The 144,179-nt window shown below is 34.5% G+C and overlaps 12 protein-coding genes across 15 annotated transcripts; 3 read left to right on the top strand and 9 right to left on the bottom strand.

Moving 5' to 3' along the window:
* Nucleotides 1–15,584: 15,584 nt before the first annotated feature.
* Nucleotides 15,585–20,299, bottom strand: LOC131010971 (UDP-rhamnose/UDP-galactose transporter 6-like). Its single transcript, XM_057938690.1, has 6 exons — nucleotides 19,864–20,299; nucleotides 18,889–19,136; nucleotides 18,130–18,314; nucleotides 17,417–17,617; nucleotides 16,927–17,088; nucleotides 15,585–16,387 (listed from the first exon to the last, which is right to left on the bottom strand). Exons 2-6 carry the CDS (start codon nucleotides 19,016–19,018, stop codon nucleotides 16,058–16,060), a joined length of 1,008 nt encoding a protein of 335 aa, XP_057794673.1. The 5' UTR covers nucleotides 19,019–19,136; nucleotides 19,864–20,299; the 3' UTR covers nucleotides 15,585–16,057.
* Nucleotides 20,300–23,293: 2,994 nt separating this feature from the next.
* LOC131010972 (probable flavin-containing monooxygenase 1) lies at nucleotides 23,294–25,267 on the bottom strand. The gene is made up of 4 exons (XM_057938691.1): nucleotides 24,669–25,267; nucleotides 24,369–24,597; nucleotides 24,136–24,302; nucleotides 23,294–24,059 (listed from the first exon to the last, which is right to left on the bottom strand). Exons 1-4 carry the CDS (start codon nucleotides 25,107–25,109, stop codon nucleotides 23,364–23,366), a joined length of 1,533 nt encoding a protein of 510 aa, XP_057794674.1. The 5' UTR covers nucleotides 25,110–25,267; the 3' UTR covers nucleotides 23,294–23,363.
* An 8,843-nt stretch (nucleotides 25,268–34,110) lies between these two features.
* On the top strand, nucleotides 34,111–35,886 carry LOC131010973 (uncharacterized). The gene is made up of 2 exons (XM_057938692.1): nucleotides 34,111–34,340; nucleotides 35,214–35,886. The coding sequence occupies exons 1-2, from the start codon at nucleotides 34,229–34,231 to the stop codon at nucleotides 35,759–35,761; spliced, it is 660 nt and encodes a 219-aa protein (XP_057794675.1). The 5' UTR covers nucleotides 34,111–34,228; the 3' UTR covers nucleotides 35,762–35,886.
* A 584-nt stretch (nucleotides 35,887–36,470) lies between these two features.
* On the bottom strand, nucleotides 36,471–42,613 carry LOC131010974 (dolichol-phosphate mannosyltransferase subunit 1). 4 transcript variants are annotated; one of them, XM_057938696.1, is made up of 12 exons: nucleotides 42,432–42,613; nucleotides 42,102–42,172; nucleotides 40,862–40,977; nucleotides 40,263–40,336; nucleotides 39,340–39,505; nucleotides 38,447–38,546; nucleotides 38,314–38,347; nucleotides 38,172–38,248; nucleotides 37,742–37,767; nucleotides 37,505–37,669; nucleotides 37,309–37,423; nucleotides 36,471–36,771 (listed from the first exon to the last, which is right to left on the bottom strand). In XM_057938696.1, exons 5-12 carry the CDS (start codon nucleotides 39,441–39,443, stop codon nucleotides 36,667–36,669), a joined length of 726 nt encoding a protein of 241 aa, XP_057794679.1. In that variant the 5' UTR covers nucleotides 39,444–39,505; nucleotides 40,263–40,336; nucleotides 40,862–40,977; nucleotides 42,102–42,172; nucleotides 42,432–42,613; the 3' UTR covers nucleotides 36,471–36,666. The 4 variants fall into 4 exon arrangements, with proteins under 4 accessions (XP_057794679.1, XP_057794677.1, XP_057794676.1 ...); XM_057938694.1 differs by having other exon boundaries at nucleotides 42,102–42,179; XM_057938693.1 differs by having other exon boundaries at nucleotides 42,102–42,183.
* A 3,038-nt stretch (nucleotides 42,614–45,651) lies between these two features.
* On the top strand, nucleotides 45,652–47,185 carry LOC131009860 (uncharacterized). Its single transcript, XM_057937264.1, has 2 exons — nucleotides 45,652–46,458; nucleotides 46,589–47,185. Exons 1-2 carry the CDS (start codon nucleotides 45,652–45,654, stop codon nucleotides 47,183–47,185), a joined length of 1,404 nt encoding a protein of 467 aa, XP_057793247.1.
* Nucleotides 47,186–57,866: 10,681 nt separating this feature from the next.
* Nucleotides 57,867–64,502, top strand: LOC131010976 (1,4-alpha-glucan-branching enzyme-like). Its single transcript, XM_057938697.1, has 14 exons — nucleotides 57,867–58,101; nucleotides 58,898–59,014; nucleotides 59,167–59,374; nucleotides 59,603–59,672; nucleotides 60,049–60,318; nucleotides 60,546–61,452; nucleotides 61,767–61,883; nucleotides 61,981–62,043; nucleotides 62,399–62,506; nucleotides 62,826–62,927; nucleotides 63,027–63,094; nucleotides 63,198–63,279; nucleotides 63,625–63,741; nucleotides 64,146–64,502. Exons 1-14 carry the CDS (start codon nucleotides 58,024–58,026, stop codon nucleotides 64,320–64,322), a joined length of 2,484 nt encoding a protein of 827 aa, XP_057794680.1. The 5' UTR covers nucleotides 57,867–58,023; the 3' UTR covers nucleotides 64,323–64,502.
* On the bottom strand, nucleotides 64,495–67,861 carry LOC131010977 (cyclin-B2-3). The gene is made up of 12 exons (XM_057938699.1): nucleotides 67,584–67,861; nucleotides 67,354–67,436; nucleotides 67,090–67,225; nucleotides 66,945–67,001; nucleotides 66,755–66,803; nucleotides 66,239–66,391; nucleotides 66,005–66,148; nucleotides 65,774–65,863; nucleotides 65,453–65,674; nucleotides 65,255–65,353; nucleotides 64,988–65,166; nucleotides 64,495–64,895 (listed from the first exon to the last, which is right to left on the bottom strand). Exons 2-12 carry the CDS (start codon nucleotides 67,415–67,417, stop codon nucleotides 64,748–64,750), a joined length of 1,341 nt encoding a protein of 446 aa, XP_057794682.1. The 5' UTR covers nucleotides 67,418–67,436; nucleotides 67,584–67,861; the 3' UTR covers nucleotides 64,495–64,747.
* Nucleotides 67,862–73,465: 5,604 nt separating this feature from the next.
* LOC131010978 (catalase) lies at nucleotides 73,466–77,033 on the bottom strand. Its single transcript, XM_057938700.1, has 8 exons — nucleotides 76,815–77,033; nucleotides 76,403–76,499; nucleotides 75,694–75,971; nucleotides 74,700–75,476; nucleotides 74,354–74,443; nucleotides 73,974–74,041; nucleotides 73,794–73,887; nucleotides 73,466–73,705 (listed from the first exon to the last, which is right to left on the bottom strand). Exons 1-8 carry the CDS (start codon nucleotides 76,827–76,829, stop codon nucleotides 73,646–73,648), a joined length of 1,479 nt encoding a protein of 492 aa, XP_057794683.1. The 5' UTR covers nucleotides 76,830–77,033; the 3' UTR covers nucleotides 73,466–73,645.
* A 2,720-nt stretch (nucleotides 77,034–79,753) lies between these two features.
* On the bottom strand, nucleotides 79,754–90,030 carry LOC131010979 (uncharacterized). Its single transcript, XM_057938701.1, has 39 exons — nucleotides 89,737–90,030; nucleotides 89,546–89,622; nucleotides 88,757–88,856; nucleotides 88,495–88,602; nucleotides 88,061–88,177; nucleotides 87,676–87,826; nucleotides 87,330–87,577; nucleotides 87,040–87,228; nucleotides 86,729–86,805; nucleotides 86,508–86,625; nucleotides 86,329–86,412; nucleotides 86,155–86,250; nucleotides 85,939–86,040; nucleotides 85,727–85,795; nucleotides 85,539–85,634; nucleotides 85,357–85,464; nucleotides 85,000–85,113; nucleotides 84,747–84,830; nucleotides 84,514–84,642; nucleotides 84,180–84,378; nucleotides 83,956–84,099; nucleotides 83,823–83,866; nucleotides 83,630–83,713; nucleotides 83,449–83,517; nucleotides 83,284–83,360; nucleotides 82,977–83,046; nucleotides 82,587–82,736; nucleotides 82,299–82,364; nucleotides 81,955–82,099; nucleotides 81,796–81,860; nucleotides 81,658–81,723; nucleotides 81,460–81,553; nucleotides 81,257–81,293; nucleotides 81,099–81,156; nucleotides 80,910–81,020; nucleotides 80,608–80,675; nucleotides 80,468–80,534; nucleotides 80,319–80,387; nucleotides 79,754–80,193 (listed from the first exon to the last, which is right to left on the bottom strand). Exons 1-39 carry the CDS (start codon nucleotides 89,782–89,784, stop codon nucleotides 80,107–80,109), a joined length of 3,885 nt encoding a protein of 1,294 aa, XP_057794684.1. The 5' UTR covers nucleotides 89,785–90,030; the 3' UTR covers nucleotides 79,754–80,106.
* A 20,014-nt stretch (nucleotides 90,031–110,044) lies between these two features.
* On the bottom strand, nucleotides 110,045–113,445 carry LOC131010980 (probable serine/threonine-protein kinase PBL21). The gene is made up of 6 exons (XM_057938702.1): nucleotides 112,660–113,445; nucleotides 112,501–112,536; nucleotides 112,169–112,356; nucleotides 111,675–111,864; nucleotides 110,733–111,118; nucleotides 110,045–110,634 (listed from the first exon to the last, which is right to left on the bottom strand). The coding sequence occupies exons 1-6, from the start codon at nucleotides 112,748–112,750 to the stop codon at nucleotides 110,344–110,346; spliced, it is 1,182 nt and encodes a 393-aa protein (XP_057794685.1). The 5' UTR covers nucleotides 112,751–113,445; the 3' UTR covers nucleotides 110,045–110,343.
* Nucleotides 113,446–129,397: 15,952 nt separating this feature from the next.
* On the bottom strand, nucleotides 129,398–131,456 carry LOC131010981 (glycosyltransferase family 92 protein RCOM_0530710). Its single transcript, XM_057938703.1, has one exon. The coding sequence runs from the start codon at nucleotides 131,265–131,267 to the stop codon at nucleotides 129,654–129,656; it is 1,614 nt and encodes a 537-aa protein (XP_057794686.1). The 5' UTR covers nucleotides 131,268–131,456; the 3' UTR covers nucleotides 129,398–129,653.
* A 3,565-nt stretch (nucleotides 131,457–135,021) lies between these two features.
* Nucleotides 135,022–139,655, bottom strand: LOC131010982 (uncharacterized). Its single transcript, XM_057938704.1, has 9 exons — nucleotides 139,083–139,655; nucleotides 138,306–138,345; nucleotides 138,100–138,178; nucleotides 137,911–137,956; nucleotides 137,708–137,806; nucleotides 136,874–136,942; nucleotides 136,457–136,796; nucleotides 136,204–136,358; nucleotides 135,022–136,034 (listed from the first exon to the last, which is right to left on the bottom strand). Exons 1-9 carry the CDS (start codon nucleotides 139,551–139,553, stop codon nucleotides 135,336–135,338), a joined length of 1,998 nt encoding a protein of 665 aa, XP_057794687.1. The 5' UTR covers nucleotides 139,554–139,655; the 3' UTR covers nucleotides 135,022–135,335.
* Between the last annotated feature and the right edge of the window lie 4,524 nt (nucleotides 139,656–144,179).

Here is a 144,179-nt window from a genome sequence, read left to right on the forward strand (position 1 = left end):
GAATAGTTTGGGCAAGTGGTGGGTGTCCGTGTCGGAAAACACGGGCAGCAGCTGCCCGTGTCATAAAGCTTAATGAGCGAATGAGATTTCGGTGGCTAAGAATGAACGGGCAGATAAAAATATCTGGTCACGCGGCACTCCACCACGCCTTAGATATTTTCGGGCACTCCTATCCAATAGGAATTAAGCATTTGATAGTATAAAAGAATCTTTCTTTATTTGCTAGCCTTTTCGTTTTAATTTTAAATAATCATAATACGACCTCAATTAATTACGAAGACGTGGCTCAACCAAATTCTTGTTTTATATCTTCGTACCACTTGTGATCTGATTTTCTTTTCTATTTTTCCCAACTTGCCCAATGGCTAGTGGGACCCACTCTCATGGGCTATGGTTGTTATATATGATGATGCCTTTGGCATTGGGTTATACATAGCATGTATATAAAACCACCTAGTTCAAAGGTACCATGAGTCATGACATGAATATCCCTAAAGGTTCTCCTTAATTATCTTATTTATGTAAATATTAATATTAATCAATGAATGATGCAGTTAATTAGTTTACCACGTAGTTCAAAGGTACAATGAGTCATGACATGAATATCTCTAAAGGGTCCACTTAATTATCTTATTTACGTAAATGTTAATATTAATCGGTGAATGATGTAGCTAGCTAGTTTACCACGTAGTTCAAAGGTACAATGAGTCATGGCATGAATATCCTTAAGGGGTCTCCTTAATTATTTTATTTACGTAAATATTAATATTGATCGGTGAATGATGCAGGTTGAAGCTAGCTAGTTTACCACGTAATTTAAAGGTACAATGAATCATGGCATGAATATCCTTAAGGGGTCTCCTTAATTATTTTATTTACGTAAATATTAATATTAATTGGTGAATGATGCTGCTAGCTAGTTTGACATTTCTAGTACCTTCAATGTTCGTATATTCCTAGAATCCTTTATACTATATGTCATGCTATGCGGAAAATTCTACTCTATGGAGTATGCTTTAGTTAATTGATTTATTGATTTAGAGTTTGCAAAACTATTATCTATCAGTCTCTTGGTCTTGAAATGGGAAAACTATCGATTTAACACAAATGGCTAAAACTATCAACCTTAAAATAAAAACTAAGTATGTTTCTCCGATCCTCCTCTTTATTTTAATTATTTTGTATTTTTCAACGAAATACTACTGAATATATACTAAATTTCAATAATAGTTTATTAAAACTAAATAATAAATAATATGAGTTTCATCCTCAGGTAAACTCATAGTTTAAAAATGTGGTAAAATATCAAATCAACCTATCTGAAAAATTATTCTATGAATAAGTTCCCAAGCCAAACAAAAGCAAAAGTAAAAGAAAAAGAAAAAGAAAAAGAAAAAGGAAAAATGGGGGTACCTTTTTGATAATTCTTTTATCCTACTTTCGTGGTTTTCTGGAAATTTAATATTTTTTTTTGGTGGGGGAGGGGGTGTAGACCTTTACAATATAATTAAGTATATAAATATCACAAATTCTCTTGTGCATCCGGGTGCACGATGCTCCCGGATGTACAGTGTCATTTCGATAAAATAATAGTGTCATTTTAATATAGTGTTATTGTCATTTCGTGACAGTGTTATTTATAAAACATGATAGTTGTAATGGATAAAATTCGTATAAGCTAAAACTATATGGCCCAACCAGAGCAGCTCTGGAAGACCAAAGCAGAGCAGACAGGTCGGATGACCAGAGCAGAGCAGCTTTGGAAGACCAGAGCAGATCAGCTCGGAAGCTAGACCAGACAGCTCGGGTGACCAGAGCAGAGCAGCTCTGGAAGACCAGAGCAGAGCAAACAGCTCGGATGACCAGAGCAGAGCAGAGCAGCTCTGGAAGACCAGAGCAGAGCAGACAGCTCGGATGTCCAGAGCAGAGCAGCTCTGGATGACCAGAGCATATCAGTTCGAAAGCTAGACCAGACAGCTCGGATGACCAGAGCAGAGCAGACAGCTCGGATGACAGAGCAGAACAGCTCTGGAAGACCAGAGCTGATCAGCTCGCAAGCTAGAGCAGACAGCTCGGATGACCAGAGCAGAGCAGCTCGGAAGCCAGAGTAGACAGCCTGGATGACCATAGCAAAGCAGCTCTGGAAGACTAGAACAGAATAGCTCGGAGGCACGTATGTCGGTGCAGCCCTGTCCAGCAGCGCTCGACTGCCCAGCACAGCCCTGAGGCACGCGTAACAACGCAGCCCTACGACGCATGCCGCACCCTATCCTTGTAATGGGTAAAATGCGTATAAGCCGAAATTATACAGCCCAACGGACCAGCCTGGTAAAGCGATCCATACCACATTTATAGTATAAGGTCCAAAATGGGCCCATATGAGGGAAATACGTAAACCCACTAAGAAAAAATCCTAAACTCAGCAGTTACTTGGCGACTAAGTCAGACGAGAGTCGCGGAAGATCGTTTCCTAAGAAATCGGAACCGCTAGGGTTTCAAGGAGCATTCCAACAAACCCTAACCCTAGTCGCCTCCCTGAAGGCCCGTGGCCTATATATACTAATTTATTAACGCAATTATGGTATCGGCAATTACTCATATTCACTTTTGCACTCACATACGGTCTCTCACTCTCGTTATCTCCCGCTCTCCCCGCTCTTCCGTTCCGCCTCCACGCTCACAATTCTCAAGGATCCCGATCGCTCGACTAGCCCCGCTAGCCCGGACGTCCGTCGCCCCTTATTCCACATCACTCATTAGCTATAATTCAACTTCCGGGATGCCCCGATCTTCCGGATACATCACTTATTACTGTCTTCTCTTTACCATTTATTTATTTTCGTTACGTTACTTACGCTTAATACTTCTATCAGTTCACTGACTTGAGCGTTGGAGGCCCTTCCATCGACACCCCCACCGATGCTCTTCGGAGGGCTCTAACGTTGCTTGTGGTTTCAGGTTGCTAGTGCCCGTCGATCCAGACGTGACTGACGTCACTTCCGTAATTGTCGGATTCACCCCCTACAATAGTGTCATTTGTAAAATAAAATAGTGTTAGTGTCATTTCAAGATAGTGTTAGTGTTTTTTTTTTATCAAGAAAAATATTTTCATTAATAGAGGTACCAGAGGTACCCAAAAATCATCTTACAGCACAGTTTGAGCAGCTCATTTGAGCACCAAGATGTAAGATCCATCTCCATTCCAACTATCCCGAAGATTTTATTACAACACCACGTCCTAATTTTGATCTCCATGACTATGTTCTTTGACTCTCATTGCTTACGTTCAAACCGTTTCTCATTCATTTTCTTCCAAAGAATCCAAACACAACATACCCAAATAGCGGACAAGAGCTTTGTAATATTTTTTTCTTTCCCGAAGCAAGTAAACATAGTGGCTTTCAACCCTTTAAGGACGCACCATTTCAATTCCCAGCCACTTATGGAGCCCATTCCAAACTTCCTCCGTCTTCGGACACCTAAGAAAAAGGTGATTTGTCGATTCTGGAAGGAGTTTGCATTCGCTGCACTTGGATTCTTCTTCTCCAAAATCAATACTTCTCTTCCTCAAGTTATCCCAAGTTGGGAGCCTATTTCGCATGAGCCTCCATGCTGTGACAATCGCTTTTTGGGGAGCCGGCGACTTCCAAATTGCTGCACGCCTTTTCTCTTCGCCGTTCGTCCTCGACTCCATAATCCGGCTTGCTTTTATAGTTAAGTACACCGATTTTGTGGAGAATTTACCGTCTGGTGACACCTTCTAGACCCAGCTGTCGACTCGACTTGCAACCGGTACAAAATGAGAGATAGAGTTTTTTAGTTGTTCAACTGCCTCCTTTTCTCTCTCGAACAAATCTCGCCTCCACTTCATCTCCCAAGTCCAAGAGCCCTCTTCCCAGGTTCCCCACTCCCCAACTGTGGCATGAAGGAATATTAAACTGAATTAACGTTCCGTTTGCCCGATGATCGTTTCTTGGAATATTATTAATTTATCATACAACGATTAATCCCTAACATGCTCCTATGAATTTAACAGCTGCACGTTGGAGTTCAGAAATACCTGAAGAATTCAGAAGAATTCGCATATTCGTATCTGAACAGACCAGTCAGCTTCAAGCCTTCGTTTGAAGCCTCAAACGTCCTTAAATCGTATTTCGCCCAGAAATACGACTTCTTCGTCTTCGAGAGAGCTTTCCGTGGCCGTCTGATTCGTCTGAATCGGAGTTCTCTGGAGGAAGTTATGGCCGTTTTACGGAGACTGCCAGAACTTGGTTTCCTGCGAAAATCTGACTCCAGCTCAGATCTTCTGAACTGTATCCCGCTCAGCTTTCACCGTTGGATGGACAACGAACTATGAAAGTCCCAAGAGAGAAATAAGCTCCACGCGTTTTTCTTTCCCTGCGCCCCACAGCTCTCAAAAACCTAATATTTTATCAAAGTATTTTCCTGAGAGCTGACAGCTGTATTTAAATAAAAATAAATACGTGTGGGCACAGAATTAGTGTAGGAGGCGTCTTTCTCTCCTTCTAGGGCTAGGAGACATTGGGCCAGTCCAGGGACCAGATACAAGGAATAAAGATGGGCCTCAAATAAATTAATTTATCTATGGTCAGCTCAGACCATAATTAATTTATAAATATCAGTTCATTCCACTAGAGAACCGATACTGACTTACCCCTTTATTGCCGGTGATGAGTCGGGGGCTTGTATTTAGACTTATTAAATCTCTGTATTTAAAATATCCGACATCCATTAATTAATTAGAGCTCTGACAGCTTAAATTAATTAATCTCTTTATAAATCCTTAAGCAGTACCACTCAAACTTTATTATTGCGCCTGAACTTAATCAACCTGCAGGGTTTAGCGCAATAAACCTTATTGAGCTCCTTAAGGGGATGTCATTACCCTATATCGGATACGGGTACTAATACAGATAATCAAATATCATATATTAACCGCTATCACCCAAGATACAGAGTACTCGAGTTAGTATATAACTTTCACCCATAGTAAGTCAAAGTGATATACGAATTAACATGAATACTTATTAGTATTAAGATCTTATAAGTCACCGAGATCTTGATTCTTCACTTAAGTCAGATAGAAGAATACATCTCAACTGTGGTCCTATCAATACGTAATGACGTACCAGTATAGACAAGTAGCCAAGACAAACTACTTCCATCTATACTGCAGCCTAAACCAATAACTTGTCCTAGAGTTATTTCGGCTGTGATCATATTATATCTCTTAAGGTTATTCCAATTATATGGTCTTCTGTGATCTACAACACACCATATAATCTACTTATATAGAGATAAAGAACATACATATGCAATCATGAACACAATCAGATAGGAGATTAGATAGTGAACTTAGGAAACATTGTATACAAGCATAAAACGTTCTTGCTTTCAGTATACAAATCCAACATGGCATCCTTATTAGCACTAAGTTGAAATAATCTAGGAAAGACGTACTTTAGTGGTTTTGTCCCTACCCATTTGTGCTCCCAGAACTTGGTCTCGTTCCCGTTCCCAATCTTTCGATAGATATTGTCCAGGAACCATTTCCCAGATGTCGTTCCCCCCACTGACAAGACTTTCGGCCACCATCCGCCCTTATTTCTTCTAGTATCCCTGAGGTGAAGGCCCTCCTCTCCCCACTCAACGTCTCCATATAATGATCTCATGACTTTTGCCCACAACAACTCTCTCCCTTCCCAATATCTCCATATCCATTTCATGACTAGAGCAAAGTTAAACCATTCGAGGTTCTTAAACCCCAGCCCTCCCTCTTTTTTGCTAGGGCAGAGATCACTCCACTTGACCCAAGGAATTGAGGCTGTACTCGCACCCCCGCCCCAAAGGAATTTACAAAGCAAGGAGTTTAAGGCTCTTACAATAGCTTTGGGGATAATAGAGAAAGATAGCTGGTAGGTTGGTATTGCTTGTAGAACTGCCTTCACCCGGGTGTAAGTGTCATTTAGTGTAAGTGTTTGTGTCATTTTGTACCCGAGTGTATAGGAGACCACCTCTATAAATATATACTGTTCTAATCATGTCAATAATCAATTGATCAATCGAAATTTGCTTTTCATTTCTAAAGTATGTTGTTTCAATATTACATTACATACGTACATTCATTTCCATTAGGCACACATTAATCGAGCTCGTATAAATCACGACTTTACTAATTAAGCTTTTCATCGTAATTGAGATAATTGAGTTAATTACATATTTCAATTTTGAAAACGAGTTAAAAATTACATAATTTTTATAATATGAAGCAAAAATTATGACCTTAAAAAAAGGGTTAATAGCCAGAAAATACACGAACTTTCATCGGAATTGCATATTGCACACGACCTTCAAAAATAGCCAGAAAATACATCACCTTTTAATTCAGTCGCAAATTGCACCCAAGAATGAAGAAATGGTGGTGTAATTTGCGACTAAATTAAAAGGTGATGTATTTTCTGGCTATTTTTGAAGGTCGTGTGCAATATGCAATTCCGATGAAAGTTCGTGTATTTTCTTGCACCCAAGAATGAAGAAATGGTGGTGTAATTTGCGACTAAATTAAAAGGTGATGTATTTTCTGGCTATTTTTGAAGGTCGTGTGCAATATGCAATTCCGATGAAAGTTCGTGTATTTTCTGGCTATTAACCCTAAAAAAAATGCCCATATGGCACGTAAAAAAATTCCGAAACTTCAAAATTATGAGTTGGGCGAGGAGAAAATTTCACGTGACATATCAAAACCCTTTGATAAAATGGGTTCAACTCATATTTGCAACTTTTTTGAAATATCGTGATATATATTTTTTTTACATATTTTAAAGGTTATATAATTTTTGTAAAATCAAATAAAAAATGTATATATTAACCTTGTAACACGATATTCTTAATTGCCAAATTAAACTCTTTTTTTTAATATATTATTAGTACATGTCCCATAAAATTATTTTATAGTTAAAAATACATATGATATTTATGCTGTTGTTAGTGAAAGGTATATACCTCGTGAGTCATAATCCATAACAAGTAACATCACATTATTTTATCCAAGTTAACAATTTTTATCTCTTTCTCGTGATAACGATGAAAAATATGTTACGTCGAATACATGTTTACCATTATTCAATTTTATAATCATGTCCCAAGTGAAACATTATTTAATGTTTCGAACAGAAGAAATCTTTGTCAGTATAGTTTCTGGAAGTTTCCTGAGGCACCGCCTAATGATATCATCAGACACTAATGTTTCACCAACATTCAATTTTTTAAGCAAACTTAGAATTGTATACAATTAAATTGGAAGAAAAATTGCAATACCAGCAAAATTCATTCGATGTCTGTCGGGATCGGGTCGAAAAACGCAGCGAAAATAATTTTTTTTCGAAATTATAAATAAAATAACTATTATTTCATTTCAACGGCATTAACGACTTCACGTTAATATGATGAGAGCGAGAAAAGAATCTCATACCTTTTCGCACTCCGGTTGATGTCGGAATTAGAAGCAATCGGTTGCTCGCAGGGATCCAAGCGTATCCCCTCTATCAAGTCGACACTTTAGTGACCGTGTCAAGCGATTAGTCTTTCGCTAGCAAAACCAAGCACTCCTTTTTTAAAACCAGAGATTGTCGATCAGAGAATGAGAGAGACCGAGCAGCCAGAAGGAGAGAAAAAAAATATGTAGAAACGTTTTTAACTCATAGATAAACGATCCAATTAACCCTATAATTAATTGCCTTAATTATAGAATTAATCTATTTCTACAGTTAACTCAATAGACGCAACGTTTCTTTTTCTCCAATCTGGAGAATACCCGGATATCTTATATCCGGATACAGCTATATATATATATATATCCATATATATATAGGGTGCGGTTATTGTGAGAACCACACTTATCGTGAGAACATAAGAACCATTAAAATCAATGCATCTACTATATAAATTAATGCATTCGCTATTAAAGTTAATGCATCCGAAAATAATAAAATTTTTGCTCCCTTCAAGATTCGAACCCAGGATCTGCATTCATCCACCAAGATGATGCATCCACCGTAGATCTTGATGATCGAATGGTTTAAAATGGTTCTCTGTTCTAATTTTATTTAGTGGTTCTTATTTGAACCTCTCCCTATATATATATATATAAATATGATTTTATTAGATTTAAAATTAATCTAATTAACTTTATCTCTAATTAAATTAATCCTATTAATTTAATATATAATCAGACTTGTTAATCCGATTATATTCAACAAAACTAATTTAATTGAATATCTAAATTAACTCATTAATTTAGAACAAATCTCAATATAATTAATCGAATTAATTAATTGGATTTCACTATTAAATCGATTCAATCTGACACGTTCTACTAAATTGTGTGTGACCCTCTTAGGTTCACGACTAGCACTAGTAACAGGCTTGTAACACATTACAACTTAATTAATTTAACCGATAAATTAATTCACTTGAAATGAACTATTTAATTTCAAGAACCTATAAACCATGGGGACATCTAGCAAGTAGCATGGCCATCTAGCACTATGTGAAATAGCGAGTAAACCTATTTTGATTATGAATCGTCATACACGTATGATCCTTCTATCATCTAATTTTCCAATTGGATATTGAGTATGGAATTAAATCGAAAACTCAAAATAATCCAATAATCATATTTTCAATTGAATTCAATAACTCTTAAATGAATCATAATTCATTATGCCCTGGCCAAGGTCTTCAAGTTATGAACAATGAAAACTATGGGAAATTCTCTTGTCTCACAAGTACTCGTAATAGATTATTTATTGACCACTCATTAATCTCCATATAAGTTCATATTTCATCCAACATAAAATCTTTAGTGATTGACTAGCAATCAGAAAATATATCAAAATGAAATAGAACTAATACAAGATTACTATGGTGTCTCAACACTTCATTTCTTTCATTGCGGCTGGAAAAAAGAAGAAAGAAAGAAGACTGCTTAACGCTTTGTGGGTGGGAACAGTGTGGTTGCTCTGGGAAAGCAGGAATGGTAGTCGTTTTCAGGACAAGGCTTGGGATATAGATAGACTTGTCTTTCAGATTAAGGGGAGACTTTGGAGTTGGAACGAGGCCTACAAAATCTTGGAGTTAGGAATTCCTTTTACTTCTTGGTGTTCCAAAGACTTCAAACTTGTTTTGTTGTTCTGATTGGCATTCCTGATGCCTTGATTCATTTTCTTTCAATAAAAATTTTACTTTACTGATAAAAAAAAATGGTGTCTCAAGTCAAAGGACTAATCGTATACTATCATAATATAGTAATTCTTATTTCGATAAAACAAATTCCATATAAGAATTTCTATCGGGTCAGTTCGGTGTACTTGTTCTCCAACAAGCACCCACATATATACACTTACATCAACTATGTTAATGTTGATGAAACGCAACATTCTCATCTTATGAGTGTGTATCATATGTGCGAGCTATTTCCAACAATTCAATATCCTTTTCTTGAATAGTTATTTCACTCAGAACTATTTTAAGACCAAAGCTTTAAAGACATATTTCATAATCACCATCATATGCGTGATCATATCTTATAACTCTTTATGGTCTAAGGACTTCATCTAAATCGCATAAGTTATTAAAAACAAATACATTAGATAAGTAAATGCCTTTATTAATATATATTCCAATGAGATTGAATTTACATATAAATAAAAAAAATGACCAATCTAATTGGTGCGCCGGGTGTAACTCTTTCAATCTCCCACTCGCTCTAGCACCAATCACCCGCGTATCTTAGACCCATCTTCTCAAGATGTCCTTCGAATACCTTTTGTGACAACGGTTTAGTAAGTGGATCTGCTACATTTTCTGTGAAGCAACTCGCTCCACAACGACATCACCTCTACCAATGATTTCTGGAATCAAGTGGTATCTTCGCATAATGTGTTTGGATCTTTGATGAGATCTTGGTTCTTTAGCTTGCGCAATAGCTCCATTGTTATCACAATATATAGGTACTGGATCAACAGCCGAAGGGACGACACCCAACTCTTGAATGAAATTCCTTATCCAAACAGCTTCTTTTGCCGCATCAGATGCAGCAATATATTCAGCTTCTGTGGTGGAATCAGCAACCGTTTCTTGTTTAGAACTTTTCCAACAAATTGCTCCACCATTTAAAGTGAATATAAACCCTAACATAGACTTGGAGTCATCTTTATCAGATTGAAAACTAGAGTCGGTGAAACCCTCTAGTTTCAGTTCCCCACCTCCATAGATCAAAAATAAATCCTTAGTTCTTCTCAAGTACTTAAGGATTGATTTTACGACCTTCCAGTGCTCTTCGCCTGGATTAGACTGATATCTACTCGTGACACTCAGAGCATGAGCGACATCAGGTCTTATACATAGCATAGCGTACATAATACTCCCTATTGCAGGAGCATAAGGCACACGTGTCATTTTTTCTCTCCCTTCAGGTGTATGAGGAGACATAGCTTTAGTGAGAGAAATACCATGACTCATTGGCAAGAATCCACGTTTGGATTCTTCCATGCTAAACCTTTTTAACATTTTGTCTATATACAAGGACTGAGATAATCCAATCATCCTTCTCGATCTATCTCTATAGATCTTGATTCCAAGAATGAAAGATGCCTCTCCCAAGTCCTTCATGGAGAATTGTTTTGACAACCAAATTTTTGTTCTCATAGTGCTAGATGGCCATGCTACTTGCTAGATGTTAGAGATTGTAATTAAGTATGATAGTTAGAGATTGTAATTAAGAATAATATCACGATGTTTTTTCCCAGTCTTTTGAGAAAAAATGAATTTTTTCACTGAGAAGATAAAATTATCATATTAGAACAAAGCCTAAGAAAGTCTGAAAATGGATACGTAAGTTGTAACAAATTGAAATAGTCGAATATATTTTTAAGTTTTATTATCAACCAAGTTGAGCAGTTAATCAAGCTTAATTAGGTTTGAGCGAAATTTTAGATTTAATTATACCAATTAAGTGTTTAAAGGTTTTCTTAGAAGTTTTTGTTATATATGTGTATCTAAGGCGTTGAAAGGAAGAATCATATAAAGTATTTAATTGTGGTTCAAATTAATGGCTTACCAAATTTCAAAAATTAAATTAAGTTAAGTACTCTTTCCGTCCCGTTAGACTTGTCCCATTTTTTTTACACGATTATTAAGGAGAGTATAACTAGTGTAGTAAAAGTGTGTAAATGTATGAGGTCATATTATTTGTAGTGTAAAATCATTACCAAATATAGAAACATGACAAGATTAATGAGACAACCTAAAAAGAAAAACAAGACAAGATCAATGGGATGGAGGGAGTATATTTTTGTTATGGAAAACATTTTATAATTCTAAAATTTTATATATAATGTATGTTGATGGTTTTTTTTATATATATATATCATATAGGATTAAGATCAAATAAAAATATTATTTGATGAACTATGAATCACTATATGAATTACTTGCAAGTATTTTCGTGGTTCTGGATTCAAATCTCATAAGAATCGTAATTACAAGATCACGAAAGTGCATTTACTTTATACGTTAAATGCACTTATTCTATACATTAAGTGCAAAGTTTGCAATTTTTATGAAAAATCAAGTTTTCGCTATAATACTACCCTATATAGAAATTTATGAGAAATGTTACATCCACCTATAGTTCAAAAATAAGTTTATATGAGGTAACTTGAAACGTGTTTCATTGTGAGCTACATACAAGTACAGCTATATATAGTTCAAATATAATTCTATATAAAGTAATTTGAAACATTTTTCATTTTGGATGCAACTATAGTCCAAATATAGATAACTTGAAGCATTTTTCATTTTGAGGTATCTTAAATAGTTCAAAATATAAATGTATATATATAAGGTATCTGAAGTTGCCAAGTTATTATTCCACCAATAAAGTCACATACTGTGCACTTTACAACTAGTATTAACATCAAAAACTATAGAAAGGAATCATCTTTATTTATTGGAGCCACAAAGCCGAACTTTTGGAACAATCTAGAATGAATAATGGGTCATGGAATAAAGTGTCATTACCATTTTTATATATTAAAATTTGTCAACTGCGTAGGCAAAAAAAGTTTCTAATTTCTAAATCAAGGGCAGAGTGGTCAATGGACGGCCCAAATTAACCCATAATAGAAATGTCGAATAATTTAAACAAATATAAGTCAATAATTACCGAGCGACATAAAATAAAACATTAATTTAATACGAAAAGAAAATCCGGGACCGTCCGATGTCCACGTGGCGTCGTGGATGTCGTTGTCGGGTGGGCCCCCCTAAATGTTATTGCGCTAATGGTGAGCTAGTGGACAAGCTTTGGACGGTTTGAAATTTCGAAAGCATGATAATATTCTATTTCAATGATGTGATTTAGCACTAAACTAATACTAATTAAATATGGTTAACTGCTTAAGTAGACAACACAACCCTAGTGTTGTACTCCATCTCCATCCGTCCCAAACGAAATGGCTTATTTTTTTTTGGCACGGAGATTAAGAAATGTGTATAAAGTAGATAAAGTGGGTTAGTGAAAATTATTTAAATATTAAGTATAGAAAGAGTGTGTATTGCCAAAAAATGAAACATGACATTTCGTTTGGAACAGCCCAAAAAATAAAACATGACATTTCGTTTGGGATGGAGGGAGTATTCAATTTGAGGGTTCGAGTTTGGATCCGTTTTGGTATTTAGGGGCACACATAGAGAAAGTTCTCAATCAAAACATAATCTCAATTTTAAATTTGAGTTTTCTAAAAATGGTAAATTTTCTGCAGCTGAATTTGGTTATGTGATTTGTACAAAAAAATGCTTAGAAGGGGCTGAAGCCCCCTTCCCTCCCTCTCCTAGGTCTACTTGATCGAATTTATTGAATATGCATAATTTATTTATTACTACCCTTCATTTCAATATTCTTGATATATTTTTCTTTTCGTACTATCTTAAGTATTTTTGCACGTTTCTTTTTCGAGCAATTATTTTATAGTATAAATAATATAAGTCCATATATATTTACACACTTTTACATTATAAAATTCCTTTTTTAATACACACGTTAAGAAATAGGTTATTAATATGAAGATGGAGGAAGTATAATTTACGATTTTTTAAGTATTTGAGTAAGAGTTCCCTCGTACAAGAATGTTAAATAAAACTATATTAAGCATAATTTAAATTGAATTTAAGCACTATTTTACCAGGATTTAGAGTTTAATAGCTAAACTAAAACAACAATATTCTGCGCCGAATTTATTCCATTGATTCAATTGATGTAGTTACAACGCACAAACTATGTTATTGCCATCTCGATTCATGTTATTATTGTTGTTGGTCATACATTGTACTTTAAGTTGTTTCTTCTATTCGGTTTCAAATTTCTTATACTACTCCCTCCGTCCCGCTTCAAATGACCTTAAATTTTTCGATATGGAGATTAAGGAATGTGTGATAAAGGTGTAAAGTGATGATGAGACTATAAAAAAGTAGTGTTAAATATTTCTAAATTTGAGTTGGATCATTTGAAGTGGGACAACCCAAAATAGAAATAGGGTCATTTGAAACAGGACGGAAGGAGTATTTCTTTTGTGAAAGTACTCAAATAGTGAACAAAATGACTAGTTCTAGACTTCTAGTGTAGTCGATGGTTGGTGGCGATCTGCTCGTCCTTCAATTTTGAGTTTTGTTAATCTAAGACCAGTACTTTGAGGATGCGTTTAGTTTTAGGTTATAAGGTATGATTGATAAAATAATTTAGTTTAATTAAATTTTTTGAATTGTATGATTTAATTAGTGATGGATAATTTGCCCCATACCTTAATCATCTTAACATCATAAAGTTGGATGGGTTATGTAATTATTCTTTAATTTTATCAATTTTATCTATCATATTCAACAAATCGATCGCCCTCTAATGATTTATTCATGTTTTCTTTTGAGTGGAATTGTAAAAGGAGTTGGTTGCGCTAATTAGAAAACTTTTGGCATGCAAAAATACTACCTCGGACCGGCCTCAAAATAGTGATTTTTTTTAAAGGACAGTCCCAAACTAGTTATGAGCACAAAATCTGGCCAGTTTGAGCCCATGGGCCAAATGGACATTTCTAGCAAAAATTGCATGGGTAGGGTCAAACCATGTTTGACAGCTCTACATAATTTTAGATAAAATGTACTCCATTTTTTTATGTTCGAGGTTTTTGCTATGGATAGTTATATTCATAGCCTTTATTTTAAAATGTCAAAAATAATAATTAGGACTCAATTTATATTATTAAAGAAATACTTAATCAATAATATATAAGAATTAAAATGTAATTGAACATGCACAAAAATTTCTCTAATAATTTTTTTTAGCAACAACAATGGACATTATTAAGGTTAATTATATGATAAAATAAATCTAATTTTTCTTATATAATAATAATAATAATAATAATAATAATAATAATAATAATAATAATAATAATAATAATAATAATAATAATAATAATAATAATAATAATAATAAATATTACTTTCATATTTGATAAAAATTTAACTAAACACAAAATTTAATAATTTGAAATCAGATTACTTTATCAAGACAAAATCTTCGCCAAACAAACGGGCCACGACACTAGGTTAATTTGGGTTGAAATATTTACACCCGCAATATGAATTTACTTTTTGGATAAGGAGTGGATAGTTTAATGGGCCCAAGATATTTAGCTTGGGCTACATGGCAGCCCAAATAATCACAATCTGACATTCAAAATCAAACTATTAGAGCATCCGTATCGCCTATAGGATAGCGGTCTACTCGTGTAAGGCTCGCATCGTATAAGGCGATGCAGCCCTCTCTTACACGAGGACTATACGTTCTAACGTGTAGCCCGATCGACCGTTTAAATAAGGCGCGTGTTTTACACGCGCCATTAAAAAAAAATCGAAAATTTGAATTTGACTGCATCGATTTTTGTGTTTTTTTTTTTTTTTTACCGTCGTGAGCTTATCTTAAACTAGGATTTTAATTTATGTAATTTTAATTATGTTTTTAATATTTTTTTATGTAATTTTTAGGTTTTTTATTTTAATGAAATTTTAATTATTAGTAAAATGTGTTATTTAAATTTGAGCAATTAAATTTAAGTGAAAAGCATAAAAATCAAAACTAAAAAAATCATGTAGGCTATCATATAACCCCAATGCAGCCTCTTTACATCATGTGGTCCCCCTCCTAAAGTAAGCTATCATGTAACACCAATGCGGATGCTCTTACATTCCATAATTTTTTATAATTCGTAAAATCTTAACGAACTATTCACATTATTAATTTATTATTACAAATTAAGCAGTCAAATATACTTTGTTTATATAAGAATCTTTAGAAGGTGTCTGGCCATTACTCTCTTCACTGTTCGCGTATATAAGGTTATGGATAAAGGCAATACAATTCTTGCTGTATATTTTTGAAACAATATACAAAATAATTTACCAAAACAAACTCAAAATATCGAAACATTTAAAAAAACAATCAAGAATTCTCAAAATAAAATAAATAGGGGCCAAAAACCTCTCTTGGTTCCGTACAAAATTACAAAGTGAACTCATACAAATTTTACATAAAGACACAATACACAACACCAATAGGCAAAAACGCTCATAGACCTTACAGCATCAGTAGAATAATCATATCCCCTCCTTTGATAAATGAGAAAAATATAAACGACACTATAACTTATGAGGAATTAATGTCACTATAAATTATGATCAAGGGGCGAAAACCCGATGAATAATGGCAATTTTAACACTGAGTAGGGGTAGAGAAGAGACTGTATTTATCAGAAATACAAAATTTCCTGTTCTTGTTTATCCTCAGTTGGTGCTTTTGTAATGAGCAGACTCTAATAATAAACCAATTTAAGAGTTTCCACTGTATCTAGAGTCAGACCATTAAAGAATCGTGGTATGAGCTAACCTTTTTGTGTGCTACAATGTCAACTGTTCGAGAGTCTTACACCTTGTCATCGGCTTCAGAAGATTCTGGCGACCCTCCGTGCTTTTGCTGACTGTTTCTGGACATTGAGTGGCTGCGTCGCTCTTTGCCACCAGGTTTTGACGAGGCATTGCCGTACCAGACCATCCCAATAACGGCAATGATCATGCCAACGACTACTTGTATGTTCAGGCCCTCTTTTCCAAAGAATAAGAAGCCGAGGATCAGTACAAGAATAGTCTTCATGTGGCCGAGGACTTGGAAGGAAACAGCAGTAAATCTGCCTATGCAGATGAACTGGCTGAGATTCGTCCCGACTGCAATAGTACATGACAGGATCAAGAACACCTGAATAGCCAAAGATTAAGGTTATTGTATGCGCCTCAGTTTGGCAATGAGTACAGCTTCACCGTGAGGCGAAGAGATTCAGATACACATCAATTTTCATGGCTGGTAGGGAAGGGGAGAAACGGAGTGTGTAAGAGATGGATGCCCCATTTTGCTGGTGTGTAGTATTTGCAAGTGATAAGTTACCAAAATATGAATTGAGAAGTTTGTGACTGAAATCAAACAAAATGTGCAGTACTTTCCTTTATTTCTCATTAAAAGGCTAAGTCATCATCACACGCGGAGCAAGCCTAAGCATAGTTAATAAACCGGAGAATTTCGTCTATGGGTAATACCTAGACCACTGTATAAAATGGTTTAAGAGTTAATATCTTTTGACACTCATCTGTGAAACCAGAAAAACTAAAAATGATTATGATATGCAAACTGAAAGAGAGGTATGGACAGAGAAGTAATACTAATTAGTTATCATACCACGATCGGGGGAAACTGAGAGCAACCAAAAAAACACAAATGGGTATGGATATGAGAATACTTACCAGAGATGGAAAATGAAATTGAAACTCGTCGATTCTCTTGCTTGTCAACCAATAGTCTAGAAACGGGCCTAGCAACAATAGTGATCCAGCCTGGGCTGGTGCCGTATGCCCCAGTAGATTGAAGGAAGTAAGGGAATACTTTCTTTGGAGATAATGAACATACTGCATATACAAATCCCAAATCATATGATCATCTTCAAATAATGCATACAAAATAGTTAATGGCACAACCTAAGATAGACATTCCGTTAAACTGAAAGCACATTACAGTACTCAAAGATATTCTTTACTCCACATGTAAGTTATGTAACTCATTAAAATTTTAAGAGGAAAATTAGATCTCTGTTGCAGCAGACATTGCCGATTTTACAAACCAAGTATATGTAGATGGCCACTTTCTTGCCCAAATCCATACATCCAATTGTGCTTCTTTGATTTAATAGTTACAAAGAAAGTATGATATTACGATAGTGAATAAAGTGAAACTTACATACTGTTGCAGTGCTGTACTCCAGACTGCAATAAATGCAGCGGCAAATCCTTTGGCATTAACACTCACATCAGTAACTGTGCAGACTGCAACACCCAGGAGAACAATTAAGATGCTAAGCTTTGTGTCTCTCGAATATCGGATCTTGTCAAACACAACTTCCAACAAGCAGGAGACAGGTATCATAGTCAGTTTTGCGATCTGAAAGTATGCAAGACATAAAGTAACCATTAGTGATCCAGTAACTTAAGTTGCCATATATGTTCCCCATTTTCCTTTTCATTTTTCATTAATGATGAATGAAGGGTGTGGATAATCACGCGCCCACGGAATCAACAAATACACCCGAACTACTAGCCACTCAAAAATAATGTTAATAGACATGATTAAAATACCCCAAATTCATCTCCTCTCCCTTTTTTACCTCCACAGCCCCACATCATCACTGGTACTCAGCCAGCCACTGTGTCCTTTGGTCCAAATAACCCAACAGCTACATCAATACTGTCCTCGTTATGATGTAAAAAAAAATATACCAAGATCACCTAACTGCCACCAGAAACAGGTGCAAATTGCAGCCAGAATCAAGAGATGCATTTAGGGTAATTTAGTCATTTGAATCGAAATTATTTTGAACTAGAAGATTGGTCCGGGTGTATTCATAAATCTTAGACAAATATCCACACCCATGGAAGAATTTCATTGATAATTACCTGGTAGAATCCCACTGAATTCCACATTAAGCTGACATTCATCCCAACAATGGAGAAATTTGCAAAGAAGATAAATTTAAGAAGCTCCGAGTATGGTAGATGAGAAGGTTGAATGTAACCCAACCACCTTAGAACGACCGTCATCAAGGTTGTGGTAGCAAAATGTAAACCAGTTAATGTAGTCGCTGCACAAGTGGAACTAGTTAACAAACCTTTAAAGAACCTTGCACTATAATGGAAGCACAATAAACAAAAATTGTAAAGTTCAAACATTTTCCATAAAATCCACCATTAAAATCAGAAAATAATTCTGTCATTATTTTAGTTCAGCTACCTCCTTGTTTCAATTGCTGGTGAAAAAAATGGTCGCTACTGCGTATCACTTCACTTGGCTCTTCATAAAGAGTGCATTAAGCTTTTTTGTAATTATCAAGGTGTATTACAGTGCCTATGATATAACTTCTAGACTAGAGACAAAATTAGCTTCGGTGCAGGAGTACATCGATAAAATTTAGTACCAAGAAGGAACATTCTTCCTCCTTTTTACACCCAAGGAGTCCACATAAGTCTATAACTGATAATTATTTCCGGCATGCAATCATACATCCTTATCCTTAAGATTGACAGCTACAGAAATTTTCAACAAATATTTACGAATATGTCTCAAGCAATAGTTCAATTTTGACCACGAATGTGCATGTTAAGTCCAAACAATGCAAAATAGAAATAATTGCTCATGATAAATGATGATAATTATACCAAAACTGAAGCCGTAAGTAGCCATTAATGCCTTGTTCACAATTATGATCCCAACTGAAGTGACTACATTGAACATCCATGCAGCCGCATCGACTGCAGCCTTCTTATCAGCTTTGCTTGTTGATGGCATATTGTTTTCTTTTATTTTTTCCTTATTCGTGTCACGAGGGGTGAATAGCTACCCTGATAGGACCATAAAGTAGCAACGAGACCACCACATCCAATACGAGATCTTTCCACTAAATATCCTGCACGAGTACCGCTTCAGTCAGAAGGTTTAAGCCAATTATTAAACATTTCATTGATATAATTACCCCAATATAAAAGTTGTAACACATTAAACAGTTCCAGCATAAAGAAACCTCAGATAGCTTAACTTTCTGAGTCAGAAAAAACAGCCATTCTACCCAGTTGGACACAAATTTTCTACTATATAACTGATATCAACGAAAAGAAAAAAAGAAAAATAGTCATGTTTGTATACAGCAGTCCTTAATTCCACACTTTATCAATTTAGGAAATTATTAAAGCAAAAATGGAACAGAATTTAATAAAAAATCCAATATATTCCAAAGCCTAGTGATGAGATGCATTTATCACACAAATCAGATCACCGAATCAATCGCCATCTAAAACTCCAAACTAATATCACTATCCTAAATCAATTAGCAAATCAAGAAGAATTTCTACTCTTAATTTCAACACAGATCACAAGATTCACATAAGCATCAACCATACTCCGCTATTCAAATTCACTCAAATCCCACCACCATCAGATCTAACGTCCCAAAACCCTTAAATTCTCCCAGATCGCATTCAATCCCGCAAACCCACTTCAGCAACACGTCAAAATTACAGATCTAACCACACAGCGTAATCGAATTCAGCTGGAATCGAAGCAAAACCCAACTCCGCATTACTTGAGAAATCAACATATACAGCAAAATGCAGTAAAAAAAATGAAAAATAATTTACCCCTTTCGAATTCTGTAACGGAATTAGAAGGGCGCTGAGCGTGAAATTCAGCTCTCCACCAGATCCTCACAACTCTTGAGTTAATAATGGCTGAACGTGTTTGCATGTGATGTATATATGTAGGTGTACGTATATGTGTATGTATCTGCGTGTCTAGGAGAGTAGAATTCAGCCCAAGTACAGAGTGAATGAATGTTAATTTGGGGGAAATGAGATTTGTGTTTTTAGGGTTTGACCACAAAATTATATGAAGATGGAAATGCCAGTTAAAGGAACCTTTTCCTTTACTACTCCAAAAATCATACCAAATAAATTAATAATAATCCAGATCAGTTAAAATATAAATTCAAACTTAAGAATTACTATGATATTCTTTTCACTACTCAATAAAGATAATGCGAAATCGAATTTTAAAAATCACTAACACAACAAAATTGTGATAATAGTTGACTACGAGACTGGAGGACAATCATATTCATCGCTTATAGAAACAAACATAAATGACATGATTCGATTCATATGTCATAAAATCAACATATAGATGTCGATCATCTATCTATTAATGAAAAAAATAAGGGAAGTGTATGCGTGTGTTGGTCAAACCATAAGAGATGATTCGATCATCTATTCATTAGTGGAAAAATAAGGGAAGTGTATGTGTGTGTTGGTCAAACCGTAAAAGATTAAGGTCTTGAACTCGAGTCTCATATGTATGACGCAATCTTTAAATTATTTTATTTAATATTATTAATTTATCAAAAAAAAGTGAAGTTATAAATATTATCACATCAAATATTATTAGGACAAGTTTTTATGAACGGACAAAAATAATAAATTAAGACTATTTTGTGGACGTGTATATATACATATCTTTCTGAATTTATCCTTGCAATGAGATGAGTTAAAAATTAAGATCCAAATTCACGGTATTAGTTATGACTTAAATATTGATCTGTAATTTTTCTTTTTTTGATAAATTACATAATAATGTGACTGAGGAAATCTTGAACATTAACTTTTTACTGCTAGGTAATACACACACCCTAGGCCAACACACATATGAGTACTGATCTGTAATTTATTTTACCGTGAGATTGTGTTACACGAGGCTCCCCAAACCTTTATGCCTAATTACTAATTAGGTTCTCTAAAAAAAAGCCTTCTGCCTAATTATACATATAAAGCCTAAAACTCATTAATTTAAGTTAGAATAAAGCGTTTAGTTTGTCAGCCAAATTAATTCTGGCACCTGAAATGTCACTTTCGAAGTAGTACTGTAATACATGAATGGGATTTTCAACGAGAGCAATTACGTTTTCATTTAATAAAAAGATAAGAAACCACTATACATTTTCGTCATCTAAGGCATTATGTTTGTTAAATTAATTGAATAAAAATGTTACACTATGTAAAAATGAATAATATATTTACTGAAATCTATAAATTTATTCTAATAAAAAAATCCAATTTATAGTAAGAATATAAAATTAATAAAAAGAAATGTAGATTAATGTGGCTACACGTCCTGCAGATTGATCGATCTAAACTCAGTTAACGAGTTTCAATTAATTACAAATACATATATAAGCTAAAAATGATATGATTTAATTGAATTCCAAATAATTAATTTGACTTACAGGCCAAAATATAAATTGACGAAAGTTAACAAAAAGTTCAAGCAACTGGAAGATTGCGTAAATGTTGAAATGCATATTTGCATTTCGCTCTATCTTCAAGCTATTTTTTTAAAATGCAAATTATTGGGTACACATTATGAGATCGATTTGAAAGTTTACATTTCTTCACAATAATGTTTACTTTTATTGATAAGAACTTTTAATTTAGTATTTTCACTCATTAATATTCTTAACTATTTGGTCAAGTAATCATTATCGTTACAAAAAATAATTATTGTTACAATGAAATGTAATATTTATAAAGTATTACATTTATTCACGATAAGTGCATGTTACTTTTATTCATGAGAACTTGTATTATTACATAAGTATATATTTGTGGGGAGAGGTTCAAATAAGAACCACTAAATAAAATTAGAACGGAGAACCATTTTAAGCCATTCGATCATCAAGATCTACGGTGGATGCATCATCTTGGTGGATGAATGCAGATCCTGGGTTCGAATTCTGAAGGGAGCAAAATTTTTATTATTTTCGGATGCATTAAATTTAATGGCGAATGCATTAATTTATATAGCAGATGCATTGATTTGAATGGTTCTTATGTTCTCACGATAAGTGTGGTTCTCATTATAACCACACCCTATATTTGTGCGAACAAATGTATATCTTATGCTTAAAAGTAACCGATCGCATAATGTGCGACCGCGTGCATGCAAGACCAACCCTTTTTAAAATAATGGGAAAATCATAAACAAACAAGTAGTAAAATATTAATTAGGGTTATCAGGTCAGCCAATTAATTCCTATATTTATATATATATATATATATATATATATATATATATATATATATATATATATATATATATAAATAATCGATGTTGGTACATAGATTTCCATTTCAAATAAATATTCGCATGGTGTCCCCTTGGGGACATTTCAAATTAATGTACGTTATGTTCTTCATTTAGCTTCACATATAATTAATACTGAAGATTTCATGTAAGGTTGTTGATGTAAAGTAAAACAAAATGTATATTAAAAAAAGGGACATAAAATAGAAGTGTTTCTGTAGTCATGGACTCGATCATGATCACACGATACAAGGAGAATCGACAATTTAAGCTAAGTAGTCTAAATTGCAAACACGTGTTCCTTTAAATCGATCATTTATCTTTCTTTATTTACGGAAAATAATTTATATTATCGTTATAGGAAACAAAATAAGGTAAGTAATTAATTTAATTATGTAGGTCGAAAGTAATTAAACCACTAACCATTAACTGCATTGGTGAATATCACTATATACATTTTGAATATTCGATTTGGAATAATCTGCTATCCAGTTCGATTCATTCACTTTAAATTATTTGATTTGTAATTTTGAAGGAGAAAAATTTTAAAATAATATTTTAAATAATATTAAGCTTTTTAAGTAAATGTTATTTTTTTCTTTATTTTACTTTATAACTATTTTTTGTTTATATTTCAAATAAGATATACACATTGAATATCACGGATTTGCAATTACATTTGATAATTATTGTATTTATATTCGAATTAAAAAATTAAAAATTCGAATAGAATCAAAATTATTTGATTTGTATACATCCAAACTAGTGATCTACTTTAAAACCATATACATGTAACATCTCTGTGCATCACTAAAGAAGAGTATTTGATCATGGGCCAAACTAGTGATCTATTTAATTTATCTCAGTATCTGTTTTAGATATGATATTGATTAATTTTGATAGATATGATCGTGATTAAAACCAAGTTGGACAAAGTTTTAGCAAAATGTAAAGCTTAATAACGAAGTAAATATCACTTAAATCTCAAACATGTCGAAAATGCTAGTCACAAATGTGCATAATCTGAGGGGCGATAAGGAGAGAAGATGTGAGATAGCAGGCATTTCTTCCTCCTGGGGTTGCTACCTATATCTCTGCAGATCTCATCGTTGCAGTGCAGCTGCAGCATCACACCAACGCAGCCTCTCTTGTAGTTTTGGCGGCTGTAGCGGCGGGCGTTGGCCTCCCACCTCCTCGCATTCTCCTCCATCTCCGCCACGGGAGGCAGCCGGAACCTCCCCGCCAGGAAATGCGCCACCCACTTGCTCCTCATCTCGAAGGTGAAGAGCGTGGCGGGGCTCTCCGAGTATCCCATGATTGCTAGCTGCGGGATCCGAGGATGTATGCATTCTCTGTACAAGGGAGCCGAGGATCCGGTGATGCATTTCTTCAACTGCGGCGACGAGAAGATGGCGGCGATCTTCTCGTCGCTCTTGTACCCCGTCGCGAAGATGACGACATCGGTGTCGAGACGGGTGGTCCCGCCGTCGAGGAGGAGGCCGCTTTCGTAGAAGCCCGCCACCGTGGATTTGCGCAAGACGAGGCTGCCTTGCTCCACTCTGTGGTAGAAATCTGAAGGCAGGATCATGAACATGCACGAGTATATCTGGTTGAGGAAGGAGTGGTCGGGAACCATCTTGTACTTCTTCAGAGGGTATATCCATCCCATGTACCATTCCACCACCTTACAGAACATCCACCGCTGCCCAATCACACCAACTTTCATTATTATTATTATTATTATTATTATTTCAAACTTAGAAAATGAAGCACCTTACCAAAGGTGAAAGCACAAAGGCTAAAAAGCAGAGGATTAGGCCTTCTGCAGGTTTATGAACCATGAGCTGAGAAAATCTGGTTAAATTCTTGAATGTGAATTTAACCAGAGTTTCTGAACCACACCAGTGCACTCTTCTGAACACCAGTGTACACGGATGCTTCGCGCCTGCCAAAATCACCACTGTTAAAAAACATGAAAAAGTTGGATTTTGACATATTACTATATTAGTACCGTTGTTTCTGGCGATCTCAGCTGCAGTGTCGACTGCTGATTTCTGGAAACCAACGACGGTGACTCTCTTGTACTGTGTGAACTTTGCTGCTTGCATTTTGTCCATGGCGGCATAGTTCATGGTGTGCAGGACTTCTCCGTTGAACGAGGCACGGCTCGAGAAATCGGGGATGTTAGGGAGGTCACTGAACTTGCCGATGCACAGGATCACAAAATCCATCTCATATACCTCAATATACACAAACCAACAACAAATTAATTGATGTTCATCTTGAGAGAGAGAGAGAGAGAGAGGAGTACCTTGGGTGGGTGCAGAGGGTGCAAAACATCCTGAACAACAAGACTCCATTTCCCTGTGGACGAAAAGGGCTGACCAGAGGTCCAATCAGCAGCAGCATCGGAGTAGTGGAGTGCAGTGACCTTGGAGCCGAAGCTGATCCTTGGAACAACCTCAAAATGGAGAGCATAGGATCTAACATACTCCAACACCTGCTTATGATGAGGAAAATCTTCCAACACGAAATCGGGCCATGGGAAATCCGAAAACTGGAAGTAATCCTTGGGAGTCTGCAGCTTGGTGGAATGAATGGTGGAGGACCACACCCCTCCAATGCAGCTCCTTGCCTCAAAAACTATGGGATCAAACCCCTTCTCCACAGCATGCTTGCACGCAACAATGCCGCTGATTCCTGCGCCGATGATCGCTACCTTCTTCGCCTCTTTCCGCATTCCAGAATCCATGATGCACGTTCCGCCACTCAACTTGCTTCACTGCATGTGATTCTGCTTCAATTTATTATTAATGGTTTTTCTGCAGAAATTAATGTGCTAAGTTTCATTTCTGTTCTGCATCTGTACTTGCAGATTGACACTTTGCAAAAGGTCAATGACAAATTTAATTTCACCAATTTTCTCCAAGTTGAACGACTCCAAAATCGAATCTTTTTGGAGGGTTAAGTTGAGTTGACATGCAACTGGCAAAAAAAGACCAAAGTTAAGTTTCCGTGCGTTAGTTCAGTGGTAAAGTGATTAATAGTGAAGGGAGAAAATTACCCGAAGAAAATAAATCCTCAATAATTTTATTTTATAGCAAACTTGAGATAGGTGCACAAATATAACATTAGTATAAAGTGCAATAAATCATAAAACAATGATAAAATAATTATAGAAATAAATTAGATCTTTTAGCATTTTGAGAAGTAAAATTATCAATAACCTCTTCAAGATCAAGTTTTTATAATACCTCATATTCAATACATAATATCGCTAACTCATTTAACATTTTTTGAAACATAGTAGAATGCAAATATAATTTTATCAATTTTAATTTTGAAAAAAATCTTTCTACTTAAGCCATAGTAACTAATATAATCAACAATATTATATATATATATATATATATATATATATAATAAAAACATTAAGGAAGTAATCTAAATCTTTTAATAGAATTAATATTAATGAACTTGTAGGAGTATTTTTATTTTGGATCCCCCTAAATTTAAGGACCCTGGGCCCTTGCCCTTTGCCCTTTGGGTGCTATGGAAGGGCCAACCTATTACTATATTTTTTCACTATGTTTAATCCTCTTTCTTTCAATAACGTGGCATTTTTGTGTGCGTGTGTTGGTCTAGTGATAAAATATTAATGCTTAAGATTTGAGGTTATAGGTTCGAGTATTTAAATTTCTTTATTTACTTATGTAATTTATAAAAAAAAAAAATAGGAGAACTCGAACCCAGAACCTCAGGTCTTAGACATTAACCTTCTATCGCTAGATCAACACATGCACATGTATCATAACATGACGCTTGTGACATTAATACATTGAAACGATGTGCACGTACTAAGTTTTTAAAAAATAAAAATATTACTATTGGAAAAAAAAAAGTTCAAACTTTTTGATAAAATATGACATTTTTTCGAAAACAATGTATGAAAATACTATATTCATAAGCAACTCGATATACGAAATGAAGTACTCATATTTTTAAAACTCTTCAATGCTAATATTAATTAGAGGTCAAGAGAATAATATTTAGAGATAATAAGTTAATAAACATCAACTAAATTTGAGGGGATATTTAATATTATAGAATGTTTCAAACAGAACTTCTCAATTAGTGGTATGTCACAACTCAACTTATTTGAGGCTCAACGGTGCAAACATCCAATCGAGCTGACTCAACAATAAGTCATTAATTTTCTATTACGTTAATTCTTGTCGGTTTCACAATGTATCCCATTTGTTCGAGAAATATGAAAACGAGATTGTGAATTTGAATTTTAAATTTTTTACTTTAGATATTAATCATATTAATTTTCTCTTTCTCATATATATAGATTGATTGAAATTTACACAAATATTAAAAAAATTATTAAAAATGAAAACATATATGTAAACTTCTTAATATGTCCATATTCATTATTTAATGATGTATTAAAATTGAAGTAAATTAAAGAATTAAATAGGGATATAATAGTAAATGGGTAAAAAAGTATTACTCCTTCATCCCACGAATCTTGATGCATTTGTTTTCGGCACGGGAATTAAGGAGTTGTAAATTAGAAGTGTGTATGTAATAAAGTAGAATAGTGATAAAGTAGAAGTGTGTAGGTAATAAAGTTGAAAAGTGATAATTAAGTATAATTAAGAGCCCTTATTTTTTAGCTAATTGTTACTATATTTATAAATGCATCGAGATTCGTGAGACAACCCAAAAAGGAATATGCATCAAGATTAGTGGGACGGAGACTTTTTATAAAAACAAGCCTATATTAACGAGGCTCGGCCCATAGTTTGCTCTTCTGTGCTCTCATGAAGTTTTTAGTTTCTTTTTCTTTTTTCTTTTTTTATAAAATCTTCATTTAATAATGAAAACAAGCCTATATAAAAATGCGACAATTGAAAAAGGAAAACAAGCCTATATATACGGAACGGAGGGAGTATTATTATTACGTTAACACATTTCACGTTTTTTTTATTATTATTATTCTTTTGTGAAGGTTGTGCAATGCTTCAAAGGCTCAAAATTTTTGTACATTTAAGGCTACTAGCAGAGATGACGTGCGAACGCACGTAAAAAAGAATTATTTTAATGAATAAATTGTTATGAGTATAAATTTATATTTTATTTCATTTTATAGCAATATTTATCATTTTAATGTCCTTTTTGAACCAATTATTGATTAATTTTTTAGAAGTATAATGTTATAGGGCTCATAAAATTAAAATAAAAAAAATAATTTTATTTGATTAAACATCACCTAAGTTTTTCTTCATATTTATTTTATAGGTTTCATATTTACATACAATTAATTTTAATTACAAAGATTCTAGTAAAATTAAATTTCTAAAAAACTATTAATTCTTTGTATTTTAATTCTAAATTATTAAAATTATATAATATAAAATAGTAACTTATATGATGAAGAGTCCTAATGGATACTACTGATAAACCATAATATATTTATAGATATATTATATGCATAATATATTAAATTACACAATTGACCTTAAATTAAGTACTCCCTCCCATTTTATTTACACGTCGTTATAGTATTTTTTTATTAATTTCATATTACATGTCGTTTTAGTTTTGTATTCCATAATTAACCTTGTTAAATAAGGAGGCATTAATTAAATTACATCTCGTTTATGCTTTCCCATAAGATAAAATTATCATTAAATTAGGTTAATATGGGTCTAAATTTTTTTTATTAAAAAGTGTCCAAATGACTAAAACGTCATATATATAAAATAGGAGGGAGTATATATATGAGGGAGATAACAGGTAAATTAAATTTTATAAAATAAGGTTTTTTTTATAATAGGTATAGATTTCAGTACGTAAATCTTTTTTTTTTTGAAAGACCTATAATTTAGTCAACACACCGCACATTAATTTTTTGGGTGAAGGTTGTGTGTCATGCTTCGAAGGCTCAAATTTTCTTTACATTTAAGGCTATTGCTCTATATGACTTTTTTCATAAAAGACCTTCACATGATTTGGTCAACACACGGCGTATTAATTTTTTTGGGGGAGATATCAAGGGTGAGCAAAATATCCGAAATTCAAATATTCGATTCGAATAAAATTAAAATTTAAAATTTGGTTCAAATTTTTTATATCGGATCGAATTGACACTTTAAAAATTCGAAAAAATTCAAAATTCGAATTGTATTTATAATATAATTAATATTATAATATTATAAATAAATATAAATAATTATTAGTTTTTAAATAGTTAAATATTTTTTAATTCTAACCATATACTATCATTTTGGTTGATTATAATTAATGGCTTGTTAATTAGGACCTTAATTTGCTTGTAATTATCTAATAGGTTAGGTTGATATCTATTTCGGATTTTTTCGATTTTCAGATTTTTTTTAATATTTTGAATTTTTTTCTTCACATTTCAGATTTTTCGATTCGAATCGGATTTTATCCGAAATTTTTCAGATTTTCGCATTCGGATTTTTGGATAATAAGGTTCAGATCGGATTGAATTTTAGGGAAATTTCGGATTTTCGGATCGGATCGGATCAGGCAAAAATCTGATCCGAAATCCGAATACCACCTAGGGATGTCAATCAGGTCAGCCCATTTAGCTTCGAGTCAATTCATTCGATTTTGGGTTATTTTTTATTCGGGCAAACCAATTTTTTTTATTTTTCGGACTAAATTTTTTCGACCCTAACCCTAACCCACTTAATTTCGGGCTAATCCGTTCGAGCCCGCGCGTTTACGATTTTCTTATATGTTTAATTTTTTTTATAAATAATCGTATTCTTATAATAAAAAATATGTCGTGTTTTTTTAAATCAAGACATTTCGCCTTGTTTTAGATACAAATTATTTTAACATATGTATATATAATATAGGGTTAAATAGCAAATACAACCTCAAGGTTGACCCGCATTTTGCAATAACATCCCCAACGAATCGTAAGTGGCATGAAACACCTTAATGTTACATTTTTTTAAATTTTTCGTCCAATCTTATGACGTCCGTTAATCATCCGTCAACTATTTCTTTTTTTTTTTTTAAATAAAATTGGGCCCCACTTTCTATGTTGTTTGACTAGGTCGGGATTGAGACCCCTGTTCTATTTCATGTGTGAGTAATGGGGTCAAGATGGCGGCAGCCGCGGTGGCTCGTCGCCGGCGACGTAGCGACGGCGGTGGACTTGCCGTTGTCTTCGATCTGCCAGAGAATCAAAGAAAGAGGCAGAAGAGAGTTATGATTGTATACATGTGAGGGAGAGGAGAGAGAGAGTCGGCGCTCCGTCGGGTGGCGCCACCATCGACGGCGGCGGCAAAGTGCCGAAAGAGAGAGAGAGAGAGGCAGTGCGTGTGTGTGTGTTAGTGTGTGTGGCTGAGTGTGTGTGAGTGAGTGTGCTTTAGTGTGTGTGCTATTAGGTTAATGAGGAAGTGGGACCCATTTTAATTTAAAATTAAATAAAAAAAAAGTTGACGGATTATTAACGGACATCACAAGACTGGACGAAATTTTGTAAAAAATATAACATTAAGGTGTTCCATGCCATTTACGATTCGTTGGGGATGTTATTGCAAAATGCGGGTCAACCTTGAGGTTGTTTTTGCTATTTAACCCTGTAATATATAATGTTAACTTCATTTCCGATAAGAATTCTATATCCATTTAATATAAATTACTATACTTCTTAGACTTTTATGTCATAAATGTTTGTTAATTAGCCGTTGGAAAAAATCAAAGCACATTCTACAAGCATCAAAATGTTATTATCGAATTAAAAAGTAAAATATTAAAGTTAAAAAATTTATTATTATGAAAGTGTTCGGTTAATCGGGTCAACCCACTCAATTTTCGGGTCAACTCTATCGACCTTGAGCTATTTTCAATTCGGGCCATTTAGGCTAAATTTTTTTTGACCTAAAAATATTCAGCCCTAACTCTACTTTTAATTGGCATATTCGGGCCGATCCGTCGATTTCGGGCTTGTTTGACATCCCTATTACCACCAATCAATCGAAGAATGACTTGGAATTATTAACTTTCTATCTAATTATAATTATATTAGTTGAAAAAAAAAAACTTAAGTTCTATATCAGGACATTTGTAGTCGTTATAATATTGTATAGACTATAAAATAACATTGTTATTACAATATATATCTGTTGTCATCAAAATAATCCTCATGTTATGAGTTGTAATAATCTCTTTTCTACTTATTTAATTATCGTACTTGATTAGAATTTAAATAATTGGAAGTGTATCAATGAAATAATCTATTTATCCTCATTTATGAAATAAAATAGATTGTAGAGGTGTATGGAAGTGTGTTAATCTATTTAGTTGTATTAAATATTTCAATTTCAATAATGGTCTAAAATAGATTATCACTGTTTAAAAAATATACTCCATATTTTAAGAATTTTGACGTCCATGTATTAAATGAATTGCATTGAACAAACAAATATTTATTTGTATGAGTTTACTAAGTATTAAATTATTGATGAAATAATATATTTATTTGTTATCATTAATTAATTCGTGTAGATTTGAACATAAAGCATACTAGTTTTGCGGATGTAGAGAAATAGTCCAAGAAAATTCTTTTAATATGATGGTTTTTACGCGACATATAAGTAGGTGCATGCTACGCTAAATATGTTATAAATTCATATATATTGAATTAACTGAACTGCAGAGTATTCATTTTTTATAAATTTATCAATAGTTTATTCAATATTATATATTAATTTATCAGTAATTTATTCATTTTTTATTCTCATTTTTTCGTGATAATTATTATTCTCACTATAACCTAATCATATATATATAATGTGGTTTTAGTGAGAATTATAATTTTCGTGAGAACCATTAAAATTATTGTATCCACTATAAAAATTAATGTACCAGCTATTAAAAATAATGCACTTAAAATAAAGATGATATATCATCTATAGATCTTGAATGATTAAAGAGCTAAAAATGGTCCTTCACATATTATGTCTCTAGAAAGACGTTTATTTTTTTAGGATTAGTCTTGATAAATAAAAATAGTAAAATTAATCTCTTATTTATTTTGATGGATTGAAATTTTAAAATATAGATAATTAATTAAAAATATTTAATCATATATCTTACCAATCAATAGTCTCTAATTATGCAATTGTTGGTACATTATATAGCATTATAGATGATGATCATTTCAAGAAGCATATTTTTGAGTTATAAACTTATAACTCATACGCGCTCGATATTATTTGATGATCAATTTGAAAAAGAATATTTTTGAGTGGCAATTCATACACGCTCCATATTTTCAAACATTGGAAATGTGAACCTTAATTATTTTATTGATGGAAGAAAAAATATATTACTAATGAACTATATTATAGTTCGTTGTCCATTTAAAGAAGCATATTGAAATCAATGAATCATGAATTTTAGAGGATTTTGAGGGCCAAAGTTTATACAAAAAAAAAGGGATTATAGCCAAAAAATACACGAACTTTGATAAAAATTACAATTTTCACCTGAACTTTCAAATTAGCCAAAATATACCTGAACTTATATTTTTTGTTGTAAATTTCACCTGAACTTGCAATGATTGAACTCCGTCGAGGTGAAATTTACAACAAAAAATATAAGTTCAGGTATATTTTTGCCAATTTGAAAGTTCAGGTGAAAATTGCAACTTTTATCAAAGTTCGTGTATTTTTTGGCTGTAATAATCCCCCCCCCCCCAAAAAAAAACACTTCTAAAGGTTTTATCTAAGATAATATTGTCTTCGTTCATAGAATAGTCATGATTTTGTTGAGGTGTTCATAAACAATAATCATATTATATCTATAGATAATATCTACAATACATTACTCTCAATCTACCAACTTATTTACATATATTCCACCACTTTATTAAAAAAATACACTAAATTATTATTCTTAGAACATCAGCATTAGTTGAGCCTCTACTTGACTCATTCATGCTCCAACCCATTTATAAACCAACTGCTGCATTAGTTTGTCTCGTCATGTTGACTCATATGAATTAGTTTTGAATTTTGAAATTTTGATTTAATTAAGGAGGCATTTTAAATCGGGCGCGTGTGATACATACGTCACTAATTTCGGCCAAATGAGTCAGGCTCATCCACATGAGTCGCGCCTCGAGCCACCCTAACCTGCTTCGATTGACTGATCGCCAAGGTCGGCTCGAGCCGACGATGAGCCAATACTAATGTTGAATCTCTTAAAGTGAGATAATTTTTTCCTTGAATACACTCAATTATTTTTATTAAAATTTGTGTTATCCTCTTTATTGAATTATTTTATTTGGGCACGGAGATTAAGAAAACTTACTTTTTAGTAGAAAAGTTGTAGTAAAGTGGTGTGGTCCACACCAATTAAGTACAATTTTTTTACCTAAAAAGGAAACTGAGCCTATTGGAATGGGACAACCCAAAAAGGAAACTGAGCCTATTGGAGTGGGACGGAGGGAGTATATAAGAGGGAGGGAGGGAGTGTTATTTACAAAATGTATTTCAAAACTTTTTACCTATAACAAATTTAGCACCATCAGCAACTAACTTTAAAATCTTTTTATATAAATTTTGCTTTATCCATTCATGTTTATCTTTTCTACCTTATATTTTACTCTATTCGTCCCACTTATCTTAAGATAATTTTTTTAAGCGTTCCACATATCTTGAAATTTTTTTTTATTTATAAAAAAAATTATTTCTATTTATATTTTCACTTTTTTACCTACCGTACTTAACACATAAAACACTAATTTCTTAAATTTTGTTCCTAAAAAGTTTGTCTCAAAATAGCTAGGACGAAGGGAGTATTTTATATCGCATCGATCGTTTTTAAATTTTAACAACACTCGTGGTGATCTATGACATTACGTCAAATAATTAAATAAAAGCTTTATAATATCATGATATATGTCTTAATTATTGAGACTCCGAATCAACAGTTTTAATCTTTCGTATTCCATATTGACAAATATATATATAGCAAATTATTCGACCCAACTTTATAATATAAAGGGAAAATTACATGTAAATACACAAACTTTGCTCAAGATCTATATTTGACGTGGAGTTAGAATTTTAAAATTAAATACACCAATTTTGTAAGTTGTTTAATATTGACGTCTATTTCATTTTTTCCAAATTTTAAAATGAAGTAGCTCCTACGTGTCTCGCCGACACACGCCTTTTAGTTCGCCGGATAAATAACAAACGAAATGAAATTTTAACTTCACGTCATTTTTTTCAATCATCAAAAATAAAATCAGCGTCAAAATTGAACAACTTATAAAATCGATGTATTTAATTGTAAAATCCGAACTTCACGTCAAATATGAATTTTGAGCAAAGTTTGCGTATTTACATGCAATTTTCCCTAATATAAATTATCGATTAGTGTTTTATAACAGGGTCTTGATATTTGATAATCAAGAAAAATGAAGATGTATATAATCTTAATGCAGAATGTATTATAACTTTTCTCATTCGGACAACTGAATTCACAGTATTATATTTTTAATTAATTGCAATTTTTGAACAATTGGATTTCAATGTATACGATTGCAGTAATAAAGCTTAGGATCTGCAAATAATCACAATTTAGTAGAAAATTAAACCCTAATTAAAACATATAATATCGCGCCGCCCGTTTTAAAACGAAATCATTCTCAGCCGTCGGATCAAGAAAGTGACCGTTGCAAACGCTGCCCCTATTAAAAATTCAAAAACCACGATGAATATATAAAACCCAAAAATAAAATAAAGCTTCAATCATCGTTTTTCCTCTTCTCTCTCTAGAATTTTTCGCTGAGATTACATTTCAAAGATGATGTTGAGGTCAAGCGCCAAACCTCCACTCGCAAGGTCTCCGATTCGCCTCCGTTCACGGCGTAAGCCGCTTCAGCCCGCCGCCGACAACGCCGCCCGCACTCCGCCAGGTTTTTCTGAAGAATTTGATGGATTTTTGTTTATTTGAATGCTTTTTTTTAAGATTTTATATTCAATTGATTTGTGCGATTCTTTTGCCTTTTCCTTGACCGGGATTTTATTTAAGAGGAGAATCGGTTTATTGAAGAATTTATTGATATGTTTTCGAGAATCACTCAATATACTGAAAATTTGTAAAAAGTCAAAATCACATTCTTTTTTTTTCGGATCGCAGTTGTGGTTTTAGCTCGGTGTGAGTGTGTGTATGTGTTTATTAATTTCAGACGGTCGTTTTTTTGTTGCATTTGTCTGACACTGTTGTGATTTTATCAAGATTTATGAGAAAAACAAGTTCAAATGAAGAACTGGTCATCTTGTCATGAATAATCATTGCGATTACTGAAATTATTTCAAACAAAAATCCATCCTTCTTCTGATCCCAATAGCGGTTTTTAGCTTCTGTTTTTCTATATCTATTAGTTGTGATTTAATATTTTTTTCTTGGCTCTGTATGTTCTTTTTCTTGATTTTTTTTTTTTTTGCATTATTACGAGGAAAACAGGTTTGATATGCTTATATGATTCTGCTTTAAGTTATTTCATTGTTTTTCCCAATCATGTACATTTCTCTTGCTCTTTTCTGATTGATTTGAACCTAATGTGCTTATATGATTCTGCTTCCAATAATTTACTCAAAAAATGCATATCTTCCCCAATTATATACAACTCTCTTGCTCTTTTCTGATTGATTTGAACGATGATGTGTTTATATGGTTCTGCTCCCAGTAATTTACTCAAAAATTCATTCCCAAATCCAGTTTGTGGTTTTCCCCCAATTATATACAAACTCCATTGCTCTTTTTTTGATTGATTTTGAAACAACAGGTTCATTGACCAAATCCCAGATGCCTAACCGCAGCTGGGACGTGGAGCAATCCGGGCTTCGGCCTGAATATCACACGATCTCTTGTGAGCTAAGGGCCCTAGCAAAAATGGTGCACCACGAATTTGGAACAAAAGGAAACCCCTCATTTGATGATGATGGAGGTGTTCTTGGTGGTCAAAGGAGCCCTCTGTTTGAGAGAGGCAGGTTTTATGATGAGTATTGTGCAAGAAGGAATGAGAGGCTTTTCAAGAAGAAGAAAGGTGAAGTTGAGGGCTATGAGAAGAAGCCTGCATATGCATATGATCTTGGTGTTAGAGTTGAGTCTGCAAAGAAGAGGGAGGCTACCAAGTTCGATAGCCGGAGGAAGGCAGCGGCTGTTGCGGTGGCTGCGGCCACGCCAGTGTCTGAGAGGCGGGAGGTACGGACACCAAGGTATTTGCTGAGGAGCACTAGCAAGGAGAACAAGAAGCCTCCTCCAATACCAATGAGTTTGGAGAAATCTGTGGGGATCACTGAGAGGAAAGTTAGGAGGACTAGGAAGGCTTGAATCTTCTTAGGGTTTGTTTGATTGTGGTAAATGTGGTTTTGCTTCTTGAATTTTTTTTGGATATTATTTGTGCGATTTATGGTTATGTGCTGAATAGCCTATATGTTGATTTATGGTTAAGCGGAGTGTGGTTTGCATTTTAGCTGCACCAAATAAAATTCCATTCAAAATTATATCATCTTAAGGTCCCAATATTTAAAAAACAATTACATATAAATTACATTGATCCGATGTTAAGCAACAAGCAATTGAACATCCGAGTGACTTCTTAATAAAGATCATGTTATAACTTAATAAAAAGCAATCTAAATTAAAGATAGAATCATCCCTTTAACATCACTAACTAGGAGTGTCCGAGGCATTCCAACCAAAAAATTTCAAACCTTTTGAAAGTCTGGCTGTACTCCTTCCGTCCAAAAAATTAGTCTTACATATTTTCGCTGGCCTACAAAATTTTTGATGATCTTCTACACTTTATACACATCTTCCAACTATTTATTAAAACTTATTCTCCAAACCGCACACTACAATTTTTGTGGACAAACGAAGTATTTATTAGTGTCCAAAATTTTCGATTTTAACACCCCCCTCTTCACAAACCGATATTGTCGAGCTTGCCCCAAACTATTTTCCTGTTTCCGCCCCTACCACCGACTATTTTATCAGGAAGCAGCATCTATAATTTCAAATCTGTCCTATCAGAAACACCTTGTATAAATATATTCTTTTTTTTATCATATTATCAGGTTACTGTCGCATCTACTATAATTTCTAATCTAAAAATTTAGTTTACAGTCGCATCAAAATTGAGTTAGTGGTACAATAGGCGCAAAGAACTGATATGTTTCTTGCTTCAAAATGGGCAGGTTAGAAAACTCTGCAAAATGCTCCACTTTTCATTCCCTTCAAGTTGTGACAAGAAGGTATAAAAGCCCCTTGAGATACTCGACTATTTCTGATCCCCCGAGTTTTGAGCTTCCATATACTCTGTCGACAAATGTGATTGGGACCTATGAAAAGGTGAAACACAATATTACAGACCGGCTTCAATATAGAACTTGTTGAAGCACTCAGATTGATCTAAACAATGTCAGCCTCAATATAAAAAGCAGCAGTAGACATCACTTTTATGTAGAACTATGCTAGGAAGAAAGATTAAACATGACATAAAACAATCCGTTGAAAAAAGTCAACTGCGACAAGCTAGCATGCCAAATCAAATGATTTGCTAAATTTGCTCCATTTATCAAACTTGGCAAGCCAGGAAATGTATAATTAAAGAATGGAGCAAAGGCCTTTTTTGTTAATTATCCACTTGGGAGAAGTCTAAACACATTAGTGTTAGGCAGTCTAGAACGGGTCATAGTCCATGCTACTAATTCTATGAAATTTGATATTTAGTTGGAAATGTGAATCAATACAATAGTGACTCTTCCAATAGTGAAGGGTTAACTGCCTTTTTCATTTCCAGATAATAAACAAACATGTAGGCATGTTATGTAACATGATCAATACAAGATACCGAGTATATTAAAAATTGTGAATACCTCTTCAATGTGATAACCCTTTCTTGAAGCTCTAACTATCATCTCCATCTGGAAAACATACCCCTTACTCACACAGGAGTTTATAACATCTTCAAGCACAGATTTTTTGTAAAGCCTTCACAACAAAAGTTCAGAACAAAACTTTAGTTTGGTATATGAATAGGGGGAACTAATAATTGTTGTTGTCGTATAATACCTGAATGATCCGGTCAGGTCGGATACACCTGGCCATAGAAATGTTTGTGCAAGGACATTGGCTCCTCTGCTCGTCAATTTGCGCATCAGGTTCCAGCCATGAACCCCACCACCTTTTACATACCGAGTCCCAGTAACTATGCTCGCACCTGTCTCCATTTGTTTCCTGACCACAAGAAATTCTATTAATATACTGAGTTCATAAAAAATCCAGTACTTCACTAAGCAAAAAACTTACTTGATAAAGCTTGGAAGGTATTTTGGCTGTTAGAGAGAATCAAAAGAAAAATTAACCAATTGGGATAAAGAAATTAAGAATAATTGCAGTAAAGAAAAGTATGCAAGAGTTCAATTAAATGACAGCTCATATTTTCCAAGTCATCTTAATTGGCAAGCCAATGGCCAAAAACTTTCTTTTCTTCTTAAAGGTTTTTAGGTTTGTTCACATCATTGACAAATTTTATGTAGGGAATAGTCATGACACTCAAGAACTGAATTTTGTAGAATTACAGAAATTTTTTGTTTTTCATATGACCGAGAACAGACAGGATAGGGTATGATACTAAGGTTAGATAACCGGAAGTTATCAACTGATCATACTATATTTTCACTAGGAAATACACAAAGGACATTCCATTTTCTTATTGCATCTAAGAGTGCATACGTACATGGTGTGATAAGTCTGCATCCATTATGACAACAAAATTTCCAGTTGCGTGTTTCAAACCGTGAACGTAGGCCGTCCCTGAAATGGAAAACCTTTAGAAGTTTTACAATCATCTTTTAGAATATAACATGTCAAGTACATACCTAAGCCAAGCTTCTTTGGTCTAGGTCTCAACAACTGCATTATGAGACCAGTATGAGTAAACAGACAATTAAAAGCCCAAGCTTTAATAAATCAGAAGTTACAAATTGAAAGAAGGAAAGTGCCCAAACATACGATACGATCTTCTCCATATACTTCCTGCAGCTGTTTGACAATTTCCTGAGTTCCATCTGGACTCCCATCATCCACCACTATGATCTCAAAATTTACATTCCTGATCCAAACAGAAGGTACAAAACAATATCTAATTGTTGTATGCAGCACCAAGGCACATCGCTAATAGTTCCGATCAGACAAAAAAATGTGATAAGTCCATCTATGTAAATGGTTTAACTACTGTGTTTTATGCATACATTCCTAAAAATTGATCCAGAGGAAGAACCAGCTAATAGTTATTAAATAAGGATTGCGAGCTTAATTGCTAAATAGTTTGATCCCCATATATCAAGGCAATGAAAATATTACCATCCCATGCATGTGAAAACATGTCTCATGTTTCTACTCCAGGAAACAAGAACCACTACTAAGAATCTACCAAGGACTCCATAAGAACATTAGGAGAAGTGTCGAAGCTTTTTCGGATATCTAGCAGCCATTAAAACAACCAAATAATATTGAACTTTTTAAGTCTTTAGGGTTGATTAGTGTAACGAATATGAAACTGGGATTCCTAATGATTAACTTTCAAATTCACTTCTGAAAACTGAACATTCAAAAGTATCCCTACAAACAGCTCAAGAAAAAGAATCAAGCGCAAATACCACCAAGCAATTCTCTTAAAAATTAGCAATACAATGCCCGGAAAAATTAATCTTAAAGTCCTATCTGTATCAATTCCAGCAAATTTCACCTCTTTCTATCTACCATTACCGCAATCATAACGGCAAAGCAATTATCACGTATTCACAGAAAATTCAAGGATCCAATTCAAACATTTATTGCCAACTTCCACAATCAGCTTCAACTATAGTAATCAGAATCACACACAAACAAGGAGAAAGACTCACGGGAGATGCTTGAAGATGAGGTAAACAATGAGAGCGATATTGAGGCGCTCGTTGTAGGTGGGAACGATTATGCTATACTTGTTCTCCTCCGCTTTGGCTTCCATTGAATAATTCCCGATCAACACCGTTAAAGCCCTAGAAATGCTCTCTAATTGATGAATTCGCCCTACAATCACATTCGACAATTACAATTCGATCGGATCCAAAGTAAATTGCTCAAAACGGATCGAACCCGAATAATACGGGTTAAACTAATCAAAATCGCAAAAACTTGCGTGCGGCACGTCTATATAATGCTAAAGTGGTGCAGTGGTAATACTCTCGTAATGCCTCATTTCCTTCGAGGTCTCAAGTTCGAAACCTTATCCCCTACTTTTTCGATTTTTTTCTTTTTTCTTTGTTTTTCTTTCTTTTTTTTTACACTTTTTGGATTTTATTTTTGTGGTTTTTTTTATACGTTTTTTTTGTTCATTTTTTATACGTTTTTCCTGTTCATTTTTGTGGTTGATTATTTTTATTTTTGTGGTTTTTTTTATACATCCACCCTCGATCAAAACTCATATTTCCTAGTCATCAAAAGTCTTTTAGATAATAGTATTTGGTGTTTATTATGACACTTAAAAGCTTTCTAGATAATATAACTTAATGTTATCTATGAATGCGTATTTCCTCCAAAAAAAAACATGTATTTCTGCCTCAAAAGAAACATAAATAATGTATAAATCAAATTAAAATATTTCCTCAAAAGAGAGCATATATTGATGTGTTCAAATATAAAAACATGCATCTTTGCCTCTCCCCCACCGGCAATTTCAAATAAATAGATATGCATATTTGCCTCTCCCCCACCGGCAATTTCAAATAAATAAACATGTATTTCTGCCTCTCCCCCACCGGCAATTTCAAATAAATAAAACACTAACCTGGACACAATGATGTAAGAGCACAACGACGATGGCACAACAGCTAGCAATTGGCAAACGGGCACAGGACAAGACTAAAACAGAAAAAATTAAATCAAAACACAGATATTCCGACCAAATAAGCAAATACAACACAAACCATTCTTGTAGATAACAGTTCCCCTAGACCTCCATTCTTAAAATATCTATAAAGAGGAAGACATGATCACAAAAATAATGAGCTACATTTCCCTAAGAAACACCCAGGACAACAACAAGATGCTAGAAAAACCAATCGGATTAAACTATGTTCTATTAGCTCACATAGAGCACTGATGTCCAGCCCATGTTACATTATCACAAAATAATCAAGGGGTATGCTGCAGTTCCCACTAAATTAGCAGCCCCTATACGGGACAAAAAACACTAAACCTACAAGCCTATTTTAGTATTATTATTGAATTGCATTACTTGATTATAGTTACTTCACACACTGTACATCACATTGTCATTCAGCAGATTTAGATATGGTTTTGACATATATGGAAGTTATTAGACTTGGGCTTTATATATATGAAGTGAGAAAATCAGTACATAGGTCTAAAAGATTTCTGGAGTACCAGTGAATAACTTGAAAGAAGCAGGCAACGATCTTTTCTCTTTGGCCCAGAAAACACCAGATTTCTTTGAGTGATAAAGTCCAGGATCAATAATTATAGGCCTAGTTCTTTGGTATCTGCAAATAACAAACAAAGACCAAATACAGTTGCAAACCATTATTCAGAAACCATTATTGATCCTCTATTTTATAAAGAAAAAAAAAAGAAACTTAGAAGAAAGTTGATAGTATTCAGAAAAAGGGAGATCTGCACCAATCAGTTTAATTTCTGCATTATCATTCCAACTATACCACCAGTAACATAGATGCATTTATACCATGTTAACTTCATTTCAGTTTTCATCATTCACTTTGAAGTTGGCTACATGTCAGTATCAAACAGGGTAAAAAGAATTAGCCACAGTAAACTTACAAAGCAAACTAAGGCAATGAGAATGATGCTGCAACACTTGATCAGATTTGTACACCTCATATTTATATTTCAGATTTTTCAACTACAGTAAGTCCTAATAAGCACTAATCCCACCAAATCAAATGCTCTAAGAAAAGAGAGTTCATAACAGCAATATCCAAAAGTGACAAGACATAAAGCAACACGAATCAGCTGACCATAATAGCCTCTAGGTTTCAACCTGAAGCCGCTAAAGTAGAGAACCTGATACATGAATTAGTCAGTTGCTTATAACCTCCAAAATGGCATGACCTGAGAGTTAGACCGTAATTTTTAATTCCAGTATCATTTACATTTTTACTGTTCTTCGACTAATCTGAAATTCTTAACATTCATAATTAAGCCAAACACAAAAGCAGAAAGCTTCATGTAGCAACACTACTGCCTGTATTAGTCGCCTAATCTATATAATACAAGTCCAAGAGATTAAACTACACCTCAGGCGAGACCTCTTGTTACATAAACCAAACCACGAAGAGAAAACGCTATGCTATTTTACACGAAGAAGGCATTCGATCAAGACAAAAGCCATATATCTACTCTTACTATGTTCATCCATTGTAACTGAACTACCACCTACTTAGCTCTTGCTCTGTGTCATCAAATCTCATTCGTGGTTTGTATACGAACAATCTATCAATCTAAATTCCTCAAATTCAGAGCCAATGACACAAAATCAAACAATTCAGGAAACTTTATAACTTTCTGTTAACAGATACAGATTTCTTCTCCTATGCCTCAATCTAGATTTATAATGAATATTGGAGGGGGAGAGAGAGAAAGAATATACCTGCCAACCAAGAAATCTGCAATTATAGAATGCACAACGATCAGCCGTCACTCTAAGCGCCACAGCTTGCCCTGAACCCTAACTAATCCCCATTATGGTGAGATTCTCATTTCAGTTATAATCATTATAGAATCAATTGGAGATACAGGAGCATAAAAGTCGCACACAATTTCATAATGAAGGACTAATTTATGCTCCTGTGTTTAGAGATAGATCAGCTTGGAACTTATTGTAGGGCTAGTTGATTACAGATGAAACGACGGGGATAGACGGCGCATCTGTTTGATCAGATACAGATTGAAATTGAAATTGAAATGAGGAAATCCAGACCTTCAGCAGCAACTGAAGGCGACGATGGGGAGAAGATGCAGAGATAGACGACGGATATCGGAGCGGGCGGCGGGGAAGACGGCGGAGATCGAAGCGCGCGGCGGGGAGAACGACGGCGCGGGAGCTTATTTCAGAGATAGACGGCAAAGGGGGCGTGAGAAGATGCAGAGAACTATTTAGATAAATATTAACGACTCTTTAACAACGGAAATCTAATTTAGAAAATAAAACAAAAAATTCAACATATTTTAACTACTATTTAGCTACGGAATATTAATTTTAAAAAATAAAATTAAAAATTCAGTATATTTTAACTACTATTTAGCTACGGAATATTAATTTTCATAAATAAAATTAAAAATTCAGTATATTTTAACTACTATTTAGCTACGGAATATTAATTTTCATAAATAAAATTAAAAATTCAGTATATTTTAACTAAGTACTATTTAGCTACGGAATATTAATTTTCATAAATAAAATTAAAAATTCAGTATATTTTAACTACTATTTAGCTACGGAATATTAATTTTCATAAATAAAATTAAAAATTCAGTATATTTTAACGACTATTTAGCTACGGAATATTAATTTTAATAAATAAAATGAAAAAATTAGTATATTTTAACGACTATTTAACTACGGATTATTAATTTAATAAATAAAATGAAAAAATCAGTATATTTTAACGACTATTTAACAACGGAATATTAATTTTCATAAATAAAATAAAAAATTCAGTATATTTTAACGACTATTTAACTACGGATGATTAATTGAATAAATAAAATAAAAAATTCAATAAATTTTAACGACTATTTAGCTACGGTTTAATAACTAAATATTTAAAATTAATTAAAAAATCAAAATTAATATGTTTCCGTTGGTAATCCGTAGTTAATTAACTACGGAATAAATTCCGTAGTTAAATTCCGTAGCTAATCTGGCGTTTTCTTGTAGTGTTTTTCTTATTATTTTTATTTTATTTTATTTTTTCATTTTTTATATATTTTCTTTTTTAAACTGTTTTTCTATTGTATTTTTTTTTAATTTTACTGTTTTTCTTTTAAATTATTTTATATATAGTTTAGTCAAGTAAATATTATCATAATAAGAAGTAATAATTGATATTGACAAATGTAATCTTTCAAAAATATTATATTTGTTATGCTTATTGTTCTAATCAAAAGTAATTACTATTATTGTAATAAAAAGTAATTATTTCGATTTTTTTTCTTTTTTTTCTTTCTTTTTGTTACACTTTTTGAATTTTAATTTTATGGTTTTGTTTTTTTTATATGTTTTGTTTATATATTTGAGCAAATAACTAAAAGTACAAATTCTCATAAATACAAGTAACAATTATCGTGAACAAATGTAATAATTTAGAAACATTACATTCCATCATATCAATAGTTACTTTTTCTTACGACAATGATTACTTGAATAAAAGTAATAATTATTATAAACGAAAGTAATATTTGTTCACGATAATTTCGAGTTTGATTATTTGATTCATTGATTTCATGTGAATTAAAATATATTGAAGTGGTTTGATTCTTTGATTTCATATGAATTTTAATTGATTTTGATTCTCTTAAATTATACATATCTATAATTATTTTTATACATATTAATAATTATTTTTTTTTACAATAATAATTATTTGATAAAATAACTAAATGTAATGTTTCTAAATAATTACATTTGTTCACGATAATTGTTACTTTTATTTATGAGAATTTTTACTTTTAGTTATTTGATCAAATAATTATTTGTGTAAGCAAAAGTAATAGTACTTTTAGGGTTTAGTATTCCATATTTAGTGTTTAGTATTCCGTATTTAGGTTTAAAAAATATTGAATGATGGTTAATACTAATTTTCACATACGTATACATTTATGCATGGAAATGTATATCTTAGATAAAATAAAATTAAATATTGCCATTTGAGTTTATTATTCAATGGTTAGTGGTGAAACATAAAAGGAGGGGTATCTATTTAATCGGTGGATTATTAAAGAATCGTGGACTATACCTAGTTTTGATCGAAGAAGACAAAGAGAGTGATCGGAATTCTAGAACACGAAAGTAGAGTTGCTGCTTGATAGTAAAAGATAGCGTTAGTTACAAAAGAGCACGTATGCTGCTATTTATAGATTACATGTAAAGGGTAAAATAGTAAAATTAGCACTGGAGCATGCGTCTTGCGTGGTCAGGGGTATAACAGTAAAATCGCCTTCACGCGGGAGACTTCCCCGCGTTTCTGGTGATCCCTCTGGTGAATACCATTCATCTGGCGAGAGCGGCTTCTCTGGCGAAGGTGGTTCCTCTGATAAAGGTGATTCCTCTGGCGAGTGTGATTCCTCTGGCGAGTATGATTCCTCTGGCGAGAGTGATTCATTTGGCGAGTATGATTCCTCTGATGTATTCATTCCGCTGGGGAGGCTTATTTCTCTGATTTATATCATTTCTCTGCTCTGCACCTATTACTCCTCATCAGTTAGGGTATAATATTCAGTGTTTATGGTTTAGTATTCCCTATTTAGGGTTTAGTATTCAGTGTTTAGGGTTTACAAAATATTGAATGATGATTAATACTTATATTCACATAAGTATACATTTAAGCATGGAAATGTACATCTTAGATAAAATAATACTCCCTCCGTCCCACTAATAAAGACACAGGTCTTTTGGGCACGGAGATTAAGGAGAGGTAGTTTAGTGGTTAAAGTGTTGGGGACCACCTCTATTAGTTTAGTTGATTAGTTTTAGTTTAGTGTATTTGTATATTTCTATTTAATGTTTTATTTGAATTTTAAATTTTGTAATTTTATAAATTTAAAAAAATTTAATTAATTTAATTGTCCAGAATTTTTAACAAAATGAAAATTGACTTTTATTCGTCCAGTTTTTTTTTAATCGTTTTTTTTAATCCAATTTTTGTTAATCATTTTTTGTATCCAATTCTGAAAATAGAATATGGATTCAAGTCCAAATTAATGAAACACAATAAAAAAGGCGTCTGCTCCAAATTTAAAATGAAAACAAATGCTCCAATTCTTTAATAAAGGCGCCAACATCAAAATTTCATTTCTAACTCAAGTTTCCCACCAAAATTTGACAACCAACCTTATAAAACTGGCTGTTCATACCAGTTTCAAAACATACACACAATTTCTGTGTTAGAAACTCCACAGCCAAAAAAAGAAAAGAAAAGATGGGAAGAAGGAAGGATTTATCAAGCCAAGAAAGGCAAGCCATGGCCTTCTTTCTTCTTCAAAACTTTACAGATGGGAAGCTCCGACATGGGACTATCACTGCTGCCATGGCGAAGTGGGGGTGTTGTCGAAGCTCCGTCGCGCGTTTATGGCAGGCTGCAAAAAAGGAGCACGCACAAGGTCAGTTAGTCTCCGTTCAAAGCAAAAAAATCAACAAATGTAGAAGAAAAAGAGTGCAAATAGATTTAGAACTCATAGCTAGTCTAGAGTTGCACAAAAGGGGAACCATTCGAAGACTTGCAACAGGTATAAATTGCTCGAAAAGTACAGTGGGTAGATGGATCTCTAAGGGGCTGATCAGAGCTCATTCAAGTGCTATCCGACCCGATTTGACGGCCCCCAACAAGTTATTGAGGCTACGGTTCTCTCTTGAACAGATTGTGTATGATAGGATATGCAATGTCCTAAAGTTCAAGAATATGCACAATGTAGTGCATATTGATGAGAAGTGGTTCTACATCACCAAAGCAAACCACAAATTTTACTTAACTCCAGAGGAAACTGATCCACATCGCACATGCAAGAGTAAGAAGTTTATAAAAAAAGTTATGTTCAGTTGTGCAGTGGCCAGGCCTCTATTCAATGAAGATGGGAGTGTGTTATTTGATGGCAAGATAGGGATTTTCCCTTTCACTGAGATGGTACCAGCCAAAAGAACAAGCAAGAACAGGCTGGCTGGAACAATGGAGGAGAAGCCAATCCAGTCCATCACTAAAGGAGTGATGAAGGACTGCTATATCTCCAAGGCAAGATATCTTAATTGAAGTTTATTCCAATTTGTAGTGTATTGCATTCAAATGTATGCAAATGAGCATTAATTTCAGTTTGTTATGCAAGATTTATTAATTTCAGTTTATCATGCCTTTTTAAATACAGTTAATTCCAGCAATTATGGCCAAATGGCCCCAATTTGCAAGCAAAACTATCTATATACAGCAAGACAATGCGAGGCCACATATATTGGACAATGATCCAGATTGGAGAGCTGCGGCAACAGCCAATGGCTTTGATATCCATATTGTACAACAACCTCCAAATAGCCCAGACACCAACATCAATGACTTGGGTTGGTTTAGGGCTATTCAAAGCTTGCAAGTACAGTCAGTTGCCACAAATGAGCATGAGCTAGTAAAAGCAGTTGAAAAATCATTTGAGGAGCTAAGTCCTCATACTTTAAACTCTGTTTTCTTGAGCTTACAGGGATGTTTAACTGAAATTATGAAAATAAGAGGGCAGAATTGTTACAAGCTTCCACACATGAAGAAAGGAGTTCTTGCAAGACAAGGTGCACTTCCAATGGCTTTAGAAGTGCCAAAAGAGCTTGTGGAAGAGTGCATTGGCTATTTGTTTGAAAAAGGAGTGGTGGAAGGCATAGACCAACTGAAAATGCAGTTGGGATTAGACCCCTCTCCATTTGAAGCAATGGAGGCAGCCTTCAATCATTTGAATATGATTGAGGATGCCTCCATTTAGTTAAAAATATGGTAGATATTTTTGTCAAAGCTTGAGAGCCTAATTTTTTGTAAAGCTCAAAGCATAGTTTTTTGTAAAGCTCATAGTATAGGCTTTTGTAAAGAACAGGGGGTAGTCTTTTGTAAAGCTCAGGGCATAGTTTTTGTAAAGCTCAAAGCATAGTAAGGACATTTTATTAGAAAGATCAGTTTTTATTAGAAAGATCAGGACAAACAAGAGGGACACACCCCTCATACCAAACACAATTAGTCACAAGAAAGAACCAGGGCACACACCATATTCAATCAAACACAATTAGTCACAAGAAAGAACCATGGCAGCAACCAATCAACAAAATGTAGGGGACACAGCCCACAATCTCATTTTTTGACATTTAATCATAGATTTTTAGCATTATAGGGAAAATCAAACAAATGAGCATCAAGTTCATCATCTCAGCATTCAGCCCATCTACCACAACAGCACAGAGGGTCACACCCCTCATACCAACAGGACATAGAGGAACACAGAGGAATGAGAGCACAGAGGGCCACACCCCTCATACCAACAAGACATAGACGATCACAAATATCGGGACAATAAGAAAGATCTCACCCTTTTAAAGCAGGATACATGGTCTCCACCATCCTTCGCAACAAAGGGGAGCACCGTCGCCACCAGTCGCCGCCAACAGCCTCTTCCCGCTCGCGCACGACGTCGTCCCAGCTTTCCGTGCATAGGAGAGAGTCTAGCTCCGACACCTGCGCCTTCATCGCGGTAGAGGGGCGGCGATAGATGGGCCGCCGGATCGGACTCCTCGAAACCCTCGAATCCTCCATGAAAGCACCGCCGGTGGACTCCTCAGAACCTTGGAATCCGCCGCTCCCCTCATAGACAAAACCAGACGGCGGCGACGGCAACGGAGGTATGAGCTTAAAGAATTCTTCGTCCTCCGAATCGGGGACGAATTCGGAGTTCAAATATGCCGACCAACCCATATTATCGGCCATAAACGCGTATGGAGGTTGAGGACGACAGAATTTAGGATTTCAGAGGAGGGCGGCGCGGATGGAGGTTGAGGACGGCAGAATCTAGGGTTTCGGAGGAGGGCGGCGCGGATGGAGGTTCAGGACGGCAGAATCTAGGGTTTCGGAGGAGGGCGGCGCAGATGAAGGATGAGGGCGGCGGTATCTTAGGGTTTCAGAGCGTGAGAGAGGCCGAGAGGCCGAGAGTTCGATCGAGAGAGAGAGAGGCGGAGAGGCCGAGAGAGTGAGAATGAAGGTAGGGTTTTTTTTTTCTTCTTATTTATACTACTTGAATTAAGGTGCAATTAGTAGTGTTAATTAACCCCTAATTCTTTCCTTATTTGGAGTGTGTCTTTATTATTGGGACATCCCAATAAGGAAAGTGTGTCTTCAATAGTGGGACGGAGGGAGTAGTAAATATTGTCATTTGGATTTATTATTGAATGACTAGAGTTTATTATTGAATATGACTAGGGTTTAGTATTCAAGGTTTAGGGTTTAGTATTCCTCATTTAGGGTTTAGTATTCAATGTTTAGGTTTAAAAAATATTGGATAATGGTTAATACTTATGTTCACATAAGTATACATTTAAGCATGAAAATGTATATCTTAGATAAAATAAAACTATACATTCAGTGTTTAGGTAAAAGTGAGTATTTCCATTAGGGAGTAAATATTTTAATTTGGGTTTATTATTGAATGGCTAGGATTTAGTATTCAGTGTTTAGGATTTAGTATTCCGTGTTTAGGTTTAAAAAATATTGAATAATGGTTAATATATACTTATATTCACATAAGTATACATTTATGCATGGAAATGTATATCTTAGATAAAATAAAAGTAAATATTGTCATTTGAATTTATTATTGAATGGATAGGGTTTAGTATTCAGTGTTTAAGGTTTAGTATTCCCTATTTAGGGTTTAGTATTCAGTGTTTAGGGTTTACAAAATATTGAATGGTAGGTAATACTTATATTCACATAAGTATACATTTATGCACAGTAATGTATATATTAGGATAAATAAAAGTGAATATTTCCATTAGGGTTTAATATTCAAGGGTTAGGGTTTAGTATTCAAGGGTTATGGTTTAGTATTCAGTGTTTAGGTTTTAAAAATATTGAATGATGGGTAATACTTATATTTTTAACTTTTTGGCCAAGTATTTATTGTCGTAATAAAAAGTGATTATTATTACAATGAAATGTAACGTTTCTAGATAATTACATTTGTTCACGATAATTGTTACTTTAATTCTTAAAAGTTTATATTTTTAGTTATTCTATCAAATAATTATTATTGTACGAAAAAAGTAATCATTGATATGTATAAAACTAATGTTATTTTTACTCGTTAGAACTTGTAATTTTGTATATTTGGTCAAATGGTCATTGTCGTAAAAAAAAAGTAACTATTGATATGAAGAAAAGTAATGTTTCAAAAACATTACATTTCTTCATGTCATTAATTATTTTTCATTTATTTTATGATTTAGGGTTTAGAATTTAGAAAATATAATACTTTATATTGAATGAAAGGTAAATATTATATTAACATATATATACATTTATTAGCACAAATGTATATTTTAAACTTATTAAAAGTAAATATTCCTATTAGAGTTTAGGATTTAGTGTTTAGGGAAAAAGTAATAAATGAAGTAAAAAAGCACAAAAAAAAGAACCAAAAAAGAAGCAAGAAAACGAAAAAAGTGAAAAAGATGGGGGAATTGGGTTTTGAACCCTTAACCTTTGAGATAAAAAGGCGCACATAACCACTGCACCACACAACATTATTGATCTCATTTATGAAACTCTAAATTATAACATTTCGATTCGGGTCGGGTCAAGGCGAACCCGACCCGGCCGCATACTATGCGGGAGTCCGCACACAAGTCCTACTCAATCAAAATTGATTACAATCAGTCGAACAGTGTTTCTCTCAGATAGGAATGACAATTTAACCGCGGGTAACTGATATCCGCGAAAATTCGAACCTATTAGGGTGGGTTTGAGAGGCATTTGATATCAGTTTCGTGATTATAATTCACTATCCATTTACTTTGTGGGTATAGGTTTGAATACTTACTATCCATACCCGCGAAATCCGTTTACCCGCGAAAATATCCGTCAATTATTCGTGAAATGCCCGTCAAATACCTACAAAAAAAAAATCTTAAAAATATGGACTTTGAATATACATTTGAGATATGGGCCAGCATATCATATCTTTTAAAAAAAAAACTAACAGAATCTAAACCTAAGGCTCAAACACTGATTCAGTCATTGGAATTTTATATTTTAGTTGATGAATTTGGATTTAAACTTTGTTATTTGTGGATTTCAACATGGATGAAGTATGTTATTTGTGTTGATTTTTTTTTGTATTAAATTTGTTATAAATTTATATTTAAATTCTACTTCGCGGGTATCCGATGGATAGTAGGTGGGGGTATCCGACGGATAGCGGGTGGCGAATACCCGACGAATAGCGGGTTGGCGGATACCCGATGGATAGCGGGTATCCGCGGGTAGCGGGTTTGGATACCATTTGATATCCATGGATAATTTCGTGGTTAAAAACTATTATTCATTTAGTTCGCGGGTATGAGTATGAATAGTCACTATCCGTACCCGTTATACCCGATTGCCATCCCTACTCTCAAATATTCCATCCCTACCCAAAATTTGAGGGTATCTGACTCCGAAAACAGGCTCTCTCCAATACCCGATCCCGACCTGACGGAACTTGTCGGATACCCTAATACCCGTAATTTTCGCATATTCAGTAACTTACCAGCAATATTAGCCCCTATGGTGTGTAATTGGGATGTCTCTGCGCACATATTTGTTAAAATTAGCCCACTGACTCCACCAACTAGCCCATTGCTTGGGATGTCATTTGGTGAACCTTACTTCATCGACAAAGTGTACATTTGGAATATCAAGCTTCTAAGAGTATCTCCAATGCTTGTGTCTTAGGTGGGAACCACCACCTAAGACACAACCCTCCAAAACTTTTGTGTCTTAAGCTGTGTCTTAGATCTTCATTTCCACAAAATCCTCAATTCTACATTTTAATTTTAAAATTCCAAATTTCATTAAAATTTAAATTCAAAAATTGCAATAAAAATTAAAATTAAATAATTTAAATAAAAAAATACATAATTTAAACTAAAGAAAAAAAATTACATAAATTAAAATCCTAATTTAAATAAGTGCTCGACGCTTGAGCACTTCCTAGACCATCTGGTTGTGCAAGGCCAATTGTGCATCCGTCATGTGTGTAGTATCCGTGTTCAAGAACTTCATATCGAGCTCTTCCATTTTCAACTCGGCTTGCATTTTTTTGGTCTCGGCGATGCGGCTCGTTTGGAGGGCATGCTCCTTCATGCTTTCGGCGACTTTCTCAAGGGCTTCGGAGTACGGCGACTTTCCCGAAGACTCTTCCCCCCCCTTCTTCCCCTTGTCCTTGTCTCGCTTTGCCTCTTTTTGGCCTTGGGGCCTCGTCGTGATACTCGATTTCGAAGAAGTGGTGGTTGCTTGGCCTTCGGAGCCCTTCGACTTCTTCGCGGAGTGGACATCCGCGGCTTGTGATGAGAACCTTTCACACTTGTAGCCGAATCTCTTCCTAAAATTCGCCCCGTACATCGTCTGAGCTTGTTTGATGATTTGGTTGTCGCTTATACCGCTACCCCACTGGTCCTTGCAAGTGTTGTAGTAGCCCTCGAAAAATTTCGTGTCCTTTTGGACACATACGAAGTGGGATTTGAGATGATCCGGTTTACGTGTCGCCGCTCCCACCGTTTGAGGTTGTTGTACTTTCAGTGATTGATCCCCAATATTGGAGCAACTTTTGGGAGGTTCCCATAATAGGATTGTGGGTAGCCTCCGCCCACAATATTGCCACGAGCTCGGTCTCTTCGCCGAAGTATTGGGCGCGGGTGGTCTTGGATTTCGGCTTCTCCTTCTCCGGATCTTCTTGGATGTTTGGGAGCACCGTCGGCATTGGAAGATTTTCTGTAGCCAAGATATTTGAGGCTTGCGAGAACGGAGCAAACCCCATCATCGGGACATTAGGAGGGAGGCTTGAACCACCGCCGTGTTGCTCAAGATATTCGTCGAACTCGCGATTCATTTGCAAGAAAATTTTAGTTGAGAGAATAAGAGGAGTGAAATTTGATGTAGGGGAAGTGTGGTATTTATAGAAGGGCAAGAAAGAAAAAAAAAACCTAAACTAGCCGTTTTTTATCAAATGGTCGATTTTTTTTTTAACAAAATAAAAATTCAAACGTTCGAAAAATTGAAAAAATATGATTTTTTAAAAATTTTTTAGGGGGCGCGTCCACCGGACGCGCCATATCTCTTCAGCCTTCGCCCCGTGTCGCCGCTAAGACGCGGCCTCGACCCAGCCCAGGTCTGCAGCACGGTTGCCTTCTCCTAGCCACGGATCGACCCGGGGCGCCAAATGCGCGCTGGAGATGCTCTAAGGGAAATTCATTTAATTTCTTAACAAGAGAATTGAGAGCCTGATAAAGATGAGCAAAATGCAACTTGCCACAAGTATATGCCGATCGAACATACTCAGGGTGGGGCTGGTAATTGATTTCAATTTTTTCAATTTCACGTAGGGTTAAATGGTTCACGTGAATGTTTGAATCACTATGGGGAATTTCAGAATTTAATTAAATAAAAATAATATTAAACTACTATTAAATTAAAAAAATAAACGGGTATTTGGGTACACCCGCAAACTCGTCGGATATACCCAATACCTGTAAAACTAACCAACATGATACCCGATCCCAATCCGTAACCTAACTTTATCGGGTATCGGGTGCCCGATACCCGCTCGATATTGGGGTCGGGTCGAGAATATCCGCTATCCGTTTGGACACCTCTAATAATAACATCCTAAAAAATGGGATGTCCAAATTAAGAAGGGTAGATAAAATAAAAGAGAGAGATAAACCCAAAAATTTCCAAAAACGACCTCCACATATTAATCGATATTCTAATACTTAAATTTTTTTGAAAAATAAAAATAAAAACTCCCCTTCTATTTTAAGTGCAAAGAAAACCCATAAGAAATGTAGGAATTCTAGAAGAAGAAAAAAATGAGTCATTCCTTCTATAGTTCAAAAAGATAGCCAACAGAACTCGCAAAAGAATAAAAAAAAGTTACTACTATTAGTGCATCATTGTGCGATTAATTTTTTTTATTTATTTATGTAATTTATATAAAAAAAAGGTACTACTACTCTCTCCGTCTAAATTGATCAACTTCTTCTTGACATAAAATTTATGAAATTAATATTTTAAGTGTGTTTGATAATAAACTAAATAAGTACTTAGATATTTCCTAGCTTATATTTATTTCATATAAGAAAATTGATTAACTTAATTGGGACGATTCACAAAAAAAGTTATTATACAAGTTAGTTGGTATTGAGGGAATATTAATTACCTAGTTCTAAAGATTAGAGAAAGCGGATTAAAATTTTTTCCCCCTTCAAATAAATATCATCCATAGGATACATTAAATCAACAATTACAAATCAATCTAAGATTTCATCATGTATAGGGGATCTCATTGGAACGCTTCTATATATATATATAACACTACTTAATTAATTGATTTAATTTCAAATGTAGGCCATACATTGATACATATATTATCTATACTATGTTTTTTTACGAATAAATGTACTTTTTAATTATTTTTTTGTCGTTTCATAATATAAATTTTTAGTATTGTGAAATTTCTCTTTCTTTTTAATATTTATCTTAAATATATTTAATTAAAATTAATTTTATTTAATTATATTTACAAATATGATAATTGAGTTGGTATCAATTTTATATCTGTAAATATAAATTCATGTGTTTATTTTAATAAATACAAAAATGCGTACAACTTTAATATTTGTAGATCAAATGTATTTAATGCGGGCTGGTATCTCTATTTGATCATATGATTCTTCTTTTTAAATTGATTCTTTTATGGTCTTTGAGTAGACCTTGAGATTTGTTGAAGAAATGTGTCCCCGATCTTCTTAGATTTGATTATTGAGCTTTATGACGTTGATGAGGAGGGCCGCCTTGAACCTTAAGGGTTGGGTTGCTTCCACGAAAAATGCTTTGAACCTTGAAAGGGCACCTTAGGTATTAAAGAGAAGTTCATTGTAGATAATTCTTCTCCAGTTCTTGAGTGACTTATGATTTAGTGTGTTTCGAACTAATAAGAAGACCTTTATTTATAGTTGTAGGAAGAGTCAGACTTTGGACTTGAGCCCGCATGATTATGGGCCTAGGACTGACGTGAAACGATTTCATTGGCTATTGAAGATTGATATATATCAATATTAAGATTTGATTTGCTGCCTAAGAAATTGATCTCTATTTTTGAAATATGGTAATATTTGTATCAATAATATATCATATTTAATCTTGAATTTTATAAGATTTCAAAATAAATAAAAATATAAAATTAATAAAATATTTTTATTTCTTTAAAAATTCACGTACCTTCAATATCCATATAATCAATATTAAATATATATAATAATATTAATTTTTTTTAAAAAAATTTCCACTCCAATTAGAAACATTATCGTTTAGTTTAATTCACGGAAAACTTTTATTACGAACACCACTATTTAGGAGTAACAAAAAAGTAGTCTAAATCAAATAGGTACTGTTCTATCCATAATACTATCAAATATGTGATCTATTTCTAAATAACTTGAGAAACACCACTGTTAATTTTAAACCCCATTTGAAACTTGATGTTATTTCTAAAGAATATGCTTTGCCTATAGTTATTAGTCATAGTCGATCGAATCGAACAGTCAATAGCCACAAAAACGCAGAAAGAATAAAATAAATAATAAAAAAACAACGCTACAAAAAGTTCAAATTAATGGCGTTTTCTTATATGGAATGGAAGGCAGGAAGAGTGGGACACGCGGCACCTGTGGGCCCAATATACTAGAAGATTTTTTCTAGATAGTAACATCAAAATCAAATGTTCCCAAAGTTTAGGATGCAGCTATTGTCGAATTGACGCTTATGCCCTCACGTTAAAACTAGTACACATTTCCTAAATTTCCCATAAAATTTTGAAGGGAATGCTATCAAGAAGTACACACACAAAAAAACAAAACTTAAATGTGAGGATCAATTTTGTTTGTTAGGACATTTCCAATAATTAGCACCAAAAGCAAGCACTTACTCCATCACAAAAAATGTTCCGCTATATGTAACATGCTTTATAAATAAATAAATAAAATTCTTAAAAAAATATAGATCATATCACTTTGAATCAATTACACTTTCTACTTAATTTACGTGCCTAAAAGTTTACGTCGTTTCTAATAGATGGAGTGATTTTTTGTATTGTTTTGATGTCACATTTATTGTGACATTTTCAATAAATTGCACAAAATTTTACTCCCTCTATTTCCTCTATTGAACTTATAATGACACAATTTCTTTTTTAGTTTGTCTCATTCATACTCATTCTACACACATTAAATAAGTTATCAATACACTTTACACTCTTAAAGCTTTATTTTTACAATAAATCTATGCAGCCACATTCTGACCACTTATAAACTAGTATAATAAGGAAAATCTTGATTTATTTAATTTACTTTTTAAATAAAAATAATATTTAGTTATTTTATTATATTCTCTACATTGTACTTTTTTGAATTTATTTTTTAATAAAAATAAAAAAATTATAAAAATAATTGCAAAGAAAAATAACTACAATGTAGAGAATATAATAAAATAGTTAAATCTAATTTTTATTTTAAAAAATATTATATAAATTAAATTATTTTCTTAGGTAAATTATGGGTGGCCACAATGTGGCTGTTTAACATCACTTATTTTTAATCTTATTATGTCATTATAAGTGAAACAAAGAGTATATCAAATGAATTTGTTTTCGAATTCCAATACATACAATTATAGATAAAGTCATAACTTTAACATACGAATATTCCTTTTGTTTCTAATTTTAATTTCATTGCATTATACATATAAATAGCTAACATACTGAAATGATATATAATACTTTATTTAAATATTGTGCATGTAAAATATGAAAATTATGATTAGATAAATTCTCATAAAAAACAAAATAAGAATACATAATAGTTAATATATATTCAAGAAACATAAAGTCAAAATATACCCCAAGAAGCATGAAATCGAATATATAAAAGGGTAAATGCACTTCGATAATAGCCCCAAATGTGGCATATTTAATTATTGGGTTAATAGCCAAAAAATACACGAAGTTTGCCCGAATTTGCAAATTGCACACGACCTTCAAAATTGGCCTCAGAATACATGACCTTTTGATTTTATCGTGATTTGCACATGCGTTGACCATAACTTTAAGCCTAGTTGACGTGGCTGCCGGAAATTGCAGACGTGGACTAACCGCCGGGCAAGTAATACGACGTCGTTTCTTGAGTGAGTATAATTTAAAAAAAAAAGAAAAAAAGAGGAAAATCTCGGTCTTCTTCTCCGTCTTTTCCAAACGTCGAGCACGGCCGCCGCCTTTTCCAGATCCGCCGTCTTTTCCAGACGCCGAGCACCACCGCCACCGCCGAGCACAGCGCGGTCTTCTTCTCCGTCACAGGCCATCGCTCGCTTTCTTTCCGCTGCCTCACCGCCGTCATCCATCCTCCATCGTTCGCCTTTTCTTCGCTCATATGAATGTCGCCTCACCGCCATCTTCCATCTCCGTCCCTTTCCCTGAATCTCCATCCTCCATCCGCCGCCATTCTCCATCTTCGCCGCACCGCACAGCGCAGCCTCGTCTCCAGCCGCCGCCTTCCACCAGCCACAACACAAACACCACACCACGACACAAACACCACACAACGCGACGACACGACACAAGCACTACACCATGCCACGAATTTCAGTAGTGAAGAGCCGACAATCCCCAAATTTGCAGAACCCCCAAATCCACAAATTCCCCACAATCCTCCTCCGCCTCCAACCTTCCAAAATCAAAGCCGAGCCGGATGAAATCGAACGAATGGTGAGGGAAAATCGGAGTCAAATGGGAAGAAATCCCCAGATCTGAAGCCACAATCCTCCTCTGCCTCCAACCTTCCAAAATCGGAGTCACGCCAGATGAAATCGAAGGAGTGATGAGGAAAAATCAGAGTCAAATGGGAAGAAATCCCCAGATCTGAAGCCACAATCCTTCTCCCCATGCGCGTGGAGTTCATCAGCTTCGTCACCGGCGAGGCCTCCGACAAGTGCCACCAGGAGAAGCGGAAGACGTCCGCCGCGCCAGATGCTGGAGAAGAAGAGGACTAATTAGGCGATTCTCTCTCTCTTATGCCACATGTATAAAACAATTACATTGTTTTTAATTTTTATGCCACGTATATTGCCACAACATTAAAAATGCCACGCGTATTGCCACGTCGTTGCCGGTTAACTTTAATTATAGCCGGAATTCTCGCCGTGTGCAAATCACGATAAAATCAAAAGATCATGTATTTTGAGGCCAATTTTGAAGGTCATGTGCAATTTGCAAATTCGGGCAAATTTCGTATATTTTTTTGCTATTAACCCTTAATTATTTAGTTGGGAATAACGAAGTAAGTAATTCATAAGTAGTACGCACTTTTTAACGTGGAGGGGCAAATATGCCCAATCGTATAAGTTGGCTGTGGCATTAAGCAAAATCCCGTGGCATAATCTCAGGCAGAGCTCAAGATTAAAAAGTTGCTGAAATGCAAAGTCATGTGAGCTCATCCTCTCTACAGTTCGCTCTGTAAACTAATTCTCGAAGAAATGTACAGTTCGTGCAATCCGCTGTATGCACCTGCTCTTCATTCTTCACCTCCGATTCCACGTCAATTCTCCTCACTGGTAATTCGTCTCTTTGCATTTTCTCGTTTTCCATTGATTTTTATGTGATGGATGAATTACGCTTCGTTTGATGCACATCTGTTTGTGATGAATGTTGCTACAACTTCTATTTACTGTTGAACTTCTTTAATTTCTCTCGTTTTTTTTATGGAATATATCCTTTAACTACTGTGAATCTGGAAAGAAGCTACGTGTGATCGCAATCGCAGTGGATTATTGTCAAATTTAGTGTCAGAAGTTACTAATATGATTGATGCTGATATACGGATTAGGGAATTATTGTATCTTAGAGTTTCGTGTGAGCGTGAATCAATTTTCATTTGAAGAATGATGAAATACGGTAATCAGATGTATTAAATGTACGTTGATATTTCAGTGTAGTAGTTCAATGAGCTGATGAGCGTTTCTCTTCGTGTGCAGAATGAATGCTTTTTATCCTTTTTTATTTATCCATCTTCATTTTGTACTTCGGGTATATAGTTTTCGTTTCTGTTATGAGTCTTCAATTCAAAAATGTCCTAATGATGCAAACTTTTGAAAATGGAAAAAAGAGTAGAGCAGAAAATAGGACTTCTGTAACATGAAATGCTGGCAGATACAATTCTACACCTCTTTTTCACCCCTGTTGACACTCTTAGCCATTACAAAATGTAATTTGCTATTGTATTAGCTTCTCGGTTTCTATGGAGAAAGGTAGAGAACTATTTTGATTTATGATGAAGATAGTTCATATTTTCATTTAATATAGTATTGTTAAATTGTGTTCCTTAAAGGTATTCTTGAATTCCTTTGACAGGCATCAGTTAGTGGTAGGTGCATTTCTAAGCAACCTTCTGGACTCATAATTAATTCTCAAAAATTACAAGCAAATAGCAGAGCTACTTCCTTGTCCAGAATTATAGCACATGGAAAGGTATGATGTGAAGCTTGATCTCTATATTTTATTACATGCTGGTCTTTAGATGCACTTGGGGTTGTTATGGTTTGCAAAATGTACCCTTCATCGCCCTTCAATTTATATTTCTATATACTGAGAATGTTTTTCTTTTTTCACTTTCTTATTAGGCCGACAGATCTTCTGTCTCTGCAGTTTTAACTGATAACAGTTCACCTGTAGTAAAGATGGACGAAGTCGCTGAAAACATGACGATTTTCAGTTTAGATCCATCCTTGGAAGCTTATAAAGATCATTTCAAATACAGAATGAGGACATTTACAGATCAGAAAATGCTCATCGAGAAACATGAGGGAAGCCTTGAGGAATTTGCACAAGGTATAATTTTTCTCTGCCTCTCTCTCTGGATTGTTGAAAGTGTTCTGAAAATTCAGTTTTTCCTAGTGTCACAATTACCAGTGAAACTGTTATTTCACTGTTTCGTGCAATGGAAACTGACATACTGTTACAGTTCTTTGCTACTTTATGAGATCAAATTATTCCATTCATTTGATTCTTCACTAGAAAATAGTAACTTCATTTGTAATCTGAACGATTATATTTCAGGTTATTTACGGTTTGGATTTAATCACAAAGAAGGTTGCATTGTGTACCGTGAATGGGCACCAGCTGCACAGTGAGTCTGTTAAGCCCATAGATATAAAGTTATGGTTATCTTTCTAATTTACCGTTTACTTTATGTACTCTATAAAACATAATGATTTAAATTGTAAAGGATTTCCAAGTCAAACTTTAATATTACATAAATAATAAACAATAAATTGATGTTGTTCACCAGACAAAAGAATGGTTGTTAAATCACGAGAATGTGAAAAGTTCATTGTCATACTACTTCCATGACCCAATAAATGCTATGTTTTAGTTTATGCACATTCTGCATTGTGAAGAGGGCATATCATTGCATATTAATGCCAGAAATATCTTTTTTGGATTTTTGGCATATTGTTCTCATATCAGGTGGCAGTCCTCACAGTTAACTTCTTTATGATCAGGGAAGCAGAAGTCATTGGTGATTTTAATGGTTGGAATGGTGCTACTCACAAAATGGAGAAAGATCAATTTGGTGTATGGAGTGTCAGAATTCCTGATATTGGTGGGAATCCAGCCATACCACACAACTCAAGGGTTAAGTTCAGATTCAAGCATAGCAATGGAGTTTGGGTAGACCGGATTCCTGCTTGGATAAAGTATGCGACTCGGGATCCTACAAAATTCGCTGCCGCTTATGATGGTGTGTACTGGGACCCACCACCTACGGAAAGGTATATAGTGGCTAAAATATACAGATTAACATCACATATTTCACTCTAGACTCTTGGGTGATTGGTTGCTGTAGGTCCTTTCTTTCACATGGTATATGAAAATTATTCCCAGTGTTAAAAGTGCTTTTATCATGTCTTGGATATCCATCCGGGGAGAATCATGCTGCTGTTTCTGTCTTGTACATGTGATTAGACATCAGTTTTCTCTCATTTTATTAGCCTTGCAGGTACCAGTTTAAATACCCTCGTCCACCTAAACCAGAGGCACCTAGAATATATGAAGCACATGTTGGAATGAGTAGTTCAGAACCCCGTGTCAATACATATAGGGAGTTCGCCGATCATGTTTTGCCTCGTATTAGAGCAAACAATTATAACACAGTCCAGTTGATGGCTGTAATGGAGCATTCCTACTACGCATCATTTGGATATCATGTTACCAACTTTTTTGCTGTGAGCAGCCATTCTGGTACCCCAGAAGACCTCAAGTACTTGATTGATAAGGCACATAGCTTAGGTCTTCGAGTATTGATGGATGTGGTTCACAGTCATGCAAGTAACAATATCACTGATGGCCTTAATGGTTTTGATGTTGGGCAAAGCTCTCAAGAGTCTTATTTTCACACCGGAGATCGTGGCTATCACAAATTGTGGGATAGCAGGCTATTCAATTATTCAAATTGGGAAGTTCTTAGATTCCTTCTCTCCAATCTGAGGTGGTGGCTTGATGAGTTTAAGTTTGATGGATTTCGATTTGATGGGGTAACCTCAATGTTGTATCATCATCATGGAATAAGCATGGGATTCTCTGGAAACTACAATGAGTACTTCAGTGAAGCGACAGATGTTGATGCTGTGGTTTATATGATGTTGGCTAATAATCTGATACACAGCATTTTGCCTGATGCAACTGTAGTTGCTGAAGATGTTTCTGGCATGCCTGGACTTGGCCGGTCTGTCTCTGAAGGTGGAATTGGTTTTGACTATCGGTTAGCCATGGCCATTCCTGACAAGTGGATTGACTACTTAAAGAATAAGAAGGATGAAGAATGGTCAATGAATGAAATATCATGGAGTTTGACAAATAGGCGATACACTGAAAAGTGTATAGCTTATGCTGAGAGTCACGATCAGGTAATTATTACCATACTCAAACTTAATTCTATATCCCATACTTACCATTTACTGGATGTACGGCACCTCTAACTCTATGTCATTCTGACAAATGCTTGCACAAAAAATCTCAATCTTTTTCATAATTACCTTTACTTGGCCTTGTTAGATATGTTCTCGAGTTTCTTTCAGATGTCCCTGCTGGCTAAATAACAATGAATAATGTTGTCAGTATCGTGTAAAAAAATATACTGTTAACAACTTGATATCAGTTTCCTTCTATCTTCAATCAAGTTTCCTGTATTTATAATGCCGCTGGCTTGTGCCATAAGTAGGCTATTGTCGGTGACAAAACAATTGCATTTCTCTTGATGGATAAAGATATGTATACTGGTATGTCCTGTTTGAACGAGGCTTCTCCAGTAGTTGATCGTGGAATTGCTCTTCACAAGGTACTTTAGTAATCTTGTTTTCAATATTTAGTAGATTGTTGTTTTTGTTCGTCATGTGGAGTACACATTGTATGAAACAGTTGGATCCTCTTTACAGATGATTCATTTCTTAACAATGGCATTAGGAGGAGAGGGTTACCTTAATTTCATGGGAAACGAGGTAAGCAGCCTAAAGTCGAGAATTTCTTCTAAGTGATGCATGTTGACGATAGATATATATTGCTTACTTCTGGAGCTTCTTTTTTATGAGTATTGAAAATTTTGTGGGTAAGATAGTTTAGTTAGGTTGAAAACAATGCAGCTTCTCCGACTTTGCTATCATGAATTGTATCTGGAGATAGTAAAATGCTAACAAAGATAAATCGCTTCTAAAAAGGTAGCTCATAGAGCTGTCTTGATTGTCTGTTGGGACGACTCAGTTTCACTAACTACAAATATATACCTTTTAAGTTTGATGGTAAAAGGTACTTCTTTTCCATAACACTATTGAATTTGGTGGTCAATATCTATTGTAGTTTGGGCATCCAGATTGGATTGACTTCCCCAGAGAAGGCAATGGCTGGAGTTATGACAAATGCAGACGTCAGTGGGAGCTCGTGGATACTGAGCATTTGAGATTCAAGGTCTATTGGTGCCTGTCATTTTGCGGTTTTACGCTTTCCAGAAGCTTTCTGATAATATTTCACGCTGAAACCATGAAATTATGATTTCCTGCATTATGTTCTAAGCTCTAACTTCTGAGTTTTAAATTTGTGATCTTGCAACACATGTTCTCTTCTGCTATATTTGCCTTTATTATCGGGGCCCTTTTATATGCTAAAAACATCATCTGGCAAATTATTAACTTGAACACTAGAGAGTGCTGTGATATATTTTTAGATACACTTCACCGGATATTTGCATCTGAATCCAGTGTTTTTTCACTTGTGATCGTAAATGCAGTTTCTGAATGCTTTTGACAGAGCCATGAATTTGCTTGATGAAAAATTTAAGTTTCTTTCGTCATCAAAACAAATTATAAGCAGCACAGATGAAGCTGACAAGGTAAAGTACATTTTAGCAACAATATCCGGCTTTTGCTGGATAGTTTTAGCTTCTAGTATCAAAAGGGTTTCCAATTCGATGGTTGATTATTTGTTACAGGTCATTGTTTTTGAACGTGGAGATCTGGTATTTGTGTTCAACTTCCACCCGGAAAATACATATGAAGGGTATGTTCTTTTATTATGCAATTGAATTGCCTATCTCCTGGCATTTCAGTGAGAAGTACAACTTGATTAATTATGTTTTACTCGATACACATTTCACGTGCAGATACAAAGTCGGTTGCGACTTGCCTGGAAAATATAGAGTTGCTTTGGACAGTGATGCTTGGGAATTTGGTGGACCAGGAAGAGTAAGAACCCTTGCACTTGAAGCACAAGCTCACCTTTTGAACATGATAATAGTGTTACTAAGTCATGATCGATGAAATGCTGAATTGAAATAGTTGAGATTCTTGAGAATGTCCTGGACATAATTTAAGCAATAAGCTGCCATGTTTTGCTTTTGATTCCCTAAACATAAACTTAACTTTTCCTATTATTCCCTAAACATAAACTTAACTTTTCCTATTATGTATGAAAATATGACCCTAATACAAGATTTCCTGTTTCCCTGCTCTTTTTGATAGTCCCCGACTAGACTTTAATACACTTTGTTTGGTTTTATATATTCATAATTCCGAAGTATTTCTTCACAGGTGGCTCACGATTCAGACCATTTCACTAGCCCTGAAGGCATACCCGGTGTTCCTGAAACAAATTTCAACAATCGTCCCAATTCCTTCAAAGTGCTTTCTCCTCCACGTACATGTGTGGTATGCTTCCAACATTTTAGCAATAAACAGTTTTGAATAGCAGTTGGAATGATAGCACACGAGCAAAACCCAAGAACAATATCAATAATACAATTGCTTGGTCCTTAGCGATGTTCCCAGCTTTGAATGCTGACCTGTACAAAATTGCTTGAAATAATAATGATTAGGGTTACACAGCTGCTATGGTTGAATGCTATAGAAACAGAACAATTGTATCACATTTTCCTCATTACAATTAAAAGATATACTGAAAGAAATTGAACAATTGTAATCACTTTCTGTAGCTTGTCACGTTCCTTATTAAAAACTCACTAGAATCTATAGTGAATTACTCTCTCCTTAGTTCTAGCATAGTTAGAAATAGCATCAGTTGCTGTCAGTGACATATCTACTACTGTACACAGGTTTACTATCGAGTTGAAGAAGAAGTAAAAGAAAGCAAGACTGATGAATCAACTAGTTTAAATGAAGCATCTGTAGCAAAACTGCAAAACAAAGAAGGTTCTCAGAGACCTGATGAAGATAGCTACGACGCTGCTCAGAGATTAGTACCAGGAATGGGAGCTTTGGAAGCAGCGTAGTGCCAGAAACGGGGGGGTTGATTTAGTACCAGAAATCGGAGCTTCTGAGATGGCTTCTTCACTCTGAACTTGTTCAATGGTGGAATGATTATAAACACACGTATTATAGGAAACTACACCTCGTGATATATTTCAACTAGTGTTAGCATCTATGAGTAATGGAAAGAAGAGATGAAGAAAGTTTAACTGATATATAATTAGGTGAAAATCCCATCAACATCAGTAGTAAAACTAAACTATACACATCAAAGTTCATAAACAAGAAAAAAACAGTGAATTTTCTTGGAGAAAATTACACAAACCCATCATTAACAAGAAAATCTGACTTCTGCAGATCCCAGGAGAGAGGCAACTTCTGTTGCTTGTCGCCCAATCTTCCCAACCCCAGAAACAGTGTTAGCTTATGTCAGTCTGTGCAGCATTGATCAATGCAAATCAGCATCGATGAGAAAAGCAGCAGGTTCGATTTTCGCAACGTAGCCATATTTGGAAGTATTGTACTTCTTCTGCACACCACTGAGCTTCCCAGTTCTCGACTTACGATGGAAACTTGCCATAAGCGTCGCGCATTCCCTACGAAAACCCAAGAATATCGATTGATTCACCTTTGTATAGACTGATTATCGTGTTTTTATTGAAATTCAGACGAGAAAGTAGGGCGTTACATGAGCTGTTCTCGAGTGTAACTCGTGTGCAATTCGCTTGTCTTGCTCCATTTCTTGCATCCACTGAGAGTGCATTCTGCAGTGAAGACCGCAGCAGCTGCCAGCATCGAAGGGGGGAAGCAAAGCATCTCATACTCAATGAGGCAGAGCTCGATTATGAAGAATGACAGCAGCTCCAGCTAGAGCAACAAAACAAGTTAATTCATAGTCAGTGAAGAAATCCATTTCGATTATCAATTCAAGTCCAAGATATCATGAAGAACCAACCTTCTTATCAGATTGAGCGGCTTTCAAGAAACGTTTCATGAACACGTAGGGCGTTGGCAACGACATATTGAACTGCAAGGTATTGATCATCAACTTCTCCTGCATACATACATCCCACAAGGATAAAACAGAGTCAAAAAAATCTTGTGAAAATTCCTACTGTTATTTGTTTCATGGACTTAGAGGTTCCTTTCCTACCATATCTAGGACTTCTTTTCTGCAGTAAGCTTTGTCGGATATCAGAACTAGATCCTCGACTACGGGGACAGAGACTTCCTCGTATTTGCAAGCAAGGAGCATCGCAGTCACACCAACTAGCTGCAGTTTCTTCCTCACCACTGGCTGGAGAGCTAAGAATCTATCGATGAGATTGACAGTTAGATACAACGTCTCATCCATCAGTTCGAATTTGTAATGAACCTATACACATAGCATTATCAATGTTGATGAGAGCTGGAATTGCATTATTAGTCTTTAAAATTTCACAACCATAGACTCAAATAGTTCCTATGTTTTTACCTCAATCAGCCAGTCGATAAGGATGCCTCTCATTCGTTCGTTGATATCAGATTGATGTGCCATATAGTTTGGAGGGACACAGCTTAAGCTCTGGAACAAACTTTATACAGTTAGGACACGAAATGAAAGATAGGTAACATTTTTTTTCTGCACTTTCTTGTGATGATGATTTATAGAGCACATAAAAGAACCCGAATTTGGAGTTATTGAGTAACTCAAGAGATTCTTCACCTCCATCTTTTTATAGTAAATGTATAGATCATCAATGTACTCGGTAACTGCAAGTGGATTGCTCTTATCACAGCTATCTATATCGATTAGTGGCTCTTCCTCGTCCTCCTCCCCGTCGATGTCTTCCATTTCAACTTCTGCATCCTACATCAATTTACAAGTTCAAGAACAACAACCAAAGTGATATTTTAAATATATGATCATCAGCAACAAAAAAAAAAAAAGACGACTTACCATTCGATCAATCTCTTCCAGCATAGCTTCTGTATGTTGCACAAACATTGGCACATCATGATCATCCACATTCTTGTAGTCATCTGCATCGATAATGATGCAGTCGTAGGGTTGGTTCGTGCTTGAAGTTCGATGAACTTGGGGCTTGACTTCCTAAAACAATAAATTACTCAATCACCTTAATAATCCCAATTCAAGTCTAATGTGTTGAAAACTCTACTTTCTTATATTTATTATGAAAAAAAAATCGAGACAGCCCTCAAGTGATGAATGTTGCTCTTTTCTAAAACAACACAATTATTCAATCACCTTAGTAAAATCCCAATTCAAGTCTAATGTGTTAACAGCTCTACTTTCTTCTTATATGTATAAAAAAACAAACCTCAAGTGATGAATGCTGCTCTTTCTAAAACACATTATTCAATCACCTTAATAAAATCCAAATTCAAGTCTGTATTAAAAACTCTACTGTCTTTCTTATATTTATGAAAAAAAAAAACAAAACAAAAAAGAAACCTCAAGTGATGAATGCTGCTCTTTTCCAGCCAATCCAGCAGCAAACCTCCTATAACAATACAACCAATTACATGAGCACTTATCCCAACTCTCCAACAACTGATTAAGACTACGTCGTTTAATAACCATCAAGATACCTCCAGATAAAGATTTAAGAACTAAGAAATCAATATAATCTCCAGCAACAAACCTTGTAACAGGACGATGCACTGGACCGACAAAATTCTGGTTATCGGCCTCGTTTTTCCTGATCAAGATCAGCATCCAACATTCACTCAATACAAGACCAATAAAAAATACTTTCTTAATCATCAAACTTTCATGAAAAACCATACTCTGTCAAAACTCCTCTTTTGTGAACAGCATAAGGATAAGGAGGAGCTCCAATGATGTTTCTGTTGATTGCACTCAAAGCCCTTCTGTTATTCCCCACACCAACTGCAAATTTTCCAACTCCTGCCTTCAATTCCCCTATAAGTACAAATTAATCATTTTTTTTCTTCTTCAAAGATTCCAACTTTTATCAAGTTGAAGTAATCCCAAACAAGATTGAATTTCACATTTTCTTTTAGCTATGATTTTTTCAAATTTCAAACTACCTTGAGCGTTTGAAGAAGGCTTGATCACGCCCGGAAAATTCTCATCGGATCCCATCTTGATCATCTTTTTTCAAATTCAGCTTCTGGAAAATGTAACAAAAAAGGATTCAATCATAAACCCATTAAAGAAAATCAAAACCCCAGTTGGGAAAAATGAAAAAAAATTGAATAAAAAAGTCCACCAAGATTCAAGATTAAAGTTTAAAAAAATATACTAAAAAATGGGCCACCTTCAAATCAAGGAATCCGCAGGAAAATCTCAACCAACAAATCCCAACGAGAGAGATGAGAGAAACTGACTAGAAAAAATCAAAAAAACCCCATTAAATCAATCAATGGAGACAAGAACTCTCCCTCTTTCTCTACACTAGTGTGCGTGCTGTGTGAAATCTGCGTTTCTTGTTTCAATTTAATCCCAGAAATGTCAATTGGGAGGATTTGGAGAGAACGTAAACAGCGGATTTATGTCCGCTCATACGGTCTTTATTGTTTTTTTTCTTTTTTGCTCTTTTTTTGGGTACATATTTTTGAAAACAACGGCTAGTAAATTATAGCCGTTGGATGAGATGTTCGCTTGCAGCGCTCTTCCCATGTGCACTTTTTCAAAACATTTTTCAAGTCTTTGTTTATTATTTTCACTTAATTCTTCATTTATTATGCAAATGGTAATTAATTAATTTACATTCTTTCTTTTCCCAACTGTTTTTTCCAATCTGAAATTTAATTATGGAAATACTGTAAAATGGTAACTGTTTAATTTCTTATCAGGATATACATGAAAATGAAAATATGTTTAAACTTTAAGCTGCACGTTGTATTGTATTTTGTTGGTATCATGAGAAATAGTATTTCGTGTTGTGAATGAAATATATTATGCTAAGATGTTTATTGATTGTGGGAAAATCACTAAAGACAATATTTTGAGGTTCAAAACACAAGTAATATCTTCGTATTTCAGGTTGTAGATGAAAAATATTTTCAACAATCCAAAATTTTCATGTTGATTCGAATAATTACCATAAGGTTTTTCTTAATTATGTTTTGAGAAGAAAAGAAAAAAAACATAATAATGCCTTAATGCCTTTTTTATTGTAGATATATAAAGTTAACATGTGGTATCTTTATATTTCAAGTTATCGATACAAATATTTTCGACTATGGAGTGCTTTCATTATTTCTTTTCTTTGTATCTTTAATTGGGAATGAAAATATTTTTTACGAAACTACATGTTACCATGTAACTTTGTTTCATGAGCTAAACTTATTTTCTTTCCCTTGTATACAGCATCAAATCGAAATTCCCTAATTTCTTGAAACTTTTCCATAATACAAGCCTTCATTCATGGCTAATTAACGAACTGGCTAGAGGCCAAAGTCAAGCGATTGTGCAAATATGTAACAAGATTTGTTGAAGATGATAGGTATAATTTTGTTCCAAAATAAAATAATATATATCGTAAAAATATTATAATAATCAACCGCGACTCACACAATATTTACTAAAACAAATACTCTTCATACTTTTTTTTTTTCAAACATCTACAAAATAACTTCATATTCTATTTTTGGATTACACCTCACCAATCATATCTTATTTGTCTTTATTTTTCACTTTTCACCACCGTCGTCCATCAATATCATAGTCTCAATACACTCAATATCACCTCATCTTAAAACCCGTGTCTCTTCGTGTCTCTTCCTTCTAGGAAATTTTATCATGGAAGGATAAAGTATTACTTCATCCATTCCACTTCAAGTGTTTTGTTTTCTTTTTTGGGTTGTCCCATTTCAAATGTCTTATTTCCTTTTATGAAAAAAATTAGTCTTTAAAAGTGAAAATCTTTAGGGCACACGTCACCTTTTCAACTCTACCACCACTTAATAATCTAATTAATATTTTTCTAAATAATCGTGCAAAAAAAGAAATAGGATATTTGAAGTAGGAAGAAGGGAGTAATATATTGGAGATCATCTTTGAGTGTGATGCAAATTTAGATATCAAAATAATTTGAGGTTTTCTATGTGAACTTGCAAGATATTATAATATTTTTGGATTTGAAAATTATTTTTATAACTTGGGTTATATTAAAAACTCAAATACAATATAAGATTTAAAATAATATGTACTTTTTTTTTATAATTGTACTAATTTCATTCCTATCATTCAAACAAAGAGATTGGTCAAAGGATTAATTATAGTAGTACTATATTTTTTTTCTAGAATAATGACACAATTAATGTTGTAGTAGTACTATTTATTTATTTTTTTATGAAATTACATAATAAATAATACAAACCACACACACACACCCCACCTAGTGGTTATTGTGGCCGAGAGTACTCGAACCTGTGACCTCTTGGACAACAGGCAACCACCCTAACCACTAAAAGTAGAAATAAAAATTGCTGTTTTAGTTGTCAGTAGTACTATTTATTAATAACATCTGGTTTTGTCTAAATATAAAAAAGAGAGCTTAGGTTTTGGACCTTTTGGTCTTCCATGACTACTGACAACTAAAACAGCAATTTTTATTTCTACTTTTATTTTTTTGCAGGTGGCAATGGCTGAGTGGCACACTGCCCCTCAAGATGCCTGTGCTAAATTCTTTCTTTCTTTTACACTGTCTCACTATATTTAATTTTGCACAAAACCCCACATAAAATTTATTATAATTCAAATTTTGAGTTCATTAAATTAGTTTATCTGCATATACACCCAATGGGCCTAGGTCTTACATAAATTACAACCACCAATAAATAAGAATTAAGAAGATTCAAGAGCCAGTGAATATTTTTCAAAATTATATCTCTTTTATATAATTGGTTTGGTGAAAAGGGCAAAAATAAAGAAACTTTTTCACCATCTATCATGAGCATAATCAATTATCATTTATCAAAATAAAAATTCACACACCTTTTTACTACTCAAGATGTAGGATTTAAGGATACGGCCGTCAGCGACGCTCCGTAATGGAAATTCAATCCGAGATCTACACATAGTTACAAAAGATGTGCACATGTGTATTCTATCTTATCTTATGCTTTTTGGCTGCTAGTTGGAACATTAGATAGGATTGAATTAGATTAATTTTATGATATCTTATTTGTTCGGTTAAATGAATATGACTTGTGATTCAATCTTGAAACAATGTCACATAAGAATAGTCTTGACTTACGAGTCTTGGCTTATCCCATATAATAAAATTAATACCGGGCCAATTCAATCTCAAATAATTTCGGACTAATTTAATCTCGACAACTGAACATCCATGTATACTTCACTTAGTATGGTTCATACTATTATACTGAATAATCCCGATCGGTTGCTCAAATACCAGTGAGTACGACTTGTTTGGGAAAAAATGATTCATCAGATGATAAATTATACCTATTTGCACAAATACCACGATCGTATTTTCTGAATTCTTATGTAAGGAATTCTTTTTGTATATAATATGGATGATTTGATCTTTTCGACCTTGGTTCTATAGGCGCAAGTCAAAAAGTACATTATTTCATAGTTGACGACATGGTGAATTCAAATCGAAGCAATTGGATGTCCAACTCGGACCTTTCGCATTATTCACATTATCAGGTATGGTGATTCTGTTGCCAAATTAATACTTACTCCGTCCATAAATTGTTTGCTAAGGGGATGTGGCACGAGTTTTAAAAAACGTTACTTGTATATTTGGTGAGCAGAAGAGTCTCACAAATTAGAAAAAATAATGATAATTAATGGGATTATTTTTAAAATTGGTGGATCCACTAGTGACAATATGTGTAAATATATGATAATTGTAAGAGTGATAGTTAATGCAATTATTTTCAAAAATTGATTTGAAAGATGTTTCACGAACAAATGAAAAATGGAAAAATAAAAAGATTTTTCGTGGATGGAGGGAATATTTTTTTTGGATTATGAACGAAGATTCTTCTAATTGAATGCAATGTTCTGTTATTAACGGGAACACGATCGAGTGAACTTTTTACAACTCAAAAGCTAAACAAGAGAAGCTAAGAAAAAACTGAACTAAGAAAACAAACAAATTATAAATAACAAGGAGAAATGAAAAACATATTACAAAGAAATATTGACGTCGAGTCGAGATGGAACTCTTCTCGCAAGATTGACGTCGAGTCGAGATGGAACTCTTTCCGCAAGAAGATTATCGCCCCGGTAGTGCTCACGGTGTTGGCGAATCTCCCCCAAAGGTAAAACGGCGACGTCTTGTTGGATGTAGCACCACAATCCGACGAGCTCCGGCGAACGGAACAGGATCAAGAACTGAGCAATATGCAGTGAGAGAGAGCGAGGAAATGCAGATTTTCGTGGGATCCAATGCAATGCATCTAGTCTTCTATTTATAGGCATCTCAACCTTTTGAATTTGTTGTTACAAATTGATTCTGCATCAATGGCATAAATCAAATTTGTGCAGTTTCGAAAACTGCTACTGCTTGGAGAAACTGTTCTGCTTCACTGCAGACATGGACTGACCCGGATGGGCTTCTCAAGGCCGGAAGGATTGAGCTTCGCGGGTTGGGCTGTTACAAAATACAATCGGGCCAAAAATAATAAGTCCAACAAGCCCAAAGGCATTTTATCCAAAAAATTATATAATTTGAACGCAAACACCAATTGCCTAGATCCAAGTCCTTGGCCCGTACTCGTTCGGCGGCGCGTGTGTGTGTGCGCGCGAGGCCAAGACCTTCATCCAAGCCCACTAGCAAGCCACAAGTTATTAGCTCTTTGTGTTTAGCTATTCTTATAATAGGTATAAACATATATCTATATATATTTTAAAATTAAAAAAAAAAAAATTGGGAGGGGGCTCTAGCCCCCCTGGCTCCGTCCCTGTATATGGAGAAGATCGAATGAGAATAGACAAATGTGGTGAGAATGGAGAATAATTGCATAAGCCAATATATATGTTGCATAAGTTGCTTGTAATGACTGCATAACAAAATTCAATTAATTAGATAAAATTTTCGCTTCCTCCAGAATTCGAACCCAGGTAAAAAATTTATGCAATATTATACTGCAACTTATGCAATACTATATACTGACTTATGCAATCATTCTCATTTTCACGCAAGATAACATTCTCAGTATAATTGTCCTTATATATATATACACATAGGGCTGTAAACGAGCCAAGCTACTCGTGAGCTATTCGACGTTCGACTCGATAAAAGCTCGTTCGATAATTTAATGAACAGCTCGTTTAGCTAAACAAGCCAAGCTTGAGCATGACGATGCTCGGCTTGTTAGCTCGTGAAGTGATTTATCTTAAAAACATAAGATTATTCATTAAATGTCTTACTATATTTTATACTATATGTAGTAATATTTGAATTAAGTATCTAATTAACATCATTTATTTACAAGAAAATAGTAAATATATTACTCCCTCCGTCCCTGAAATGGCTTCCTCTTTGGGGACGGCACGGGTTTTAATAAAAAGTTGTAAAGTGTATTGATAATGGAGAAAAAATGATATAATTATTATTGGAAGTTGTGAAAAGTGTTATAATTAGTATTGGGAGTGGTGAAAAGTGAAAAGTAAGAATAAATAAAGTATTATTAGTGGTGGGGTAGGTTTCCAAAAATGGAAAAAAAGAAAGAGGAAGTTATTTGGGGGACGTCCCAAAATAGAAAAAGATGAAGTTATTTTAGGGACGGAGGGAGTATATTTTTGTGAATAAAATATATTTGAAAATTAACCTATGTATTAGGAAAATAACTAAAATTTTAAATAAAAATTTAAATTTAAAAAGCTCGATTAGGCTCGGCACTGTATTCGACTCGATTAAAACTCGATCGATAATTAATCAAACAGCTCGATTAGCTAAACGAGCCAAGCTTGAACAAGACACTATTCGGCTCGGCTCGATTACACCCCCATCGACTCCCTTCAAATATGAATATGTTGAGAAATAAATACCCATGCTCAGGAAAATTTGCAGAAGCTGTCTAGGTTTTTACTTTACGCATTTTTTCTTCTCTCTAAAAGAATGGAACAAGTATTTCATCCTATGAAATATGATTAGAGAGATCAAAACATACCGAATGCTTCAACCACATAAACAAGTAACCATAAAAACAGCAGTAACAATTTATGAACCATTTATTAATATCACAACATGTCATGGTTGGTTTATGACACCACAAAGAGAATTCCGAGTTCACTACATAACAGAACAAACTAATCCATGACAACCAACTTTTATATTTTTCAAGTCCTACCATCTCTTCCTCAAATAATTCAAGAACATCCTCTTCACCTTCTTCACATCATTGGCCTAACATTGAGATGAGATGCGAGCTTCTGGCCGAGAGACTTGTCAGCCTGTAGTCGAGTCGAGCAACTGTGAGTTTCTGCTTCATGTTGAGCACAAAGGTAAAACAAGATGAGAGGGCGGGGTGCAAAGCCATACCTGAGACCAGTACGAAACCCAGATGCTTCGGATTTCGTGGGTGAGACGGGGGTCGGACAAGGCATCAACCCATCTTTTGATAAATCTCTCCTGCCTGAAGGAGAAACGAGGAACAAAGAAATGAGCTCTCATGTATTCACTATACTTTTCGAGTTTAAAAGAGGATGTGAAGTGATATACCTGTCTGGTGCGAAAGAACGGTATCTCTCACCGGGTTGCTTGAAGTTGTTCTCCTTCTCAATGACGCTCTGCATCGATGAATGAAGCATCATTGTAGGATCAAAAAAGAAATGCTTTGTAATTCAGTGAAAGGAACACTTCTAAATGAATACTGGCGCTTCAGAGATAGACTACAAACTACAAAGACTCATGACTCTCTACTAGGTATTGTGACATTTTACATGTAAATGACTCCCAACAATGCATGCACATAATACTCTTTATTTTGAGAAGTTGAACTTGAAACCAAGCCCCCAACATAAATATGAAAATCATAATCTAAATCTTTAACTTGCATAAATTCTACCATGATTTCATCTTAGACACACTGAAATGCATACCTTCTCACGCTTCCCTGTCAACACCACAGGAGGGATGGGGTACGTCTCAGCATGACGGGTTGGATCATACCTGGATGGGAAATAGTTCACCTGGAAAAGCAGAACCATCTAATTAAAGCATGAAGTAAAATTGCAGAAGAAATCAAATTAAGGGTAATTTATGACATGCCAAGAACACGAAAGGTATCCAAAAGCCTACAATCTCTTTAATATGTGAATGGAGATATTGTAGACTCAGTTTATTTAACTGTGTAATGATGTTTGTGAAGAAAGCTTAATAAGTAAATGCCTATAAGAGATGCTTTTATGAACTCTGCGTGCTGAAGAGTATATAGGAGCATAATACCTCCTCGTCCCTATGCATGAAGTTCATGAAACCTTCATGGTGATTGTTGTGATGGGCAGTCTTGGGAGCATTAGGTGGGAGCATCAGATAGTTTGGTCCAAGTCGGTGCCTCTGAGTATCAGAATAAGAAAAGATCCGGGTTTGGAGCAGCTTGTCATCAGAATAGTAAACCCCAGGGACAACCAGAGAAGGGCAGAATGCAAGTTGTTCATTCTCAGCAAAGAAGTTGTCAATGTTCTTATTCAACACCAAACGGCCAACAGGTTGCAGGGGAATGATGTCCTCAGGCCAAGTCTTTGTAACATCCAGTGGGTCAAAGTCAAATCTATCTTCAATATCCGGATCTATAGTCTGAATAAAAAATTTCCACTCGGGATAATTGCCTGCTGCAATCGAGTCATAAAGATCCTGTGTGGCATGGCTGTGATTGGTGCCTCCAACCTTAACAGCCTCGTCCTCCAACAGGCACTTCACTCCACAAGTAGGCTTCCAATGGAACTTCACATAGTTTACTTTCCCAGCCTTGTTGATCAGAGTATAGGTATTTACACCCGAGCCATCCATATGCCTGTAATCTTGTGGAACACCCAAATCATCAAAGAGGAACGTGAACATATGCAAACTCTCAGGATGGTGAGAAAAAAAATCCAAGATTCTCCAGTTCTCTTGAATGTGGGACTTTGGGTTGGGTTTCAACGCATGAACCATATCAGGAAATTTCATTCCATCCCGGACAAAGAAGACGGGAAAGTTGTTTCCCACCATATCAAAGTTCCCCTAAAATAATGAAAAAGGAACAGACAAAATTAGGCATGTAACTAAGCCAGAAGTAACAAATCTTTTACTTCTTTATCTGCAATTAAGAAAGCCATTATGGAAAAATCACAGATATTTAGATAAGCAAAAATGCATAAAATTGATAATAGAACTCATTTGTTTGAATGAGAACCTTCTCATACAATTAACAAATTGAGTAGTGTGAGACCATTTTTACCTCTCTTGTGTAGAACTTAACGGCAAATCCTCTGGGGTCCCTAAGAGTTTCAGGGCTACCACGCTCATGGATAACAGTGGAGAAACGGACAATAACAGGTGTTTGAACTCCGGGGGCTCTAAGGAAATCAGCACAAGTAAGGTGAGTGATATCATGAGTGACCTCGAAAAATCCCTTGGCACTGGCACCTCTGGCATGGACAACACGTTCTGGGATCCTCTCACGGTCGAAGTTAGCAAGTTTCTCCACCAAATGATAATCTTCAAGCAGGATTGGACCTGTCACAAAGACAATATTCATCAGTACCCTTATATCACAAAGTGTTAAGCCCCATTCAACTTAAGGCAGATAAATCGCAGATAAGTATATTTCACTTCTATCCTCAATCCTTACAATTACGGAAAGTATAGAGGAAAATAGCATAACTGAGAATTAAGTCAACAGAATCAAGAGAGAGACCAACTGCTCTTGACTGGACTCTTCAGGCACAAAACCTTAACAAACATATCACAGATTAACATTCCATATCCCTCGCAGCAGAAAATACACACTCTTTTTTCACACCTTAATCTAAAACTAAAGAACATAAATCCAGCAACAAAACAGCACATCGATTGAAAATCTTCACTATCTACCGGTAAAAGGTGCAGAATTCAGATGATGCATGCATCTCACTTCGACTGAGAAAAGAGGAAACATAGAAATATACCTCTACTCCCAACAGTCAAAGAGTTGTTGTTGTTCCAAACTGGAGCTCCAGAATTCGTGGTCATAAAAGATGAATTGAAAGCACTCGACGGACGGTACTGCACCATCACCAAATAGTCAAACATCAAAACACACACAAACAATAAAACATACATCCGGAGCTAAACTCAAGCACTACAATCCAACTTCTCTCAAATAAACGCAGCCAGAATCCAAACAGAAATTAAATCAATTCACAGAAGTATCTCGAACAAGATAGAGCAGATTAAAAATTAAGCAAACAAGTCACCTAAATTTGATAAAGCCTACCAATCACGTAGCCTCGAAATTATCGACATAAAAAAACGACGCATTAATTCAATCAAACAACACGAAGATAAACACTAATCAATCAAAAACTCAGAAATCCGTACCCTGTAAGGATCCATTTCTAGAGCGAGAAGATAGAGAAGTCAGAAGGAATTTCACGAGAGCTTTGTTCGAAAATGGGAGTTTAGCGGCTTTAAAATAGAAAAAACTGATTATTTATAGTATATACAAAGTGGTAGGGACCTCCTTTTTATTATTTAATTATTTTACTTATTTATAGATTTTGTTCTTTATTTTTCGTGGCTCGCATTTCTATTTTCTATACTTCGGAAATATTATCCTTTCGAATATATTTAATTTCATGAGTTTTTTAATATCGTATGCTATTTTGTTATCATTGGATTATGTTTTGTCAATTTGCAGTCATTCTTAATTTTAATTATATTAATTGATTCTTCCAATGTAGCGAGGTTATGGATAGAGTTTACTTTTTTTTTTTGAATTTTTGCAAAATAGTCATGAACAATTTTAAATTTATAATTTTAACATAACTTTTAAAATGTAACAAATTAAATTATCATTTTTTCAATTCTTACAATTTCGTCTTCTCCATTTTTTTTTCAACCTTTAGTATTCTGAGCTGAAGCCTACATGATATAGTAAAGACGACACGTTTTAGTGTGTCTAAACGATATCATTTCGTACGATTTTAATCATAAATTTCCTCAAATTCTACAACTACACCCTAAATTCTAATATTTGCAAAGAGTAAGCAAGAGTTTCTTCCTTCTTTGTGATTTTCATTCGCACCCTAAATTTTGTTCGCTTAGCAAAGCGATGTCAACAAACTCGAACAGTTCACATAGCATAGCAATGTGTCAATTGTAGGCATCAGATTCTAACTCGATTCGATGATCGATTTGCCTCGATCAACAAACTCGAGCAGTTCACATAGCATAGTAATGTCTCATTCATAAACATCAGATTCTAGCTCGATTCGATGATCGATTTGCCCCGATCACAAAATCGAGATCGAGTTTGAGACTTCAACCACGGTGATGCTTTGTCTCGTTTCAAGCTCACAACAAAAGTCCCTCCACAATTCAAGCTCACGTTTGTGTTGTTTCTTTGGATTTGGATTAAATGCGTGAAACTATGGATTGGATTTGTGAAATCCGTGAATTAAGTCCCTCCACTATGGTTTGATGGCAAAAGAATAAAAAGAAAAGAATTAAGTTTTGTTTACGAGCGTTCTCAACAAAAAAAAAAAAAAAGTTTTTTATGAGCAACAAAAGAAGAACACGTTTTTAATTGTGTGAATTTATATGAAAGCACGTTTTCAGCAATTAAATTGAGAACGGCGTCCTAATATGAGTATTATTTGGCCAACTAACCAACGTAAGCTGCTAATTCAACAATTTATCGATCGAAAAGAAATTGAGAATACAAAATTACAAAAATTAAAAAAATAATAATTTAATTCGTCACACTATAAAAATCACGTTAAATTTATAAATTCGAAATTATTCGTAATTTTATTTGCGAAAATTCATTATTTTTTTAACATTATGTAACCAACATTATTGAAGAGCTTTTTCTTGCCACCTAAACGGACCTAAAACTACCGTCACATTTATTAAAGTTGTCTGCGTTTTACTTTAAATCAATTAACCTAACTAATTACTGTTTATAATAAATAAAATGTCATAGGATAATAAAGAATACGAAATGCAATTCCGATAACTTTTTTTTTTTTTTTTTGAGGTAAGGAAATAATTTGTTTTTAATGGCAAAATGTAGGCTAATAAGGTTATTTTATGTGGCAAAGAATTTGATGTAGAAATAAAATATAAAATATAAAATATAAAATATAAAATAATATTGATAAAAATATAAAAATTAGTAGTATTAAATGGGGACGTGATGAAGCCAAATTAGTTGTTCCTTATCCAAGTTTTTGTAGTTTATCTGGAGGTACTGTGTGGCGGTAACCATCTCCACCGTTTGGATCTCGCCACGTGCCAACTTCATAGAAATGTGTGCTCCAGATAAAAAACAGAAAGAGGCAGTTATTTATTTTGGCTTTATCGCCCATATTTCACATTGGGCCCACAACATTTATTTTTTGTCATTTTAAGTCGGGTAATTACATTTACTTGTACCAATTTCCCACACATTTGAAGTTTTTAAAACGTGAAAATAATTTTACTTTTCAACTTATTTTAAATATCCTCAATTTCTTCATGTCATCAAAGAGTTGATATATCGTGTGACACTAGTAAATCGAATATACAGAGGTCGTGCAACTGTATTTTAGCTACATTTATATCGGTTTCAATAACAAAAAAAATAAAAATACATTTACAACAAACTGAAAGGTGGTGAAATCAATATTTTAAAAATTGAGGCAAAGTTACAAAATGAGTGTGAATTTATGGGTCAATTTAAAATTAACTCTTTGTAATTTCATAATTTCTTTTACCATAAGAAAAAAGTTTTATAATTTCACATTTTAGGCTCATTATTTAAAATGTTGGATTTCTAGAACCCTATTTTCCTATTGACGCAGATATATCATTGTCACAATAAAATATTTAGGGAAAATGTACTACCAACTACCTACTTATCAACCCCTTTTATTTTTCTTTTTCTTGTGTTGTTATTTTATATCTACAAGCAATCTCATTTAATAAATACATTTGGACAGTATATGGTGTGAAACCAAAAATATTCCTTCCAAAAAAAGGATATTGGACAGTTTTCAGAATTTTATCAAGAATTGGTTGTCAAATTGTACACATAGCAATACAAATAACCACATGAAAATTGAACGTTGCTGACATTTATTCAAAATAATTTTGGTAATTTCTTCTACTACCGACCACAAATCACTAAATTCTTTTTATTAATGTCCAGCAATCCCATATTTGTAGATTATTTTCTCTCCTCCAAGACTTTATTCGTATTTTCCTCCAAAATCTTGAATAAAAATAAATCCCAAATGGTATTAGACTAGATACATCATTTTGCAAATAACAAATTCATTTCAACCATACATGTCCAATTTGTATAAATAATAGTAAAATAGATCCATCCGTTTTTGCTATTACATGGTTCGTGTAGTTACAACTTACAAGGGTACATAAGACTTTTTTCACTGCAAAATTTTGCATAATGCAACCCAAGGTTAGAGAGAGTTGTTTCTTCTCTTCCCTTTACTCCAAAGCTACAATGTAAATCAGCTTTACAATTGAACAAACACTAGCTATTTGTACATGGAAAATTAGCCACCTATAGATACTTTTTTCCCACCAAAAACAAAACTACTAGAAATAAAATTAATAAACCTCGTACCCTACCAAAAAAGAAAAACGCATGCATTCGACGTTGTTAAGGTTAAAAGTGCGACGATGTCGACGGCCGGTCTTCTTGCTTCTCTATAAGCACGCATCTCGACGGCGGACCAAACATGCTCAAAATCACCTGCGAAACACGTGCGCCGCCGCCGGTCATCGCTCCGGTTCCGCAAAAAATCATTTTTATTTATTTATTTAGTGTGTGTGTGTGTGTGTTTGGATATAGGAAGGAATGTAGGAAGTAGTTCTTACGGGTAAAAAGACGAGGCCATGCAAGAAGCCAAGAAGCACCAAAGCAAGATACATTTTGAAGTAGTAAACCTGCAAAAACCCACACACAAGAGGCGTTAGAAGTAGAACCCAAAATGAAGCCTCTCACTCTAACATCGAACATCACCAACCACAAAAACTTCTGTCCTCGAGAAGCAAAGAACCAGCACTCCGACTAGCTTCGTCAGCGTGATTCCGCTGCAACCGAGAGGTTTATAAGCACTAGGATAGTTGAAAAGGTCATCCGGATCGAAAAATGGAGGATTCAAACCTGAATACGGACGCCCCCATCGTGGTGAGAGCTTCTTTCATCCGTTGATTCCTATCTCCACTCGTCACCTGAAATGAACGAGTTGTTGCACGAATGTTAGCACACGAAGCCATCCATCTTTTTTCTTTCGTTTCACGCGCGCCACAGAGGAGTTACCAAATACTACTAATCTTTTAATCTTGTCAAAACTATCTTTAGATTTGGAAGACTGATGATAGTGTCTTCATTTTATTTCATAAAATGATTGATTACAATGTTAAATAAGCATAATTTATGTTTGTACGTAAGAAGAGAAATCGTACCAAGAAAGCATGAGTAATATGCACACAGAACTCCACAGCGATGCCCACGGACATCACGAGGTTTACAACCGACAATGCGTTCAGCTGGATATCTAGGATTGCCATTATGCCCTGAAGACGCCGTTTAAGAGAGAAAACGAGTAAGAACATGAAAGGGTACCTAACCGTGCAATGACAGAAAGAACGTACCAGAAGATCGACGATGATCATTGACAGAACAAGTAGAATTATCGCAGAAGTCCACAAGCTGAACACAGAAAGGAAAGCAAAAAATGAATTGAGTAAATCGCAATTGTTTTGCTGAAAGATAGGAGGTTTCTTTATATCAACAAGAGTTTAAGACTAACCTGCACGTGATGACCAAGCAGACGACGAAGACAGCAGCTGTTAACCACAAGAAAAATTGATGTGTGAGAGACGGCTCAGAAGAGAATTGGGAGAAATCTTGTTTCTTCTCTTTTCAAATATCAAGATTTCGAGGACTAATTAGAATCAACAAATCAATATACAAGTGCATTTGTAAAATTGATCGAAAAGCAAAAAAACTAACCGATAGCTATAGCTAGATTGACCAGTGCTGTCTTCCATATATTAAGGTACTGCTCGAAGAACATATAAAACACAGCATATGGGAAGACATCAATCTGCAGCAGAGTGAATAAACGTCAGCCAAAAGTTCAAATGGCCCTCGACAGATCAAAGTGCTCACAAGAGGCCAACGAGGGGAGAGGTATGGAGGTAATTTTACCTTCAAAGAATGAGACATCTTTGCACTAAAATCTCGTGCAGCCCTCATTGAGTTGACATAGTCAGCCTGAAGACGTAAAATATTTACAATCGACCGGAATGAAGAAACCACAAGAAAAGGTTAAGGAACAAAGTATACCTGTTTATTAAGGGGTGTGTGATATGTCCTAAATGCCGATGCTTGAATGATTTCGTTCTCGTAGCCTAATGACATAGAGAAATATCTTCATCAATTTTAGAGAGAGAGAGTGGCTTTAGTATAAAAGCGTTTAAGATTGCGTAAATATAAATATTATACCACTGAGCTCAACATTGCTTGTATATGCTCCATTTCCACCTTTGGCACAATCAGCGGAGGGCAAAGCATTGAGGAACCATGGAAGCTTTTCCCTAAATTGTGCAGTTGATGGACGGCCATTTTGCAACTCCGAGTGACGGAAACACTGAAAATTTGTTATATTCATCATTTGCTACAGTTCAATCTCCATTATCCAGTTTCAAATTTTCGAGGAAATTAAAAACTATTTCTTGGTGTCAAGGTTGGCATTGACGCATGGAAACATCATACTTGTAGACAAAGAACACTTTTGTTAATTAAATAACAAGGTAAAAAGCCCACGAGGGTGAAGAGGATTATGTTACCGTTGTACAGTCCGCACACACTGAGCTGAGCCCACAACTACCACCATTTGATGCGCAACACGGAGGCTGAAAAACATTTCAGAAAAACTGCAATTTTAGTATATGTTTGGCGAAAATATAAATAATGAGAGAGAGAGCAGAATCATCACGCAGATTCAGACAGTGATCTATAACTGATAAGGAAAAACCTCAAAAGAATTCAAACACAAAGCAATTCCCAGCAAATAGTTCAAACATTTATTTTGAAAATACAATTTTAAAAAAATTAAAAATGAGTATATGGCAGACCTGATCATCAGGAGGACAATAGCTTGCATTAGTGAATTTCCTACAACATCCAAAAGCTTCAGGAGACATCCAAACAAGAAAGTCGTCGAGCCATGAAGCTGCTGGTTTAGCTATGTAACTTGATTCTGGCACTAACGAAGCTCGAGCTATCTGCGTGATTCAGGAAGTATAGAACAACAATTTCAGATGGAAACTAAATCTATGCAGGTGTCTAATATACGAATAAATTTATGATCCAGGTCCATGCCAATAACTGTAATTTATTCTACGAATATCAATTTTTGTATATATACTCAAAAGAATGTCTGGGATGAGATTCAAAGGATGAAGCACTCGTGCAACTCGTTGAAGGGCCCAAAGTTTATGAACTTCTTAATAACATTGTGTTACCTCATTTAGAAGAGAGTTAGAATCACACTGGCTGATGGAACAGAGTTGGTTAGTCTGTCTCGATTCTGAACTGAGGAAATGAAAAAAAATGAGCATGATAAGAAATCTGTTATGTTGATGAGAGGTGAGCCTTAAAATAAAGTAAATTTGAAGTCATAGCATAAAGTAACAGTTTCATAAGCAAAAACTGCAGTTTTTGGCACCAAGTTGAAAATGAATTTACAGAAAGAGGCAGAAAATTAAGATGAAAATGAATTTGTAGTAAACATATATCAATATAGGGGTTTGGGTAGTCAAACCAAGCTACCTGTAATTGTAGTCTTTCACTACAAAGTAGAGTGGAGGACCGATTTTGAGATAGTCCGTGATATTATTAAAGTAACCCTGCAGTAAAAGAAAAACTGCGTGTGAAGTTCGAGAAGGATGACCAAAGAGACGCAACCGTAGAACAGAAATGTTGATTTTCGAATACCTGAAGATATGAGTCTCTAGGAAGAACAATTTGCTGTTCTAAACCAGGTTGTATTCTCGAACATAATGCCTTCACACGACAATAAAGGAAAGTTTTTCTTTTAGGAGATGAGTGAAGTAACTGCTACAATATCCGAAGATATCATTAAGAGATAAGCAAGAGTTGTATGTGAACAACTTACTATGCTTGCCAATGTAAATGCGCCAAAAGTGCAGATGACCAGTAGTTTAACACCCCAAAGGTTAAGAATCGGAGCATGAATTTCCTAGACGGGAAAAATCACTAGTTATTAATAAGCAAAGTTAATGAACAAATGCAGCTATCAGAAAGAAATAGTTGTTTCATTAGACAAGAGCAGTAAATCTATCTTGTACCTTCATATATCTGACTAGCAGTCCTGGTTTCTGCTGATTACCACCTGCAATTTCGGAAAAACTTCATTTTAACTATATGCATAGAATAAGAGAGCATAGTAGCCTGTTGCCAAATGGTGGTACGAAATGATACCTTTCTCCAGTTCCACATTTGAACCAGATGTCTTAATACACGGAAAACAGTCGATTCTATTATCCTCGGCTCTCAGGAAGTCGAAAACAATTAAGGCAACGAACGCAGTAACTTGAAGAAGGAAATCCAAAAGAACAGCCAATGCTGCACATAAAACATGCACGTAAGTTAAATGAACTTTGAAAAGGGGGGAAGATCAATATTTAAATGGTGGATTTTCTGACCTGCAAACATTGAAAAGACGCGGCAAGCTGGCATAGGAATGAAACTTCCAACTGCAAAGGCCAAGACCTCAGACAGGCTAGCTAGTGTTATAGACGGCCCTACTTCTACTAGTGCGTTACTAATTCGCCCCTCTATCGGCAATTCTACTTGTTGTCTCTTTACGGCTTGAACCAGAATGCACATGTTGTCCACCCCAACCTGACCACCATGGAAAGAACCCATCAATTCATAGAGAGAAGAAATTAATCCGGTAATCAAAAGTAAGAAAGAAGGGCAAAATTTTTATATAATATAGAAACGGTGCAGTTATACAGCTAAACATATAGAACTTACAGCCAGAACGAGAAATGGGATGACTTCCATTATTATCAGTGTAGATTTTACTCCAACAGCACTGAAAAAACCAACTGATCCGAGCACAGAAAGCATGACGAGCAGAACGCCTGATAGACCTAGTAATATCTGTAGAGGCACTGTGCAATATTAACAAAGATACAATTTTACAAAATTGGTATTTGATACTTTAGGAATATGCATGCAATAAAGCCTTTTTCACAAAATTATACCTTAGAGGAGATATAATAAGATGAGAAACGTGGAGCATCTCCCAGAGTCAAGGATATATAAGCAAACATTACGAGATAGCTTATCTGAAACAAAACGACAAACATATAATAAGAATTTTATGACCGGAAAAACTTGAAACTAGGAGTGGAGTATGGTGTGTGTGTGTGTGTGTGTGTGTGTGTGTGTGTGTGAGAGAGAGAGAGAGAGAGAGAGAGAGAGAGAGAGAGAGAGAGAGGAAACTTATTCCCCTACCATGATAGTTATAGCATCTGCTGTGCTTTCTCTTTTCAGTTCTTCCTCGATAGAGCTCTCTGATGAAAATGCAAGTGTTAAATTTTTCGATTGGACCATAGGCAAGAGCTCCTCCTGATAAGAGAACTGATTTTAGTAACACAGGAACCCACTGGATAAAAAAATAGAAAAAAAAAGAGAGGCCCATAATCACATTAAAATAATTTATTTCGTCTTTGACATATAGAACCGAATCATATACAACTTCTTGATCTTCCAACATAGAATCCAAGTGTTAAGAACAAGCTAAAATGATCGCAATCACGAATGCTTTCACATTTCGGGGATTAGAAACGAAAAATTAGAACAAATCAGAACCTTTGCTAGCTGAATGAAAGCTTTCTCCCATGCCACTGCCCTCTTAGTATCATTCCCATCTTTGTTGACTTCGTTGTTCACGGGATATGTCACTATGAAAGCAGAAGCCTGTTTGGAACGAACGGTTGTGACCATATACTTCGTGCATGAAAATTTTTACTCACGAGAGGAGTAACATTTACCTCTGAATAGTTATTTCCGGAGAAACCACCAAGTGCTGTGCTTGGATCAAGTGGAGCCTTAAATGCACTAGCGCATGTATCGGCCGAGGTATAGTGCTAAAAGATGCAGACCACAAATAAGTTCCCAAAGCCAGAGAGAAACGAGACTTTGGATATTATATACAAGGGACGGAGCCCAGAAATAGTACCTGGAAACAGTATTCGACGTGATCTATACCCCCAAAGCTATCATAATTCTGGGCTTCCATCTTGAAATACTATAACAGAGAAAAACAGTTCCAAGTTATACAAAAGTTCAACTATCAAAACAAAAACAGGTGGTGTCTAAAGCTTCTCAACATAAGCAGATGAGAATGCCGTGTTATGCAAGGAAACTTGCGGATTCACGAAACTATTATACCTGAAGAACACTTTGAGTTGCACAATCCTTGCCGAGTGGCTTCATGCAAATATCAGTTAGAGATACCAACGAACCAGAATAATTAGCTCTGATCGCATCCACCTGTCATTATTAACAATTTATAATTCTCTACATAGCAACTACTGCTTCATGAGTGGAAAAACTGTTTGCGAAACCAAATTGCAAAAAGTTGGAGGAATGCCAAAGGGGGATTACCTTTTTCTGTATGTCAAACAACAAGTTGATATTGCTATCTGACACGATGCTCGGTGCTTTTCCATTCACAGTGTCCGGGATCGTTGCTATTATGAGCTGAATGTTTCAAAGTGAAAATTTTCTGTCTGTTAATACTTTCTGTCCAAGAAGCAGCATAGTTAACTATTGTAATACCTGCTCAATTCTGTAAAAAGGAGCAAGATGACTGTCGAAAAATTGTTTCTCTTTCGCAGCTCGACTTCCAGGGCCTACCCATAACTGGAAATAACAATTCAAATACTTTAGAATTTCAAACGGTCACACGGTATGCATTAGCAACTTAATTAAAGATAGTAGTTGGAGACTTATCGTACCTTCTCAGGCCTCGTCTCGACTTGGAAACGTATAAGACCCAAGCAAAGCACCAGAACAATACCGATTGACGAGCACAAAACAAGGACTGGATTTCTGGCAACCCATGTCCCGTATCTCCTGAAATAGACATCCCGCATCAACCAAGTCAATGAACCGTTTTTCAGAGAAAAATGTATTTTGCTGCAGTCGAAGGCTACAGTTGACTCAAATGAAAATTCACCTGTAAAACTTTGACATGTAGCCTTGCACGATTGAAAGTTGTACTCCACTGTTAATTTGAGGAACGTCCTCGAGCATCTGTATTTAAGAAAATTAAAACAATTCACTAAGGAATGTGGCATCGATAGTCACTAACAATATAATTATATAACCATTTAAAGAAACAGATTATTTGAAGATAGCTCTTGATTTGGCATAACAGCATCCAAAAAAGTGAGTGATGAAAGTACTAAAGAAAAATAACTGTAAATAGGAGGAAAGGCACCAACGAAAGATCAAATGCATCATTAAGAAGTTCGCACGGGCATGCACCTGCATAGGGACATTTTCATCCTTCTGACTGTTAATACGGCGAATAACACCGCCGTTTGGGATATTAATCAATGGTTTGGTTCTTGGCACGGGACTCCTTTTCCTTTTCCTGTGGAAGAAGCCCCATCCAAGAAACACAGAAACGAGTACAATGTATAATATTGTCATCCCAACCTCAATGCATTTTGCCTGCACATATCAAGAATGGGAAACACGTCATATTTGAGTGAGTTACATCACAGCAAGGAAATCTCTTGGTTCCCATCAGCGTCTAAAATAAAATTACTCACATTTAGAGACCCTATTCTCATTGAACAGGAACCTTTTTTGGGAGGAGTAGGAAGACCAGAACTCAAACAAGCTGCTGAGGAAGGACAGTCACCGCATGAACAGCCCAATGAAGTGTCGCCGCATGAATATGTGGACACATTCATAGGTGTCATTCCCATTGATTCTGGGGCAGCCGGCAAGAAATTTATAGCAAATGGTGATCCTGGTATACCAAGCCCCGCCCGTCTACCAATAAAGGCATACCACTCTGCCATACATAATCACGGGTCAGTAGACTCCCTTAGACGAAATAAATTTACAAAAAAAAAAAAGAAGATAATATAAGTTCGTAGAATGCAGCCTTACCTCGAAAATTTTTAGCACCAGCACCAATGAACTCCATGGCTCGAGTGTTCATGGTGCCAAATTTTACATCTTTGCAGGATTCATACAATCCCGAGCCAAAAGAATCAGTTATGTAATAGTCAATACCATTAACAGTCGAATTGTTACCAACCTGAAAAGAACACGTCAAAAAATGTTAAAGAAGCTCCTGAAAAAAGAGGTCCAAATGGTTGAAACCTTTTCCATTACTGTGCAGTATTAGAGAAAGGTAGCAAGGCTGTAAAGATGGACGAAACCCCAAATGATGCTAAACCCGATCGCTCTAAAAGTCAAAGTTGCTGGTTCAATTTATTGTCAAAAAGAATCATTTATCAAAATCACAAATGTTTTGAGTAGGATTACTGACCTTGGCAATAGAAGTCACATTGATAAACTGGCTCTGGTTCGGGGAACATGTAAGCTCGCAGAATAGGTTCAAGAAATTTCTCAAGCACGCTGGACAACCTACGAGAAAAGGAATAGCCTGCAGAAAGAGTATACTATGAGAATATAAGTTCATTTTTATAGGAAATTAGAAAGAAACACGAAGAGGAATTCGAGTGACATCGATAAAATTCACCAGTCATTAACAATAGAAAAGATGGTTCTATATAAAGCATCACCAATGATAACACATACACCTGCACATGAGCTTCCTTTAAATTCATAATTAGGCATTTTCATCAATAGCTATTTTACACGATAATGTGACTCTCATTGAAGTGCAAAACATTTGCAGACGAGTTATGTTCACTTCAACGGACTGAATTGTAAATGGAACAACAAAGCTGGATTTCTTACTTGCTGGACTTGCGTCCTTAAAGTGTTGAACTGCGCCTCTGTACAACATACGTTCCCAGTAATCGTAGGACACAAGCTCTGAATTTTTGCTGATAACAATTCATCGGGCTGTCATATCAAACAAAAATTCGAGTTCAAACATATTCAACTCACACATGCCATTGCTTCAAACATCAAGAAAACTAGAAAAACTATCAAAACCAATACAACTAAGCAATCAAAGAAGCATGAAGTTGACCGGATGAAGCCCGGCACCAATTACCTTGACTGCAGGGATGCCAACAGGGCAATTCAGCACTTTGCCATCACTACGAGCTCCACAAATGTCGTACATAGCACAGTATTCCTCCGAGTGGCTCTGTCTAAAAACAGTAACAAATTGTTTGATCATTGAATAAAGATGTTTTATATCTGTAGACCTAAAAAACAATCAACTGTGGAAACCAAGATTATGACTACAATACTCACATATCCGAATATATTCAACCTTTACTATTTATCACAAAACATTCTCTTAAACTCAATATGATTATTCGATTCAAGTAGACAAAGAGATGGTTGAATCAAAATAATAATATTTTTTTCAGAGGGAAATATGAATGTACTAACTATATCATGTGCCATCAACACACTAGATAAGGTTACCAAATTCGTGCATATGCAAAGAAAAATAAATAAATAAATAAGGCCATGAAAACTTAGCACTTAATTTGTTCAAAGAAAATCGAGAAAAGGGAAAAACCAAAAAACGGACATTCCTCCCAACTTTTTACCAAACACCTTTGATCTTGCTCCTACAATATTCCAAATAAAGACAAAACACAAACACACGCACACTGTGGCGGACACAGGTGAAGGGGACGGGGGCTTCGGCCCCCACCAAGCATTTTTTTTTTTAATTCTTATATAACCGTGGAATTATTGAAGTTTGAATTTTATCATAGTAAATTGTCTTCTAAAAATTTGGAACTCAAAAAATCCAGCCCCTATCAAGATACTGCAGAGGCACACAATTGTGAAGGTAAAAACTAGAGCTGACAAGAAGCAATACCCGCCACCGGCATTATCCGTCAAAAGAAGCCTCGCATCAGGCCGCTCCGAATCCACCACAGCCGCCACAAACAACACCTGCAAACAAAAAAAAGTCCCAACTAATTTTTTTTCCAGACATCATCAAACTACTGGATTCAGCAATAATTCCTTCCATTTTCAGCCTGAGAAACGAGCTCCCCGCCTACTCACCGTGAACGCCAGCAGACGCCGGAGTCCCCTCATACTCTCCCCCTCCATTGCAGCAGAAATGGAGCTCCAATCAAAGCCGGAATTCAATCACAGTAGAGAGAGAGAGAGAGAATTGGAGCTCTCAATTTAAGAGGAGAAATAGTTTGGAGTCAATGCAGAGAATGGTTGATCATCATAAATGGTGTGGCACCATCACCACAGGAATACGGGAGAGTTAGTATATATATATAAATGTGCAGAGACGTGTAGAGAGAGAGAGAGGGAGTGAGGGGGGAGTGTTCAGACTACAGAGTGAGAGAGAGCTTGTTCGCGAGTTTTAAGGAACAAAATCCGACAACAGAGTAAATAATTATTTTGTTGATCATGCGATTTGACGTAAATGCCCTTGCTTTCGGTTGTTAATGAACAAAACGTGTTCCCATTTCTCATGCCTACGTATATCATGAGTTTATCACATTTACTGCGGAAAAATGATTGTTTCAATAATTAATACACCTTGTATCAATTTTTCAAAAGATTGATTTGCCGAAAATTCGATAGCTAAATTATAGTACTAATTTTGCGTGGTCGAGCAAGATTTCGGTTATATGTGATTTCAGTTAGTATCAAGAAATAGTATACAATAATTCTTTTTTTTAAAGCAATAGTATATACGGTAGTTAATTAGTGTAATAATTATTCCAAATTTTCACATAATTATGAATTTATGACGTAATAATATCACGCTAATTAGTTGAAGCGACAAATAAATATTATCGTGACTAATAGAAGTAAAGTAACTTCCAACTACATCATTTATTATACTAATGTTCGCCTCAATATTAAATTGAATTAATTGACAGTCGTGTGAAAAATCAAAATAATTGAAATGTTGTGTATTTGAAAATATAATTTTTATCTATGTACAAATTTAAAATTTTGTACAAAATTATGTATTTTTAGGTACAATTACTTTGTCATTATTATTATTGTTATTATTATTATTAGTAAAAGATGAATTTTTATAACTCAACTAGCATAAAAAAAAAAAAAAAAGCAATTTTCGAAAGCTATGGGGCCAATCCTCGTAGGGAATATTTTTGCTAAAATAGGTAGAGCATGAGCCGTTTGGTTTGCTTCACAAACCAAACAATTAAACTTTTAGCACAAGATTAATACCAACGGTGAAATATTTTCTGGATCTTTCACTTCCACACACCGTGGTCTCATTTAGTCAAATTTGAAATGAATGTTTATAGTCTTCAAAGTGGAGTAGTATTTTTGGGATTTTGAAAGTTCACACATTATTTTTTGGCTAAAACAAAGAAAAAAGTACAAATAACCTGACATTTTTCGCTTTATTTGAATCGGTAGATAAATCTATATATATATATATATATATATATATATATATATATATATATGAAACATCAGTTTCTAACGGCTCTTTTTTTGCGCCAATTTTTCTTTCTCATCTATCACCTATTTTATCACACTTTCTCTCTCATATCTCCTTCATCTACACGTTCTCTCACCCATTTTAACATCCATATTAGTATTTGATTAAATATGATTTCCATGAATTTTTCTCTCACTTCACCTTTTTTTGTTCTTTTCTAAAAATCATCAAATTCGATTAATAAAAAATATTCAATATGGATCTTAAACTAAAGATCATGACAAGATCTTTAATTTTGATGTAAAATTTATATATATAAAAAATTAACTCGAAAAAGTTAAATCATTTGAAATCATAAAAATCATTTTTTATCTCTCATCTCTCCTCTCTCCTCTCTACTCTCTCCACTCTTCTTTTTTCTTTCTTTCAATATAATGTTACGACTTTTTATCTTTATTCTTTTTTTATACGTAACTTTGTTTTATTTTTATTATATTAGCTCAATTTAAAGTTCTTTAATTTAAGTAATTAATTGGAAATTGTTATTTATGAAAATAAATCCTATCTCTTTTTGAAAAATCAATTTTTTGGAAACTTTATTTATAAAATTTGTATTTAAACGGATAAATTTACATATTTGTACTCATTATTAATTAAAATTAAATATTTCAAATATTGAAAATTAAAAATTCATATGCTTTCATATTCATATTTTTTATTAAGTAATTGATGTGAATTATTTCACTTTTAAACAAATGATTTACATTTACTTATATTTTAATTATACTCCCTCCGTCCACGAAATGAGTACCCATTTGTGGACGGCACGGGTTTTAAGAAATGTATGGAGTGTAGTGTGAATAGTTTAAGGGTCCCATTTTTTGAGTGTATTAATTAAAGAGATATGTGGGGTACATTTGCCAAAAAGGGAAATGGGTACTCATTTCGTGGACGGACGAAAAATGAAATATGGGTACTCATTTCATGGACGGAGGGAGTATTTATTTATTTTAAATTTCATTTAATTTTGATGTTAACCGTGCATCGCACGGGCGCGCGTACTAGTAGTAGATAAATGATCGGATGAGACGGTTTTATGAATAAAAAGTAATTAAAAATAATATTCTGATTAATTTTGTTTGCACCATCCAAAAATGAAAATATCTACACGTAGACAAGACAACTACACCATACAAAAGTGAAAAATTACACCGTACGCAGATGAGATTGAACTCAAACGTCTCATAAAAAATAGTCTTTGAGTGCTTCAATTTTACTTTCGAAATACTACCACCTCTAAGTACCATACAAATATTTTCAAACTTTGTATTTTAACGAGTTCAAACTCATCTCGATCCACTGCTATTGATAAGTGCTAGTAATTTGTAATTAATGAGATGATATGATACATTCGCAAAATAACGTAAATGTGAATAAATCTTAATTTACGAATTTCATTTTAGAATTACAAGAGATATTTATTATATAAATAAGTTATTCATATGTAGACGGGACTTCTACATCATATAAAGGTATAATGTAAATAAATCTCAATTCATTAAATTTAAAAAATTTTAATAAGGGAAAATTTTTAGATGAGTCTAACTTTCTTAACTTGAAATATGTAGTTAACAATCACAATCTCAACTTAAAAAATATTAGTAACAAATCACAAATGCACCATCCCGATTTAAATATGTATGCACCTATTACGTATGTTGCGTATTTCTTTTTTGATAAATTACGTATGTTGCGTATTTCGAAAGTACCATTTTGTTTTTTATGTGGTAACAAAAACTGAAAATAATTAAATTATACGGCTTTCCCAAATACCAATCAACAGTCACATGAAAATATGAAATTGACGTGTGGATCTGTATATATAGTGAGAAATGATTTAGTAAGAATGAACCTGCAACTATTCGTATAATTATATTTATTTATCTATAGTATATTAAAAATGGAGTTCTTAATTTTAAATTGATTTTAAATCAATTTCAATATTGAATGACAAATTTGTGATTATATAACTAGTTTAATCCAGTTATGATGAGAGATCACTTAATTAATTAATTACTCTCGCTAGAGCAGCAACGATCGTAGATTAGTAAATTCTCTATCTCCGCTAGGTCTCAAGAAAATCTACTAACTCCCAAAAACATATAAGAATAGCTCTCTATGATCCACCTATCTCCCCTAGGTCTCAAGGTTAAGATCATATCATACATTCCTGAATCCGCTAAACAGTTATCTCCGCTGGGTCTCAAACCGAATAGCTAAACATGCAAACTGTTGGCCAGATAATTCACAAGAATTCAAGCATCAGGAATTATGAATCATAAACTGGAAGACAAATAGATATTAACAAATTAATCACATAAATCTAATTAACTATTTACAAACCCTAGAATCAGATTAAAAATTTAGCCAGACATAATGAAATAAAACAGAACCATAATGAAAAAGAACGCAATTGTAAAAACTAAATTAAATAAAATTAAATAAAAAATCTTGAATCTTCAATCTTCACAGAAATTCAATCCAAACTCTAAAAACTGTAAAGCAATAATAATCTAAAGCTATGAAACTAAAAAACTAAAGTTGGGAACCCTAAATAGACCAAAAGATGACCTATATATAGTTTCAGGGTAAAAAAAAACAGAGTTTGAAACCCAGAAGAACTCTAAAAATCGAAAAAACTTGCAAAATCGCCCGACTCGGCGAACTCGGCGACCTGTTGAGTGGGTCGCCGTTTTCAGCCTCAAAACGTCGATTTCGGCGGTCGCCTCCAGTAGGTCGCCAAATTTCACCTTCAAAACGTCGATTTCGGCGACCTACACCAGTGAGTCGCCGAAATCGGACTGCTGCGCGCGACATTTTTGTTTTGACCATATCTTCCTCGTTTGAACTCCGATTTGCAATCCGTTTGAGCTGACGAACTTCTCTCGAGACGAACTACAACTTCTATTTCAGACCATATTTCCAAATTTGATCTCAAGATTCCTGTAAAATTCATCAAAGTACGAGCAAGTATCATATTTCACAAGATAAAATAATTTAAACATAAAATAACTATCAAACACTCAATTCCCTATAAAATTAACATCATAAGAACATTAAAAACCATGGAAAAGCGAGTGTTATCAACCACCTTTCAATTTTTTCTGATTTTTTCCACAAGTATGAAATACCCCTAAATAGAAGCTAATTTTAGGGCTTTTGACTTAGTTTTTTGATACCTATGCGTGAGGAATAATAAAAGTGACATAATAAAGTCGATGCATATGTGAATTGAAAATCCTCCATGCTTAAGTATTAAAAGTTCTAAATCAAAAGACCTAAAATTAGCTTCTATTTGGAGTATATCATATTCGTGGGAAAAATTAGAAAAAATTGAAAGGAGAGTATTTTTATTCAAATTTTAAAAATATTGGGAAAAATCAGAATTTGTTGAAAGTACGTGTATTTTACTGTAAATACCCCCTTATTCTTTTTTTGATAGTGCGTTTTATATGTTTGCTTAATCCAGTTATAATTATAATTAAAAATAAATAAATAAAAATATTGGGACACGCAAGTGTTATAAGCTTATTTGGTAGATAATAAAAACTCGTGCAAGACGAGGGAGGCTCTAACTCTTACACGCATCTCCTTCTATATGATACTAAGTAAGTTTTTTTTTATACGTTTGGTGATTCCGATTAAGATTTTTATTTAACTCGCGAGATGCGCACTTCGAATGTGGTCAAAATTTCCATAAAATCTTAGGAAGTGATCGAATTAAATAAATTTATTTTTATTGACAAAATGGAATTAACCCAAACTTAAAAATGTGGATAACTTTTAAAAAAATTAATAGTGGATAAGTAAATGGGTGAGTATGTACTTAAAATCACACCACCCACCCCACTAATTCATGTGCTTCTTGATTGGATTGTGACTATCCAAATGCCCACTACTTTCAACAACCAAAACTCATTTTCTTGAAAATAAGTAAATAAATAGTCTCTGTGTAGGTGTGTTTGCGTGTTAATTCTAATCCTGGATTTTTAAATTTAATTTTCCTATTAGACGTGAATAAAAAACGGAAGTCACAAATTTTAGAATTATTCAGGAAAATTATCTAAAATACCCCCAACCTATTCCCCTGCATCTATCAAAATAATATCCAAACTTTCATAAACAAAAATTGTGTATGATCTCCCGTGTGAAAATTTTTATACACAGTTCACTGTTTTCTGAAAACAGTAATACATAATATATCGATAATTTTATGATTTTATAAAATTTGATTGGTGGAGACGGATACCCCCACCTTTATTGAGTTCACAAATATTCATGTGCAACCGGTTGCACCGTGCGACTAGTTTCTAAAATGACACTACTTCATTCGAGAAATGACACTTGAACATTTCTAAATGACACTACTTGAATATACAAATGACACTTGAACATTTTCAAATGGCACTATTTCAAGTGTCATTTGTATGTTGAAGTAGTGTCATTCAGAAACCAGTTGCACGATGCAACCGGTTGCACGGGAGAGTGCCTCTATGGGGTTTTATTTATTTCTTATTCATACAAATTAGTTATTAATTTCTTAATTATTTATGATTGTTGTCAAACTTAGCAAAATAGTCTTAAATAAATGACGAGGTTTCAGAGTTGCGTCACTTGCGTGTAGGCTTATTGATGCATTTAGTTGGACTAAGGTGTTTTCTAACAAATACATTTGTGCATTTTAATTTTAATTTTACAATTTTTGAAAGAAAAAAAAAAAGACAATACGGCTAATCGAACTCAACAAACAAGTTCCATAATCTATAAGTCATTATTAAGGATCAACTTTGTCTTTGGAGGGTCTCAATATCTTGTTTTTAGAGTACGTGCGCATTAATTATTTTCCCCTTTTTAATGAAATTGTCCTGAATTATATATATAATTACAATAAATTACTGAAATTATTGATATTTTAAAAAAATATCTAAACTATATATAATTAGTAATTACAGTTAGATATTTGAACTATCGCAAAAATAAAAATAAAATGTCACAAAAATAATTCTCAACTCTACAAATATTAGGTGGCTTGCCAGCCGTTAATGGAAAGTTTAATACGTGTTGATAATATGAGCTATCGTCAAACGTTTTATTGTTTATTTTTTAAATAATAATCTTTAACGAGCTACGTAATATTTTCAAATCCAAAAATTGGATTATACAGGTTTTTGTTTTGTTGTTTTTGTGATAGTCCGAGTATTTAATTATAATTATGTATAATTTAAATATTTTTATTAGAACCATAACTATCAATTGAATACGCATATAATGAACCATAACTATCAATTGAATACTCTGTAATTTTTTATTTATATTAATTCGTATCAATTGATAATTATGGTTCTAATTATGGTTCATTATATGCGTATCGTAGTTCTGAAAATGACTACAGAGTATTGGGCTAAATAAAATGTATCCTCTTTTCACGTAGGTAGTAGTCCCTTATTTCAAACTCTTTTGTTATTTTTTTTTTTTTTTGCAATTATAATTCGAAAAAATTTAAAAATTGACACCAAATTTTATAAATTTACTCTACGTACCAAATAAATTACTTCAATGATGCCTAACTCAAATGTCAAACTAAAGCACTCAAAGACTCTTCTTTATGAGAGGTTTTGGTTCAATCACACCTGTTGTGCGGGTAGTTTTCCACCTTTGTATGGTGTAGAGGTCCCTTATGTGTGAATAATTTTATGTGGGTAGTAGTTTCGCCTGCGTGCGGATAGTATTTCCAATCCATCTTTGTATGGTATAGAGGTTCCGCCTCAATTGTTTTTGTAAGGAAGGAAAAATTTACATGACGTTTGTTCGAGCGTAGGAAAAAAAGAAATTGATTGAATTGCAGCCTCAATTGTTTTTGTAAGATGGGAAGGAAAAATTTACATGACGTTTATTCGAGCGTAGGAAAAAAAGAAATTGATTGAATTGGACGATAAGGATAAATGGGTAAATCAATAGTAGGCTCCAAAACAATGAGCAAAGAGATGTGGGTGAGGTGAGGTCTGAATTTAAACCAAAATCAGAAAAAAGATTGAATGAAAAAAGGTCGACGAAAACATAAAGAGGTGCAAAAAAAAAAAAAAAAAAAAAAGAAGAAAAAAACATAAAGGAATAATATGGTGGACAAATCGACAGTTGGGGAGATGGGAGTGGGATTAATGATGATCAATGTGAACTCTCATTCTCTCTCTCCCTTGTGTGTGTGAATTGTGATCCTGTCATTTCACAAATTCATAATCCATCTGTCTTGTTTATATATAAAGTCTTAATTTTTTTGGATTGGGAATCATTTATTATATCTCAATTTTAAAAAAAAAGTTATTTTATATATTCTCTTTATTTCTTTTCTTATTTTACTTTTTTATTATTCTCTTTATCTTTCTCTTTTATTTACATTATTTTTATTTATTTTATCTATTTTTTTTTAATTCACGTATCTCATTCTTTTTTTGGATATTATAAGTGGGAAGTATAAAAGAAAGGGGCTCCCACTTAAATAGTTTCCAATTTTCTGAAATGATGTTACTCCCTCCGTCCGCCAAAATTATGTAAAATTGCTTGGGCACGGGATTTAATAAAATTGGTGATGATTTTGATGTAGTGGAGAAAGGGTCCCACCACTTTATGAGATGTGTGGTTGAGATTGAATTTTGAGTGGGTTTTTTTGTAAATAAAGAGTGTTAGTAAGAATAAAATATTAAAGAGGATGGTGGGACCATTGGCATAAAAGGAAAGTGACATAATCTTAGCGGACGCCAAATATAGTAATTTTTACATAATCTTGGCGGACGAAGGGAGTACATCTTATTACTTCTTGCGTGTGAATATGGAAAAGATCACGAGTCGCCAAATCAAAATCCGCTTCTTACACATCTCCATGTTGTTTTTTGTTTGAGGTGATGCATTTTTGAATTATTCATTACCTTTTATATATTTATTTATTAAATAAATATAAATAAAATAAATTTGTATTCAAAATTTTTGACCTCAAGCATTAACAATAGGGGTGAGCAAAATCGGACCAAAACCGACGATCCGGATCGGTTTTGGTCCATGTATTGGTCCGGTCCGATCCTATTTTCTTGGACCGAAAATATTTCGGTTCGGTCCCGATTCCGGGGAGACCAAAACAGACGAAAACCGGACCCAACCGAATATATATTTTAAATATATATTTAATATTTTTATTAATTTCTAATATTTTTATTAACAATAGGGGTGAGCAAAATCGGACCAAAACCGACGGTCCGGACCGGTTTTGGTCCATGTATTGGTCCGGTCCGGTCCTATTTTATTGGACCGAAAATATTTCGGTTCGGTCCCGGTTCCGGGGAGACCAAAACAGACGAAAATCGGACCGAACCGAATATATATTTTAAATATATATTTAATATTTTTATTAATTTCTAATATTTTTATTAATAAATTAATGTTTTTATTAATTTCTAATATTTTTATTAATTTCTAATATTTTTATTAATATTGTTAATATTTTAAAAATGGTCGGTTTTGGACCGAATCAGACTGAGAACCGATGGAGGTTTCGGTTCGGTTTCAGTTCGGTCCTTGGGTTTCAATTGGTCCGGTTCGGTCCAAAAAACATTGAAAATTCGGTCCTCGATTTCGTCGGTTCGGTCCGGTCCGGACCGACTGCTCACCCCTAATTAATATTATATCACTAGACCAACACATGTACACAACTTATATTATTCATTAGTACTATAAAATTATTTTACAGGTTAAAATTTTATAGGTGTTTACATCCACTTGTCTAATCTAAATTTATATTAAATGATATATAAACATGCCATTAAGATATAAGAGCACCCGCAGTGGGTGCCTCGATAGGGGGTCTCGAGCCACCCATCCTATCGGGTCGCCCACTGCAGCCCCCTCCCACTCGAGTGTGACTTGATCTATTAGGTCAAGCCTGACATCCTTTAAATTGGGTGCGTGTTTTATACGCCCCTAATAAAAAAAAATGAATTAATTGCTTTAATAGCCGTTCACCCCATTTTTAAAAACCAAGACATGTAAATTCCAATAAATTAATATTTCTTCATATTCCTAGAACAAATTTTTTTATAAATTAATAAATTTATAAAATTTATAAATTTTATTCCATTTTTACATGTTATGATTTTGGACATGTAAACAAAATTTTTACAAAATAGTTATTTTAGGATATGTCTTTAAATTTTGAAGATTTATGTAATTTTTTTAATGTAATTTTTAGAATTTTAAAATTAATGCAATTTAAATTTGAAGTAAATTGTGTTATTTAAATGTGTGCAATTAAAATTAAATGAAAAATACAAAAATCAAAACTAAAAAAATCAAGTCAGCTATCATGTCATCCCACTGCAGTCTTCTTGACCCAATGTGGTCCCCCCTCTATCAGGTCACCCCCGCTGTATATGCTCTAAGTTTCGATATGATTATTGACTCGTTTTATGATAGGACGGTCTCACTGGATCTTTTGTAATTTTATTATTGCTTGGCCGTGTCTACGTTCAAATTTAAAATAAAAAATAAAAAAAATCCTTCATTAATTATAGATAATCTTTCATGGATAATGGCTACACGATGAGGAATAGTTGATATAGAAACAATGATGATATAATCAATTAATGATTAAACAGTATAAAATTCGCTCAAAATTATGGGTGTTAAATCTTTACAAAATCTTCTGAATTTGTTTTTTGAAGATTCATAGTGTCGTCAGAAAAAAAAAGGAAATAAGTTATTATATTTAGAGTAAAATTTTGAAGTAGCCAAAATGAAGCATAAAACACAATTTATGGCCACACATTGAAAAAACATAAAATTTGACCATTTTTATTGATTTGAACGTTTTTGCCCTTAATGAGGCGGACCGGATAGGATCAGGCACGCGGGTCGCGTGCCGAATCGGATTAGGCACTATTAGTGGCATAAGTGCCAAGATTTTACTTTGGTTTTATTTTGGATTTTCGTTGGCACTATCCAAAATAAAACCAAGTAAAATAATCATTTTGACACTTATAACACTATTAGTTTTTTTTGATCGGACAAAGTAATGTTAGAAGTTAACAGTTAGTACCCCAAACACTCCAAGAAATCACCAAGCCCACCGTATCTCTCCAAACACCAAATTCGCTCCCAATGGGGATCGAACCCGAGTCTCATCACTAAAGTGAGGACCCGGTGACCAGGTGAGCTAAGCCCCCTGGTTCTTATAACATTATTAGTGCCATAAGTGCCGAAAGGATCATTTTACTTGGTTTTATTTTGGATTTTCGTTGGCACACTATTAGTGCCATAAGTGCCAACGAAAATCCAAAATAAAACCAAGTAAAATGATCATTTGGGCACTTATGGCACTAATAGTGTCATACGTGTCGTACGTACAACAGAAACAACAGTAATAGAATCAAGAAATCATAAATGGATAATTTAAACCCTAAATGGATAATCTAAACCCTAAATGGATAATCTAAATTCTGCGGGGAAGTGTTTAAAATGGTCATTTTGGCACTTATGGTACTATTAATAGTGTCATAAGTGCCAACGAAAATCCAAAATAAAACTAAGTAATAAAATGATGCGTATGGCACTATTAGTACCATAAGTGTCATACGCGCAGCGACTCACCCATAAGCTTTCAGCGGACGAGCAATCATCCCAGCGGCCAAGCAATCACCCCAGCGGCCGAGTAAAAATGGCAAATTAGGCATACCACCTAATTAATGGCCATATTTTGATGTTTTAAAATTAGGGGCCAAAAATTGATTTTTAATCTTCATTATGGACATTTGACTACATTATTTCTTATATTTATATGGCACAAGTATAATGCAGAAAAAGATTGGTAAAAACTCGCCTATTGATATGTTTCTGCAGTTCTCAATTTTTTTGAAATGAATGTATTAACACTTATAAGTCAACACGCATTAATGTTTAAATTATGTCTTTTTAGGGGAGAAGATGCATTAATGTTTACAATTTTGGGAGCAAGCATTTAATTATATTTATTGTTAATGTATCCACATTAATTTCTTCGTCCTCATTAATTGGAAAAGCCTACTATTTTCTACCTACTTATAATTTTTTTATTTGACATTACACGATACAGATGCCAATGCTACAACACAAAATCTTGGGTACACCTGGGTGTACCGTACAACCGGGTTGACCCGTATTCATAATAGTATTATTTATATGGGTTGAGTCATGATATGGATTCAAATTAGAGTATGGGTCAAAATTTTAGTGAAGGTATAACCCGGTTGTACGGTACACCCGGGTGTACCCAAGATCACCTCATGCTACAAATATTAGAGACACCACACACATAATCACGTTATACATTTTATGTTGTATTTCTTTCTCTTGCAAAAAAATAAAATGTTAACAGAAAAAAAATTCACTAAAAAGTAGACGTACTCTTATTTCTTTTGCATTTATTGCAAAATTAAAATTCATTTTTACTTTTAAATGCGCATTAAATTTTATTTTTAATGTACACCTGTTGAATGCTCCTTTGAAATTAAGAATATTTATATTAGATGAGTAAATAAAAGTAAAGTATAATCGAAAAGTTACGTGACAGTTTTACTTTTTTCATTTATTTACTATAGTATTAGCTTCGCATAAAATTGTAGTAGTATAAAATTTTGAGTTATGATTGCAAATTCCTCTGACATTGTCATCACCATCATCATTATTTCATACTTTTAGCCACGCCTCGGCTCATGCGAATTAACAGTGACACAAATAATACTCCTAGTTATTAAAATCCACAAAAATATTTTTCAATTTATTTTTAGAAAACTCCAAATTTATTTTAGAAGCAAAAATTGGAGCTTACTTTGGTTGTATTATCCAATTAATATATTTTTGTTAAATGAACATTCTATGCAATATGTTGGAGAGTAGATCAAAATCCAACTCGATCTTGTTTTAAAGTATTGTTTTTCCTTGACCTCTTTTCCATTTTATATCTCTTTCTTAATACTTGCATCTCGTCTATTTCTAATGGGAAAGTCAAAAAAGTGAGATAAGATGGGTTGGATTTTTGTACGGTTTTATCAGGTTTAACTTTTTTTTTTTTTTGATCAGTAAAGTAAAATTTTTATTGAAAGAAAAGGGTCAAGGCATCAGGAATGCCAATCAAAACAATAAAACAAGTTTAAAATCTTTGGAACACCAAGAAGTAAAAGGAATTCCTAACTCCACGATTTTGTAGGCCTCGTTCCAGCTCCAAAGTCTCCCCTTAATCTGTAAGACAAGTCTATCAATATCCCAAGTCTTGTCCTGAAAACGACTACCATTCCTGCTTTCCCAGAGCAACCACACTGTTCCCACCCACAAAGCTTTAAGCAGTCTTCTTTCTCTCTTCTTTTTTCCAGCCGCAATGAAAGAAATGAAGTGTTGAAAGATATCTCTCGGAATTGCCGTTTTGATGTCGAGCCATTGAAAGATCTCTTCTTTATCAGGTTTAACTTTTAATAAGCTCCCCATGTGGATTCGAAATTTCGAACTTTATTTAATTTAACTAATTAAGTTACTAGTATATATCTTGAAATAAGGATCGTTTGTGTAGTATAATTTGATTTACCAACATTTTACTTGTTATACTCCCTCCGTCCCAAACGAAATGACCTATTTCTTTTCGGCACGAAAATTAAGAAATGTGTATAAAGTAGAAAAAATGGGTTGGTGGAAATTATTTAAATATTAAGTATAGAAAGAATGTATTGTCAAAAAAAGAAACAGGATATTTCGTTTGAGACAACTCAAAAAGGGAAACATGACATTTCGTTTGGGACGGAGAGAGTAATATATATCCAACAATTGTGGAACTTCAAGTTCACCTAAAAAAACACTAAGTTGTAAATTATGAATTTTGTGACAGGAGGTCTTATTTATTTCATCTTCATAGAATTGATCCACAATTTTTTTTTAAACCAAAATTGATCCACAAATTAATGTTCCATGATATAAAAATATAACATAATATATATGCAATTCCAAACATTTTTGCTCAAATTTTCGTAAAGATTAAATTCTGACAAATGAACTAACAAATAGTTTCCAAACAAGAAAGCGAAGTTCAATAGGTAAAATATTTTCTTCAGTCATTAAATTGAGCATTCGAATTCAAGTCATAAGGAGACTGGAGATAAACGAAATTATTATTGATATTTAAAAAAAAATCTAGTAAATAGTTCCCATTTTTCTGAAGGTGATAAATAGTTTCTTATGAAGTTGTGATGCGAGACAAAGAAAATAAATTTGACAGTCGATTTTTGACTTAGGTGGACCCTCCAAAATAATTTCTATATTCTTAGACTTTACCCTTATCTACTACAATTTGACCAAAAACATATCATGTCAAGAGTGACATAAATATGAATGACAAATGATTACTATTTGACATTTGTCATTTTATACTCTAAGTTAATGCTACTAGTTTTTATTATTTTTATTTTTTCAGCAATTTACTAGTTATTCTGAGTTATAAAATTAGGGGTTAGTAGTGTTTTATGTCTCGAACTTTCAGTATTTTTCATAAAATGTCTCGAACTTTCATTTTCTCCTAAAACATCCTAAACTTTCAGTTTTTCCATAAAATATTCCGCTATACAAAATTCGATGACGAAAAGATGATAAAAAAAACTCTGAACTTTCAACGATGGTTCCTAATATGATTTTCAAACAATGACGGTTCCCAAAGCATTTCATTCGGAGAGATAAATCATCTATCCGTCATCGAATTTTATATAGTGGGACATTTTATTGAAAAAATTAAAAGTTCGAAGAATTTTTAGGAAAAAATGAAAATTCGGGACATTTTATGAAAAATGCTTAAAGTTCGGAACATAAAACACTATTAATCCTAAAATTATTGTCTACATGCAAACATACAATAATATATTTTAGGCTTATCAGAATTACCAAAAAAAAAAAGTAAAAAAGAAGGGTGATGGGGCGGTTGGTGGAGGGTAATTGCTCACACTTAACAGTATGTTTTTTTTTTTTATGTTATCCTTCTCCTTTTTATTTGCTATTATTTTTTTATCTTCATTTTTCATTATAATTTTATTTTGGGTAAAATAACTTATTTATTTGGACACAATTTGGTCCTATTCGGCCATAGTTCAAATAATGTAATTTAAAAAAAAATTAATTTTTAAAAATTAATAGTACAAGATTGAATTTTAAATTTTAAATTAACTTACAAATACAGTACAAATAAAGATAAAATGAAAATATAAATTAGAGAGCTGATTTGAGAGAGCCTTAATATGGAGAAAGGGCTCTCTAGGAGTGGAGAATTAATAGAATAATAGAATTTCAAATTATTTTTGAAATAATTTTTTTATATATATATAGATAATAATTTAAGAGCGGCCAGGAATTGGGCCAAAAAAAAGAAGAAAGACAAGGGCCAAAAGGTATAATCTTTTTTTCCATAAAATGATTGAAGGGGCCCCAATCACAAATCAGCAGCAGAAATTCTTTTGACATAAAGTGAAAAAAAAAGAGCAACCAAAACATATTGATTATGATGGACAATCATATTTGCAGATTTTTCATATAAATTCAAACACATATATATTATGCGTGTGTGTTTTCTGTCACTCCCAGTAAAACACTTTGTCTGAACATCTGAACTCAGAAGCACATTCACTAAAACTTTTTTCCTAGTTTTGTGCTCCTAAAAATTTCAATTTTTATAGTCTTTTTTTCTTTCCATAAAAGCTTGGGGCTGGACCTATTCACTTGTCATTTTGCTCCTACTAATTGAAGTAACAAAGCTGAAAAAAAAAATCAAAATGAATGATTCACTTCCATGGACTCTAATAGGTGGAGCTGAAGAAGAATTTATGATTTAAATATTATAATAATTAGTGAGTCCATGTTTATTAAATATGTTGATGCTTATTAAGTTGGACCAAGCTCGACTTACATCTAAGAGGCACTAAAAAATATAAACTAATATATGCAAGCCATGAAAGTTTGAATTGACTATAAAGCAATGCAACTAAAAATATAATTTAGTTCTCTAGCTAAAATATACATAAAAATAAAGTTTGCTAATTAGCCATGATGCTAGCTAAGCTTAGGCATAACAATAACAATAATCCCACCATGATTAATGCGAACTCGGAAGCCAATGTTCGCTCATTACGAGTTTATTAATTACTCCCTCCATTTTTTTATAAGTGTCCCATTTAACTCATTTTTCTGTTTCTCAATAAGTGTTCCATTTCAAAATTTGAGAGTATATTTATGACATTTTTCCTATTTTATCCTTATTTAATACTTGTATGAATGTAATAATTAGTTGTATATATGCATTTATTATGACAATTACTAAGGTTACAAATGTAAAATATCTTATTTTATTGGTATGTGTATTTTGACGGCTGATGACACTTAATAAAAACAATAAATCTATGTGGCCACCCACACACTAATATAATAAGGATAATCTTGATTTATTTAATTTATTTTTTTAAATAAAAATAGGATTTAGTTATTTTATTATATTCTCTACATTGTACTTATTTTTTTTAATTTTTTTTGCATTTTTTATTTTTTATTTATTTTTTAATAAAAATAAAAAAGTTACCAGCAAAAAAATAACTATAATGTAGAGAATATGATAAAATAACTAAATCTTATTTTTATTTTAAAAAATAAGTTAAATAAATTAAATTATTTTCTACTTAAGTAAATTGTGTTAGCATTACTCCAGTAAAAAATGGAGGGAGTAAAAAGCTAGTATAGTTTTTAATGTAACATTACTCTATTAAATATTTTTTCTGTTCTATATCAGCTTTAACAGAATTGATTAATTAAGAAAAGAAACATACTCCCTCAGCGGCGCAGAGCGTGCAGCGTGCTTAAGCAGTATTTTATTTAAATTCAAAATTAGACAATCTTTTTTTTTTCGTGAAATTATATATATAGAAAGTGTACGATGAAACGTTAAAAATTTGGGCATAATGAGTGATTAGCATGGGCTTCAAACAATTAATTTGATTTTTTTTTCCTCTTTTGAGTTGTGCATCAATTAATAAAATAAATAAATAAAAGCCTTTTATACCCCTACTTGACTAGCTAGGATCACTGGATCTATTTCATTATAGTTTGAGGCGTTAGGATTTGGTTAAATGACTTATAGATTAATAAATTTTAGTTATAAAATATTAAATTAGAATTATAGATTACTAAATTCTGATTAAAAATAATTTTGTGATCTAGTTATCTAAATTTTCTCCAATTAATTTTGCCATTTACACAATGTAACACATATCAATTAATAAAGACATTAATTTTTTGTAACTATTACTACTTTGTAACTTTGAGTGACTATTGAAATACGACATATAAGTATATAATAGAATGAAATTATATTTGAAGAATTTATATAGTCGAAAGAGGAATATTATCTATTAGTAGTGTTATTTTGAAATTGAGGTACTAATTGATGTTGGTGAATAGAAGACACATGCAAATGACAAATGGATGTGTATGTAATGATTATCGAGAACATGCTTAGGGATTTGAGTCCCAATTATTGCTCTCTAAACTCAGGCCAGCAAATATTTAATTTTTTATTTACCAAAGTTTTAAAGTGAGATGCTATACAACTTTCTTCAAAAAGAGCAATTTTGATTCTCAGCTAAATGGATTGTTTATTCAAATGTTATTATGTCAATATTCTTTTTTCTGTACTTTTTCCCTTAATTCTTTTTACTTATATAGTTGTACATGTTTTTTTAACCGCGTATCTTAAATAGTTACAACTAAAATCTTTCACCTAGAAGATGCTGATGACGTGTTACACAATTAATTTATACCATACGCATATTTTTATGTTTTGCTAGAGATAATTAATAAGGAATAAATAAGTAGTAGTAGTATTTATAATTTGATAAAAATATACTCCATTTTTTATGTTCTAGATATAGTCCAAGTTTTGAATTTGACTTAGAATACAGGCTGTCAGCATAATTCTAATAGGATTGATTAATAGTAGTAGGATTGATTACAAAAAGATAACTATTATCCAATTTTAGTTGGAGACATATTTTATAAATTTTTTAATAGTAACTGAATAACCTAATTTTTGTAAAAAAACTAGACATATTCTAAATTTTTCCACGTTCGAAAAATATGATAGCATGATTTTTTTTTTCAAGATCCAACATTTTTTGTCTCAATCAAATTCACGAAAAAAAAATCTTATCAGCGCATTAATTTTTCAGTTGTCAAAAATACGGGTGCGTCTATTTTACTAAAAAAATTAGATTATTATTGCAAGATTGATAAAATTTGTCAAAAACCAATATTTGGTCAAAGTGTGTGTGTGTGTGTTTAAATATTTACAGTTAGTATGTTGTTGTAAATTAGTAAGGCATGCCAATCTCTTCATTAGTAAATTTAGTACTTTATGAACTAATTTGATTTATTAATAGGATAATGAAAATCTTGTTCAAAAAATAGCGAAAATAAAATTAAATTAAATCAAGCTATTAAAATTGCTAATGAATATTGACTACTAAAGTTTGATATACTGTATTTAATAAATACGAATTTGGTGGACAAAGGGATTTATGTGGCAGCGCATGCTACAAAAAATCCCATAAAAATGAGTGAGGAATGAGTCAAACTCATAATATCAATTATGATCAGCCATATCCATATATCAATTATCACTACTACGCGTAACTGCAAAGGAAATTCTGAAAATTTGTGATTTTTTTAACATAATTATTGCTTCCTTTCTCGAAAATTATATGCAAAGATTAAATAAAAATCCATGTTGTCATGATTATGAAGAATTTATGGATGGGGAGCGAAAACAAAATATGAAGGAAAGCACAAAAAAATAAAGAAAGACCAGTAAAAAAGCCGCCTCTCATTTTTATACTAACGGAAACTATTTTATGTAAGTGAGGATGACACTCCAATTGTCCAATGGAATTCTAGATTTCGAAATCATGATGTTATAGTTTTACAAAAAAAAAAATCGAAACCTGATAAAAACCCATATATTAAAAAATATCGAAAGTAACAATGTCCTTCAACCAATTAGGAAAATTAGAAGACCACACAACCGACTCATCTCCTCGTCTCGTATATTCAGTAAGCGCATGCTCCGCGTCATTTTGAATATTTTTTAATGATTAAACGTGTCTAGAAGACCAATATTAAAATTTTAAAGTACATTATTTGACCGATTAGTTTTTAATGAAAATTCATTTTACTTAAATTTTAGTAGGACCAGGAAATGATTTCCATATATCGGCATGAACTCCTCGCATGGTAGTAAATTAATATTATTATATTAATTGTTTTAATTAAGAAAGTCTACTTAGGGTTTAATAAAGGATTAATAAACGTTAATTGAAACTATTTAACCCTAATTATAATGAATTACTCCATTTGTCCCATTACAAATATCCCATTACTTTTGAATACAAAAATTAAGAAATGTGTAATTAGTAGATAAAATAGATTGATGAAAATTATTTAAATATTAAATATAGAGAGAATATACTATTAAAAAAACAATGAGACATTTGTAATGAAACGGATGGAGTAATATTTAGTTTATGAATATATTTTGTTTATAAAACGGTGAATATTGGGCTTTCAAGCGTGGTGTCAATCTAATTTTTTTTATTCACTCAGCCCACTACTAAAAATCCGCCCCATTACATTTTTGTTTCTAACGATAACCCACTACTAGTGTTGCGTCTGCTTTTTAGTTTTCTTTATTTAGGCTGCATTTACTTCGATGAATAAATTTATTCATGAAAAAAATGAATAATAAAAATTTATGTGTTTAAATATTTTTTATCTTTTCTAACATTTGACACAAAATTATTTTTCCTTTCTTAATTTCACTTCAAGGATGTATAATATTATTTCGCAGTATTATCCATCTTTGAAGTGAAAATAAGGAAAAGAAAAATATTTTTGTGTCAAATATTGGAAAAGAAAGGAGACATTCAAAGACATAAATTTTTGTTATCCATCATTTTCCATGGATAAATTTATCTATTAGGGCGCGTTCTTTTTTGTTGTAAATTTATCATGGGAAAAAAAAGGATAAATAAAATTTCACCCTTTAAATCCTTCATTTCTTTTCCCACATTTCCTACTTGACCCTTACTCATTCCACATTCCTCATTTACACTACAAATGAGGTATAATATTATCCCTCTATACCACCTTTGTAGTGTAAATGAGGAATGAGTAAGGGTCAAGTAGGAAATGTGGAAAAAGAAATGAAGGATTTAAAGGGTGAAATTTTATTTATCATTTATTTTCTCATGATAAATTTACAGCCAAAGAGAACGCACCCTTAAAGTAAACGCAGCCTTAAAGATTTAATAAGTAAAATTATAAATTTAATTAAGGCAAATGCGTCATGAATCTAAATGCATATAAGTTTGTACCTATGGCTACAACGTGTTTAATTTTTTAAAGCTTACCTAAACCACCGTTCATAATGCACTTGAGAATGTTTATATGTTCAAATTACTAAGTATAATACAAAAACTAATTTAATAGCTCGATAATCAATCTTATCTTTTTAAACACGAAAAAAATAAACTCAATAATTACTCCCAGACTTAATAATCACAAATGCATACACCGTTTGAGAAAACGGGCTGAATATATCGTGCCAGTTTAAAAATTAGTTGGGCAGTTTATATAAAAGCCCGCTGAAAAGATGGGCTTTTTAGTTTTTAGAGCTTCTAAGGGCCGACATGGGCGAAACCAGAGCGCCAATGCATGATATTGGGCTGGGCCGGCCCACCCACCAATCCCAATATTGACCTAGTGTATACAAACACGGCCCAATTAGGTCGGATCATAGTATTTGATAGCTCTACGACATGTATGTCACAATTTCCAGAATTCTAACACGAAACAAGATTCGGATGGAGTTTACAGACCGACGCAAACATAAAAAGAAAATAAAAAAAATGGGTATATGTACTCGAGAAAACCACAACTTGATGGCAAGAGAAAAAAGCTCAAGAAATCCCACAAAAAATAAAAAGTGTTAGCAACAACATATGAAGCATTATTTACAGTAAAATAGGTATGAAAAAGATGATGAAACTCTATATGCATTGGCCGGCAAAGAAAGCAAACGTTCACCTGGATGGATTCTCATGATCTTGCCTTCTGGACTCAGCCTTAGCAACGTGTAGCTGGGATGGCGATGATGAGGTCCGGTTGTGGGAGTGAGAATCCTCCGCTTGTGACGCCAAGAACTCAAGCGCCAAAACAATGTCACTGATCAACGGGCGGAAGCTGGCTTGTTCTTGGAGGCACATTGCAGTGATTGCAACGGCGTGGTGCAGGCTCCGGATTGAGAATCGCCCTTCCAGTAGAGGATCCACCATCTGTATGTACTTCCTCCGATCCTTCAAATAAGGCCGACACTGCAACCAAAACCAGATGCTTAATCCACCACATACTTTGATATTTTGACAAACAAATCTTGAAATTAGCTCGAATATTTTCTCAACGAACAACTCACCCACATAACAAGATTCTGCTCTCCCGGAATCTTAGTGCAGTCGATAGCCTTGCGTCCGGTGATGAGCTCCAACAAGACCACGCCAAAGCTGTAGATGTCGGATTTTAGGGTGAGTTTGCCGCTCATAGCATACTCCGGGGCGCAATATCCATAGGTCCCCATGACCCGTGTTGAGACATGAGTGTTGTCCCCAACCGGCCCTAGCTTGGCAAGCCCGAAATCCGACAGCTTGGCATTGAAATCATTGTCCAACAGTATGTTTGAAGATTTCAAGTCGCGATAGATGACAGGTGGGTTCGCCTTACAGTGAAGATACTCAAGGCCACGAGCAGCACCAACTGCAATCTTCAACCTCGTGCTCCAACTGAGTGGCGTTTGAGCAGCCTCTGCATTTGAAAACAGAAATAACTCCAACCATTCATTCATGGATGCTTTTGAAAGAAAGATTATGCTTTAGCTCAAGATTCTTTATCTACCCAAGTTCATTTTCCCATCTACACAGTGCGACAAAACTCTTAAACCAGCATATAAAACCAGAAGATAGCAACACAATTCATAATAATATATAGTCATCAAATAGGTGCAAATGCAAGTGTTCATCTCTGTGTAGGTAACTCCTTCAAATAGATTCGATGTTGAAAGCTCAAATCATAGCCTAAGTAGTATCCAACACACTCATTTCTAAATCTACGCCTGAAAAACGTGTTAAGAGCGCATCAAGACAGGAAAGAAAACCTGAAGAAAAAATAAAAAACTAAGCAGAGATGGACTAAGAAATGCTTAGGTGAAGTTAGTTAAATGATATTTCCCCTTTTCTTTATGTGTCACTATCATCTGTTTTCAACAATTAAGACTAACTAGAGAGTGGTCCAAACATTGAAAACAATCCAAAAACAGGTAGTCGAATCGATTAAGAAATCCAACAAGGAAAAAAAAATGTACCAAACAAATGATTCTCCAAGCTACCCAACTGCATGAACTCATAAACAAGGAGCCTCTGATCACCATCAGTGCAATAACCGATCAAGTTCACGAGGTTTGGGTGATGCAACAGGCTGAGCATCAGAACCTCAACAATGAATTCTTGATTCCCTTGCAGCCCTTCAAGATTGAGCTGCTTCACAGCAACAACCTGCTCGTGGAAGCCAACGTGTGAAACTCCTTATTAAGCATAAGTTGGCATCAATCATCTAAGCAACACACCAAATTCCATTCCAACAAATCCCTTCTTCATTCAAACATATGTGCATACTTGTAACTTCAAAATCTCAAAATCAGAAAAACATAACAAATTTACCAAGCCAGTTTCTCGGTGGCCATCAATCATCTATGTAAAACACCAAATTTAATTTCAACAAATCTCTTCTTTAATCAAAATATTTTGCATACTTGTAAAGCTCAATATCTCAAGAACAATGAAAACATAACATATATACCAAGCCAGATTCGAGGCGGCCTTTGTAGACGCTCCCAAAACCTCCTTCGCCAATCAAATTAGCCTCCCTAAAGTTCTGAGTGGCCAGAGCAAGCTCCTTGAAGGTGAAGCTACGAGCAGCATTGCCCTTTGAGGGATTGTTGCCATCCTTTCCCTTTGCTCTAGCAACACTTCCTTTCTTCACGCTCACTACAAAACTCAAACAGCAGCAAAAACAAGTAAGACAATGCATCAAATTAATATCCAAATCTCGAACAACAGCAAAAACAAGCCATAGGCCCATAGACAATAAATATAGGCCAAATTTCAAAAGCTATATGCTCATGATCTCACCACTACCATTGGCATTCGCCTTTCGCTTCCCACCAACTGCACATCAAGAAACCAAATAAGCACATTAAAATTCAAAACACATTCATCATAGTCATACAACCAACAATGATCCACACATTCAAATTGAAGAGAACACACGAATACATGAATGGTACTAACCTGAAGAATTAGTGATTCTTGGGTCTATATCTCCTCCGTTATAATCCCTCACATCCTTATTGGGAGGACTTATGCAAGAAAAGCAACCCATTTTCCTTCTTTCTCTAAAGTTTAAACCCCAAATTCTTGCTTTCCTTTATCAAATTCTTTTTTCCCCTAAACTTTGATTCTTTGAATAGAATCCCAATTGAATTCACCTAATATATACCAAATCAATCCCTCATTACCATTTTTAAACGCTAGCATCCCGTGACAAAGAGGAAAGAAACTCGAAAAACAGAAAAATAATTACTAGGAGAGAGAGAGAAGGAGAATCAAGAATGTCACGTTCCCTCCTATAATCCAACTACCCAAATCCCCAGAAACAAAAACATCACAAGCTCAAATCTCCCAACAGATCTATGCCAAACTACTAGCTCTACACAAAACCCAACTAACAACAATTCAAATAATCAAATCCATCCAGTGTGTGAAAGAAAAAGACTGCATTTTTACAAACAGAGAGAAGAGCCCACTTTAAACTAAGCACGTTCAAATTTGACCATCACAAATAAAACCCAGAATTTAACAGCAAAGTCAGCTTCTTTTTCCTCCCTCCCCAACGTTACAGCCCTTTTCAAGCGCCGCCTTTAACGGTTAAATTCCTGCTCTTTATCTCCCTTCCCTCTTCCTCTTCTCGCTCTAAAAAAAATGAAATCTTTTTCTTTCCCATGAATTGTTTAGTGAGTGTAGAGATTGTGGGCCTTTTGGGGAAAGCAGCGCAATAAAAGCACTCAGACGAGTGTTTTCAGGTCACTCTCATACACAGCTAGCATTTAAACGTTTGGGTATGGAGGAGCCACCTGAAATTACCAAATTACCCTTGATTACTGTTACACGTCGGCCAAAATCCCGTTATGCCACTAATCTTGATTAACTCAATGATTATGATGGTCCATTTTGATAATTACTTTTTCATGGAATTTTGACGGTTAGTGAGACAAAAAGGGGGGCTACATTTGGATTGGTTGGGAAAAGGGCCTTCACAATTTCACATGCATGGGAATATTTTTTCTATCATTAGATTAGATTTAGGGGGTAATTTCTTATTTTCAAATTGTTGGGATAGATTTGATTTTGGGTTATTTTATTTGTTTGGGGTGGGGCCTAAATGGTTGACAAAGAGGATGTGAAAACAAGAATCACACTAGATGGTTGACAAAGAGTAGAGATCATTGGTGTAGTGGTGCTTTAATTATTATTACCAAAATTGGGATGTAATGGTGTGAATGATTTAGGGAAACTGATAGTGGGGAAATAAAATTATGGCATAGCTTTGCTTTTTTGACTGCCTAATCTTTAAAAAATGTAGGAGTATTAAATATCGTTCTTATATGTTACGTCGAATTATTTAGAGCACGTAAAAAGCTAATGGTTGTGGAAAAATTAAAAGAATAAGACAACAGAATATTCTCATCTCATATTTCTTTTCTTTTTTTGAGGGAGAAGGTATGCTTGTATTAATTCAAATCAGAAATGGCAATATTCGAAAGTCAAGTTGGAAAACTCGACTTTTAAATTATTATTACATCAGATAAAGACAAAGTATAACTAGCGAGTTCGTGAAGAAGGTGTATCGCCAAAAGAGAACGCATCTCATATTTCTTTGAATTGCTAATAATTTATAAAGTTATATTTCGATTATGTAAACATATTTACTTTCATTATCGATTTATATGTAATCGCTATTATTGTTAGCAGCACCATCAACAATAATTTGAATTTAATTAATTAAATTAAATTAATTTGAAAGTAAATAGACCGACCGCTTTCATTAATAATTACGTCACAATTAATTGTTCTTATTTTTTCAGTACATACATAACAACATCAGAAGAGGATGAATTATAAGCATGTATTTCGAATAATCATATTAATTTTCTTTAATTAAAAAAATAAATGAAACGATTAGATTTGATTTCTGTACTCATTCATTTACACAATGAAAATCCATCCAGTAACATATATATATCCCCCAAAATAATAAATGAGTCACATGAATTGTTTCAAAAAGATAAAAAGAATATTCACATAAAATTTTTCAAGATCTCGTTTTGAATTCTAAATGTCACGAGTGAAATTAATTAAACTAGCCAAAATGGGTCCAAATAAAAAAGATGATAGTGACATCATATTTGTTCATCGCTGGATCACGAAAAAATAAGCAAAAAAATTGTTAAAGCCTAATAAAGGATTGATAAATTGAAAACCTCTAAGTATTTCACATTATAATAAATTTTTTTTTTCCCAAAGATAGTGATGGATCCCAATAATTGGCTTTGACAATTGGATGATGAGAAAATGCCAGACAGAAAGTGTGATAGACTATTGTCATTGGTTTGAGATTTTCTTGACAAATGCACAAGAATTTTCAAATCTCTATTGGTTCAATATTTGATATTTGTATAAGTGGACAAAATAGACTGGTAGGCTTCACAAATTCTCAAGAAGATCGTGTTATGAGTTGTGACTTATGGAAATGGGGTCCAATTACATGTCTAATTCGGTAATTCAAACACTTTTATATGATTATCACATCCTTCTAGAAATGCATTCAATTAAATTGTTCTTTAAAATTAGTCATATATGAACTTTATGAGTTCTTTTATTGCCATTTAATCTCGTTTGTACAATGCCTTTAATTTGTAATGACTTAGGCACCTAGGCTACTTCTTAAGTAAGTAGAGTTTCGATTATTTATAAACCTCAATAAAAATAAAACACAAAATTTATGCGTCGGATGTCTATAATTAGGAGATTATTGACGTGGTAGTTGGACTGAGAGGAAAGTTTGAGTGCATAATGAAATAGATAAATTTGTTGTCAATATGGATCTAAAACATGTAATTATAGGGTTTGGGATGTCAATCCGACTGTCATGTCCGCAACGATTTGAGGATAAAAATTCGCCTAGTGCAAAACCATAAAGAATATAAGATTCAGGTATTTAGGCATATTTTAAAGTTGAAGTGTAAAACCAGATTATGTGAAAAGCTTGAATATTTACATGCCAATACCCCTTTAAAAAAATTTTAAATCTATAAGTATGAAATTAAGATTTAAACAGAACGCACATTCTCAAAATAAAATTTAATTGATGTACTAAATAATTGATTACTAGCCATTTATTACTTATTAGCATCCTTAGTAAAAAAAAAAGAAAAAAGTTAACTCTCCACCCCATAAAATCTCAATACAATGTGATAAACAAACAAAAGGCTATTAAATGAATTATCTCTCAATTGATAAGACGTTCATTGGAAGTTCGAATCATTCAACACACGTACTTATGAGTTATGAATTGTAATTAAAAAACAAATAGCCGACAAAATTCAATATCTAGTACATTACCTATATTCATTATTCTTTGTAGAAAATTTGAATTTGGTATACGTCACTTCATTTTGATATGGAGTATTTTAAGACTATGATTCGAAATGAAGAAATGTCACATTCTCGATGATAAAAATTTGGCTGGATTATAACACGTTGCACAATGTATTAATTTCTGTGTCACATGTTGATTTCTCAAACCTTTTATTTATATGTCAATGAATAATATTGAACTTTAAATACATAAACTTTGAATCAAATCACAAATTATACGTAAGTTTTAATTTTGGCGTGATCATACATAATTTTTAATTTGTTATAATTTTATCATAAAATTAAAATAGAGTGAGCATAAAATTTTATTTTTCCTGCATCATTTTACTCAAGTTTTCTTCAAAAAAAATTCAAAGTCATGAATTTTAGCTTGATTAATTTTTAAATGGTTTTAAATTTGAGGAGTATTCTAATTTCGTGACAAAATCCATAATAAATTGAAAGTTTATCTATGATACCAAATTTAAAGCTCATGTACAATTCAAGAATTAACTAAAAATTTGTGTATTTACATGTCAATATTTCTTACATCTTCATTATATGACTAACATACAAATTATTTAATTAATAGTAAAAGAGAAACAATAAAAATACTTCTACACCCCATAAAATTATAGTAATATTTATTTTTATTTTATTTAATGGAACTAATAGAAATTAACACCAAAGTGAGTTTGGTAAATATCACTTCACTTTCACACAAAATTATCTAAGAACATGATTGAACACACAGAGGGGTCACATTCTCCATGACCAAGAAAATTGGGCCACCATCCAATGATTGAGTGCAATGCTTAGTTTCTCCAACAGCCCACTTGAGTGCATGTGAACAAATGAGATAAGGAATTCTTTTTAAAGAAAACAATATTTTATTTAATTACCCATTGTTTATTATATTTTGGGGCATTTCGCATTTTTTATGAGTATGCCAATTTACAGTACAGCTTCAAATTTTATAATTACTATTATATTTTAATGTACTTATAATTTTAATTAATCTTTATGATAATTAAGGAAAATATTGAAATTTGTTTTCCAAATATTTTGTTGTTGTTGTTGTTGTCTCTCTCACTTACGCATTTTCTTTCATCACTACTTTCAAAATATACATGGATTTTATTCAAATAGTGAAGATATATTATGTCTTGAAATAGTTTTATTTTTATCCATGTAATGATATTTAATAATCTTTTAATTCTAATTTAATACTAATATAATTTAACGAATAATAATTTTTTTGTAGATAAAAGCGTTTTTTTATATTCTAATTTAAAATTTTCATAACACCATTCAAATAATTCAAATGGACAAGTACGTATATAATTTGACATTTTTTTTTCTGTTCATGATTGAATGTAACAATTCATTAAGACGATAAAGAGTTAGGCTAATATTTATTACTACTAGGTTTTAGGATCAAAATTCCGTTTGGCAATTTTTTTTTCATTTTGCATGCATTTAATATATGCATGCGTTTTTCCTTATTAATTTCTTATTTAAATTGCCTTCAACTTATTTTATTATATATTATTCTAAAAAAACTTATTTTTTTTATTTATATTTGTTTTGTATATGCAAATTATTTTTGTTGAATATTATTCTAATATTTTTTTTCTTAAATCAATACATATCGGTTCAAGTTAATTTTCTACTATTCAATTCCAATTTACTAATTTCTCGTTATTTTTTACTAAATAATCGAGTGATAGTAATATTTATATTAATATTATAACATGCATGGTTATAATGTAATAATCATATTGTGTGAGTTACATAGTTTATATTGTATAGTATAAAATTGTGATTATTGTTCTAAAATAAACTACATCTAACTTATAACATCAATATAGTTTATTATATACTAATATATATGAATATATAAGTATGAGATTATAAATATAATCAAATGATATTAAATACTAATATATTTAATTACAGTCTATATTTAAATTTAAATAATTACTCATCCGTCCCACGGTCCACGAGTGTAATACAATTATCCGACTGGGCGTCCACAAAGAGTGTAACACTTTCCTTTTTAGGAACATGACCTCATTTTCACCTTTTAACTACAACTCATTTCTATATGACCTTAACTCAATTCAACCACATCCACTCATTTTAATTTACTTAACACACATCTATCAACTATTTTTCTGAAAATTCGCGTCCACCAAAAGTGTTATACTAGCATTCTTGCATATATCTAAAGCTAGAAAGCTTTATATTTTAAGCATATATCTAAGGCTAGAAAGCTTGCTTTGAGCTCAATCGGGCCCGTAAACATAAAAGTATTCGGTACTTAAAGCTTGAGAATCGCATCAATATGAAACGAAACAAGGTTAAACTTTTATTTTTATTTATTAAGTACAAAATTATATTTGTAATATAAATTTGCCTACTATCCTATTAGATAGTTTTAAAAATATTAATGATGATTCTTTTTAAACATAGTACCATGCATACATGTTAACATCTACTTTTATTAAATTAAAAATTTATATTTTGCAATATAAATTTCAATAAAATCATATTACATTGTTTTATAAATGTTATTGATGGAAAACGGGGACATGACTCCATGCATTGTTGTAGGGCTGTACACGAATCAAATTGAATGTAACGATATCGATTTGTATTCATGAACTATCAAACTATTCGATTTAGTATTCGTTCATTATTCGAATGCCAGTTATATGATTGAGTATTCGATTCGTTTATCAATTATTTGTGAGTATTTGAATACTTAATTCCTTTTTAATGAAAGAATAGTATTCGAGTTCTCAATTATTTGATTCTATTCATTTAAGTATTTACTTTTTATTTTTATTTTTATTTTAAAATTGTGTCTCTCTTTATCATAATTCATAGAACATTTTAAAGACTATTTAATAGGATAATACACAAATTTATATTACAAATTAGAGTTGTGTACTTAATAAACATAAATAAAAGCTTAATTTTGATTTGTTTCATAAATCATCGAGCTTTAAGTACCAAATACTTTAATGTTCATGGGCTCAATCGAGCCCAAACAAGTTTTTTGAATTTAGAAATATGCTTAAAATATTAATTATTTTATTTTAAATATAGAGTATACAATATATAAATTAAATATATTATTTATTTTTTGTTTGATTATATTTATAGTCTCATACTTGTATATTCATATAGTAAACTATATTAATATCATAAGTTAGATGTAGTTTGTTTTAGAACAATAATCATAGTTATATATAAAATATAACTATGTAACACACGCAAAGTGATTATTATATTATAACATATATAACTATGTTATAATATTAATATAAACAATATTGTCATTCCACTATAGTAATTGTATAGCCTATATATTATAATGCACATGAAAATATATATACTAATCATATATTTGAAAATATATTTCAATATACAATTACGATCTTCTATGAATTTGGGATTATACACACTTAATTAATTACGTTTAATTAAGAAAAAGAAGATATAAGAACATGATATATTCTTATATATATTACATCTATTTCTTAATTAAGGATGACAATGAATGTTATAGTGACGCCAATTTCCTCACAAAATGATTGCCGCCAATTTGTTAGATGCTTTTAAGATTCTTTAAGAATAATTTATTTTCTAAATTTACAATGTATAAATGGAATAGAATCAATATATTTTGCCAGTTCCAAAACTATGTAATAAGGACAAATTAGTCATTAAATTATATAATTAATAAAAAAAATCGGTTAAAGAAAATTTCAGTTTGGTTCAGTTAAATGGAATAAGAATAGAACAAAATTAGTTTAAATAATAAAGATAATCGAGGGTCTTTGGATATCATATTAAAATAAATAATAAATTAATTTTATTATTTTTATTTATCAAGATTAATCCTTCAAAATAAACGCCTTTTAAATAATTATACCGGAATTTTCAGACACGAGATTGACTTTTCACTAATTAGACCACTCATCGAGTGCGTCTATGTAGATAATTTATCTATTTTTATTCCAAGGGATGGGCTTTTCGTAGTGTATTACATATGAGGATTTTCTTTTATTTTTATTTTTTTAACGGGCATATGAGGAATTTTAGGACTAAAACCGACGAGAATATTCATACATGGTAAAGGAAAAGGTTACCGTTAGAACGCATCTTAAAATAAGAAATAAAAACAATTTTGAATATATGAATTTTATGTAGGACACGTGTGAACATATGTATGAATTGCGAAAAATAAATTTTTGTTATTTTTGAAATTCGAACTCAGGACCATGAATTTATCCAATAGGATGATGAATCAACCCTAAATTTTAATGATTTAAGGACTGAAAATAATTTTTATTTTATATCTTAAGAATTGTATTTATGTTTAGCCCTCCCCAACGGTGAAAATATGCAAGAATGAAATCGTACACCTAAATTTCTAGTTTTATTTTTCAATCAGATGACTAATGTTAATTTTGGGCTTGTGGCCCAGTTTTGAAGAAAAACCCATTTAATCAAGCAAAATCCATAGTTTTAATGGGCAGAATATATATAGGCCCATATGTGTTTGGGAATTGAAGTAAAAGTTACTCCATCCGTCCCACGAATCTTGACACGTTTGGTTTCGCACGGGAATTAATGAATTGTAGATTAGTGTTTTAAGTGTATAATACTAAAGTATAAAAGTGATAAAGTAGGAGAGAGAAATTATTACTTTATTTGAAAATGTGTCAAGATTCGTTGAACGACCCAAAAAGAAATACGTGTCAAGATTCGTGGGACGGAGTGAGTAATCAATAATAAATGAGTCAATTTTAAACAAAATAGTACTCCTATATAGCTCCGCTCGATTACGCCTCAACATCTTTCATGCCATACTTTTTTTGAAACGATCTTTCATATCATACTAGTAGAGCATTACTCATCGGTGAATATAATGTTTTTCTTTTCCTTTCAAAGAATACCTTTGATTATCAAATATTCAAATGATTAAAATAGGCATATTACAATTATTCTGCAGAAGTTATTATTCGATTATAAATCTATATATCATATGTCTTTTACAATCTATTCAATAAATTATTCAAGGCAAACAAAAATATGCTGATAATAAAATAAAATAATCTTTCCCTCATAAAATAGCATCAAATAATTATAGGCAAACACTATGTTGTTACATCCATATTCAACTTCTTACACCCCAAATAAAGAAATATCACCATTATTAATTCAATCCAACTTATATATAATTAATATATGAGTAGTCTTTGTATTTTAACCGCATTTAAGTGTGTGTAACATGCATGCATAAATTTTTTTATTTTAATTCATCTTTTTTTTTGAGAGAACCGAGACGATATATTATTGAACACAGGTACATGGTAAATGAAGATGACCCGCCACAGCAACCGGGGGTTCACTCCAAACATGGTGTGTAGAAATATCTCTCGCTGCCTTAGCTAAACAATGAGCAATAATATTACGCTCACGTCTAATATAACGAACTTTAAAACCCGGGAGAGTCAAGAGCTCATCCCGACAGAAACTAGCAATAGCACCTAACTCCGAGATGTTCCTCTCGTTTGAGCAAATCGCGTTGCACGCCCGTTGGCTATCACTCTCCACCCAGCCATTCTCAAAGCCGAGCTCTTTGATCCACGAGAGGGCTTCTTTGATGCCCATTAACTCACCTTCTTCAACATTACGCTGCCCCATAACATTAAGAGCTTTCCCAGCAATGAAGTCTCCCTCATGGTTTCTGATAACCATACCAATCCCCATGGTGCGAGAGCTGTTAAAGAAGGCTGCATCAACCCCACAAATGACCATACCAGGCGTGATAGGATGCCAACCCAAACAGGTCGGGACAGCTCGCTGATTACGCCCATGCTGCGCCTGAGGTGCTCGCTCCAACAGCCAATCATCGCGGCAATCTGCAGCAAAGAACACCGAACGAGACGGAACAGGGTAAATGCCTTTCCAAACAACCGTGTTCCTATCGCGCCATATTTGCCAGAGCAACATGCAAATAGACGCTTTCTGCTCCTCGTTCTTGTCATCCACAATCGAGAACAGCGCTTGCTGGAAAGATTCACACCTAGTAACAATGGTGGCAATGGCGGCATAAAACTCACTAATGCGCCAACACTCCTCAGCAAAAGGGCAGTGGAAAAAACAATGCCAAAGATTTTCATAGCCCTCTCGGCAGATGGCACACTCACCGCCAACAGCAATCCCACGAGATAAGAGGTTTTACTTCGTCGGAAGGTTGTTCTTTGCTGCGCGCCAGAGGAAATGCCGGACCTTCGGCGGGACATTGATCTTCCAAAGCTTGCTCCATTTCCCATCTCCGCGGTAGGTCTCATCGAGCGTGAGAGAGCTCGCCAATTTATAGGCCGACTTCACCGTATATCTCCCATTATCAGAGAAGTGCCAAATGAGTTTGTCGGGGGCCGGGGTAGGAAGCAGAGGAATGCTAACAATCTGTCTGAAATCAGCGTCATTGGCAATAGCATGGATAATGTCAGTATCCCATCTTTGAACTCCCGGCAACATAAGGTCCTTCACAATAAGATCATTCATTAGAATGGGAGAGTCCGAGGAAAACCTAAAATTCTCAGTCCCACGAAGCCAAGGATCATGATAAACCCGAACTATACTGCCATCACCAATCCGCCTTCTTACCCCACGCCTAACAAGGTCTTGCGCCGAAAGAATGCTGCGCCAGGTGAAGCTCGGGCTGTGCCCAACAGCAGCGCGAAGAAAGTCACAATTTGGGAAGTATTTAACCTTTAGAACTTTACACACAAGAGCTTCCGGTTCGTCAATAAGTCTCCACCCCATCTTTCCAAGCATTGCAATATTGAGGAGATGTAAGCTCCTGAACCCAAGGCTGCCGAGTTTCTTGTCGACACAAAGTCTCTCCCACTTAGTCCAGTTGATGCCTTTCCCATTGCCGCTCTTATTTCCCCACCAAAAGGTATTCATCATACGCTCCATCTCATCGGTAAGAGTAGTGGGGAGTGCAAAGATCGACATGCAATAAGAAGGGATCGCTTGGGCTACCCCCTTGATTAAGACTTCTTTCCCCGCTTTTGACAGTTTCTTACCATTCCAGCCATTAATCCTGTTCCACAGTCTCTCCCTTAGGTAAGCAAATATCTCTCGCTTCTTTCGGCCTATAAGTGAAGGAAGACCCAAGTAACGACCAGTATTGAGAGGTGACGAGACCCCCATTAAAGAGGAAATGGCTGCACGATCAGCCACCGAAACATTGCCGCTGAAGAAAATCCCAGACTTTTGGTAGTTGATTGCTTGCCCCGAAGCAGATTTGTAAATCCCTAACACACTTTTGAGAGTAGCACATTCATTAGTTGAGGCCCGACAGAAGAAGATGCAGTCGTCGGCGAACATTAGGTGGGAGATAGGAGGGCCCCCGCGACTGATTTGGAGCCCGTGAAGATTACCCCGTGCTGTCTCATGTCTCACCATGGCCGAGAGACCTTCAGCGCACAAAATGAAAAGATAAGGTGAAAGCGGGTCACCCTGTCGCAGGCCTCTATGTGGATTGATCGGACCAACAGCCACTCCGTTAATAAGCACGTCATATGTAACGGAACGAACGCAGAGATTTATCCAGGCGCGCCACTTATCACAGAACCCACGACGACGCAGCACCGCGTCTAAATATTTCCAATCAACCCTGTCGTATGCTTTACTGATGTCGATTTTGAGAGCAAGAGACCCATGTTTGCCTTTGGTTTTCTTCTTCATCGAGTGGATCGCTTCAAAAGCGATAAGAATGTTATCTTGTATAAGTCTTCCCTCCACAAAAGCCGACTGAGCACGGTCCACAAGATGAGGGAGCACGCCTTTTAGTCTATTACACAGGACCTTAGAGAGGATTTTGTATAAGACGTTGCATAAGGCAATGGGATGAAGATCTGTCATGCTTGACGGGGACTCCACCTTGGGGATGAGAGAGATATGTGTATGATTCAAATTTGTTGGAAAAGACTCATTCTCCAACCAAGTACAGCAGTTCGAGAAGACATCATTTCCCACCACATTCCAGAACTTTTGATAGAATTTAGGGTTAAATCCGTCGGGGCTAGGAGATTTGTCTGGATGCATTTGAGAGATAGCAGTAGTAAATTCTTCCAAGCGGAGAGGTTGAGTAAGTTCGGTATTCATGTTGTTGTCAATGCATGGATGAAGGCGGTCCAGAGCCTGGTGATAGTTGCTGGTGTTCGAAGGCTCATCAAAGAGTTTCTCAAAATAAGAAGTGGCCACCTGGTGGATATCCTGATCACTAGTCGTCCACCTCCCATCGTCACCTTGGAGACGAACTATTTTGTTGGTTTTCCTCCGAGCGGAGGCCATGGCATGGAAGAACTTCGTGTTTCGATCGCCGTCTTTTAGCCAAAATTGTTTTGCTCTTTGTTTCCAATGAGTTTCCTCCTTCAATAAAATGATTCCAAGGTCTTTCTTAGCTTGCTGCAGATTCCGAACAGAGCGAGCATCATTACGGCCCTGCAAAATAGAGATCGTCCTCTGAAGCTCACTCTTGGGACGTCTCTCAACGTTTCTGAGATGAGCAGCCCACACAGTGATGGACTCAGAAACTGCCATGAGCCGCTCCATGATTTGAATGCCATGCAGGTTCATCCAACAATCACGGACGACGTTTGGTAAGTCCGCCTCAACACACTACTTGTTTTCAAATTTGAACCTCCGGGGAGAACGAACAGAGATCTCGCCTTGACATTTAAGAAGAAGAGACGCATGATCAGATATGGGCGCCGTGAGAGCAGTTAGAGTAGCGGCAGGAAAGAGAGTTCTCCAGTGTGTAGTGGTCATTCCTCTGTCAAGTCTCTCCTCCACCGAATTAGCAGTTCCTAAGCCACGAGACCAAGTGTATTGATTGCCAATCAACGGAAGATCAGACAGCCCACAATCCAAAACCGCGGTACGGAAACCAGAGAAGAGCCAATTGGGATGCTCGACCCTTTCGCGCTTTTCTCCTGGATCCAAGAGATCATTGAAATCACCAATGACAAGCCAAGGAAGAGAATTAATACCTGCCAAACGCCGCAAAAGATTCCAAGAGTCCCTACGGCGATTTCTTTCTGGGAAGCCGTAGTAACCAGTAAGCCTCCAATCGCCATTGACGTCCATAATATGGAGATCAATATGGTTTTGAGAAAAACCGAGGAGTTTGCAAGTCGAAGAAGCTCTCCAAAGCATGCAAAGACCGCCACTCCTTCCCAAGCTATCCACTGTAAAACAGCCCTCAAAGTTAAGACGAGAGCGGACTTCTTCCATGCGAGCCTTGTGAGAAATGGTCTCACACAAGAAGACGAAGTTGGGCCTGTGAACTCGAATGAGTTCATGCAGCGTGGGAACAGCAAGGGGTGGGCCTAGCCCCCTGCAGTTCCAGCTCAAGGCTATCATTGGGCCCGGCTGGCCCCGGAATCGGAGCCCGCCGATAGAAAAGTAGTAACAATCGCGCCATCCTCGATAATATCAGAAGGAAAAGCCTCGGTTGTGAGAGTTAGCTGTGGAACAGTGGTAGAATCACCCCTTCGCCTCTTTCGTTCATCAATGTGTACCTGAGTAGTATCATCAACTTGCATTAATTGTCTTGAGTGGTAATTGTTGCTGATATTTTGTAAAATAACCCCCTGCTGATTTGGTGGGATTGGTCTCCGAGAAATCTGCTCATTTGTTACAGGAATAATGATACTCCTATTTTCTTGGGATTTTCCTTTTGGATCTTGTAACGGCACACTAGAAACCCTAGCAGCCGCCGCCTCCTTGCTAGGGTTTCCGCTTGTCTCCTCCACCCGCAGCCATTTGTCGCCGGCAAGACTGGGGAGTCTGCGATCACCAGCTTTGAGTCCAACACCCCATTCACGAGCCATATCCTTTGATTTGGGGTCGAACATGAGCTCGCAAAAACTCTCCGAATGCCCTAATCTTCCACAGAGGAAGCAAAAGACATTGAGTCGTTCATACTTGAAATTGACGATGAATGTGGATCCATCTTTATTTTTAATCTTCTTAAATCTCTTCAGAGGCTCCGAGACACGAACACCAACCCTGACCCGCATATATTGACGCCATACTCCTGAAGAATTCGTGCTATCATATTCCAGAAACTTTCCAACAAAGTTTCCTAGCAATCTGCCCACGCCCTCCGTTAGATAGCCCGCTGGGAGGTCATGGATTTGAATCCAAAAGGGCAGTGTATCAAGTGGGACGCTCAAAGGGAATTCACCACGTTGTAGTCTATGGAGAATGAGTGGGAAGTTGCCAAAAGCCCACGGACCTCCTTCGTAAACCCTAAGGAGATCAAGTTCATGGAAAAATTGAAAGATAAATCTTCCACTTCCGATATCCTTCATAAAAACTCCCTTCCCAGGCCTCCAAACACTCGCTAGATGGCTTCGCATGAGGTTGAAGTTGATAGTTTGATCTGTGAGAAATTTTCCGACGAGACAAAGATCCACGGCAACAGACGGATCTCCCGCGATATCGTCGTCAAGTAGGAGTTCGTCATCTTCATCTGATAATCTCATTCCGGCCATATGATCTTCCATGAGAAAGAAAACAAGGAAAAACGAAGGTCTCAACAAAGGAGAAAAGCAAGGCTCTCAACGAGGAGAGAAAAAGAAATTCATTTATTTTTTAGGGATAATTGCATATATATGATACTAGCTACTTTAACTTATATTTTGGTATTCAACACAAATTTTAGATTTTCTTAACACTAAAAATATGACATTTACAATGTGTAATTTACAACATCAATCTATTTTCGGTAAAATTCAAGTTTATATGGTTGCCAAAAACATTGAAAAAATTGCAATTAACATTGTTTAAGATGATCGACCGATTTTTCCACGTGTACTTATCCGACAATCATGCCAGATTTAATTTCATATATATTTTTTAAAAAAATTGCTATTGTAAATCAATTAAACAAATTTAAAATGACATCTTTTTTGAATCAGAACATAATTCGAATTAGTGTTATTAATATGCAAACCCCATCATAAGTTTATTTAATTATTTTTTCGGTGGAGAACTACAAAAAGAAAGTCCGTATGGGTTTGTGAATTGTGAAGGCAAAAAGCTAAATTTTACATGTGATAACTTTGGAAGCAATCAAAGGATAAAATTTCCCAGTTATATACTAATACTCTATCTTTCTCACAAATCTTGACACGTATTTCTTTTTGGATCGTCCCACGAATCTTGACACATTTTTAAATAAGGTAATAATTATTATCTTCTCTCTCCTACTTTATCACTTTTATACTTTATTAACCACACACTTAAAACACTAATATACAATTTCTTATTTTTCGTGCCAAAACCAAAAATGTTAAGATTCGTAGGACGGATAGAGTAATAAAAGATAATCAATAAAAGAGCGAAATTGTCAACGAAATTGATGCTGCAAGTTAAATGAGCTCTTTTGCTATAAAGCCATGCCCCATGCTGCGTTACTTCCTCGCCATTTTTATTCCCCAAAACCCTTTACTTCTATTCCACTTTATCCTAAAATTACTTTAATAATTTTGCTTAAAATTATGAATTTAGATATAACAATTTAACAGCACACTAGAATCGAATGTTAATCCAACCCAAAATAATTACAAAATAATACTGGCATACTGCAATTCTGTACAAATTTAACTGTCATAAAAATTTAGCTTGAATTATGTGTTATTCTGTCAATTGCCATAAATATATGCCAACTCATAATAATTCATGTATGATTAATTTTTTAGATTTACTATTTTACATTAAATGACAAGCAATAATCTTACTGAACATGTTTCGTCAATAATATGTAATGCTTCAATTTGAATTTCTTGCTCATTTACAAAAGAGAGTGAGCTTTTATGGCTTCATTATGAATTATAGGAACTACACCTTTTTTAGTATCAATATTGTTTGTGTTTGGTACCAGCTGTTCGATGTTTATAAATGTTACTCCATTTTTTACCTCCTCGGTCCCATGACAAGTGTCATAGTTTCGGCACGAGAATTTAAGTGAGTATGATTAAAGAGTAAAAAAATAAAAAAGGGTGGAGCCACTTTTATTTTGTGAGAAAAATATAATTAAAGTGGAGATGCTTAAAAGGTAATTAAAGAGTGGTGAAGTCCATTTTCTTATTTTAGAAAGCGGACACTTGTCGTGAGACAACTCAAAAAGAAAATAGGACACTTGTTATGGGTAATTTTTATTTTTTATTTTATAAAACCTATTTTAAACATTTTCTAATGCTATAAACCAATTTTTTTATTATTATTATAAAAATTACTCAATATATAACACATACACAATTGATTTCTAACTAATGCTTAGTTACTAGAATATTTCCAATTATTCATTACTAGTATATAGTCAAGTGAGTGACGCTAGCTAGCTTGCACACCTTTTCTTAACATTACTTAGAAATTCAGTGATTATCATAGACATTTATAAAATGTGAAACATCTAAATATCGTATTATATCTGTCATTGTATTATTTCTAACTAGTTTTTTCCCTTTTTCTTTTTAATAGTATTATTTTAGTATTGGGATCTGAACAAAGTCAACTACAAAGTACATTTCTGAGCGAAATTCAATAGGGTACTCATCTATTCTGAATGAAATTTTTTATTCGGAACATTCTTGATCAACAATTAATTCATCAGTAACATGCATTGAAACCAGATATTAACCAACTAAACTCAACAAAAGATATTAAAAGATAAGAATAAAATTTCAAGAACAAATTGATGCCAAGGTCCAAAACCCATCCACCCTTACTCGTAAATAAATTAGTACTAGTGCAATCCCCCAAATTTAATAATTATTGTAATTTTATCATAATTAATGAGATTTTGGTTCAAAATAAAGTCAACGTGGTACTCCGACGACAGTATAAATTGCGTGAGTTTGGCTTCGACGTGTTCTAAATACTTCTAATTAAAATGATGTCGTTTTGGTTGTGAAAATTATGCCATCAAATTGCAAAGTCAATTTTATTTTTTGCAAAAATTCCGATCCCAATCGCAATAAAGTTACAGCAAGTGTTAATTAAGTTTGTGTATTTTGTACCAATTTTAAGGTTAGTGTGCAAAACCAAAAATAATCCAATTTAAATTAGTGTAATTATTCTTTATTTTCTTTTATGTAATTAACTCCCTCAATAATAGTATAAATACAAGTTATATATCTCGTGAGAAAAAATATACTAGCTAGGTTAAATGCTTCTATAAGAAGATGAAGAATTAAAACCCCATTTTCTTCTGTAATTAATCCCTTAATTAACTAAAAAAAGCTAGTATTGAAGCACCAAATTACAAGGAATAGGTACAAAAAATTAATCACATAAATCCATGTTCAATTACATGGGCAGAAAATTCCTTTCATCACTTTTTAATTTATACAAACAATTGTCTTCCTTGGGCGTAAGCAGCAAACAATGAATATCCATGCATGCAAGCCAAGAATAATCGAATCATCATCGATCGCGCAAAACCCTAGCCCCAATTTCCGTAGAGAATCAACAGTTTTCATGCATCATCTCTCCCACGGCATTTTGATCCCGAACTCCGACTCGATCCCGAACCACCGAATAGCCAAATCCTTTAACACCTCATCCCGAACCTCGCAGAACTTCTGCGGCCACCCGGCCGGCTCCACCGGGGCAAACCCTAGCCCGGGCGTCCGGTCGTTCGACTTCGGGTTCATCTTCTGCGTCCAATCCAGAACGTAGGCCGACACGCGCCGCCTGAACTTGGCCTTGAACTCCGGCCACGCCTGGTACTTGTAGTGGTTCACCACCATTGCCGTCGTGTTCAATTTCCTAGTCCTCAACCCTTCCTTTAGGTAGAAATGGTGGATCACGTTCACTAGGGATTCATCAACGGCGTCCAATTTCACAATTGATTTGTGCCGATTCTCCAGGCGCCGGCGGCAATCGTAGCCGTAGATCACGCCCAGCACCGGGTGAACCTTCTGCTCCGACGGCCCAAATTCGCGGCAGTTTATGCTTATCTGACCTAATTTCATCGACAAATTTGCGATCCGGTGATGCAGCAGCGACGGCGACGGCGCACTGATATTATGCCACGTCGGCGAGTATACAAATTCGTCGACGTCTATATACATCATCCACGTACAAGCATCTAAAGCGTAGATCGCGCTGTGCGAGAAGCCGGCCTCCTGCGTCTTCGGCCACCGCCACGTGTAGGTGGCGACGTCGTAGCCTTCGATCACAAGCTCGCGGACTACTCTGGAGAGATCGTCGTCGCTGCCGTTGTCGTAGAGGAGGAATTTCTCGACGCCGATTTTGGCGTGGTACAACACCCACTCCCTGAGAAATTTGGTCACGTCGTAAACCATGGTAGTGGCGCAGAGTAGAGCCTTCCCGCCGTTGGGGGCTAACTTGCGCGGGGGCGTGTAGTACGCCACGGAAGGGACTACCCTATTTTCCGCGACTATTTCTAAGGTGACTTTCACTAATTCCTTTCCCGTGCTAACGGCCGTTAGGGGAGGCCGTCCGCAGCGGAAAACTTCCTGCTTCGAGTGCGTGACGGCGGTCCTGACGCCTTCCGTGGCGTCGGAGAAGAAGACGCACCGGAACTCACTAGGGCGGCGGTTGGAGCCCTGCCGCGTGTGGATCCCCTTCACGAATAAGACGACATCGTCGTCTGTGGTGAGGGAGTCGTAGACGAGATTCGACCACAGTGGAAGCGGCGGCCGCGCAGCCGCGATTGCCGGCGGTTTAACCTGCGTCCGCAGCAGCACCGGCTGCCGGAACGGCGCGCTCCGGCGAGCTCGTACCGGAAATAGGCAGGTGAAGGTCGCTCGATCGGGGAATGGGAGCGTACCGGAGAATCTCGCCGGAGAAATCTCGTTTGTGTGGAAAAGGCAGGAGTAGCCGTCGAGATTCGGCGGAGGCGGCGTCTCCGGCGAGAGGATGACGAGGACCTGCCAGTCGTGGACGAGGACGGCGGTGGTGGCGAGTGAGCGGCGGTGGAAGGGGGTTTTGGTGGCGGCGGAGAAGGAGATGATGGCGGTGGAGGAGAAGGTGGAGACGGCGTCGTGGAGGTAGTGGTAGAGAGAGGCGAAGAAGAAGACGGAAACGACGACGTATAGGAAGGTTGCTCGGAGGCTTTTCTTACGTGCCATCAATATTTTAGAGAGAGAGAGAGAGATTTATTTGCTGGAGAGGAGAGTGAAGAGCGATGGCTATCGTTTTATATGACTATTTTTGGTATGTGTATTAATTATCTTTAAATATAAATCTTATTGTAATTGTGTTTAAATCTGTCTTATTGATTAGAATAGTCTTGAATTTAAGATTGTTATAGGATTAGGGCTGGCTATATATCCGACTGTATTTATTTAAGATAAGTAAAATATTTTCTTAAATAAATAGAAAATTTCGAATATATATATGTCTGAAAAATTCTTACTTTTAACATTTGAAGCGGAGGCTTAGGATCGAACAACAACGCAAAGACTATGCAAAATGGTAAAATTAAAGTATTTTATATATTTATTTGTCGCTTCATGTTTTTTCTTTTATCAATTTATGCGAAACATTGATGTATGTTTGACCTCATTAGTAAATGTAACTGAATATAGTAATTAAATTCAATGTACCAACATTATGCATAACTACACAAATAAATTCATGGCTTAAAGAATCCTCACGATTGCATTGGTTAATTACTTCTTAATCCATTCAATATTTCTTTTTAAAATAGAAGAAAGTAATTTAAGAATACATTGTTCATTAAATTTAATTAGAAACTACCCCAACAAAATTTCACCCATAGAAATTCCAAATGGGATCCTCTGTCCCAAAATATAGTGTGTACCACGGTACCACTCTTCATTTCTTTATATTTTTAAATCTAAAGCATTAAGGAGTTTGTATATATTATTATTAGGATTCGGTTCGGCCGGGTTTATGTAAAATATTTTTCTGCTAAAAAAATATTACACCTATTTCACAACAAAGAATGCAAAAGCTAAGAGCATCCGCATTGGGACCTCCTTGATAGCCTCCTTGATAGCCTACTTGATAGTGTTTGTGTTATTGAGTAGGTAGTGCTGCATTGGAGTTCCTTGATAGCCTCCTTGATAATATTAGTTTTGATTTTATGTTTTTCATTTAAATTTTATTGCATAATTTAAATTGCATATTTAAATACTGGATTAAACATAAAATTTAAAATTACTTAAAACATAAAAAAAAATACATAAAAATTTAAAAAACCTAAAACATCATTAAAATCACATAATTAAAAGCCTAGGATAGACCACCACGCCTGAGCACGTCGGCGACCATGGACGCGTGCAATGCACGTTGTGCGTCCGTCATGTTCGTCGTATCCGTGTTCAGGAGCTGCATATCGAGCTCCCTCTCCCGGATATCGTTCCTCCGCTGGTACTGGGCGGTGAATGCCCTCATCTGCGCGTCGTTCCTATCCAATCTCTCCACAATTTCTGGTGGAGGATCCGAGCTCGTATGCGACGCTGCTGCATGCCTTCCCTTTCCCTTTCTCCGCCGCCTTCGCCGCCTTGGCCGCCGCCTTCGCCGCCTTGTTGCCAATGGGCCGAGCAGAAGAGATCTCCTCGCCCGACGCCGAGGTGGTGAAGCCGCCCTCTTCCGTAGTCTTTGTCCTCTTGGAGGCATGCACGTCTCCAAGGAGGTACATCGACTTGAACTTGGGATTGTTCCGGAGAACTCTCCACGCGTTCCAGAAATTGAAGGAGGCATTGGTTGGGCTTCTAGCCTTGAAGATGGTTTGGGCCTTTTCACGAATCATATCATCCGAATGACCGGACGGCCAATTGTTGCGCGTCTCCACCCAAACAGCTTCCCAGAGACGCACATTATCGCTCACCCGGGACCAGTGGCCTTGAAGTTGCTTGATGCCGAGGTCGACGTCGAGGATGAGGTTCACACGTTCGCGGATCCGGCCCCAATATGACTCTCCCTTCTTATCCGTCCCACGGATCGAGTCGTTGGTCTCCTCCGCCCAAATTTGGACGATGAGATCCGTATGCTGTGGAAGGTAAGTATGACGGTAAACTTTTGGTTTGTCGTGCTTCATTTTGGTGGCCTTTTCCTTCCTCCGGCCGCCTTTTTTTGGTGGTGAGACACTCTGTTGAGCACTCACCGGTTCCTCCTCGGGCGGGCTCTCCTCCAAGTTGATTCCTCCCATATCGGGATGATAATCGGAGGAGAGATCAGGGCACCAATTTGGATCGTAGAAAGGGTTGTGTGGATCCATGACGGAGAAAATTGTAGGAGAAGAAGAGGTGTGAAGAGAAGAAGGAAGAAGAAAGAAGGAGAATAGGTGTGGAGAAGAAGGAAGAAGATGGGTTGTTTTAAAGAAGAGAAGAAGGAGAAAAAAAAAATTCAAACGGTCGGTCAAAGGTGCGGAGACCGAGGAGCTGCAGTCAAAAGAATATATATAAATTCGAATTTTTGAATTTTTCATATTTTTTTTTTAAATTGGGCGCGTGCATTGCACGCGCCATCTCCACCGGCCATTCGAGGATACTCGATAACTCGAGGAGTCCTCGCCGCATCGCCCTCCTCGACGCAGATGGTCTCCTCGAGGACCTCCTCGAGTACCCGCGATGCGGGTGCTCTAAACTGGCTAATAAATGGCCGTAAATGAATATTAATTTCCCAGTGATAGTAAATTGGACAACACATATTCCACGCAGTACATGTACGATCATAAAATAATAATAATAATAATAATAATAATAATAATAATAATAATAATAATAATAATAATAATTTATATATAATTACAACAAAATATATAATTTTAAAAAACAACGTCTACTGACAATGTGAAAATAACCGTCATTAAAAATTAACGATGACTCTTTCGTTGTTAATGCACCATTAAATTTAACGACTACATATTTTCATTGTAGGTGAATAGTATTATCGTGAATAACACGACTATAGTCACCCGTCATAAATGACGGACTTTTTTTTTTATTTTTTATGTTTGAACCACGAAAAATTCAATTTTTAATTAATAGCGCTTTTTTTTTATAGGGATATATAATAAGCTTGTCTTAGTATTAATAATTGGATCCACTTAAATAAAAAAAATGGATATTTTACTGTATGGGCACAAATAATTCCATAATTTGCATTTCATTTTATTAATAGAAAAACATATATGAATAAAGTTGCCAAAAAATAGGGATCAACCACCAACTTTTGTTAATTGTTTATAATAATTTGTTTCACCAGTGAACAGTGAGGTCTCGGGTTCAAACTCCACTGCTCCCTCTTCCCAACTCCCTCCAGTCAAAAAAAAAAAAAAAGAGTAATAAGTTGTCACTATTCTTACAAAAGCCGAAGAAAAATTATAAGAATATTTACCATAGCTAGTCTACAATCCTGGTAGATAATCTCAAAGTCCAAACGACATGTTTGAGATTTATTTATATTTTAAAGTTATTTAAAATAATTTTTATTGTTGCAAATGATTTATTTCCTTTCAACAAATAGTTTCTACTTCCAATTAACTGCAATAATTATACCGCTAATTATCTTTGTCAAGATTCGAATCCCTACATTCATGATTCAATTCTCTCATATTTCATCAATAATATTCAGAAAATCTACCAGTCGAATCTGATATCCATGAATTATAATTTCCTGATATATGATAAAATTAAGAAACAAATCCATACTCTATTAATAATTATAATGACCTTTACAATGACATCACATCACATATATGTAATAAAATATACAATAAAATAAAAAAACACAATCTAAAACGTATTATATGTGAGCTACTCCATATTCACCATTAATCTTTCACTGACATTCTCTGACCTATGACAAAAGAAACAAAACCCAAAACCACCTAAAAGAATAAAAGTCAGTAAATAAAATCAAAACATTGTATATATAAATATATTAATAATAACATTTGGCCCATATCCATACCATCCTCTCCTGCCACTAAAATAAGCTGATAAATATATTTTCCTTCTGCCCTATGATCAGACCTATGGCTATGCAATTACACTAATAACCCTGTAGTTTCAATTAGGAAACAGAAAAAGAGATACAAAACATTTACAAACTTTCTCCTACACACTACCAAGCAGCAGCCTTTCCTATTCCAGTAGTCATAAAATTCCCTATTGACAGCATAAATTAGCTTTCCTTCTTTCCAAAAATGGATAAAAAATCAATGTTCAGAGCTGCAATGCTAAATCTGGCTGCTGCTGCTGCTGAGGTGAGCCAATCTGCAAGCCGTAACCTGGTGAGCCGGCTGGGACCCCCACGTTGAGGTCGGGTGGAGCTGCAAGGCTCCGGCCGTGCTGAGCTGGCACGGCCGGCCAAGACGATCTGCCAAACGTCCACATCTCGCCCTCGTGATGTGACAAGGTGGCCGGCATCTCCTGCAGCATGGGGAATTGGAACCCTTCCATCGCTGGCACGGGCGCCAGCCTTGATGTCGATGGTGCATCGTATCCGAGCATTCCACCGAAACCGTTTCTCTGAATCTGAGGTTGAATCTGAGGCTGATGATACATATGGTTCTGTTGGACTGGTGGGAATGGCGTTTTCCATGGAGAGGTGTCGCCTTGTAAGCCTCCTCGTTCTGTCTGGCTGTTGAGCCTCCTGACGGCTTCGACTAGTTCTTCAGAGAGCCCATGTGGAACGGAAGAACTTGACCCGGAAGTTCTGCAGTCGACACCAGGATTGTTTGGGAAAGACGGTGGCTGTGAAGTTGTGGCCCCGTTTTCAGCAACCCAACCAGGACCGTATGGCGTCCCCGGAGGCAAGACGTAGTCTATCTTCTTCGATGCAACTTTCCAAGCTATGGGGCCAAGATTCGCAGCAAATCTGGCCAGGCTTCTCGCATATGCAAAGGGCTCGTGTAGGCCCACCTGTACATTCAAACGAGCGTTTAGATTCGTACAATCAGTATGTAGCCTGCAGATTTAGGCTCATTCCACGAAACTAAGCATATATTACTAGTGAATGAGCAAGTATATTAACATTTGCAATGGAACCCCCGTAGGAAAATATTTAGACAGAGTTGTGCAGCATAAGTACCATCACGAGTCGCTTCGTATCTCCCATGGAATTAGTAAAAGCAGACGAGTTGTTAGTTGGAGATAGGGGATTAAATTGCCTATATGTATCACGCCTGTTCTCATCAACGGTGAACTGTTTTTTCCCGTATTTCATGTCAGCCCTTAAAATGGATGCTGCAAATCAGAAACAAAGGTAACATTACTAACCCAATCTGCAAAAGAAATTCTAAATGCAGAATTTGATTGGTGAAGTGAGAATGCAAATACAAAACCTGGAAATTCGTTATTCCAGTCACCCGACAAATCAGAGTAGTTTTCACCATTTCTTGGCCGGTATGATGAGACATACGGATCATTGGGCCGGTACCTATACAATGCAGGTCCCTTTCTCAGATTGTAAGAGTTAGATCCTGTTGCCTTGTCTTCTGCGTTGGTAAGAGTTGCTCCTGATGACGGGTCAGCACCAACACGATCCAATGGGGATGTTTCAAGAGATTTCTTCTGATTCTTATTATTCGGGGGCCTGCCTCTACGAACAACCTTAGGACCATTGTCGCCTTCATGCCTCAGATTTTCAAAATCCCGCTTTGCAATATCTTGTATCGATCGTGCCTAAAATAGCCCCTTGAATCAGATAGAATGATGGATACCAATGAAGAAAAAACGGAATGACAAAAGACCATGTGAACCTGTCGATAGTAGACCGTATCTGGGGAATTGTACAGCATAGCATTCGAGCATATCAAAAACACATCAGCCTGGAATCACAGTTTGGAGAACCATCAGCAAGTTTTTCAAAAACATCGGTTTATGAAGTCAGAAAATCGAGTGGCACATCTGAAACCAAGCTATAGTGATGTATACCAAACATAGAGGAAAATACCAATATTAGGCAATTTCATATTCATATATTTTGAAGCTCTCACGGATTAAACAACAAACAATTAGGTAGATTAGATATCATTTTCCTCAATAATTAGGTTCAAGTACCAAAAATTATAGTATATCACTTGCATGCTCGACTTTCACCTCTATTTTATCTGCTGATACAGTCCAATAAAGTTCAAAGTGATTCTAATACATGAACAAGCTAGAATGTATCAAGGAGAGTGGTCAGTAACAGCTAAACCAGTCCCATCAACACCAATCATCCCTCATACAGAGTTTTCCCTTTCATTTTAAACCTATCAACTAACCAAGTTTCACGTGCTCAGCATAAATACTCAAACAGTCCAAAATATACTCTGCATTTTCGATCACAACAGAAGAATAATGAGGTTCAAACCATTTTAAAAGGGACTCGAGAAAAAAAGAAAGAATCATATTATTAAATAAGCTATTAAGAACTCGATAAAACACAATAACACAACAACAACTCAATCACTATGACTGCTGGGGAAAAACAAGAAAATGAGTTTCAAAAGCTCATGCTGGTAAAATACAATGACAGAATCAATGCTTAATTTTGGAGCAGATAGGAACAAATCAAATGAAGATACGCAACGTCGAAATTCAGAACCAACCTCCAGCTCTTCCAACTTCTTATACGCTCCACGATCTAGTTTCTTCCTAACTGTCCCAAAATCCATCGGTTGGTCAATCACCTCGAAATAATCGGGCAGCTGAAACGAAATTAACTTCACATGAGCCTCTGACAACGTATAAGATCGCATCATCATCATCATCATCATCATCAAAGATCTATCTGTGAAACATATATCATCACCTCATTGACATCCACAGGCTCGGAAAATACCCCATAAGTATCCTTCCTACATATCAACAAAAGTTCAAGAAAGCAGCAACGGTAAACTAACTGTACACAACCCATCGGCCAGTCCGAAAATAGATTTTTTTTTTTTTTTTTAAAAGCCCAAGAAACAGAAAAGAGATGGCAGAAAAAAACAACACATACTTTTGAAGCCTGTCAAGAATGAACACCAACAACTTTTTGTCTGGCAAAGGTGGAGTGGGACCAGACTCCAATGGCGACCCTGTCCACAAAAAAATTACTGATATCACCATAATAATCAAATTAAACCACAACATTTTGCAACTGAAGCATTTTAATTTTTTTCCTTTTATTACAAAATCAAGAAAATTAAGGGATGTGATTAGAACCATGTTGCTGAGTGTCTGTCGCTTTCACATCTTTTTTCTCCTGCAGATAACAATAGAATCATTAACTGCACAAAAGTTATCAGCTCAAAATTCATTGAAATCACCAAGAATGAAAGGTAACAGTGAAAATAGATAAATTAGAAATAAATGAACAGCAGCAAGCTTCAACAAGTCAAATGATGAGAGGAAAATAAATAAATAAAAAATACTGTAACAACAGAACAATAATCAACTGAAAGTAAAGACAAACTTGAAACCTTTTCCAAGACACAAAAAGGCTTTTTAGATAACACACACACATAATGATATATATGTACATATATCTACATACAAAGAATCCAGTAAATTAAGCAGAAAGAATTAGCAACACTAATACATAGAAAGAAATGCATCTAGCTATGCAGATGCAGGCAGTAAATGGAAACAAGTAGAAAATAAATTCACAAATAAATATCCTATTTTGTATTTTCAACAAAAACGTAGATATAGATTTTGACTCAGTCAAATCACAGCCCACCCCTTTCAGATCTTCAGAAGTCAGAACATACCCACCGAAGAAAAATAAAGGTACTAATACTTATCTTTTTCCGCGCGAAATCCCAAAACCCAATTCAAAAACATCCACACAGAAACCCCCACCCCCGTTCAAATTCCGGAATTCCAATATTCCCAAAATAGAAAATCCGTTTTCACCGCGCACAAAAGCACAATTGTCAGACACCAAAAGCTCTCCCCCAATTCTCAAAATTGAGGCAGAAATGGCGAATTATCCTCCACCTGAGTTGAAACCGCGCCGTCAGATCCACGATCGACGGCATTGATCTTCCGCTTCTTCGCGTCGCGATCCTCTGCCGAATCCGGCTCGGTGGGGGAACCGGAATCCGGCTCGGATTCGGAGGCCGACTCCGACTCCGACGGCGAAGACGAATGCGCGGCGGCGTCCTTCTTCTTCTCCCGCTGCTGCTGTAGGTTCTGATCGATTTTGGGGGTCTCGTCGGATTGAGGCAGGCGGCCGACGAGCTTGACCTTCTTCTCCTTGCGCTCATCGTCGTCGTCTTCGTCCTCGGCGTCAAAATCTCGCGGCGGAATATTGAAATACTTAGGGTTCCGGCGGTGGGATCGGCTGTAGGTGATGGGAGGCGAGCCGAGAATAATGGGATTGCGAGGGGCAATTAGGGGAATTTGGGTCTTGGGCGGTCGCCCCTTCTTCTTCTTCCGCTTCATCTCTGCAGTTGCTACCTTACCCATTGCTTTGGACTTTGGAGGGGACCCTTTTTTTAATTTTTCATTTTAAATTTTTTTTTTCCTTTTTTCAATTTGTGGGCTCTTTTTTTTTTACTATATTTTTTGGGTTTAATTAGTTGGGGGAATTAGGATTATATATATAAAAAAATTTGTTGAGGGTTGTGTTTGGACATCACGTGAGAGGTGTGTTGCCGCACGTGTGGAGTGACTATGAATTTATAATGGTCTGTTGTGCGACGCCGTTTTGGTGGTTTTAGGTGTGGCGCTGGACGGCGTCGTTCTGGAGATTTTGTTGTGGGTCGATGTCGGTAAGTTTTATGAGAGGAAATCGACGAAGAGAAGGGGCTTTGAATTGGTAGAACGGTGTCGTTCTGGGGAATTTTTGTCTTTGGTGGTTGTCCATAAGTCATGATGGGAAATCGACATATAAGAAGCGTTTGTTTCGAGCAGATAAAATAATTTAATTTAAATAATTATTTGGTTTGTATGATTTAAATTGTGCTAGATAATAAAACACTTTTCTTTGTTTATAAAAAATAGTTTTACTACGAAATGACGCGAATTTTAATAAAAATAGTTATTGTATTTAAAGTGGAAAAAGATTCCATCTAAATATTAATAGTGTTTATAATGATAATTAATTATATTGTGAGTGAAGAATATGGCCACTATAAGATAGATACTCCATGCGTCCCTCTTCAAGTGTCATGTTTTATTTCAGCACAGTTATTTAAGAAAATATTAATTAGATTATTAAGTAATGTGGTGTAAATAGGGTTGTCTAAATGGATATCGTATTTTAGATGGTCCAATAACCGAACCGAACTGTTATCCAATAACCGAAAATTTTGAGTATTGATTCGGATTTATTTGTCAGTTTTTCAGAAATTTCGGGCATCGGTACCCGAATAACCGATAAATATTTAATTAATAGTAATTTATTATATACTTTTTTAAAATTAAAATTATTTTAGTTATAATAATTTTTTAAAAATTAAAAAAAAATTGAATTTTTGGTAAAATAGAATTATGTTGTATTAGAAGTACAAGAATGTGCTTAGGTTCAATGGATAAATTGATATTTGTATTGTTGATGACTAGAGTTTGAAAACCGAATCGGTTATTTGGGTATCCGATCACCCAAAATAATTAGTGAAATAGGGCATATTTTGGGTTCAGGTAATCGAACCGAACCGTTTAGACATCCTTAGAGCATTGGCATCGGCATCCTCGATGCCTTACTCGAACTCGAGTATTGCACTCGAGTAGGCGATGCAGGGAGGAGCTACTCGAGTGCTACTCGAGTTTTCGAGTATGCTCGAGTGATTTTTTTTTTTTTTTAATTCTCTTCTCCTCTTTAAAAATTTTCTCTCCTCTTTAAAAACTAAAAAAATCAAGTAGGCTATCAAGGAACCCCAATGCAGCACTACCTACTCAATAACACAACCACTATCAAGTAGGCTATCAAGGAACCCCCAATGCGGATGCTCTTAGATGTAGAGTTTAAAAGGTGATGTGAGCCCTAAGAATTCTTACTTTTTGAAAAAAAAAATCAATAAGGGAAAACAACACATTTTAAGTGGGACAACCCAAAAAGAAAAACAAGAAATTTGAAGTGGGACGCAGGTAATAGTTTCTAAAAATGAAAATAGACTAATTTTTGTGAACATCTCAAAATGACAGAAAGATACTCCCTCAGTCCACTAATTCATGACCTAGGGGAGGAAACACGGGTTTTAAGAAAAAATGTATTGTTTATTAGTTGAGTGGAGAAATGGACTCACAAAGTGTATTGTTTATTAGTTGAGTGGAGAAAGGAACCCACAAAGTGTATTGTTTATTAGTTGAGTGGAGAAAGGGACCCACAAAGTGTATCGTTTATTAGTTAAGTGGAGAAAAGTATATTGTTTATTGGGACCCACCAATTAAAAAATATATAAATAGTTGCTAAAAATGGGCAGGATATGAATTGGTGGACGGACCAAGAAAGAAAGTAGTACATGAATTGGTGGACGAAGGGAGTACTATTTTTTGTTGACAAAAAGAGTAATTCAATTTAATTAAATATTTAATTTGTATCATTCAACCCTTAATGAATTGTTCGTCCTATATTCAATTGACTGAATATATATTATCCTAAAATCTGGTATATTATGATCATTATCCAATTGTATAATCATCTATCAAACCAAAACATCGCCTATAGGAGTGAGCACAATTTAATTTGAATAGTAAATCAAATTGCATCAAATCGTATTAATTATGCATTTTGATTTGGTTTACTATTTAAAGGGTTAATAGTGTTTTATGTTATGAACTTTCAGCATTTTTTATAAAATGTCCCGAACTTTTATTTTCTTTTAAAAAGTCCCAAATTTTCAATTTTTTTTTTCATAAAATGTCCCGCTATGCAAAATTTGGTGACAGAAAGATAACTTATCACGCGCGGATGAAATATTTTGAAAATCTCCATTGTTGAAAACCCATATTAGGAACCACTGTTGGTGGAAAATGCTGAAAGTTCGGAATTTTTTGTCATCCTTTCATCATCGAATTTTGTACAGCGGAACATTTTATTGAAAAAGTTGAAACTTTGGAACTTTTTAACAGAAAATGAAAGTTCGGGACATTTTATAGAAAATACTGAAAGTTCGTGACATAAAACACTATTAACCCTAAAATTTATGATCTGATTCAAATTTTTAAAATCATGACTTACTATTTAGGTTTGAATTTTTAAAAAAATATAAATCAATCAAGTCGTAGACCAAAATAAAATTTAATTAATTATTAATTAATCGGGTTAATTGCATCAAAATACCCGACTTTTTCCCAAAATTTGGTTTTTTGACAAATTTTTTAATTGCAGCAACAATTTTAGCTACGTTTCAATTTATTGCAATGTCCGTCCCGCGTATATTTCCGGCCAAATCCATGCTGAGGTGGACCTCCGTAAAGCTTAGGTGGCATGTCGTGCCGGGTAATAAAACATTGTCGTCTCAAATCCATTGCAATAAATTGAAACGTAGCTAAAATAAATTGGCCGGAAATGAATGGATTTGGCCGGAAATATACGCGGGACGGACATTGCAATAAATTGAAACGTAGGTAAAATTTTTGCTACAATTAAAAATTTTGTCAAAAAACCAAATTTTGGGAAAAGGTCAGGTATTTTGATGCAATTAACCCTTAATTAATCTCATTATTATTAATTGGCGTATATTTTTATATTTTTTTATATCCATTATTTTTGTCACTATTTAGTACTGTATTTTTTTTATATAGTCACTATTTAGTAATTTGGGTAGTTCTAATATATGATTTTTTTAATTGTTATATGCAACTAATTATTAGTCCATTCGTCCTTAAAAATAATTCTGCGATGGAATTAGTGACGGAAAAATTCTGTAACTGACGCTCTTGCAACTAAATGACAACTAGGATTTAGCGACGAAATATTATGTCGCTAATTCAGTCGTTAAATCTAACGACATACCTATTTTCCGTTGTTAAAAATTTAGCGACCATGAGTTTAGAGTCGGAAAGTTTTCGTTATTATTACGTCGCTAATAGAATTTAGCTACAGAATTTTCAAGTTTTAGCGATGGATTTTCCGTTCGGCAATTTTTTTGTAGTGAACGTTTGATTTGGTTCCATTTTGTTAATAATATAGTTTGATTTTGTTAATTAGGCTCGGCTCTTTAACTAGCATCATTGTGCTATCAAAGAGTTGTTAGGTTTTCTTTTTTTCTTTTTTTAATAAAATTTTAATTCAATAATAATAGTTTGATTTAGTTTACTAAAGTCACCAAACTTTATTTTATGATTTAATTTAATTTTGATGTCAAATTGAACCAAATCAAATCCACTCTAGCCGAGAGGGTGGGTTTTGAATATTGTGTGCGCGAAGACGTTTGCACTGACAGTAAGGATTTCGAAAAAGGAAGAAATAAAGGAATTTTTTGGTGAGAAATTTGGCGTTAGTGTTAAAAGGTGAATCGGATTGATAAATGAAAATCTATCCACAACGACTATACGATAGACGTGCTTTTATTTTACAATTTGATTTAATTTTGATGTCAAACCGAACCAAGTCAAATCCATCTGGGTCGAAAAGATAGGTGGTTTCGAATACTATGTGCGCGAAGACGTTGGCAGTGACGATAGGGTTTTCGAAAAAGAAAGAGAAAAAGGAGAAGATTTTGGTGAGAAATTTGGCGTTAATGTTAAAAGGTGAATCAAATTGATAAGTGAAAATCTATCCACAACGACTATATACTAGTTGTGCATTCATTATTTTTTGTATTCTTAGCATCTCCACCATCGATGTACATTTATTATTTCTTTCTATACTAGTTTTGGTTAGTAAAACAGGTAAATTCAAATCATAATTTGCATTTGCAATCTCTTCTAACTTATACCAATAGTATTTTTTCTTTTTAATTGGGAAAAAGGGGAAATGAGGATTAAATCCAACATATATCTATGGATGAAATTCACCGTTAGAATAATTTATACTCCCTCCGTCCGTCAAAAGTGGACCACTTTTACTATATCGGGCGTCCGCAAAGAGTATACCACTTTCCTTTTATAGAAATGATCCCACCATCCACTTTAATCTTTTATCCT

This window comes from Salvia miltiorrhiza, chromosome 2 (assembly GCF_028751815.1).
Source record: "Salvia miltiorrhiza cultivar Shanhuang (shh) chromosome 2, IMPLAD_Smil_shh, whole genome shotgun sequence".
Lineage (NCBI taxonomy): Eukaryota > Viridiplantae > Streptophyta > Magnoliopsida > Lamiales > Lamiaceae > Salvia > Salvia miltiorrhiza.

Excerpts from the sequence above, each read along its gene's own strand:
- LOC131010974 (XM_057938696.1), bottom strand. The coding sequence starts at position 39,443 with ATGGAAGCCAAAGCGGAGGAGAACAAGTATAGCATAATCGTTCCCACC. Across the intron at positions 38,348-38,446 it reads TATATGGAGAAGATCGTATC|TTGTTGAGACCTAGACCAAA; the intron begins GTATGTTTGGGC and ends CTCATAATGCAG. Across the intron at positions 37,424-37,504 it reads GACCTGACCGGATCATTCAG|GCTTTACAAAAAATCTGTGC; the intron begins GTATTATACGAC and ends TTTGTTGTGAAG.
- LOC131009860 (XM_057937264.1), top strand. The coding sequence starts at position 45,652 with ATGGGAAGAAGGAAGGATTTATCAAGCCAAGAAAGGCAAGCCATGGCC. Across the intron at positions 46,459-46,588 it reads AGGACTGCTATATCTCCAAG|TTAATTCCAGCAATTATGGC; the intron begins GCAAGATATCTT and ends TTTTAAATACAG.
- LOC131010976 (XM_057938697.1), top strand. The coding sequence starts at position 58,024 with ATGTACAGTTCGTGCAATCCGCTGTATGCACCTGCTCTTCATTCTTCA. Across the intron at positions 59,673-60,048 it reads GAATGGGCACCAGCTGCACA|GGAAGCAGAAGTCATTGGTG; the intron begins GTGAGTCTGTTA and ends CTTTATGATCAG. Across the intron at positions 63,742-64,145 it reads CTCCTCCACGTACATGTGTG|GTTTACTATCGAGTTGAAGA; the intron begins GTATGCTTCCAA and ends TACTGTACACAG.
- LOC131010972 (XM_057938691.1), bottom strand. The coding sequence starts at position 25,109 with ATGGATTCTGGAATGCGGAAAGAGGCGAAGAAGGTAGCGATCATCGGC. Across the intron at positions 24,598-24,668 it reads ACCCTCTGCACCCACCCAAG|GTATATGAGATGGATTTTGT; the intron begins GTACTCCTCTCT and ends GTGTATATTGAG. Across the intron at positions 24,060-24,135 it reads CCTTTGTGCTTTCACCTTTG|CGGTGGATGTTCTGTAAGGT; the intron begins GTAAGGTGCTTC and ends GTGATTGGGCAG.
- LOC131010978 (XM_057938700.1), bottom strand. Across the intron at positions 73,888-73,973 it reads CGTTCTTTCGCACCAGACAG|GCAGGAGAGATTTATCAAAA; the intron begins GTATATCACTTC and ends TTTCTCCTTCAG. Across the intron at positions 73,706-73,793 it reads GGGTTTCGTACTGGTCTCAG|GCTGACAAGTCTCTCGGCCA; the intron begins GTATGGCTTTGC and ends ACTCGACTACAG.
- LOC131010982 (XM_057938704.1), bottom strand. The coding sequence starts at position 139,553 with ATGGGTAAGGTAGCAACTGCAGAGATGAAGCGGAAGAAGAAGAAGGGG. Across the intron at positions 137,807-137,910 it reads AGCCTGTGGATGTCAATGAG|CTGCCCGATTATTTCGAGGT; the intron begins GTGATGATATAT and ends ATTTCGTTTCAG. Across the intron at positions 136,035-136,203 it reads ATACGAAGCGACTCGTGATG|GTGGGCCTACACGAGCCCTT; the intron begins GTACTTATGCTG and ends TTGAATGTACAG.
- LOC131010977 (XM_057938699.1), bottom strand. The coding sequence starts at position 67,417 with ATGATCAAGATGGGATCCGATGAGAATTTTCCGGGCGTGATCAAGCCT. Across the intron at positions 66,804-66,944 it reads GTGCATCGTCCTGTTACAAG|GAGGTTTGCTGCTGGATTGG; the intron begins GTTTGTTGCTGG and ends GTATTGTTATAG. Across the intron at positions 65,864-66,004 it reads TTTACTATAAAAAGATGGAG|AGCTTAAGCTGTGTCCCTCC; the intron begins GTGAAGAATCTC and ends AGTTTGTTCCAG.
- LOC131010980 (XM_057938702.1), bottom strand. The coding sequence starts at position 112,750 with ATGGGTTGCTTTTCTTGCATAAGTCCTCCCAATAAGGATGTGAGGGAT. Across the intron at positions 112,357-112,500 it reads GGCGAATGCCAATGGTAGTG|TGAGCGTGAAGAAAGGAAGT; the intron begins GTGAGATCATGA and ends TGAGTTTTGTAG. Across the intron at positions 111,119-111,674 it reads CTTGGAGAATCATTTGTTTG|AGGCTGCTCAAACGCCACTC; the intron begins GTACATTTTTTT and ends TTTCAAATGCAG.
- LOC131010971 (XM_057938690.1), bottom strand. The coding sequence starts at position 19,018 with ATGCCATCAACAAGCAAAGCTGATAAGAAGGCTGCAGTCGATGCGGCT. Across the intron at positions 18,315-18,888 it reads TACTTACGGCTTCAGTTTTG|CGACTACATTAACTGGTTTA; the intron begins GTATAATTATCA and ends CCACTTGTGCAG. Across the intron at positions 17,089-17,416 it reads GTACAGCACTGCAACAGTAT|TATGTTCATTATCTCCAAAG; the intron begins GTAAGTTTCACT and ends TTGTATATGCAG.
- LOC131010973 (XM_057938692.1), top strand. The coding sequence starts at position 34,229 with ATGATGTTGAGGTCAAGCGCCAAACCTCCACTCGCAAGGTCTCCGATT. Across the intron at positions 34,341-35,213 it reads CGCCGCCCGCACTCCGCCAG|GTTCATTGACCAAATCCCAG; the intron begins GTTTTTCTGAAG and ends TTGAAACAACAG.
- LOC131010979 (XM_057938701.1), bottom strand. The coding sequence starts at position 89,784 with ATGGAGGGGGAGAGTATGAGGGGACTCCGGCGTCTGCTGGCGTTCACG. Across the intron at positions 88,857-89,545 it reads ACGGATAATGCCGGTGGCGG|ACAGAGCCACTCGGAGGAAT; the intron begins GTATTGCTTCTT and ends TACTGTTTTTAG. Across the intron at positions 85,635-85,726 it reads ACGTCGAATACTGTTTCCAG|CACTATACCTCGGCCGATAC; the intron begins GTACTATTTCTG and ends TGCATCTTTTAG.
- LOC131010981 (XM_057938703.1), bottom strand. The coding sequence starts at position 131,267 with ATGGCACGTAAGAAAAGCCTCCGAGCAACCTTCCTATACGTCGTCGTT.